The sequence below is a fragment of the Chiloscyllium punctatum genome, chromosome 46 (assembly GCF_047496795.1).
Source record: "Chiloscyllium punctatum isolate Juve2018m chromosome 46, sChiPun1.3, whole genome shotgun sequence".
Taxonomy (NCBI): Eukaryota; Metazoa; Chordata; class Chondrichthyes; order Orectolobiformes; family Hemiscylliidae; genus Chiloscyllium; species Chiloscyllium punctatum.
The window spans coordinates 27,632,724-27,776,902 of NC_092784.1; positions in this window are offsets into that span (position 1 = coordinate 27,632,724).

Consider the following 144,179-nt stretch of genomic DNA (forward strand, 5'->3'; position numbering starts at 1 on the left):
TGGGTCTGGTGCAGGGTGCAAATATCTGCAATCTCAGAGGCAGGCTAAATGCTATCAAGGGACTTGTGCGTTGTGTTCTGGCGAGACATGCCCATGCATCTGCTCCCTGGAGCAGGCTGAGACTGAAGATGAATTTGTAAGACCTGTTTGTTGGTCAGTCATTGTACCGAATATGGACAGCATTTGTATCTACACTAAGACCAGCGATAGGCTATTGATTAGTTTTCAAATGATTTCTTGTGAACGTATGTCTGAATGACTGCCCTAACCCAGGTTGGAACGTCTCTGGACAGATTGAGGAGCAGGCCAGTGTTTCACTCAGTATTACAGACAGCTGTGAGTTCCAGTAGCTTATGCCTGAATTGAGGTCTTTTGGAATCTATTTATTATGTCGGTTGTGATTCCAAGTGATGAGCTTCCTGGTATGAACAATAATAAAATGTCACCTGTGTTTTGGAAAATGGTGCCAACAATACCATGTGAACTCCGACTATTTCACATAACAATGTGTGCATTATCTCTGAGAGCAACTACATTGTTACTATATGTTGGGAACTAAAATACAAACTCATTACAACACTTTATGATACAAAAACAAAAGAAAACTACATGTTATTTGATATTAAACAGAGACTATTTGCCTCATTTTTGTCCGATCACAATTAAATATTCAACGTCAGTATTCAGTTGAACACTTTCTCATTCTAACATTTCGAAAGTTGTTTGCCTCTAAACGACTACATATTCACAGTGAGCAAACAATTCAACAATGAAATAGATTTAGCGTTCTTATGAATTAAAATATAATGAACAAATTTAATTTCTCAATGAAATGTATGAGCTTTAGCTAATTGCAAGTAATTTAAGAATGACAATTCAATATGCACTTCGAATATTAATCTTTGTTAATCATTTGTGTTATTAAATGGTATTTGGTACGAAGCCAAAGCACGTTTATCCAATTTAAAATGAACATTGTTTTCTGAATATTGAAGTAAACTCAAGTTGCAGGCTTAGCTGTCCAAATGGAAGGGCTGGGAGATGAGCTGTTACAAAATGCATACATGCAACAATTGGCAGTTAAATGCATACCTGAAGTTTGGTTGCTGTTTTGACAACAATTCAAATTTAACCAATTAGTTTAAGCTATGCCCGGGATAATAAAACCCAATCGAGTTTTAATATTTTTTTTGATGACATCAGACCAGCGAAAGGGAACGATGTTGGGGCTATAAAAAAGAGTGGGCATTTTGAAAATTGGTTAGAGCAACTGCCACCGATCAACAAAGCAACTGCTGTAGAGTCGAAGAGCTAACTGCCTATCTAAAATCGTGCTCTCAAAAAAATCTATAAAGCAGTCTATAAAAAAAAATACATTTAGCTGTAAAACATATTCGGAGTAAAAAGAAATAAGTCGAGTGTGTGGTACTGGAAAAGCACAGCAGAGCAGCTAGCAACCGAGAAGCAGCAGTATCAACATTTCGGGCAAGAGCCCTTCATCAGCACAACGGTCTTGACTCTAATCTCCAGCATCTGCAGTTCGCACTTGCGCTCAGTAAAAAAGAATAAGACGACCCAGTGAAATCAGTGGGTAAGAGATTGAATACAGCAGAGAAGGTACAGATTGTGTAGAAATGTGGTTACGTTAATGCAATATTTATTGTGTGTTATTGGAACAGCATATCATTAGGGTTGTGCTCAGTTCAGGGAAGCAATGTTCAGTTTCTTAATAGTTTTGTTCGGAAAGAAAATTGCTACTTTTCTTTAAAAAGGTGACAGTTACGTGTTCGCTTTTAGTCCCTCACACTTCCAACAGATGGCAAGCTGAGGCGAGCGTTTCTGTGTGTTTAGCTTCATTTAGTAGTGGTTTGATCTCTGCATTTTAACGGATTTAGGGTTCGTCTGGTATTGGGCAGGTTTGAATAGATTTGGGGTACCAAAGCTCCCAGCAGATATAAACATTTGGTGATTCGTGTCGTAAGTCTTTAAGTAAAACATAGGTGAAATAATTTGTTTCATTTTGATTACATGTGGTCGGTTAAATTTAAGGAGAGGTAAATGGCTCTTAACATTGCTAAAGAGGTTCTGAGGTTTGAAGATGCTTCCAAACTTTGCCAAGGAAGATTACAAAGACAGAGGATAGATATTCTTTTGGAATTAGCAAACAGATTAGAATTGGTTTTCACCATGGACATAAGGAAATTGAAATGGACTTGGTCAAACACTGAGGTATATCAGAGAAACAGAAGTGCAGCGGAGTTAGAAAAACGTAAACTGTATGAGCCAAACGGAAGAGAAGAAAAAGAAAGGGAGAGAACGACATTAGCTGAGCGAAAAGATAGAGAGAAGAAAGAAGAAAGAGAGAGAAAAGGACACTGAGAAGAGAGGGAGAAAAAAACTGAAAGAGAGAGAGAAAAGGAGAGAAGTTTCTTCGCTCAACAAAGAGAGAGATGAAGTAGAAAGAGAAAGGGAGAGACTGCGAACTTCAGTAGTTGCAAATTAGTCAGGAAAATCATGTTCAGAGGATGGAATTGAAGTCAAGAGAGCTCATTGTGCTGGAAGGGTTCATAAACGCATTTCCAGAGAACTTACATGATGATCAGAAACTTCAAGAATGAGAAGAGCAGCAGAGAAATGTGCATTTATTCATGACGTGAAATTTAGTTTCTGACACGAATTTCATCCCTGTGAGGGATAGAAATTAGAAGCAGGCGGGATCCTTCACTATCAAACAAAGAGTCGAGCACACTTAGAATAGTTCTTCATTGGTGATAAAAAGAATTCCAAGAAAACGAAAGGCCTCAGGTGTTTCCACGGTGGTAAGGTGGGACACGAAAAGTCACAGTGCTGGTCGTGGAAGAGATGTGGCAAAAGATGCTAATCCAATGGTATTAGGGAAAGTAGTAAAGGAGACCCAAAGAAAAGCCAAGGAGCTGCATGAGAGTGCACAGCCTTGGCAGGGGTGGGATATTGAGTTAGTTGCTGATTTCTGTAAACACTTTATCTCTGTGGGAAAAGATTACTCAGGAAGATCAGGAAGAGAACTGGAAATAAGTTATTATTTCATGAGGTATGGGTTCTGGTCAGTCTGTGATAGTAAGAGATGAAAGGATTTTCACGCTTTCTGACATGTTACCCGAGAAGGTAATAATTTGTTGAATAGATAGGCAGAAAGTTAGCATTCCCCTGTGTAAGCTCAGGTTGGAGAGCCAAATCAAGACTGGGGAAGTAACTGGAGTGATTGACAGAATGTCAGTTTCAGGAATACAATTTGTTCTTGGGAATTATTTAGCAGGATCCAGAGTGGGAGTGACACCCTTTGTAATGGAGAAGCCAATGGAAGATCAGGGAACTAAGGAGTTACAAGAAGAATGCCATGGAAGTTTTCCAGACTGTGTCGTAGTAAGAAGGCACTGTCATAAGTTACAGCAAGAAGGAAAGACGAAGAAGTTGAGGTTCAGTTAGCTGACACCCTGTATGATGTAATGGTACAGGAAAACCCTTAGCAGGTAATGGGTCCAACAGAAGCGTTTAGTCCAGAAAGGCTAAGAGACTTGCAACAGAAAGATGAGAAGATATATATTATGACGCCAACTCAGAAAAGGAATCAGAATATATTCCTGAGGGTTATTATCTTAAGGATAGAAGCCTAAAACAAAAGTGGAGACCCCAGCAGGTTAGTGCAGAGGAGAAACGAGCAGAGGTGCACCAGATTGTGTTGCCTGTTGCATACAGACAGGAAGTGTTATGGGTAGAACATGAATTACCAGAAGGAGGTCACCTAGGTGTAAGGAGGACTCGGGCTAATGTACAAAAGCACTTCCTTTGGCCTGGCATGCACAAGAATGTGGTTGAATATTGCCACACATGTTATGACATGCCGAATGGTAGGTATGCCACAGGCAGTAATAAAATCAGTAGCTTCGTTGCGAATTCCCGCATTTGAAGAATGTTTCACATTGGTTATGATTGATTGTGGAGGTCCCCTCCCTAACAGTAATTTGGGAATCATCACTTGCTAACCATCATGCATACGTCTACTAGATTTCGGAGGCAATTTCGTTACGGAGTATTAAGACAAAAAGGATGGTCAGGGGTTGGTAGCTTTCCTTACCCGTTATGGGCTACCTGGAGAGTTTCAATCAGGACAAGGGTCCCATTATACTGCTGAGACTTTTAAGGAAGTCTTGGATTGCATACAACACTTTAAACTACTTAAAACAAGGACTGCAGGAATCCTGATGAAAAGCTTATGCACGAAACATCGATTTTCCTGCTCCTCGGATGCTGCATGAACTGTTGTGCTTTTCCAGCAGCACTCTAATCTACAACACTTTAAACCAATTCCGTACCATCGAAACTCCCGGGGAGCCTTGGAAAGGTGGCATCGACCCTGAAGTCAATATACATTCAGGATACACTGAATGATTGGATTAAGGTATCGAACATGTATGGATTGCCATGAGAGATGCCCCAAATGAATCGACTCAGCTTCCTACCTTTGAGTTAATATTTGGACAGGAGGTGAGAGGGCCATTGAAACTAAAACATTGATAGGATCGAAGTCAGAGATCTCACACCTGGATTATGTAGCAGTGGTGATGGAACAATTAAATCAGGAAGGTGAGTTAACTAAACAGCACCTGAATAGGGCACAGCGTAGAATGAAGCAGTTGGCAGATAGAAACTATAAAATTCAGACGTTTTCCCAAGGAGATGATGTATTAGTATTGTTTCCAGTAGTAGGAGATACCTTCAAAGGCAGGTTCAGTGGTCCGTATCAAATTGAGAAAAAGCTATCTGATGAAGATGCTGGACAGAAAAGAAGCTGCATTGGGCATGCCATCTGAATATATTGAAACCTTACTATAATAGCGACACCAATACTGAAATGAAAACTTCGCATTTGTAAAGCAAGACACTGGTGTAGGCTGCATATCACCTCATGCTGGACAGACCGTTTAATCCGGATTACTGAATCAATGCACTGGTGTCGTCTATGCTAGAAAACCATGTTGGACAGATAGATAGTGGCCTGGTGAGACTTGCGCAGTATTCCATTCTGGATAGATTACTAGGTTGTACTGAGCCTGGTCTGCACAGTATTCCATCCTGGATAGACTGCTGGGTTGTACTGAGCCACTTCTCCAAAGTGCTCCATCCTGGGCAGTTTGCTCGGTTGTACTGAGCCTGATCTGCATGGTGCTTCACGCTAAGCAGATACCTCACCTGGGCTTATACGTGTCTGGGCTGCATCTGTGAGGTGGATTGAATATCCGGCATAATTCCTGACAGAACCATCACTCCCCCAGCTTGGCGCATTCCACTGTCAAATCCCGTGTTTCTGCAACATGTTGTCCATTAAGTAATTATCCAATTAAAGCATGAATATCTGCCCTTCTTTCGACGCACACGAGCAGACGTTCCTGAACATACATGATGAATGTAGTCTTGATACGAACATTTTCTTATTTTAAAGGTAATGTGTTGTGCTCTGTTTCAAATGCAATTTGCTTGGTCAAAATATTCAACATTAAGCAAAATACAATATATTCAAGCACAGTAGACAAAATACAACAAAAACAAGAGTAACTTGCAATAACTTTAATCTATTGGAAAACATAACTGAATAATCGATTACTTAACTACTACACAGTAATTGCTCCAATATTGCAACATCCTTGAAACACACACTTTTCACAAAACATTCAGGAAGCAGATTGTTTCACATGCAGTTCTCAAATCCAGGAGAAAAGATCATCAAAAGACAATTCTGAGAGAAACCTCAGTGAGTGTGTGGTAGCCAGGAGATATTTCATGCCGTCCAATCCTGCTAAGACCACAGCATAAGTGGCTAAATGTTAAAAAAAAAAATCCTGGGTCTATGACAGCTTGACCATCACTCCACAGGACCTGGCCGAGGCTGCAAGGAAAACAAGGAATGGATTGCATCTACACAGTCTATGGCACTGTAGGTGTCTCTGAAAAATGCCTAAACCCAGTTAAGCCATTAAATGATGGTAAGATATATGTCAAAGTTAAACATAAATAAATAAATCAAAGAATGCAGCAGACCTGGTGATCAGAGCCCAGCAATTCCTACCCTGCCAAAACACAACTGTGTCACTGGATCATTTCCCTCTTTCATAGTTAAGGGGCTTCTGAGAACATGTTATCCAGTAGGAAAGGGACAGCGTCATCCTCAAAACGATAGCGATCAGCAGCTCCTGAGAGAGGGAGAGGAAGTGAATCAGAGCAATAGACTGAAATGTTCCAGCAATGGACAGGCGTTTATCTTTGGGTCTTTACTGGCTTCCTCAGGATTGGCTATGGTTAGAGTTGCGGATCGAAGCCATACTGAGGATTATTCAAGTCGGTTACTACCCCGTCCTCACTATTATTGGTGTTCCTGGTAAGTCTGTCCCTCTCAATTCAAAAAACTACCGTGAAGGTCATTGCAATTTCTGTTATTTATATTTTGCAAAGACGTAAAGTATTTTATTCAGGTTCAGTCACAAACTCCACTTCCTTTAAATGAATTTCAGATTCTTCACTCATAAAAGTGAAAGTGAAAGTGATAGGGAGTATGGCGTTAAATGGAAAGATAAGCAGCAGGATAGCATGTGTCCAGGCGGATTTAAAATTGAGACAGACTGGGAATGCAGAAAAAAGCAAGGATAACTTAGGACATCATATGACTTCCAATATTTCTAATGATAAGAAAGTTAGCATTAAGGTGCTTTACCTGAATGCTCGTAGCATTCATAACAAAGCAGATGAACTAATGGCACAGATCATAGTGAATGATTATGATGTGGTAGGCATCACAGAGACTTGTTTACGGGGAGGCAGGACTGGCAGTTAAACCTCCAAGGATTTTCAACTTATTGAAAAGACAGGGAGGTCGGCAGAGGGGGTGGGGTTGCCTTGTTAGTTAAGAAAAATATTAGATTATTTTGCACTGAATGACATAGATGCAAGGACTGCACAAAACACTACATAGGACAAACAGGAAGATAGCTAACTATCCGTATCCATGAACATCAACTAGGCACGAAACGACACGACCAGCTATCCTTAGTAGCCACACACACAGACGACAAGCAACATGAATTCGACTGGGACAACACTACCATTACAGGGCAAGTCAAACAGAGAACAGCCAGGGAATTCCTAGTGGCATGGCACTCATCCACAGACTCTATCAACAAACATATCGATCTGGACCCAAAATACTGGCCACTACAACGGACAGCTGGAACTGACAACCGGAAGTGGCAGAGACAGGCCACTTTTAATGCCGGAGGAAACAGCACAGAAGCGCTTCACAGGACGCTCCCAAGCACTGAGGATGTCACCTAGACAGGGGATGAAACGTTTGGAAGACAAATTCCCAGCTCGGCGAACAGAACCACAACAACGAGCGTCGAGCTACAAATCTTATCCCAAACTTTGAACTTAACAAGTACTTTGCGTCAGTTTTCACAGTGGAAGACAGGAGTAATATCCTAACAATTAAAGCGAGTCAGGAGGCTGAGTTGAGTATGGTTCTCATTACAAAAGAAACAGTGCTAGAAAAGCTAAAAAGTCTTAAAATGGATATATCTCCTGGCCCCAATGGGATACATCCTAGAGTTCTGACGGAGGTGGCTGAGGAAATAGCGGAGGCATTGGTTGAGATCTTTCAAGAGTCACTGGAGTCACGAAAAGTCCCGGATGATTGGAAGATCGTTATTGTAACCCCATTGTTCAAGAAAGGATCAAGGCAAAAGATGGAAAATTATAGGCCAATTAGCCTAACCTCGTTTGTTGGTAAAATTCTAGAATCCATCATGAAGGATGAGGTTTCTAAATTCTTAGAAGGGCAGAGTCTGATTTGAACAAACCAACATGGATTTAGTAAGGGGATGTCATGCCTGACAAACCTGTTGGTATTCTTTGAAGAGGTGACAAGTAGGTTAGACCAGGGAAATCCAGTGGATGTGGTCTATCTAGACTTCCAAAAGGCCTTTGATAAGGTGCCACTCGGTAGGCTGTTGAGCAAGGTGAGGGCCCATGGTGTTCAAGGTGAGCTACTGGTATGGATTGAGGATTGGCTGTCTAACGGAAGGCAGAGAGTTGGGATAAAAGGTTCTTTTTGTGAATGGCAGCTGGTGACGAACGGTGTCCACAGGGTTCAGTGTTGGGGCCAGAGCTGATTGCATTATATATTAATAATCTGGATGAAGGGACTGGGGAAATTCTAGCAAAGTTTGCAGATGATACGAAGTTCGGTGGACGAGCAGGCAGTAGTACTGAGGAAGTGGGAAGGCTGCAGAAGGATCTAGACTGTTTGGGAGAGTGGCTGATGGAATTCAACGTGAACAAATGCGAGGTCTTGCACTTTGGCAAAAAGAATAAAAGCACAGACTACTTTCTAAACGGTGAGAAAATTCGTAAAGCCAAAGTACAAAGGGATCTGGGAGTGCTAGTCAAGGATTCTCTAAAGGTCAACATGCAGGTTGAGTCTGTGATTAATAAAGCGAATGCAATGTTGTCACTTATCTCAAGTGGGTTGGAATATAAAAGCACCATTGTGCTACTGAGACTTTATAAAGCTCTGGTTAGGCCACATTTGGAGTACTGTGTCCAGTTTTGGTCCCCACACCTCAGGAAGGACATACTGGCACTGGAACGTGTCCAGCGGAGATTCACACGGATGATCGGTGGAATGGTAGGTCTAACATATGAGGAACGGCTGAGGAACCTGGGATTGTATTCATTGGAGTTTAGAAGATTAAGGGGAGACTTAATAGAGACGTACAAGATAATACATGGCTTGGAAAGGGTGGATGCTAGGAAATTGTTTCCGTTAGGTGAGGAGACTAGGACCCGTGGACACAGCCTTAGAATTAGAGGGGGTAAATTCAGAACAGAAATGCGGAGACATTTCTTCAGCCAGAGAGTGGTGGGCCTGTGGAATTCATTGCCGCAGAGTGCAGTGGAGGCTGGGACGCTAAATGCCTTCACGGCAGTGATTGATAGATTCTTGTTGTCTCGGGGGATTAAGGGCTATGGGGAGAATGCGGGTTAGTGGAGTTGAAGTGCCCATCAGCCATGATTGAATGGCGGAGTGGACTCGATGGGCTGAATGGCTTACTTCCACTCCTATGTCTTATGGTCTGATGGTCTAAAAGGAACAAGGCTGTTCAGAACCTCAAATCTGACTTTTACCCTGAACTGCTTTATGTCTCTGTATTCTCTCTGTGATTGAACCTGCCCCCACCCACCTCGGTAATATTCCCAGTCTCCACCTCTGCCTCAGTGCTGTTGATGAATTAAACTTCATCTGCCCTCCTCCCCCCCCTTGTTAGAATTTATGGCTCCGTTTGTCTTCTGACCTCTTTTCCAGTTAGACATATTTTGACCACAACCTGGTTTTCGTCACTACAGTTACTTCACACCAGGGACTCTGTATAAAATTCATAATGTTACTGGACATGTCGTTCAGAGGCACAGGTTATGACTCGAAAGGCATTATTTGAAATCCTACCACAGCCGATGACTGAACGTAAAGTCGAATGACAAAATTGGCATGACATTTCACTGATGGAAACCATAAACAATCAGGATGTCTTTTATTATTTTATTGATATCCTTTAGTAAAGAAACTTAACATTATTGCCCGTTCTGGACGAAGTGTGACTTCAGACGCACAACAAAGTAGTTGGCTCAATGTTGTCTTGACAAATGGTCTCACGGTCAAGGGCAATTTGGATGGAGAACATATGGTGCCCTTGCCAGTGATGCTGACATACCATGAAACAACAACATTAAAGGTGAAATAAACCAATGATCAGTGAATAATGAAGATATGAAATAAAATTCTCCAGTATCCGGAAGTGTTGGAGAATCTCAACAGGCATGACAGCCACTGTCAGGAGAGAAGCATAACTATTAAAGTTCAATGACCCTATGAATATGAAATAACATTATTATGTCAAGGATGTTGGAAGAGTGAATTACTTAAACACTGGTCCCAGAGTGCTCCCCCATTGTCACCTCAGCCACCTGTCCTGCCCTATTTCTTAGAGAACGTCAAGCTTTGCTCCTTCCCGAACAGATCTCCATTACTGCTGAGGAAACCTTTCTGAACACACTTAATAGGTACACCCCATCTCAGTCCTTAATTCTGTGTCATTCCCAGATTATGTTAGGAAAATTAAACTCTCCTACTATGGTAATCCTATTGGCCCTGCAAGTCTCCCCAATCTCTGCATAATTTTGTTCCTCTAATTCCCCGTTTACAATTTTGGGGGCCTATAGTACAACCAATATAACATCACCATTCCCTTCTTATTTCTTAGCTCCCCCCACAAATCCTCACTGGATGATACAATAGTTATTTTATGTTTGATAACTGCTGTGATACTCGTTTTAATCAAAAATGAAACACCTCTCCCCTCCTTCCACCGTCCCTGTCCCGCATAAAGCACCTGTACCCTGGTACATTAAGCTGGCAGTCCTGTCCCTCCATTAGTCATGTTTCTATAATGGCTATAATATCCCAGTCCCACGTACCAATCCATTCCCTGAGTTCATCGGCCTCATCTGTCAGCCATCTTGCATTGAAACAGATGCAGTTTAATCCAAAGGCATTAGTTGCATCCTGCCGCGTTCCAGCCTAACCAGTCTCTTCACTTTAATGTTTCTCATTACTGTATCTCTTTCCAGCCTCGCACTTGCCTTCCTGCTGTTGGGGATCCCCCCCCGCCTCCCCAACCCCAGCCAATCTATTTGAAACCGTCCTTTCAGCACTAGCAAACCTGCTTGCCAGGATATTGGTCTACTTTCAGTTCAGGTACAACCCGTCCTTCCTGAACAGGTCACTTCTGCCCCACAAAAGATCCCAGCAATCCAAAAATCTAAATCTCTGCACCAATTCTTTAGCCACGCATTCATCTGCCATAAGAACAGGAAGGTAGATTACTACCTAAATGGAATCAATTGAGGTAAAGGGGCAGTACAAAGAGATCTGGGTGTTCTTGTACACCAGTCAATGAAGGTAAGCATGCAGGTACAGCAGGTAGTGAAGAAGGCTAATAGCATGCTGGCCATCATAACAAGAGGGATTGAGTATAGAAGTAAAGAGGTTCTTCTGCAGCTGTACAGGGCCCTGGTGAGACCACACCTGGAGTACTGTGTGCAGTTCTGGTCTCCAAATTTGAGGAAAGACATTCTGGCTATTGAGGGAACGTAGCATAGGTTCACGAGGTCAATTCCTGGAATGAAGGGACTACCTTACGCTGAAAGACTGGAGTGATTGGGCTTGTATACCCTTGAGTTTAGAAGACTGAGAGGCGATCAAGGGTTATGGAGATAAGGCAGGAACAGGATACTAATTAAGGATGATCAGCCATGATCATATTGAATGGTGGTGCAGGCTTGAAGGGCAGAATGGCCTACTCTTGCACCTATCGTCTATAAAAAAAAACAGCTGCAGAGGCAATTCTAAGTTTTAATCAAATCATAGAGCAGTATGTATTGGCGGAGTTCTTAAATTGCATTCAAATCGCAGAGGGATCTGAACTATGGTAATTTGTATTAGTTTCAGTTAACCTTTTCCAGAATTTCACAGAAATCCCCAATACAGTTACAGGATGATTCATCTTGAAAAGGGATTTTCATTCAAAGAACTATTGTGAGGGGGTTAGGGGGAGGGAATGAAATCCATACTAAGTGTGGCCTACAGCAACTGTCAAAGTCTGTGGCTAAAATAGACCAAAAGAAAATCAATAAAGAAAAAGAATATATGGCTGAGAGTTCTTCTGGTGTGCATCTGTCTAAAATGAAAGAACTGTGGCATTTATGTAGTGTCTTTTAAGACCACACAATATCACAACTACTTTACAATCGACAATGTACTTCTCCAGTATAATCACTAATGTATGAAATGCAGCAACCAATTTCAATCCAATTATGACAGGACAACATTCTGTTTGCACAACATACTATTTCCATGCACTCACAGCATTCACACCTTACCTTTGCATTTGCCTCCAGGTAGTTGTACAGCACATTGACCGAAATGGTGAGGTCACCTGTATTGAATGGGTAAGAACGATTCCAACCCTGAGGCCCAAATTTGCGTCTCTCTGCCACAACTGCATGGAAATAGCAAAGAGCGAAGAGAATGCTCTTGAACTCATTCTCACGAGCACACATCTCTAGTGTGTCCTGGGAGATAAAGAACACAAATACCTATTCACTGGACATGGAATACTTGATAGAAATTTGCATTTTTTGCATTTTTTTCCCTACTTCGCAAATGATAGAATTGGCTTTAACAGATATGTTGTCATACTAATGCAGTCAAGTTCAAGTGGTACCTCCTCAGAAAGACACAAATTATTTTGCATATGTATTTTTCAAATAGCTTTACAGTAATACAGAATTAATTATTTTGTAATGCAATCTGGGAAAGAATTATCTTACACTTTTCTGAGTCAGTTACAGATAACAAGCCTTCCTTAATTCGGGATAATAACCCCAATAATAAAGTTCACTCGACTCAAACACCTGTCAAATATAAACATGTTCTTAAACTTTGAGATTTTTTTTCATTCCATGATTGAAGTGGAGGGACCTGCTGCCTGATTAACAAGTCACAAATATTAAGAAACCAAAATGCAATACTTCTGCTTTGATTTTTTTAAAAAAAAGATTACAGTTATGCTACCTTCTTCCTGGTGTTGGCATGTATTTAAAGGAGAAAAAAAAAAGCTTATCAGTGGAAGCTTGATTGAAATGCATAAAATGGCATCTCATTTATAGCATTCAGTATGAACCCAGCAGCTCTCAAAAATAAGGAAACACAGATCTACCTTTTTGGCAACTTTTCCCAGTCAAAATAAACATGAAAAAAATAGAGATCTCAACCTACAAAGCAGTTGTATTGAATGTATTTCCCAGTAAATAAAGTGTTAAACAAGTACATATGATCACCTGTACATCCTGACTTAACATAGGGATCCTCTTGCCGTCAGGCAGAGAGTAAAAACCAGCGAGGTTACTTTCCTGCTCATGGTGTAGTAGCTCAGGAGGATAAATGTGTATATGTGCACAGGATCAGATTTGGTTCTAAGATTTTGTACAGTGTCAGTGCTCAATATTGACATTCTCGGAACAGAGCGATAGGACACTGGAGGATACATGCTTCTGTGAAACCATGGCCCACCACAAGTCGGTATTATTAGGAGAGTAGTTGAGAGAACTGGAAGGTCAACCATTAAGCAAGGATGAGCTAAACTCAGAAGGAGCAGTAAAATATGGATAATGGAGATTTTGACCTCAAACATTGTGTCTTCAATGCTGGAGAAAGTTATCATTGTTCATTATGGCACAAAAAAACTGCAATTTTCTCAATGGAAATGGCAGCACGGTGGCTCAGTGGTTAGCACTGCTGCCTCATAGCACCAGGGACCTGGTTTCAATTCCAGCCTCAGGTGACTCTCTGTATGGAATTTGCATATTCTCCCTGCATGTGTTTCCTCCGGGTGCTCCGGTTTCCTCCCACAATTCAAAGATGTGCAGGTCAGGTGAATTGGCTGTGCTAAATTGCCCACTGTGTTCAGGGATGTGTAAAATAGGTGCATTCATCAGGGGTAAATGTAGAGTAATAGGGTAGGCTCTGGGTGGGTTACTCTTCAGAGGGTCGGTGTGGACCTGTTGGGCCGAAGGGCCTGTTTCCACAACGTAGGGATTCTTCTTCCATTCGATAAAGCAATTCAAGTCATAACATGTAAAATTGACAGATTCTCAAATATAGTAACATGCATTGTCACACTGCTAGTCACATTTGGCGTGGTCACATTCTTTAATTGAACTTATACAGTGGAATGTGATTGCACTAATTTAACATTTTAATACTGTGGAATATGTTTGCAACTGCAAATCATATTGACATGCTTAGGTGAGTTCTCTGAAGCGTCTCTTGATGAGATGTAATACTATTGCGATTTCTGGGGCAAATAAAATAGATAATAGAGTTCAATAAAATGTTTTTATTCTGGAATCTCAAATTAAGCGGAAAGAAATCACTTTTGCAATCAAGCAAGGAAAAGATTCACAGTATGTAAACTAGTAAATACCTGACTGAAGTTATCCAAGGCCTTGTGCAAGTTAGCATGCATCCCAGTTGGTGGTTCATTGGTGATCTTGATGGAGTTCTCCAGGATCCCCTGAGGGATGATGTGGCCGTCAGGTGAGGGAGCCGGCTCTGCACTGATGAAGACACGGAAATTCTCATGGCTGCCCTCGCTATGCTGCTCCATTTTCTTCTCCAGAATACTGAGCCACTTCGCCACCAGATGGATATTCTGAACAGGAACAAGTTGAATCAGCTGATGGGAATTTTAAGCTAATATTTGCACAGCTAATGAAAATAAGGCAGCTATGCTGATGTTGGCTCAGTTTTCCCTGGTATTCTGTTTACACTTGGTTTATTTGGACACTAGAGAAAAGGACTGATTTCAAACTGCCCAGCTAATTACTCACTTGAACAATGCTGCAGTACAAATAGGATGTAGCTAAAAACAAACATTTTAAAGTAAATCTTGGGGAGCACAGTGCTTAGCACTGCTGCCTCACAGCGCCAGAGACCCGGGTTCAATTCCCGCCTCAGGCGACTGACTGTGTGGAGTTTGCACGTTCTCCCCATGTCTGCGTGGGTTTCCTCCAGGTGCTCCGGTTTCCTCCCACAGTCCACAGATGTGCAGGTCAGGTGAATTGGCCATAGAACATAGAACATAGAACATAGAACAATACAGCACAGAACAGGCCCTTCGGCCCACGATGTTGTGCTGAACTTCTATCCTAGATTAAGCACCAATCCATGTACCTATCCAAATGCTGCTTAAAGGTCGCCAATGAATCTGACTCTACCACTCCCTCGGGCAGCGCATTCCATGCCCCCACCACTCTCTGGGTAAAGAACCCACCCCTGACATCTCCCCTATACCTTCCACCCTTCACCTTAAATTTATGTCCCCTTGTAACACTCTGTTGTACCCGCGGAAAAAGTTTCTGACTGTCTACTCTATCTATTCCTCTGATCATCTTATAAACCTCGATCAAGTCACCCCTAATCCTTCGCCGTTCCAACGAGAAAAGGCCGAGAACTCTCAACCTATCCTCGTACGACCTACTCTCCATTCCAGGCAACATCCTGGTAAATCTTCTCTGCACCCTCTCCAAAGCTTCCACATCTTTCCTAAAGTGAGGCGACCAGAACTGCACACAGTACTCCAAATGTGGCCTAACCAAAGTCCTGTACAGCTGCAACATCACCTCACGACTCTTGAATTCAATCCCTCTGCTAATGAACGATAATACTCCATAGGCCTTCTTACAAACTCTATCCACCTGAGTGGCAACCTTCAAAGATCTATGTACATAGACCCCAAGATCTCTCTGTTCCTCCACCTGACCAAGAACCCTACCATTAACCCTGTATTCCGCATTCTTATTTGTTCTTCCAAAATGGACAACCTCACACTTGGCAGGGTTGAACTCCATCTGCCACTCCTCAGCCCAGCTCTGCATCATATCTAAGTCGCTCTGCAGCCGACAACAGCCCTCCTCACTGTCCACAACTCCACCTATCTTTGTATCATCTGCAAATTTACTGACCCACCCTTCGATTCCCTCCTCTAAGTCATTAATAAAAATTACAAACAGCAGAGGACCCAGAACTGATCCCTGCGGAACTCCACTTGTAACTGGACTCCATGCTGAATATTTACCATCTACCACCACTCTCTGACTTCGACCGGTTAGCCAGTTTTCTATCCAATTGGCCAATTTTCCCTCTATCCCATGCCTCCTGACTTTCCGCATAAGCCTACCATGGGAAACCTTATCAAATGCCTTACTAAAATCCATGTACACTACATCCACTGCTCTACCCTCATCCACATGCTTGGTCACCTCCTCGAAGAATTCAATAAGACTTGTAAGGCAAGACCTACCCTTCACAAATCCGTGCTGGCTGTCCCTAATCAAGCAGTGTCTTTCCAGATACTCGTAAATCCTATCCCTCAGTACCCTTTCCATTACTTTGCCTAGCACAGAAGTAAGACTAACTGGCCTGTAATTCCCGGGGTTATCCCTATTCCCTTTTTTGAACAGGGGCACAACATTCGCTACTCTCCAGTCCCCTGGTACCACCCCAGTTGCCAGTGAAGACGAGAAGATCATTGCCAACGGTACTGCAATTTCCTCTCTTGCTTCCCACATAATCCTAGGCCATGCTAAATTGCCTGTAAATGTAGGGGTATGGCTGGGTTGCGCTTCGGCGGGTCGGTGTGGATTTGCTGGTCCGAAGGGCCTGTTTCCACACTGTAATCTAATCTTTCTTATATGTTTTCCTCCTCATCTCTCTTGTCCCTTGCTGTTTGTTCTTGAACCTTCACCTTGGCCTGTGCTGACTAACTATTGGTCAAGGCTGAACAAATTTTCAACAGCTGATCTTAACCGCATACCAGAGCCACCAACATTGAGCGAACGCTTCACAATAGACTTTAAGTCACAGTTCATTTAGTTACAAGTTTGCCTTTATGAAAAATCAAATTTATCTCAGAGCTCCAAACTGCATTATTACTTGTGCTGGACGTGATAACCAAGTTTCATTAAAATATTATTTTCTCTAAACTATTTTTCCATTCTTTATTTCACTTATTGGTGCATCCGACCATCGGATCAGAGTGTAGTTTACTTGTGAGGGAACCAGAGATAGGAGAGCATTATTGACAGGGTATCTACAGCAACACTGAAGTAACACCACACATTCCCCATCCCACAAAGATGTATACCACAGGACAACTCTCAAAGGTTCCTGGTTTCAATCTTTATATGTAGGAGAAGGTCACTGTTAAGGTACACAGCACCAGATTAAAGCCATTTAGTGAAGCAGACACTGAACTTTTCCTTGATAGTGAGTTTATTTACAAGATACGTTATTAATGTCCGCCTCCTAATTACTATCTCCCTCCATTCCCAGTGGTATGTTTTTATACCCACTTGAACAACCAGGTAGTCATATAAACAAAGACTCAGTTGTTTAAACCAATAATGTGAAAAAAATTAAAGAAAATATAACTCCATTAAAACATTTTGCTCTAGAAGATATCTACTATGTAGAGCATGATGGTTCTCAATTTGATTCTCTTAAGCAGGTCCCATTAGCAAAATCTTGTTTACTGCAATACTAGCATCCCAGGAAAGACACAAAGTTTGAAGTATTGCCATTGGTTGAAGGGCCTGTCATATGTGCCAGCGGATGATTCTGATGTAGAATACAAGACGTTAACTCTAATACTTGGCACCATGTCTACTTACTTGACTAGACACTGGGAATGATATGCAGGAAACTACTCATGAATGTGTTGCCACGTATCTGAAATTTACTAATTAGGGTGCAAGGATATGATTTTCAAATGAGATATAAGCTGGGTAATGAGATGATCATGGTAAAAACAATGACTGCAGATGCTGAAAACCAAATACTGGATTAGTGGTGCTGGAAGAGCACAGCAGTTCAGGCAGCATCCAACGAGCAGCTGCTCGTTGGATGCTGCCTGAACTGCTGTGCTCTTCCAGCACCACTAATCCAATGAGATGATCATGTCTGACATACTGAACACATTACCCAACCCACCCAGAGACCATGATATTTCTCTTTATCTACACACCGACACTCTAGACTACAAAGTTGAAGATTTTCTAAAGGTTGACCTGTTATGTTTCAGCCAGAAACTGTATGAGTAGTTGCAATCTGCAGCTGTTGAAGATGAGCAACTATGTAAGTTGCAAAAGATTATTATCCAAGGATGGCCTGATAGTATGAGAGAAGTACCTGAGAAAATTTGTTCATTTTGGCCTTACACAAACTAACTAGGCATATCACAAAAAGTAATTTTCAAGGGAAAACAAATCCTAATACTAAAAGCATTACCTGAGATATCATGTCTATGTTACACCAAGGACAAACGGGCATTGAATGCTCAAGACAATTGGCAACACATGCCTAGATAAAATTACATATATCTATTTGGGATTATCTTTAGCCTTTGGAAAAAGGGGGATGTTATTTCTTACTGTCAGTATGTTAGTACACCTTTATGAGACACAGTGTGTTAACATATCTTGTAAAGACATGCTTTTGATATCATCATAGCATCATAGCAAGTGATTAGAAACTGCATCAGCAGAAACAGTTAGATCACTTGAAATCCAATTACTAATCTGGACATGTTTGCCACTAAGTTCAAAAGCAGGTAAACCAACCTCAGGGGGAAAAAAAAACAACTGAACTGCAGATGCTGGAAATCAGAAACAAAAACAGAAATTGCTGGAAAAGCTGAGCAGCATCCACAAAGAGAAATCAGAGTTAACCTTTCCAGTTAAGTGACCCTTCATCAGAACTTAGTTTTTGTAAACCATTCTCAGATTCACCACCCAAAAAGCTGAGCACTTTGTCCCAGAGGTGAGGGAAATTGGAGCATCTCCCACACATTCTCCTTATGTGCTGATGTGGAAACTCAAACAAAAAACGCCTTCTTTGAGAGTTTTGGGGAAAATCAAAAGAGAACTCAGGAGCATTCTGAAAGCTAAGTATAAAATGCTTTGACACCTTCAAATGTCATTACCAGCTGCTGAATCATAATGCCTTTGGAATACAGTGATTCATCAAATGGATTTTATCCTATAATGGTAAATTAATGTTTACATTAACCACCATTTCGCAAGCATTGTTAAGCATCTAAACAAGGTTGGGAGCTGTTGGAGAATAGAGATTGGTCATTTAATCGGTCATTTAATTGCAAAGCATCACAGCTCAATATACATTGCAAACCTGACCCCAGTGTGTACTGAGCCACATTGGTCAGGTGTGCATTTTGAAAAGTACGAAAGTGCTAGGTTTGGTTTTCCTGGAGTCTGGAGCATACTCTGAACCTACTTCTTCGCTGATTTGGACATGGAGATGAAGTGAACTTCAATACTCTTACAGTCCCATGGATCATTGACATAGGACTTGTACTTTGCTGTAACTGGGAGCTGTGATTGGAGTACTGAATTCAAATGCCATGTGACAACGAATTTGAGCATCAAAAGAGTCAGTTACTGAAAGGGTCAGAGCGATGGATTTACAGTTTAAAAGTCAACAAGTACAAACATTAGCTGGTAGCTACAATAGAGCCTGAATAGATTGATCTAATTGATGTGGAATCCAGTGGATTGATGTTTAAAAGATTCAGTGTGACAGGAATAGATGATGCATGACATTGTGAGCTGCAAAGTCCTCAAGAAAACTTAGTAAAATTATTGTCTCCATGATCCTTGATTTTGAGCAGTTTCTAAAAGAAAATTAAGAGGAAGAAACCAAATGATCACCAATTTTCTTTTTAGAAAAATGTTAGAAGATGAACCAGAGGAGATTCAAGTGAAGTTTCTTTCCTTCGCAAAACAATGGGAAACAATTGTTTTTGAGACAGCTGTCTAAATTATCCAATCAGTGCCAGAAAGAGCGGTTCTGACAAAAATATTACTCACTTCCTAGAATTTGTCTGGCTAATTTTCCAATGATGTATTCTGCTAAACTCAGTCAGCAAAGGACATCAGTGAATGGGATCCATTCAGCAGTCTTGTCTCCTTTCTTAAGGCATTAGCTGTTGTGCTCAGGCAAGTATTTTTCATGCACTGTTTAGCTGTCCCAGGGCTCGTCAATATGTCAGCAAGAGTAAATGGATAGATGCTTAAGTAGGTGGGTTAGGTGAGGTAAACTAGTCAAGAGATAGGGTGGCAGGTGGTTAAAGTGAGTGAGGGTAGCAGATGGATAAAGTGAGTAAGGATAGTCAGGTCAGGTGAGAGGGGTTGTCAGCTTGAGGTTAGTCAGGTTGTGTCAAGTTAGGTCATGGCAAGGAGTTGGAGGGTCAGGGTAGCATAGTCATCTGGAGCTTGATGGTAAAGGAGTAAACAGGAGGTTCAGAGAGGTGAGGGTTGGGGGAGTCTTAGTCTGTAAATAGCTATGCAGGAGTTCGACCAGAACTTTTCAGTCTTATATTTTCTGGTCAACTAATCAGGTAATTACATTAGAATTGTCCGAGGTCTCAGACTCCAGCCCAAAACTGGCAGCATTTTTTGGAGGCTGATGGGGAGCAGGGCAGGTTCAAACCACCCAGGCCATTCCCATTGAATCAGTGCCCTGGGACATCTGAGGGGTTCCAACATGCATCTCTGGTCATGTACCTGGTCTCTGACTATCCAGAGACCAGAAGATCTGAGGCAGTATCCCAACCAGTGGTGATGTGCTCATTTGTCACAGATGATTAAACAGTATTAGGAAAGATCAAACAACCTTGCCATGTAAAGCCCAAAAGAATTAAACGTACATTATATTATGATATTCTCAAACATTTTATTTGATACACAGGTAATAATAATTCACAAGCATGTCATTTTATTTGGCTCTGGATTAAATTTCAGATTTCTGATCCTTCCGTCACCTTCATAACAAAAACTCATCTTGTGGTTAGCTCAGACCATCAGCTGTTTAAGCTCTCTCCAATACTGCTACCACCTCCAGACTTGGTAAGTTCAGTGCTCTCCAAGTTAGCTTTCCATCCCCCAATCATAAACTTCAGCTCATCTAAAACCCTTACCCCCATATCTTATTCTGCAGTAAATGTCACTTGTCAGTATTCTTGCCGTTGACTCAGATTAATTCCCAGTGGCCCATTGTCTCAAATGTAAAACTTTGTTTAAATCCAATATCTCACACACCTCACTCTACAATCTTCACCTGAATTCACCAGAGCCAATTCTAGCCTATGATGCAGTCCCTGTTGTACTTACAATTGACAAAATTCTGTCCTTGGCAGTCTAGGTCCCAGACTGAAATTCATTCCCTTAACGCCTTCATAAGACCATAAGTCATAGGAGCAGAAATTAGGCTATTCAGCCCATCAAGTCTGCTTCGTCATTCAATCATAGCTGATAACTTTATCAATCTCATTCTCTCACTTTTTCCCCATAACCCTTAGTCCCCTTGACAATTAAGAATCTATCTCTGTCTTAAATATATTCAATGACCTGGACTCCTCAGCCTTCTGTAACAGTGAATTCTATAGATTCCCCACTCTAGCTGAAGAAATTTCTCCTTATCTCTGTTCTAAAGAGTCTTCCCTTTACTCTAAGCCTGTGCCCTCGGGTCCTAATCTCTTCTGCCAATGCTCAACATCCACTCTGTCCAGGCCATTCAGTATTCTGTAAATATTAATTAGATCCTCCCTCATCCTTCTAAACTCCATTTAGGATAGACCCAGAGTCTTCCAACATTCCTCAGTCTTTCATTCCTGGGAGCATTCTCGTAAACCTCGTCTGGACCCTCTCCAGCGTCTCTATACCTCATTTCCTCTCTTTGATGCTGTCCTTAACACCGATATCTTTGCAGTAGAGTCTGATACTTTTTAAATCCTTGCTTGTGGACCAACACACAGTTTTTCTGGTGCAATGCTGATTTTTTCCAGGCATTTCATTCTACTAAAGATGTTGTATAAATGCAAATTGTGGTTGTTTGTATTATGGAAGATTTGATGCTTTAGTCTGGTCATGCTTCGTTGTACAGAAGAGAAGTCTCAGATGATGTAATCAACAGTCAATGATAGTCCGCTGTCACACTGGATTACAAAATGCCCAGTATCGCCATTTGTTATCATGGTTGATGACGAGTTGAGAGCTGATTTCAAGGAGCAATCACTAAGCAGCTTACCTATTCATAGAATTGTATCATTATTTCTCTAACAACAACCATTAGATTAATATGAGCCTAGAAAAGGTACTTTACTGAACCAAATCAAATGGTTGTATGACCAGAAAAATCACAGAAAATTACAGAATATTTTCTGACTAAACACCCATTTTGAACAATACTGGAAGCATAACAGCCAAATGCAAGCCAAAGGAAACATCTATTACATCTGCAAACAGCAATTTAACTAAAATACCTCCCTTTGAAGTGAGGCATCGTTACCTCAGTGCCCTTTCCTGTCTCATTAAGTAACAAGCTATTATCGGAGAAAATTGTAACAAGAGCTGGAGAATGGTTGAAAACTCCTTATTTTGCAGATAGAATACAATCTCAACAGAAGGGGACCAGCAGTGTTGAATGAGTTGATGAATTGGACTGGGTTTGCTGGAGAAATTTGATTAACATCAATTATCCAAATGGAAGCTTGTTGTTGTTTAATTTATGATAGGAACTGAAGCTAACAAAACTACAATGTCTGAAAGGTAAAGCCATTCATGGATTAAATTACATTGATTGTAAAATAATTGAAGTGATATTTCAGAAAATGAATGTGCAGTGAAGACCTTCAGGTTTTGATACTTTCCACAATATGTCACACACGTCAATTTCACTTGCACATTTGTTCTTTACAAACAGGTTATTGGCACGGCATTTGGAAATAGATTACTAAAGCACTCTAAGAGTAGCTATTAGTAAGAAATGACATCTTTTGCTTCTTGAGACTGAAGATTTAAGTTTTGACTTTATGACAACCTGCAGTAAGTCATTTTAGAGAGGTTATGCTATATAAAATACTATAAGATACAGGAGCAGTAGGTCATTTCAGTAAATTACACAGCACAGGAGGACGCCATATAACTATCCCAGGCTGTTCGGCAGGAGCAGAAGCGCCCTGGGTAGCTGTTTGGAAATACAAAGTAGTGACCTTTACTCATTTGGAAAGCTGTAACTAGTGGAATTCTTCGGGTATCTGTGTGAGGTCATCAGCAAATTACAATCTATTCTAATGAACCGGATGAAGGGAATGGAGCTCAGTTTCCTCATGCACCAGGATAGTCATTCAATAAGATATCAAATGGAGTCAGAGCGTCTGCAATGGGACACAGGTAGGGGGAGGGCAGAGCGTCTGCAATGGGATACAGACAGGGGGAGAGCAGAGCGTCTGCAATAGGATACAGACAGGGGGAGAGCAGAGCGTCTGCAATGGGATACAGACAGGGGGAGGGCCTGCTGCGTTGTAACTATTCTGACTGGCTGAATGAGAACTTTCTTACCATCTGAAACTGTCCAAAGGAGAAATGAACAACTTTATCTCAAATGGAAATGGGAGACCCTTTTCATTTTAAAGTGTGTTAACCGCACAGCAAGTCACCTCCTCTTTTCAGAAACAAGGGCACAGCAAATAGGAACAAATGTAGACCATTCAGTCCCTCAAACCTATCCCACAGTCCCATTGACTGTTCAGTCAAGTATTAATCAAATCTTGTACTGCATTCTTGGGAAAATAATACTGACAACTTAAGTTCACAGATCGTAGGAAATTGGAATTGGGCCATTTGGCCTATCAGGTCTACTTTTCTGTTTGATCATGCCTGGTGCGTTTATCAACACAATTCTCCCGCCTTCTCAGTGTAACTCTTGATCGTTGTTTTAATCCAATCTTACCGACCTCTGTCTTAAAGGCATAGTTGTGTTTGTGTCTCTATATGTATGTTTGTGTGATTTTGTGTGTGTTTCTGTGTATATTTGTTTAATGGCAGCACTCAGGGTGGTCGTGGATGGTTGTTTTTCGAACTGGAAGCCTGTGAGCAGCGATGATCCACAGGCAAAATTGTTGAGTCCATTTTTGTTTGTCATTTATATAAATGATTTAGATGAGAATTACAGAAGGCATATTTAGCAAATTTGCGGATGACATCAAGTTTGGGTGTAAAGTGGACAGTGTTTGTACAATGGTGAACAACTGAAGATTACAAAGACATCTTTATTAATTAAATCAATGATTCATAGAGATACACAACAGGTAAACAGGCCCTTCAACTAGTTCATGCTATCCAAATATTTTCTAAATTAATCTAGCCCCATTCGCCAGCATTTGGCGCATATCCCACTATTCATACAGCCATCCTGTTATCTTTTCAATGCTGTAATTGCTCCAGCCTCCACCAGTTCCTCTGGCAGCTTATTGCATAGAAATACCACTCTCTGCAGGAAATAAAAGTTGCCCTTAATTGTCTTTCAAACCTTTCTCTTCTCACCTTAAACCTATACCTTCTAGTTTTAGACCCTCCTACCCTGGGAGAAAAAGAAACCTTGACCACTCACTCTTTCCATGCCCTTCATAATTTCATAAACCTCTAGAAAGTGCAAATGTGACTCAAATCAACAGGAATGCCTGTGCTTTCAGTCAGTCTGGGACTAAATTCTCAAATTCAATAATGGCATCTCTTCCTTCTCTGTGGGATTTGAATCTAGAATTTTTGCGCAATATGATTGTCCTGTGTGTTTGTTCATCAGCCTGTTCTAACATGCTGTGACACAACTCCACAGGACATGAATAGTCACCACCTTCTCCAGAGATACGGGTACTACCATACGTTTATGGACCGGAATCAAATCCAGAGTTCCCGCTCAGAAACCTGAGCACCGCCACTTACACAAGACCTAAAGCATACCAGATTTTTTGTGTCTTATTTTAAGTATATGGACTTATTAAATTCTAGTTAACATCATCAAATTATATAGGGAACATTTCTCATTGAAAAAAGTCTAAGTTATTACCCTCTCCTATAGCAGTGGAGTGCATTCGCTATGCCATTGAGATAAACTATGAACATATTTAATTGTTTGGCTATGATTTCCTGTTTAAATGGCTGTTATCAGTAGTCTGCTGTATTAGGGAAAGTACCCTGCATCACACTCTGCACTATGAAGTATCTCGCGTAGATATCAATGCTGAACATCAGAGATGAAGAAAGTACACAATTCTGTCCCAAAATATCGGTCTCTATTTCTTCAAATCTCTAGCATATGGTCTTCCTCTACCTAAAATCATAAAGTGACACAAGGCAACTGTTCACTTTCCAGCCACTACTTGCCCACTCCTCCCTCTGCCTGCGCGAGGCAAACCAAGCTCTGGATCTTTGGGAAAATCAAGCCTGGTGTTTGTGGGCTTTCTGGAGAGGGGAGTGCTGTTTTACTCCCAAGGGTAGGGGGCGGTAGATAGGGCAGTAATATCACTCACTGCGCTGAGGTGTGGCAGATGGAGTTTAACTTGGATACATGAGAGGTATTACATTTTGATAAATCAAGCGAGGGGAAGGCTTATATAATTAATGCTGGGCTTTGGTAATTTTGTAGAAAAGAGGGACCCAAGGGTGCAAGTATAATTCTTAGAAGTTTGTTGTGCAGCGTGTTTAAGGTTACTTCATTGCTCAGACCTTTGAGATTAGAAGTTGGGAAGACATGCTGAGATTGTGCAGAACATTGATGAAACCGCTTCTGATGTTATGTATGCAGTTCTGTTATAGGAAGGATATTATTAAGCTGGAGAGGGTTCTGAAAAGATTTACCAGGATGTTACCAGTAACACTTCATCTTCTGCCTCGGGATTCTACAAAGACATGGCATGAATATTGAATTGACCAATTTCCAATCCAACTCTCCTACTCAGGTCCGCCCTCTCGAGAGCACCAACCTATCCATGCTCCTTCCTACCGATCTGCTCCACACTCCCGACCTACATTTCACTATCACCTCCGAACTTCGTCCATGTAGGGCATACCTTTCCCCCAGCCTCATCCCACCACCCTTTTACTGTCAGCCCTCTTGCCCCACCCCAGTTCTGAAGAAGAGTTCAGCCTGAAACGTTGACTCTCTTGCTCCTCAGTTGCTGCCTTACCTGCTGTGACTTTTCCACCACCAGACTTTATCGACACTGAATTCTCCAGCATCTACAGTCTCCATTGTCTCTGAGGTACAATTCTCTGTCAACACAATCTCCTTGTCTGATACTACTGCACGGAGTTTTCGGGACATTTTCTTCTCAGATCATGGATGACAGAATCTCTCTCAATGTTTTATTCATATCGTAATGTCTGAGCAGTATTTACAGGATGTATGTTTCCATTTATTAACAGGGAAGCATGTTCATGATTCGATAAACCTCCAGCATTACTCCCATATCCAAGGCTGATTGAATCGTTACAATCAATTGATCTACTAGCCCCAACATTCGTTCCCTCAGTCACCCTCACATATCCCATTCAGAATGCGCAAATGTTAATCATTATTTTGAATTTTAATAAAACAATATTTTATTGACACGGGTTAACGGGAGCTATTTGTTCAGCGACTGTGATTGATGTCAATCTCCGTGGATCCTAAATATGTCACGGGAGGATTTACCTCTTCTACAAATGAAGGATTCGTTTCAATTTGTTACCCCATATTATGGGCGGGTGCAACACTGAGAGCACAAACAAGGATCAGCAGCTCCAGAGAGAGGGGGAGGGGAGATAGGAATCTGAGAACATGAGACTGGAGTGTCCCAACAATGGATCAGAATCTGAGAACATGAGACGGGAATGTTCCAACAACGGACGGGAGTTTATCCGAGAGTCTTTACTGGCCTTCTCAACCTTGTATCTCATTTGAATTGTGGATCTATGGTGTACTGATGGTTAGTCAAGCTGGTTACTATCCCATCCTCGCTATAGTTGGTGTTCCTGGTAAGTCATTCTTTCTGTTCATTAAGCCAGGTTAAACTGAATTGCAGCTGATATTATTTAAAACTTGGAAAGGTGGACGTCAACATTTTCAGATCTAATGAAATATTCCATTCCTCGCAAATTATACTGAGCAAATTGCTCATGACAAATTACTCATCAATACGCAAGGAGGAAGCAGACTGTTATCAAACTCCATAATCCTTCTAGCCCTGCAAACTTCCAAATTTCTATATCGTCCCCTGTCACTAATCCTGTCCAATACCACCATCATGAGATCCCCGTCTCCTCCTCAGCCTCAGTGCACCTTCTGAATAAACCATCAGTTGTGCCTTTGTTAAATCTGGATACAATTAATAAAACCCCTTCTAACCACGTGTCAATGACAGAATAATTGCGTGTGAGTATGAAGAACTTGTTCACTGCACAGAATCTGTTCAGACAGGCAGACACTGCATGCTGCTTAAGTAATTCTCACATAATCCAGAGGCACAGAATAATAATCTGTTCCTATCTTATGAAGGAATTTGATGTTAATGAAATGAAACTATCATCATTTGTGAGAAAAAGCCCATCTGCTTGCTTCATGGCCTTCAGAGAAGTCAATGGGTTATCCTTCTCCAGTCATGCATATGCAAGCCAACAGCAATGTGTTTTACTCTTTACTGTCCTGTGGAACAGCTGAACCAGCCACTTAGTTCAAGATCCATATAGCATGCTGGCCTGACCAGGGCTGCACACATTCCGTGAAGGAATAATAAAAGGAAAGTTCTCTCCCTTCCTTATTCCTACACTTTATTTCCATTCAGGGAGGTGACCATTCCCTATTTCAAGTGCAAACTGTCTGACTGAGTCTCTCCCCAAGAGTGATATTCATCTCCACGGACACCTCTGGTGCTGGCTTTACTGATGCTGACATACAGATGTAAGGAACTTTTATATTTCACGTCAGTGGCAGTGCATAGAGAAAGAGTGGGTTTTTACGTCATAATAAAGAAATGGAGACCGATAAGTGAGGGAACGAAATTATTACGATCATCGCTGAGAGTGTGGTTGAGGCTGTAGTTGGGGCATTGTGGACAGATTATCTCTCCTTTAAAAGGAATGATCTGATTGCAAAAGAGACAGTGTAAAGGAATTGCAGCAGCCTAATCCCTGGTTGATGGTAAAACAGGAGTGAGTGAAGGTTAATCTGTAGCACAGTCAGAGAATAAAAGGTCATTACATTGAAACTTGACGGTGATGGACAATCACTCCTGATGTTTAACACAGACACTGAGAAGATGATATTTTCCATGGTTTGCATTTTTTATTTTACTTGGGGTGAATGATTCTGGATATATAATTGCCTCTGAGGATAAAATATTCACTCAAATCCTGCCTTGATATCAGGGTCAGTCCCTCATACCTGAACAGGTCAGTTAACCCCTTTTGTTAACATTAATAGGTGATGGTGTCTGTGTGGAGAGTGTTTTCTGCTCACAGAGGGTAGTGAATGTCAGCAATTCTCAGGTCTAGAAAGTTAGGTGAGATAGATCACTGCAAGTATTTAAAGAGGAGGTAGATGGATTTTTGACCTGTCAGCGAGCTGAGGGGTGCGAGGAAATGGGCATTAAAGAGGAGTTAATCACAACAGTAGGTCAGCCATGATTGCACACACTGGCGTGACATTCCAAATTACCTACTCCTGTTTCTTATGTTCTCATATTCTGTCTTTGGAAAGTGAATGGTTTCAATTTTCCTGGAAATGCTGTTATTGAATGTTGAGGACAGGGAGTGGAAAGTATTTTGAAAACCATCGCTGTGTGAGATATGGGACCGATATTCACAGGGAATCAGGGTCTACAACAATGACCAACAAATGAAACACCAGTTACAGAGAGGAGACATTTTCGTATCCAGCCTGGATTTCCCATCACATTTTCCAACCCACACCAAACCACACAGTGTTGAGGGACTGAATGATATCCTGTGTTACTGCGGGTCAGGTAGGTGGAGCAAGCGTTCTCTATCTGCTCCTGTACGGGTGGTTTTAATGACTGAATGGAACATAGAAACATAGAACTGAGAAGCAGGAGTGGGTCATTAGACACTTTGTCATTACTCAACCAGACAGTAAGATCATCTGATCTGATCTCTGCAGCACTTTTCTGTCTGTCCACAATTTCCTTCCATTCCCATATCTGTCAAATGTTGAACAAACCCAACTTTGAACAAATCCAAACACCCAGACACAATACGAGGGAACTGCATGAAGCCAAAGTACACAGGCAGCACAATTCTGGAAGGCACCAGACTATTATTTATCTGCCTTCTTCTCAATCTACTAATTCTGCTGCCGTTTATCATTTTTGATTTGTTCATGGAATGTGGCTGTTGTTGACATGCCAACATTTATGGACCATGTCTAATTACGCCGGAAGTAGTTTTGTTGAGCTGCCTTCTTGGGAATAAAACCTCTGGGGAAGAGAACTCTCATTTGAACAGCCCGTGAGAATTTCTCATTCCTGCTCCGACCAATGTTGGAGGGTCACTGTTTCCTTTTCCAGCCTAACTTCTCCACTGGTTATAACAGATTTGAAGTGCAGCCTAGGTCATTTTATCGAAAAATGTGAGACACAGAGTCACACACATGAACACACATGTTTTAAGACGAAAAAGAATAAGGCAAGGTTTCCAGAGTTTCATAGTAGTTAAAATCATATCAAAAGGAACAGCGATATGTGTCCCAACTGTTCCTTTGTCTCCGACGGTATTCTCTTAAACAAGCTACTGATATGTGATTTCTTCCTGGAACACTTGAATTTGGCAGAAATTCCTTTCCTTCAAGCATGGAGTGATTCCCATGAATCCTCAACAGGAATCCTCAACGTTTGGTAAAGATGACTCAGGGATTTTTGATGCTCGCATTTTGCTGTCAGGTGGGTCAAAGTAAGAGAGAGGGGAGCAATAGACTGCGGTTTATGACCATAAGATTATCGGACATAGGAAGAGAAATTAGGCCGTTCAGCCCATCGAGTCTGATACACCATTCAATTATGGCTGACAATTTTCTCAACCACATTCTTCTACTTTCTCCCCGTAACCCTTGATCCCTTTGATACTCAAGACCTAACTATCTCTTTCTTAAATATATTCACTGACCGGACCTACACTGCCTTCTGTGAAAATGAATTCCATAGGTTCTCCACTCTCCGGCTGAAGACTTTTCTCCTTATGTCCACTCTAAAACGTCTTCCCTTTAAGGCTGCATCCTTGGGACTTAGAGTCTCCGACCAATGGAAATCTTCTCAACATGCACACTGTCCAGGCCATTCCGCATTCTGTATGTTTCAATTTGATCCCCCCTCATCCCTCTGGACCCCATCAAGAACAGACCCATAGTCCTCAAACGTCCTTATATGTTAAGCTTTTCATTTCTGGCTCCATTCTCATGCACCTCCTGTGAACCCGTTCCAAGGCCAGCACATCCTTTCTGAGATATGTGGCTCAAAACAGCGCACGATACTCCAAATGTGGTCTGACCAGCGCGTTATAGAGCCTCACACGTACATCCCTGCTTTTACCTTCAAATCCTTTTTAAAATAAATGCCATTACTGCCTTTGCCTTCCCAATTACTGACTCAACCTAGAAGTTTACATTGGGAGAATCCTGGAGTAGAACGCCCAAGTCCCTTTCCACTCCAGACATCTGAAATTTCTCAGCAGTCCTTGCTTTTATTCTTCCTATCAAACTGCATGTTCCCACAATTTCCCACAATTTTTGTATTCCATCTGCCACTTTTCCCATTATCCTAACGTCTCCAAATCCTTCTTGAGCCTCCCTGCCTCTTCGATGTTACCTATCCCTATACGTATCTTTGTATTATCTTCAAACGTAGCCAGAATGCCTTCAGTTACTTCATCTGGATCGTTAATGCATAATGTGAACAGTTGTGGTCCCAGTACTGAGCCTTAAGGAACACCAATTGTCACCGACTGTCAACCTGAGAAGGACACTTTTATCGACGCTCTCTGCTTCCTACCAGGCAGCCAAATTTCTATCCATGTTAGCAACTTACCACTAACACCATGGACCTTTGCCTAAATCATTAGACTCCTGTCGGCACATTGTCAAAACTTTCTGGAAGTCCAGGTGAATGACATTCATTGGCTTTCCTTGTTCGAAGCTGCTCTTTACGTCCTCAAGGTTTTCTAGTAGATTTTCTAGGCATGACCTCCCCTTGATGAAACCATGCTAACTTTGTCCTACTTTACCATCCACATCCAAGTATTCATAAATCTCATCCTTCACAATGGATTCCAGGATCTTAACCACAGCCAAGTTTAGATTAGTCAGTCCGTAATTTTCCGTCTTTTGCTTTACTCTCTTTTTAAACAGAATTTTCCAGTCCTCTGGGAATCTCCCTGATTCGAGAGACTCCTGAAAGATCACCACCAATGCCTCCACTGTGTCATCAGCTATCTCCCTTACAACTCTAGATTGGAATCCATCTGGTCCAGGTGATTCACTTACCTTCAGACCATTTAGTTTTTCCAGCAAATTCTCCTTGGTGATGGCCACCACACCTCGCTCTGTCCACACACTCATGTCCATTTTTGGGATATGACTTGTGTCTTCCACCGTGAAGACTGACACGAATTAATTATTCAGCTCCTTAGTCATTTCCTTTTTCCAAAGTACTATGTCTCCTGTGTCAATTTCTGGCGATCAAATGCCCGTTTTCTGCCTCTCGTTTGCCTTATATGTATCGAAAGAAGCTCTTACACGTTTTTTTTTTACATGACTGGCTTACTTACTCTCAGATTTAATCTTCTCACTCCTTATTTCTTTTTTCTTTGCTCTCTGGTGGTCTTTACAAGGGTTAAGACACGGCTGTGAAACTCTCTGTTAATTAAACCAAACACCCAGCAAAGGTCACCTCACCTCGTAATCTATTTGAATATGAGTGACAGAGAACTCCCAAATTCCACTATTTAAAGAAAATAACACCAATTTATGTTTTAACTTTAAAAGTGGACATTACACAACAACTATTCACAACTCTATCTCCCCCACCTCCCACAACTGCTTACTATCTGTCTCCAACTCTATAACAATATGCTGTTTCAGTAAGACACTTACGAAGATTACATCAACTTAATTTCAAAACCACACTGCCACTGCCAACCTCTGTGACGTCACTCTTCTGGCTGCTGAATTCCCTGGCTCGTCATATTTTTGTTTACTGTGAATAAGTTTCATATGAACAAATATCTTTGATAGAGAGTATTTCCTAATGTCTTGCAGAGCAAGATGGTTGATCCACAGGCTTCTCTCTCTGCAACTTTCAAAATGTCCGCATTTTTAAATGGCCTTACTGGTTTGATGTTAGCAAAACTATAAATTCAAACTCAATTTGCTTTCAGTGACAGAGAGAGTGAAGGAAAACGAGTGTTGCATGCAATAGTGAGAGTGCTAGAGCAAGAGACTTGTTCGGGTGTACGTGCTATTACAGATATGGCAAAAGTGAGGACTGTCGATACTGGAAACTAGATTTACGTCAGAGTGATGCTGGAAAAGCACAGCAGGTTAGGCAGCATCCGAGAAGCAGGAAAATCGACGTTGCAGGCAAAAGCCCTTCATCAGGAATATAACACATACACAGTGAGTGTGAGGGAGTAGAGAGAATATGGAGACACTTGCTTGGCAGAGCGGGGAAGTTTATTGATGCTTGTCCTGTATTGATTGGCATTTCTTCGGATCATCTCAGCATCGGGGTGAGCCTCCCCAATGTCTTGTCCACATCTGTCACTAACAAAACCACAGAGCACATCCCTCGGCGTCTTCAGAATCAGTTTGCGTCGATCTTGTAAACAACAAGGAGCAACACACATTGGTGCCTTACATATCTAAACGAAAACAGTTGTGCAATTTTGAGCATCCCATGCTCTGGAAATTAGATATGCAAATATTGTCGGTGTTGCAGTAATACTGGATGATCTAAAATTGCATCTAAACTGCGTTAACTAAGTTATTGCTAATGCTGTGAAAAGTAAATTTCATAAATGTATATGAAGTAGGTTGAAGAGTATGTTGTGAATCAAACTAGAGAGCAGGTAATTTCGGGCGTGGTGTTGTGTAGTCACAAGGGCTAATTAATAATCTTGTTCTTAAGCTGATTTTGAGGAATCGTGACATTAATACGTTACATTTTACACGGCGTCCGCATGCAATATACAATTTTTGAACATTACAATCAAATATCATGGAAGCCCCTAAACGAGAGGGTCAAATAATTGGAAAAATACAACTTGACAATTAGTGTGAGCTAAATAATGGTTGTTATTGATAGACATAATGCAATGTCTGAAAAATACGTACATATCACGACGTTGCAAACATCAAAGAAAGGGAAGGTGACTCAATGATGGTTAATGTAAGAAATTATAGATTGCATTAAATCAAAGAAAGCAGTTTCAGGGGAATTCCAGATATTGTGGAAACCTGACCATTCTGAGAGGTTTATTTTTCCGAAAATAAGGAAGGAGAAAATGTTAAGGAAATCAAAAAGAACATGAATACAAACAAACAGGAAACACACAGACTGCTTACATCTACGATCCATATACTGAAGAAAACAAAAGCAAGGTCAAATGTGGAAATTTGTAAGGTATAGGAGAATTTATTGTGGGGGAAAAGGAAAAGGGCAGAGAAACTAACCAGTTACTTCACATCTGTCTTCATGGAGAAAGCTGTAGGAAAACTCCGACGTATAGCAAGTCGTCACATGGGGCTTGAGGAATGAAAGACATAAAGTCAATGGGTATCAGCGACAAGGTTGTACTTGAAAGTCTAGCTAGGTTGATCATTGCTAAGTCTGATGGGCCAGATGTACTTCACATCAAAATGTCAGAAATAAACAGTATATTAATTGAACTGTCGATGACTGTGTTTTATTTTCTTGTACATCCTGCAAAGGCTATAAGCCAATGGAGATAACTGGAAGGTAGTAAACATGATCCAACTATATACACAGGCAAGAAGAGATAATATCGAGGACTGCAAACCAATGAATTTGACATCTGTAGGGAAACAGTTGGAATCTACTATATAAGATGTGATATTGGGCATTTAGAAATGGACAACAACATTGCAGAGAATCACAATTTATTTCTAAAGAGAAATCATACCCGACAAACTTCGGAATTGTTTGAAGTTGTTCCTTGCAGCATCGACAATGGACAACCAATGGAAGTGGTGCGTTTGGATTTTCAGAAGTCTTCCTGTAAGAACTCATACAGTGAGTTCGTAAATGCAATTATCGTGAATAGTATTTGTAAGAATTCATGTAACTGGAAAGTTAAAGTTAGGTTGTCCTTTGTTTAAGGGAATCTGAATATTGATTTAGAGACATCAATAAGCAGTTGCATAGAGTGTTGGTGAGAATATACTTGGACAATTGTGTACAGTATTGGTGATTAATCGAAGAAAGAGTATACCTGATCACAGAGGACGTGCAATGAATATTCTCCAGATTAATCCCTCAGATGACAAGATTTTCTGATGGGGACTTGTATTGTGACCTCCCCAGTTTGAAAGAACGAGAGGTGATCACAAGGAAATTTAGATAATCGACGAAACATGTGACAAGGTGGAAATAAACAGAATGTTTCTCTGTCTGTCTACACTGCACTTAAGGCAAATAATGGAAGGATAAGGGACAGGCCATTTAAGACCCCAATAAGGAGGGAATCCTTCACTCAGAGGGGATTGACGCATGTAGGGCCATGCAAATCCTGCTGGAAGGGCAAGATTAGGGAGAATCTCCAGATTTTCTACAGGCATGTCATCTGAAACAGAATACCCAGGGAAAAGGTAAGACCTATTAGTGACTTGCCAAGTTGCATCCAAACTCAACTTCGTGGTAGAAGGCTGTCTCTGTGTCTGGATAACACTGTCCCCTGGTGTATCGCAGAGATCAGTGCTGTATCCCTTATGATTTATGGTATTCATAAGTGATGTGAATGTGAAGTGGGTAGTGGGAGTGTGATAAGCAAGTCTGTGTTGCAAACAAAGATTGACAGATTGGATGGCAATAAGGTGGAAGGCCTTATATTACAGGAAGAAGCTGGTGGATTGGTCAGATGAAAATAACCAATGGCAGATGGCATGGAACCCTGATAAATATGAGGTGATGCACTTTGGAAGATGGAACCAGATAAGGGAGACTTCAATGCATGGCTGCACACTAGGACGTTCAGAGGGAGCTTCTCCACACATCCATGAACGTGACTGGATCTGATCATTGATGAGTTAAGCAGGACCGTAGATATAGCCTTTGTTTGTTGACCCAAAGATTATAAGAGGTATATAGCACTTTGTAAGGCCAAATTAAATACTGTGTGCAGTTCTCGTAGGCATATTACAGGAAGGATGTGATTGTATTGGATGAGGTGCAGAGGAGGTTCACTGAGATATTCCCTGGGATTGGACATATGAGCTGTGGAGAGGGGCTGGATAAGCTCGAGTTGTTTCCCTTGGATCCGAGAAAGTAATTCAGGTTTAAGATTACAAGAGGCATGGACAGGGTGAATACACGGCATATCTTCTTTCCACTCAAATGTCAGCTTTCTTGCAGTCTAAAACCAGGGAATGGAGAATGGAGAACAGAAAAACATGAATCAACTACTTTACGACTGTCTTCACAGAAAAAGGCATAAACAAAGCCTTCCCAGCAATAGGAGAAAACCTGAGACTGAAGGGAAATGTATATAGTATGAAATTAGTAAATAAACTAATTTGGGAAAATTGTTGGAACTGAAAATATGGGCATTAAAAAAACTCAACACAGATTGATGAAATGGGAAACATATTTGAGAAACTGGCTGTTGATTAATTACTGGAAACCAATAGAGGAACTAAACTTGGATTTCCAGAAAGATTTTTAATAGAGTCTCTTTTGGCTAAGATCAATTGTCTGTTCATATCAGGACGGGTGTCGAGTTGCGAGTCATCAGAGCTCATCGAGATCATCGCTGGTTCGTGATTGGACAGTGGAGGATCGTTTGGTTGTGCTGTCCTGCTCTTGGTGGATCTTCATGCTGGCTTCGGCCTCACGCCAATTCAGGGACCAGCCAAGCTAGGAGCTATGGCCTCAGCAGTAGCCCGCAGCACAAGCCAGGGCATTTGTAACACAGTCAGGGTGACTGTGAAGAAAGTGGAGGATCGTACACCTGTCAATCAGATGGCGTTCGCGAAGAAGATTTTGCTCGAGTGCTGTGGGTTTGAAGCAGCTGCGGGGCGGGGGGTGGGATGAGACGAGACTGTTACACACCTCCTTCCGGAATGTGCCTACGGAGAAGAAGTCTTGAGAGGAATGCAGTAGTGTTTGTTGAGCTTCGTCCCGAGGAGCACTGTGACGGGGGACTCTGTGCACTACGAATGTTCCCCAGGACGCACACTGAGACGATCATCAACTGTGCCTGGAGGATCATCAACTCAGTGAAGGACGCTCTCTGGGAGGTCCAAAACCTGTTTATCTTCCAGCTGAAGGAGTTGACCCCGACTGAGTGTTGCAGACTGGCACATTCCAAGGTCCAGGACTACGTGCTGAGGGATGCGCTGAAGTTTGGGGCAGCTGCCGCCAAGGCGCGGTGGGGAAAGACCACCGTGTAACATCTGCCTGCCTCAGAACAACAGGGAGCCCACGCAGTCATTTGGGCTCTGCTGACGCCTCAGCTAAATATATGGACATAGGTTTGATAAATGTACAGACCTGTGTATGAAAATGATAAAACTCTGATATCTGTATGTAAATGTTTGCGCATGTATGACCATTAAATTATTTTATGAATAAATTATATTTTTGAAATAAAAAAAGATGTGTGCTGCATGTAGGATTTTCCTGGAGCAGGCTATTTCGATGTGACCTTGAGGAGCATGAAGCAGTGCGAGCAGCTCCTGAAGGTCTTCAAGGAGAAGGAAGGTGAGCCTCTGTTCTCCATCTTGTCAGCTGTTGTGTGTGCGTTTTGCAAAGAGCAGTCGTGTTGATGCGATTCATATGTATCGCCCCCACTTTCCGGCAACTGATGTCCTCACCTTCCAGACAATATACGTCCAGGTTGAGGCAGAAAGCACTGATGTGTTTGAGCCTTTCAGAATCCAGACCAGCAAGCGGCAGGTCAGGGGAACCCTGAGGATCGATGCCATGGGAACATCCTCTACCCACCCTCCAGCTTTGCAATCGGAGAGAGCAGGGGGTACCTGACATACGGAGTGCAGCCAAAACTGCCAAAACGGCGGGAGGTTAGGCCACATTGCGGCTGACTGTAAGGTCACTATCTGTCGGAACTGCAAGCAGGAAGCTCACCCGACCAAGGAATGCAAAGAGACCAAGAACTGTAATCTGTGTGGAGAGGCAGACCACGTCTACAAGGCATGCCCAAGACGAACGTTCGCCACCTATGCACAGATGGCCAGAGATGGATGGCAAAAGATAAGCAAGGCAACAAAAACCAGCAAGGGAACCGTGTCTGATGGCACCCAGAAGGAAGGACAGGCTGAAGCGGAGCAGACAGCAGCCATCAGGCAGGTACAGCAGCTGATCCAAGCTCCTACAGGACAGAAGGAGGCAATGGAGGAGGAGGGAATCAAAGAGGCAGAGAATTGTATTCCTATAAAAACAAACAGGAGGAGGATAACGCGCCAGACCACCGAAACCTCCTAGCAAAGGGGGAAACGATAGCTGCACTGTGGGATATTGGCAGCTCTTCGCATGGTGAAGATGGGCGGTATGATGGCACAGTGGAGATGCACTGCTGCCTCACAGCGCCAGTGACCAGGGTACAATTCCCCCTCAGTGACTCTCTGTGTGGAGTTTGCACATTCTCCCCGTGTCTGCGTGGGTTTCCTCCGGGTACTCCGGTTTCCTCCCACAATCCAGAAGTGTGCAGGTTTGGTGAATTGGCCATGCTAAATTGGCTGTTGTGTTAGTTGAAGGGAAAAATGTAGGGGGATGGGTCTGGTTGGGTTGCGCTTCAGTGGGTCGTTGTGGAATTGTTGGGCTGAAGGGCCTGTTTCCACACTTTCAGTAATCTAAGCTAATCAAAGGTGGGCTGGGGGAAGGTCATCATCAGAAGAAGAGACAGAGCGCTGCAGGGAGAAAGGAGGGCAGAACCTCACAAAGAGGAAACGACGAACCCTCTGAGGTGACTGGTAAAGGCCACCCACCACCAGATGAAAACTAGGACGTAGCCACCACCGCACAGCTCTAGGTAACTGCGAGCAGCGACCCCCTTCTGAAGTGAGCTGAGGATTAAGGAAACTATTGCCTTCTCATGTCAAAGCCAGATTTGAGTAAGATCCTTTGGTACTCTCCCTGCAATAAACAGTTTTTGCTTGAATTAATGTCCACTCCCTGCCTGTGCCCCATCTGCCTCAAGAGTCTTTCTTCCTAGCTGGGGAATCTCGCTCCTACAATAAGCAAGGACATGCAGATCAGAGGGTAAACTAAAAACAGACTGAGGCATACAGGCTACACATCAAATGACATGCAATAGGCAAGGTCAACGTGATTAATATCAGCACTATTTGAAGTCAGAGATTCCATTACTCAGTTTAATAATGGTTGGAAAGATGCTTTTGTTGAGCCGCTGGTTTGTGTGTTTAAGCTTCTGTTCTGTCTGCCGGATGGAAGAGATTGTAGGTGATCCAGTGTGCGATGGGTCTTTGGTTGCCAGTCTTTCCGCGGCAGCGAGCCGTGCAAATAGAGTCAATGGATGGGAGGTTGGATTCCTTCATGGCATGGGCTGTGCACACAACCTTCTGTCACTTCTCTTACTGTCCTGGGCTGAGCTGTTGCCACACCAGGCCATTATGCACACGGATGGTTTGCTCTCGGTGGTGCATTTGTAGAAAATTGTCAGGAACCTTGTGGGCATGCCAAATGTCCTGAGCTGCCAGAAAACGAAGAGGCTTTGTTATAAAGAGTAACATTCCAATACTGATGACTGGGGAATATTATTGTCCCTCCCTCCTATCTGAACTGCCATATCCCCCAAATCTCTGTGTTTTCTGTCTCCTCCACAATGCCATAATCACATTGTAATTGATGTCCAGTAAATGACATTTCATCACAGTTCACTAACATTGATAACATCAATAAGTCAGGCCTCATCTGCCTCACTCTGAACCTGGAATAACAATCTGAATTACATTTGTCACGTACAATTCTCTTTTAAAATATCCATACCATTTCCCTGTTATAACCCAACGTTTCTCAGACACACATTCCCTTCAGGTCATGAACTATAAAAATTGTCTCAATGTTTTATCGAAATTATGATGCTTGATCACTAGTTCCAGGATGAATGTTTCCAGTTATAAACAGAGAAGCATGTTTACATACTGGTAAACGTATGGCATTACTCCTACATCCAAGGCAGATTGAATGGTGACACTCAATTGATCTACCAGCCTCAAGATTTGTTCCATCAGTCACCCTCACATACCCATCCAGAATGTGGAAATTTGAATCATTTTTTTGAATTTTAAGAAAACAATATTGAATTGACAGGCGTTGGCTGGAGCTATTTGTTCAGTGACTGTGATTAATGTCAGTCTCCGTGGATCGTAAATGTGTCACTGGAGAGTTTGCCTCTTCTATTAATTAAGGACTCGGTTCAATGTGTTGTCGCAGTATGGGTGGGAGCAACACCGACTGGACTAACAGGGATCAGCAGCTCGAGAGACAGGGGAGGAGAGATTAGAATCTGAGGACATTAGACTGGAATGTTCAAATAATGGATCAGAATCTGAGAACATTAGACTGGAATATTACAACATACAGGAGTTTATCCGATGGTCTTTACTACCTTTCTCAGCCTTGGATACCATTAGCATCACGGATCGAAGGTATCCTTTGGATTATTCAAGGTGGTTACTATCCCATCCTCGCTATAGTTGGTGTTCCTGGTAAGTCATTCCATCTGACCATTAAGCTGAGTCGAACTGAACTGCTGTTCATATTCAAACTTTAGAATTTGGAAGTCATCATTTTCAGATACAGTTAAAAATATTATTCCTTACAAATTATAACTAGCAAATTACTATTCACAACTTACTCAACAATGCGCGAGGAGAAACCAGACTGTTCTTAAACTCAATGATCTTTTCTCTCCATTCAGACTTACATTTCTACATATTCTCCCCACTCACCAATCCTGCCCATGATCACTATCGGTATATTTCAGTCTCCTTCTCAGCCTCAGTGCAACTGCTGAATAATTCATCATTTGTACCTTTGATAAAACCAGATATAACCGTTTCAAGTCTCTTCTAACTGTGCTTACATCACAAAACATTTGCACTTGAGCTGGTTAATTTGTCCTCTGCACAAAATCTGTCAAATGGGCAGACAGTGTATGGTGGTTAAGTCATTGACTCATCATCAAGCGGCACAGAATAGTCATCTTTTTTTGCCTGATGAAGGAAGTTGATGGAATGCAAATGAAATCATCACCACTTGTTTTAAACAGAAGCATATCTGTTTGCCTCATGTCCTTTAGAGAAGGCAATGGGTTATCCTTCCATGTTCAGGTCTCTGAGTGACTGCAAACCCACAGCAATGTGTTTTACTCTCTGCTGTCCTGTGGAACATCTGAAACAGCTACTCAGTTCAGGATCAGCATAACATATTGGCCTGACCAGGGCTGCACACCATCCCGTGAGAGCAGAATAAAAGAAAAGACAGCTCCCTTCCTCTGCCTGATTTCCATGTTCCTGCAAGTCATTTCCAATCAGGTAGGTGACCATTCCCTGTTTCGAGTGAAGTCTTTCTGCTTGAGTCTCCCTCCAAGGGTGATATTCATCTCCATTGGCACCTCTGGTGATGACTTTATTGATGCTGACGTACAGATGTAAAGAACTTTTAAACTCCACATCATTCGCAGTGTAGAGAGAATGAATGGCTTTTTATACCACAGGGAACAAGCTGAGATAGCTAAGTGAGGGAACCAAATTCTTGCGATCAACCCTGAGAGTGTTGTTGAGATGGTATTTGTGGTATTGTGGACAGACTTTCTCTCTTTTATAAGGAATAATCCTCTTGGCAGAAATAGAGTAAAGGAGTTTCACCAGACTCATTGTTGGGATGATTGTACCATCGGGTGTGCATGAGGAGTAATCTGTACCGCTTTGAGGGAATAAGGGGTGATTGCATTGAAATTTAAGAGGATGGACTGTCACTCATTATATTCCAAACAGACAGTAGTACGGTGATAAATTCAATGGCTTGTTTATTACTTGGTTTACATGATTATCGATAGTTTAAAGGACTCTGGGAACGTCCCTCTTACCCCACACCACTCCCCATTTTGATTGAGAGAGAGGGGGAGAGAGAGAGGGCCAGTCTTTGACCAACCTCCCCCCACATTATGAACATAAGGTTATGCACAATCCCGACAGGAGCCACAATACACTCATGCTAAAACAGTTTATTATTTCCATCAACTTCTGACCTCCATGGAGAACATGGGCATGTCTTCACGATGATAGAAGATGTCTCTTTGAGTCTTGGCACAAAACATCTGGCTTCCTTCCTCACTGCAGGAAAACCACATTAAAGTATCATGTGTTGCACAAGCAATGGAGCCACGAGGAACACTGTAAGCCGTCTATGAGTGCATTCTCTGCTCCATTGGTTATTCAGGTTGGAGCACCAATGACACCCCCCTGTTCCTGTACAAGTGTCTTGAGGGACTGAATGGCCTCCTCCTGATTCCACAGGTTCAAGGGTCTGATTGGGCTCTGCCTGTTCCTATTTAACAGCTCAATGTACTGACCAGACCACTTCTCTTCCTGGGAACAGGCAGCAGGATTTGAATGAGATGTCACTCTTCTTGTTAAGTCATTTCGATGGGCTGAATGGCTTGTACATATCCGTGTAACCAGCTTGAGATGCTGAATGAGATCCTCTTTTAACTGTGGAAATGTGCAGTGTCTGGCCGTGCTGTTACATGAATGTTACCGACACTTTCACAACACAAATCTGACTGCTGTCAAGGTCTTGCTGCACATGGACACAGAGACTGGTTCATGAGCTGAGGGGTGACAAAATGTTCTGAACATTGTGTGATCTTCAGTGATCTCATGATGGATGGGGGTGCCGGGGGTGCGGGTGCGTAGATGTTGACGAAGGAGCTGAAGATGTTTGTACTGAGGACATTAACCTGAGGATCTCCTGAAGAGATGATCCGGGACTGAGAGTATTGTCAGCCAACACCCACAAACATCTTCCTTTGAGCTCTGAAAGACCCCAACCAGTGTGAGGTTACCACTGATTCCCATTAAACTCAAATAAGTCGGTGGTCCTGATGACATTCTGTCAAATACTGCCTTGATATCAAGTCATTCACTCTTTCCTGACCCCCTGTGTTCTCCTCTTGTTCATTTCAATTTGTGATAGCGTATTTTCAGGGAGTTAAAAACAATGACTTCAGATGCTGGAAACCAGATTCTGGATTAGTGGTGCTGGAAGAGCACAGCAGGTCAGGCAGCATCCAAGGAGCTTCGAAATTGCTGTGCTCTTCCAGCACCACTAATCCAGAGATTTTGAAGCTCCTTGGATGCTGCCTGAACTGCAGTGCTCTTCCAGCACCGCTAATCCAGAATATTTGCAGGGAGTGTTGTCCTCTCACAGAGGGTAATCACTGTTAGGAATTGTCCGGGCTAGAGAGTTAAGGGAGCTACATCACTGATACTATTTAAAGAGGAGGTAGATGGATAGTTGACCTGTCAGAGACCTGAGGGGTGTAAAGAATTGGGCATTAAAGAGGAGTTAATGTTTACAGTAGATCAGCCATTATTGTATACAATGGTTTGACAGTCCGAACTTACTGATCCTGTTCCTTATGTTCTCATTTTCTTTAATTGTAAAATAAACGCTTGTAATTTTCCTGAACGTTCTATTATTGAATATTGCAATCAGAGAGGGCAAAGCATTTTTGAGTCATCTCTGAGTGAGATATGGGGCTTTATTCATGATGAATCTTGGTCTAGCCCAAGACCAACAAATGAAGCACAAGTTGCAGAGCGGGGGCACTCTGTGAAGAGACCCGAAGCGTCTTTCGAACCCAGCCTGCATTGCCAAATAACATTTTCCAATCCATACCAATCTGTGTGTGACAGTTGCGAGGGATTGAGCTGCAGTGTTTCAGGTATTTGGAGCAAGTGGCCCCCATCTGCTCCTTGCAGGAGCTGTAAGGGGCTGAATGGAACATAGGATCATAGGACTGAGGAGCAGGAGTTGGTCATGAGACACTTTGTCACTGCTTCACCAAGCACTAATTTCTGATTATCATCTCAACAACAGTTTTCAGTCTGTGTGCCATTTTCCTACATTCATTTGTCTGTCAAATGTTTAACGTACACAGTTTTAGATAAATGGAAATATCCAGGCATCACAAACTTCTGGGGAAGGGAATTCACACTTTAACAGCCTTTTGAGAATCTCTTATTCATGTTCTGACCAATGTTCGAGGGTCACTAATGCCTTTTCCCACACCTCCGGGTGAAAGCAAATTTCAAATGTAACTGGTTTAGTCATGTGTCCAATGATATAGGTCTCAGGCTGGGTAATTTCCTAGAAAAGTGTGAGACACACAAAATTGAACTCTGAACAAATGGTAAAATGACAGAGTGTCTCAAATGTTTTTCTGTCATTGAAGTTACTCTGCTCGCACAAATGTCTGGTCATGGGATTTTTCCCCGGAACAGTTGGATTTGGCTGAATTCCTTTTGCTTCGGGCAGTGGATAGATTCCTATGAAGCCTCATCAAGAATCCTCCACGAGAGGTAAAGATGTCTCAGGGATTGTCTGCTCTTACACCTTGATTTCAGGCAGAACAAAGTCAGAGACAGAGAGAGCAATTGGCTGCTGCTTCTGAGGTAGGTAATATTTTTCTCCCACCCTGTGTGTAAAAATACAATAATGTCAACTGAACAGCAAACTGGGCCATGTGTACTCTCCATGAACATGCTCTGGAATGGATGATAATAGACTGTATGTTGTATGCAGCATCATTGCTGTTGTTCTGCACAGCGTCTTTCATTAGCAAAAAAAAAGTGCCCCCTTTATAATTTGATGACATGTTTATATGTGTCTGTGTAATTTTTAAAAGTGGGTTAATACCTTCATAATATTTGTCTTAATATCAATGTATCTCATTCATAAAAAATATCCTCCAGCTTTAGCCTCCTTAACAAGAGAAAATATGTACCCAGCTGATACACTTTTCTGGAAATCGTGGTTCAATAAGATTTCTCATCTAAGACCGAAACAGTTAATCCCCGATAACAAAAGGCTTTCATTTCAGGAATGAGTAAAGGGAAGCATCTTTGAAAATCTTCGAAAGGAATTATATCCGTTTTTTAGTTTAGAGGATCAAAACTGCACTCAGTGTATTTGATGTGGTTTCAGTAATGCCCTGTACAGATGCAGCAAAACATTCCTGATTAAACCGAATAACCGTGGCCACAAACAGCATCATTTCACTTACCGTCCAAGTCACTTGCAACATCTGCAGACAGACTTCATACGATTCATGTACCAGGAATATAAAAAATATCTGCATCACAGAGTTCTGTGATCTCTCTCCATTTGAATTGTTTCCTGCTGTTCATTCCTTCCTACCACAAAGGACAACTCACGTTATATTATTTCTGCTAAAGGTTTGCTCACTAAATTTCCCTGTCTATATCACATCGCAGATTCACTACCTCCATTCGAAAATATTTCGAATGATATCCATTCAATCACTTCGTCCAGATATTTGATATAGATTTTTGATCATTGATGACCCCACAGTGATCTCTGAGAAGAAAACAAGTTATATATTGGTAAAAATATTAATTTATCTCTGCTGTCTATTTCCTGTTAGGCACAGCATCCCTGTTCCTATGCAGCAGTTCAGGTGGGTTGAATGGCCTCCTCCTGGGCTGTGTAATGTACTCAACGAGCTGAATTACTTCATTCTATATTTCAGTGTAACTCCTTTGACGGGCAGAATGGTCTCCTCCCATCTAATTGTAACGACCTGTGTGGCTGAATGGGGTGGTCCCCTATCCTGTAACAGACTCGAGGGCTGGATTGAGGGAACAGTACATGGGGTAGGGGCAGCAGTTTGCCATTCGGTTGTACCATTCAGAATGCACATGGCAGATTCGATAGTGTCTTACCATCCCTCGCCTGTCTGTTCTCAATAATCATTCACTATCCTGTCCAGCAAAGATCAGTCAAGCTCAGCCTAATATATCTTCAATAACCGAGTCTTCACTGCTCTCTGAGGATGAGGACACCACAGGAAGTATAACACGAAAAGAAGGGCACATCCTGACTTTAGTGTGGGACCCATTATTTTAAATCTGCCTTAACCTCACATCAAATGACTAACCCTTTTCTGATATAAGGATACAATAACTCGGAATAGACAGAAACCATTCCGCCCTCTAGCTCTGTTCCACAATACCACTGACTCTTTCCAATCAAATGTGTATCAAACCCAGCCTCTGCTGCTGTCTCAGGAAGAGAATACCTGATAGAATAATACCACACAAGCATTAAAGAATGGAACAGAATTAGGCCATTCGGCCCTTCAAGTCTGACATGCTATTCAATCATTTCTTATATGTTTTTCAACATCATTCTACCACCTTCTCCCTGGAATTCTTGATCTCCTTATAAATAAAAAAACTTATTTATTTGTGTCTTAATGACACTAGTGCCTGTGTCTTTCTGTGTATGTATGTGTGTCCATGTGCTTGTTATCTGCGTATTTTTGTGACTACGTCTGTCTGTCTGTGTATCAGCCTGTGTGATTCTATCTGTGTTTCTGTCTATTTGTGTGTGACTGTATATGTCTCTGTGTTGTTCTGTGTGTGTGTATGCCCATCTCCTTATATGCATTGTGATAATTAGTATATTGGGATGTTTACCAATACTTCTGTGTATTTCAATGCCTGCATCTCTGTGCAATGGGCCATCTGTGCTTTTGCGAGTGAGAGAGATGAGGTTCGAACTGCCAGTGAGTTTAAATTGAGAATTGATCTTTACTGAATATTGATCTTTACTCGGTTTTAGGGACGTGGATGTTTCGGAATTTCCACACAAGGCTTCCTGGTCCTTTCCGGCTCGTACCACGGTCCTCCCCACATGGCGGGGTAGAAGGATGCGGGAATGGATGTCATGCACTCCACCACCCGGCTCGGCCCTCTCTATTCCAGGCTGTTTATCCTGGAAGGGGAGAAGGGGAGGGAAGGAGTGAGGGTGGGAGTGGGTAGCCCTGCTGTTAGTGCTGGTGTAGGTGGAGGGGGGAAGGGTGAGGTGTCAGAATGGAGTCTGTCCAAAATGTTGTATTCAAGCTGTGTTATTAGTGTGCAGGACTATTGTGTCAGTGACAGAAAAAGTGGGGGAAGTAAGCTGCTGAATTCAACAGTGAGAGTGGTCATGCTTGACCCTTATTTGGAGAGACAGTGTGAGCCTTTTTCGGGAGTAGGTGCTATAACAAATATACAGTGAATGTGAGGGAGCAGAGAGAATATAGTAACACTTATCCTGACAGAGCGGGGAAGATGTTGATGCTTGTCCTGTATGCTGACCAATTCTTCACATCATCCCAGCGTCTAGGCGAGTCTCCCTTTATGTCTTGTCCATGTCTATTACTATCAATTCCACAGACCCTGTCCCTCAGATTCCACAGAATCAGTTTGGGTGGATCTTACAAATAGCAAGGAGAAGCAAACATTGGTGCGTAAAATATCGAGACCAAAACTGCAAATATATTGCATCGTTTGCTCTGGAAATTGGATATGCAAGTATATGCAAGGGGAAGCAATGGCTTCGTGGCATTATCGCTGGGCTCTTAAACCAGAGACCCAGGGAATGTTCTGAGTACCAGAGTTTGAATCCTGTCATGGCAGATGGTGGAATGTGAATTCAATAAGTATCTGGAATCAAGTGTTTATAGTGACCAGTAACCCATTGTCGAATGTTGCAAATAATCATCTGGTTCACAAAAGTCCTTTAGAGAAGGAAACTACTGTCCTTATCTGGTCTGTCCTGCATGAGACTTCAGACCCAAGGCAATGCTGTTGACTTTTAACTGCCCTCATGCATGGGCAATAAATGCTGGTTATAAATGTGAGGCCCTCATCCTGTGTATGAGTAACAAATAATCGTGGGTGCTGCAGTAATACTGGATGGTGTCAAGTTGCATCGAAACTGCGTTAACTAAGTGACTGCTAGTGTTGTCAAAAATAAATTGCATAAGTGTGTATCAGGTAGGTTGAAGAGTATGTTGTGAACCAAACTAGAGAGCAGGTTATTTTCGATTTGGTGTTCTGTGGTCAGAAAGACTCATTACTAACCGTGCTATGAAGCAGCTTTGAGGAATTGGGACATTAATATGTTGCATTTGACATACTTCTGCATGCAATATAGAAATTTTGAATATTACAGTCAAACATCGTGGAAGCCTGGAGGCTAGAGGGTCATATTACTTGCAGTGAATTGTAAAAGTACAATATAACATTCAGTGGGAGACAAGCAATGGTTGTTCGAGTCACAGAGTCCTGCAGCATAGAGAAAGGCCCTTCGGCCCAAAGTGGTCTATTCCGGACAAAACGCCCATTTACACTAACACCGTTTCCCTGCTCTTTCCCGGTATTCTTCTAAGCCTTTCCTGTCCATGTATTTGGCCAAATGCCTGTTAAGTGTTGTTAATGCACCAGCCTCAACGATTCCAGGTGGCAGCTCATTCTATATGCATTCCACCCTCTGTGTAAAAAAAAAGTTGCCCCTCATATTCCCATTTATTCTTTCTCCTCTGACCTTAAACTGATGCCCTCTAGTACGGGATTGCCCAACATTGGGGAAGAAAGACTGAGTGTATTCACTATCAATGCCTCCCATGATCTTATACACTTACATCATATTCCCCCTCAGTCTAATACACGATAAAGTAAAATGTCCTAGCTTGTCAAACCTCTCCTTAACACCCAGACAATTGAGCCCTTGGCAACATCCTTGTAAAGTTCCTCTGCAGTCTTTCCAGTTTAATAACATCCATCCCTTAACAAAGTGAACAAAACTGAATATAATGCTACAAGTATGTCCTCACCAGCATGCTGTATAACTGTAACATTAATCCCCAACTTCGATATTCAATGCCCTGGCTGATGAAGGTCAGTGTGCCAAAAGCCTTCCTCACTGTCCTGTCTATGTCTGACTCAACGTTCAGAGAACCGTGCACCTGAATTCCAGGGCCTGGCTGTTCCAATACACCCCTTAAGTCCCAATCATTCACCATGAAACTCCGACCTTGAATTTAGTTTGCAAAATGCGAAAACTCACCTTTATCCACATTCAACTCCATCTGCCATTTCTTGGCCCACTTCCTCAGCTGAGTAAGGTCTTGCTGCAATGTCTGACAACCTTCCACACTGTCCACGATACTACATTATTTATTGTCATCTACAATCTTAATAGTCGTGCCTTGTACTTTCAAACTAAATCATTATGCATAAAACAAAGAGTAATGGTCCAAGCATCGAACACCGAGGCACTCCACTAGCGACAGGCCTCCGGTCCAACAAGTATCCTTCCACTATAACTCTCTGCTTCCTATCATCAAGACAATTTTGTATCTAATTTGACCTGTTCCCACTCAATTCCATGCAATCTAACCTTCCAGAGCAGCATAGCATGAGAACCCTTATTGAAGGCATTGCTCAAATCAATTGGACTACATATATCACCCTGCCCTCGTCAACGTTGCTGGTCACTTTTCATCAAAGAACTCTAATGAATTTGTCAGCAATGATCTCCCATACACAAAGCAGTGCTACCTGCTCCTAATCATACCCTGCCTTTCCAAATGTATGTTTATCTTATCTTTCAGAATCTTCTCAAGTACCTTACCAACTACAGATGTTCAGTTTACTGATCTATAGCTCCCAGGATTTTCTTTGTAGCCCTTCTTGAAGAAGAGCACATCATTCCCTGACCTCCAGTCATCCGGGACCTCACCCATAGCCAGCGATGATGCAACAAACATCAGCCAGGCCCCCGCAATCTCTTTTCTGGCCTCTTGAAATGTTCTTGGATATATCTGTTTCTAGAAATACTGCAAAGTCTGAAGCAAAAGCCAATTTCTTTCTGGTAAAAACATCCAAGAGTGCGAAAGTGGCTTAATGATGGTTAACATAACAAATTAAAGATTATATTAATCATAAGAAGTGGCTTCAGAAGAATTCCAGACATTATGGAACCCTGAGAAATATCAGAAATTTACAGTCCAGAAAAGGATGGCCATGAAACTGATAAGGAAATCAAAAAGCGAGCATGCATGCGTACAAACAGGAACACAAAGATCGCAGAAATCTACGGTATGTATTTCCAAGGAAACAAAATAAAAGCAAGGTCAACTGTGGAAATGAGTAATCGGGAGAGGAGAGGTTATTGTGGAGAACAGGGAAATGGCCAAGAAAAAAACCAGTTGCTTTGCATCTGTCTTCATGGAGGAAGATCCAGAAAATCACCCAGAAATACCACATGATCATTTTGGACTTATGGAATTAAAGACACAAAGTCAATTCATATCAGGAACAAGGTAATACTTCAACATGGAGCTGGATGGAGCATTTCCATATCTAAAGAAACAGATGTAATTCATTCAAAGTGTCAGAAATAAATCAGCAATAGAAGTATTAATTGCACTGTAGATGACTTTCTTTTATTTTCCTGCACATTCTTGAGGCTGGAAAGTCAGTGTAGAGAAATGGAAGGTAATAAACGTGATCCAAGCATGGTAGGGAGATGAATGGAATGGATCCAGACATCTAGACACGGAAAAAGTGATAGTGTGAAGAAATACAGACCAATTAACTTGACATCTGTAGAGAAACGTTTGGAATCTATGAGACAGGATGCGATATTGGATATTTAGAAATTAACAGCAACATTGGAGAGAATCAGTGTACATTTCTGAAAGGAAATCATACTTCATAACTTCGGAATTTTTGAAGGGTATTTGGAAGAATATATGTAAGTGGAAATTTAAAGTTGGGGTTACCTTCAATGAAAGGAGTCAGAATATCGATACAATAAAATGCTGAAGTAGTTTCATGGTGTATTAGTGAGACTTTGCCTGGAATATTGTGTACAGAGTTGGTGAGCCTGTACCTGGAGTATTGTGTACAGTTTTGGTGTCCTAATCTGAGAAAGAATATATTGACCACAGAGAAAGTGCAATGGACATTCTTCAGGTTCGTCCTTCAGATGGCGAGATTGTCTGATGCAGAAACTCGGCCTGTGTTCTCTAGGGTTTCAAAGAATGAGAGGCAATTGCAGTGAAATTTAGAAAATTCACTAAACATATGACAAGGTGGATATAAGCAGGATGTTTTTCTGGTTGTCTACTCTACATTTAAGGCAAATAATGGCAGGATATGGGACAGACCATTTAAGACTGCAATAAGGAGGAATTTCTTGACTCGGAGAGGACTGACTAATACAGGGGCAAGGTAAAAACAATGACTGCAGATGCTGGAAAGCAAATTCTGGATTAGTGGTGCTGGAAGAGCACAGCAGTTCAGGCAGCATCCAACGAGCAGCGAAATCAGGGGCAAGGAAACTTGTTGGCACGGCAAGTTTAGGAAGAATCCCCAGGTCTTCAACAAGTGTGTCATGTCGAACAGAATAACAAGGAAATAGGTAGGAGTCATTACTGACTTGCGAGGTTGCATCTAAATCAACTTTAGTTGTACGAGTCAGAGGGTGATGGTAGAAGCCTTTGGAGTTGAAAATATGTTGCTGGAAAAGCGCAGCAGGTCAGGCAGCATCCAAGGAGCAGGAGGATCAACCTTTCGGGCATGAGCGCTTCTTCAGGAAGAATGGTTCATGCCCGAAACGTTGGTTCTCCTGCTCCTTGGATGCTGCTGGACCTACTGCGCTTTTCCAGCAACGCATTTTCAGCTCTGATCTCCAGCATTTGCACTCCTCACTTTCTCCTTGTCTACATTGGAGCAGAGAAGGCTGAGGGGGATGCGATTCAGAAGGAAGACTATGAGGGAAATGGACCGGGTGGATAGACAGCAGCTGTTCCTTTTAGTCAGAGGGAGCAGAACAAGGGGAGCACATTCTTAAACTAAAGGGTTTGAGATTTAGAGAGGACTTGAGGATCATATTTCACCCAGAGGAATTTGGGGTCTGGAATGCACTACCGAAGAGGGAGTTGTGACTGGAAACCTCACATCTGTTACAAAGAGCTTGGACGACCACTTGAAGTGTCATAGCATTCCCAGCTATGGGGCTCGTGTGGAAAAGTGGGACTAGTGTAGACCGTGCTGTATTTCTGATGAGTACATGGTTGTGCAAGGGCAATCATTGAGAAGCTTAAGACAGGAATTGACGTGTTTCAGAACACTCTTTATGCACAAGGGAAATAAGAGTGAACTTGTAATAGCTTCAAAAAGTACATCAATGGCAAAATTAAAGGAAAAGAACGTGCATGCTTCTTTACAGTCTGAATCCAGAGAATGAAGAATGGAGAAGAGGAAAATGGCAGAACTATGCAGCAAATATTCCAGTTATGTCTCCACAGGAGAAAATAAAATAAAACAAAAATCAATCTTCCCAGCAATACAAGGAAAGCTTAATCTGTTGAGAGAGAAAAAGGGAGCAGAATACAATTAGCAAATAAACGTTATTGAGAAAGTACTTTAACTGAAAGTAGTGGGCTCAGACAAAGGCAACAGAGATTTATCAAATGGGAATCATATTTGAGAATCTGACTTTTAACAAAACTATGGAGAAGCAATCAATGCAATACGATTGGATTTTCAGGAAGATGTTTGATAAAACCCCAAGCCTATTTTACAAATTAGAATCCTATGGGACTGGGGCTAACAGAAGGGTACGGTTTTAGAATAGGAGAGCTAACAGGAAACAATGAGTAGGAATAAATCGATTTTTTTTTACAGCAGAGGACTCGGGGTTAAAGCAGGATGCAGTGCTTGGGCTCTAGTTATTTCAAATACACACCAAACGTTTGTTAGAGGGAATCAAATGTAATATTTTGAAGCCTGCTGATGGCACTAATCGATGTCGGATTGTGAGTGGGTGAGGGGGATGTAAAAAAGCTCCAAGGTGACTCAGGCAAGTGTAGTGTCTCTGCAAATATGGGGCAATGAAGAGCAATGTGGGTGGATGTGACGTTGTACCCTTTGATGCGAAAAAGACAATGGTAGCCTACCTGTTGAAAAGATTGAAAAATGTTGCTCTATAAAGGGACTTATGATTCTTTTTGTTTCATTCTTCAACGACCTCCGCCGTCTGTACAGGGCAGTGAGTTCTGAAGCCAGAAGGAAATACTGGGAATGGCATTGGAACACTTACCAGTGTTCATGGACGCACCAGTTGGGTTGCTGTAACATTGAAAAGGATCTGTATCTCCTTTTACAATAGTCAGTGAAAGTATTTTTTGCAGGAACAGAAAGCAGTTAGGAAGGCAAATGGTGTGTTGGACCTTCATTGCAGGGGGATTTGTGTCCAGGTGTGAGGGTGTCTTACTGCAGCTGTACAGGCCCTTGATGAGACCCCCATCTCGAACATTGTGCAGTATTGTGTGCAGTTTTGGTCTCCCTACCGAATAAAGGGCAATGCTGACATTGCGGGAGAGCAGTGAAGGATGAACAGACTGATTTCTGGATGACAGACTTGTTGTGGGAGCAGAGTTTGGGTCGATTGAACCGATATTCCATGTGCTTTAGCAAAATATAGCAGTGAAATATATAAAACTCTGACAGGGTGAGACAGATTACAAGGAGGGATGATAATTTTGGAGCCATTTCAGGGACCATTGAAGAGTTTATCACATGTCTGTGCTTCTGGAGTCACTTTTATGCCAGACCAGGAAAGCACAGGAGATTTACTTCCTGAAAGTACATTGGGGAAGTAAACTGATATTTACATTCCACATTGGCTTCAGGGTAACTATTTCTGACACCAGACTTTATGCCTCAATATTTTATTAATTGTTTTTAACTTACACCTGCTGCCAGAGCATTATCATTGTCTGGATTAGTAATCCAATGACATTTCTACAATAGCAGCATCTCCACATGGGGACCTATCAGAAACCACACTGAGCTGGTTATTTCTGTGCAGCTTGACAGCTCTGTCAAAAAGATTGATCCTGTTGATGGCAATGGCAGACTGAAGGATTATCCTTGGCATAAATGTTACAGGTTGTGGTTGAATGCTACTCCTGCTGCTGTGGTCTATAGCACTATATGAAAACTCAGTTTTGAGCTGCAATATCTGCAATGTAATTCTGTCTGTTCCCCAGTTCACATCGAGACCCATTCGCCCATCAGCCCTGTACTCAGTGACCAACTCTGGCTTGTGATGTAGAAATAATTCCATTTTTTGAAATTCTCATTTTGCTGAGGGTCTCTCCCCGGGTCATGCTTTCAATCTGACACATTCCACAAATGAATTTAACTGATTTAAAATCAACTGTTTATTTCATCTGAATCTTTTTGCTTCATTAATGCCATCTTCATTCTTAAAGTGAATGTATTTCCCTCTGTTTCTCTCCCTGACCATGATTAAGAGCTTGGTCGTGTAAGTGAAGCCAACCTTATGTAGTTCCAGAGCCAATGAATTTTCTGGATTCCCAATAATCTTCACCACATTGTCCGTTTTCTCTTTTGGTTTGACGCAGTTCCTTATTTGCCTTATCACTCATGGCTGCCTTGTTCTCACATGAGTATGTTTCATCTTCTTTCGAATAAATTTCATTATGTTCCGAATTATCCCCAGAAACTCCTGCGATTGCTGCTCCATAGTCTTCCCTGCTCGGCTTCTCTTCCAATTAACTCTGGCCAGATCCTCCCGAATGTCTTTGTAGTTATATTGTTCAATTATAATCACGTTACATCAAGGAACGAGCCATATATATAAACCGAAAGGAGTTTTGAGAGATGGGAAACGAAGAATAATTGGAGGATTTCTTAACTAGATGCAAAGAGAGAACGAGAGACAGGATGTGGATGTGAAGATAAGAAAAATGAGAAAACTAGATTATTGAAATAATTCGATGCACATCCCTCAATGTTTTGGCAATTCGTGTGTGCTGTCGTCCTTTGTACAGTGCATTTGCAACAGTGTAATATGTTCAAATTCTGGATTAGTGGTGCTGGAATAGCACAGCAGTTCAGGCAGCATCCAAGGAGCTTCGAAATCGACGTTTCGGGCAAAAGCCCTTCATCAGGCTAATCCAGAATCTGGTTTCTAGCATCTGCAGTCATTGTTTTTACCTAATATGTTCAAATGCTGAGTCTGATGCCAGAATTATTCTCTCCAATAATATGACAGACAGTAGCTTTGGAAAGACCCAGCAGGCCAATATATTGAATTCCTGGTAGAAAGGGGATTAACTGAAATAAGTTGGGATACTATAAGCAAGATTTACAACACACATCCTGATAAGAATGAGAGACAAGAGTTAGGAATCCAAGAAAAAGAGGGACTTTGAGAGAAGGGGAACATCTCACTTCAGATGAAGATCAAATAATGCTTAATGCTTTATAATTGTTATACATCATGTGCACTATTTTTCGTTAACTGTGTCTCCATTGTTCATTCCTAATGTGTTGTACACATATGAACAATCTTTCTTATCTAAACACACACTGATTAAACAGTGTAGATAAAATCATGTTTCCACCATTTCAAACTGTCCTGTTGTCGTGCTACCAGGATACATGAACACCAACTGGCCACCAAAAGACAAGACCCACTATCACTAGTTTCCATACTTACAGACTAAGAAGGGCACCACATTTACTGGGACTACACACAAATTGTAGGCAAGGCGAAACAAAGACGCGCACGAAAGTTCATAGAGGCATGGCATTCTAACCAGAAGTACATTAATAAACACATCAATTTCGATCCTATCTACTTTTCCTTGAAAAAAAGAACTGGAAATGACATCACCCAACTTACGAAACCAAAATCTATATATAGTGAGGTGGGACATACCACCAGTGTGTCACCGGAGACTCTAACTGATTATGTTACCTAGTCATGGTAACGAAACATCTAAAAACACACCTCCAACCTCAGCAGCTGACTTACACACTTATAAATTGTTATTTTTCTTTTAATAGTTGAATTTGGGACTTCTCTGTCACTCATGTTTTAACAGATTACGAGGCGAGGTAAGCTTTTCTGGATGTGTGGTTTTAATTAACAGAGGGGTTTGAGATCGACATCATAACAGCTTTAGGGCTTGTCGTATGGGATTAGGACAGATTTTTACAGATTTGGGGTACCAAAGGTCCCAGCAGATTCCATCACTTGGCAGTTAGTGACCTAGATCTTCAAATAAAACATGAGAGAAAATTAATTTAATTTTGTATCCGTGTGGTTGTTTAAATTAAAAGAAATGGCTTTTAACATTACTAATGAAGTTCTGGGATGTGAAGATGATTCCCAAATTTGCCACGTAAGTTTAGAAAGACAGAGGAAGGGCATACTTTTAGAATTAACAAATAGATTGGATTTGAGTTTCACCAGGGACAAAAGGAAAGCTGAAATTGTAATGGAGTTGGTCAAGCAATTTGGTGTATCAGAGAAACAGGCAACTGCAGTCGAGTGAGAAAAAACGTCAATTGCAAATGTGGCAACTGAACTTAGAAGATAACTAAAGAGACAGAAAGAGAGAGAGAGAACAGAAAGAGAAAGAGGAAAAAGAAAGAGAGAGATTTTGAAATTCAGAAGTTGGAAATTACGTAAGAAAGTTAAATTAACAGGATGAAGATAAAGGGAGGATATAGGGATGTATACAACTATGTTAATATATTGCCATATTTCGATGAGAAAAATGTTAAAACCGTTTTTATTTCTTTCGAAAAACTGACTCGGCAGATGGTTGTCCAGTGAACTTGTGGGTAATGCTAGATCAGACTAAGCGGGTGGGCACAATTCGTGAGGTGCGTGCAGCACTATCAGATGAGGTATCAACAGATTATGCAGATGTCAAACAGTCTGTTTTGAGTGCTTATGAATTGGTACTAGAAGCATATAAACGGAAGTTCAGAAATATAGAGATGGAACCAGATCACAGTTATGTTGAATTTGAAAGAATTTAACACAGTGATTTTGATAGTAGGGTGCAGGCCTTAAATATGGATAAGCCCTGTAAGGCACCAAGTGTGATTATTCTGCTAAATGTGTTTACGAACTCACTTCCAGAGATGGTAAGAATTCATGTGAATGAATAGAAAGTTCCAGAAGGGAGTAGCGCGGCAGATATGGCAGGTAAATATGCATTGGTCCATGAGATGAAATTTAGCTTCTGGGAGGATTTTCATCATATGACGGATAGAAATTGGGAGAAGGGGAGATCCTACACTACAAAACATAGAGTAAAGCACACTGGAGATATTTTACCACAGATGGAATAAGAAGTCCAAGGGGGTTGAAAGGTGTTCTCACAATTAGTGAGTGGAACGCATAAAATTACAGTACCCATGGTTTAAGAAGGGCACAGGGAAAAGATGTTTTCACTACAGTAAGCTGGGACACACAGTGCTGGGCATTGAAGGAAGATACTTTTGGAAAAGATGTGGTAAAAGAGGCTAAGCCAGTGGCATTAGTGAAACTGGTAAAGGAGACCCCAAGTAGAGCCGATGAGCTGCAGGAGAGTGCACAGCCGAGGCAGGGTCTGGGTATGGAGGCTGTCCCTGATCTCTATAAAGCATTCGCCTCTGTGGATAAACTTTACTCAGACGGAACGGCGGGGTGGGGAGGTGGGGGGGGGGGAGGGGACAAGAGGTTACAATTTGCGAGATACGGGATTTGCTCAGTCTCTGATATTTGAGAAGTGAGAAGCAGGAAAAGCACAACAGATCAGGCAGCATTCGAAGAGCAAGACAATCGACATATCAGGCATAAACCCATCGTCAGGAATATGGTGGGGGGACAAGGGGGCTGAAAGATAAATAGGAGGGTAGAGCTGGGCTGGCAGGAAGGTCACTGGGAAGGCAATGGGAAGTTGTAGAAGGGAGTGATAGTGATCTGTCAGGGATGGATAGGTGTGAAGATGAACAATTAAGACAGTTCAAGAGGACGGTGCTAATTTGAAAGGTTGGATCTGGGATGAGGTTGAGGAGGGGAGATTTGGATTTCGAGGGTTCCAGCTGTCCTACCACCTACCCACTTCATCCTCCTCGCCGACCTACCACCATCACCCTCCACCTGCATCTACCTATCGACTTCCAAGCTACCTTCCACCCAGCTCCACCCCCCACCATCCTATTTATTTCTTAACCCTCTTTCCTCTCCCTTGTCCCCACTTTCCTGATGAAGGACTTGTGCCTGAAACGTCAACTCTTCTACCTCTCGGATGCTGCCTGACCTGATGTGCTTTTCCAGCCCCACACTTTTCAACTCGGATCTCCAGCATGCGCAGCCCTCACTTTTTCTCAGCCTCTAATAGTAAGAGATAGAAGTATTTTCACTCTTCCTGACATGGTTCTCAAGAGCATGATAATCTGTGAAATGGAGACAGAAATTAAGCATTCCCTTGTGTAACATCAGGTTGGAGTGCCAAATCAGGATTGGGGAAGTAACAGTGTGATTGAGTGAGAGACTGTCCCTTACAAGAATACAGTTTGTTCTTGGGAACGGTTTAGCAGGAGCCAAGATGGGAGAGGCACCCCTTGTGGTGGAGAAGCCAATGGCAGACTAGGGAACTGGGGAGTTAAAAGAAAAATACCGAGGAGTTTTTCCAGACTGTGTCGTAAAAAGATCTCACTGTCATAAGCTACAGCAGGAAGTAAAAACAAAAGAAAAAGATGAAGGAGCTGATGTTCAGTTACCGGACACCCTGTGTGACGTCACGGTGCAGGAAACAAAACATGAACAGGCAGAGGGCCAGGCAGAGGCGTTTAGTTCTGAATGGCTAATGGAATTACAACCATGTTCACACACAGAAAAGTAATCAGAACATATTGCCAAACATTATTAATTTAAAGATAGATTCCTAAAATTAAAATGGAGACGATGACAGGTTAGTGCAGAAGGGAAATGGGCCGAATTGCACCAGATTGTGCTACTGGTAGCATGCAGTGTTACGGGTAGCATATGAACTAACTGCAGGCAGTCACCTCGGTGTACGGAAGACTTAGACTAAGGTACAAAAGCATTTGTTGTGGCCTGGAATGCATAATGACATGGTTCATTTTTGTTTTACGTCATCCATGTCAAATGATAGATAAGTCACAGGCAGTATAAAAACCAGCACCTTTGTTACCAATTCCTGCATTCAAAGAACCTTTCACATGGGTTATGATAAATTGTGCAGCTCCCCTTTCTAAAATAAAAGTGGAAACCAATATTTACTGACCATGATAGATGTGTCTACCAGATTTCTAAAGGCAATTCCATTACGAAGTGTTGAGACAAAAAAGCAGATGAAGGAGTTGGGAGCTTTCTTTACTCGCTGTGGGCTGCCCAAAGAGATTCAGTCAGAGCAAGGGTCTCATTTTACCGCTCAGCTGTTTAAGTAAATCATGGATAGCTTAGGCATACACCACTTCAAATCAGAAATGTGTCCCATTTTGAATCCCAGGGAACCTTGGAAATTTAGCATCAGACACTGAAGAGCATGTTAACAGCATACTGTCACGGTTGCCTGAATGATTGGGATAAAGGTGTCCTTTAAATTGTTTGCCATTGGAGATGTCCTTAATAAATCGGCTCAGTTTACTTCCTTTGTGTTAATATTCGGACATAAAGTGTGAGGTCCTTTGAATTAATTAAATATAAATTGATAGGACCGAAGTTGGGGATCTCACACTTGGATTATGTATGTGAGGTGAGGGAGAGATTAGACCAAGTAGGTGAGTTTGCGAAACAGCATCTGAAGAGGGCACAGCAATGAGTGAAGCAGGTGGCAGATAAAACCTCTGAAACATTTATGATTTCCCGTGGGGATGACGTATTGGTATCGCCACCAGTGATAGGAAATCCCTTCAAAGCCAGGTTTCGTGGCCCCTTTCAAATAAAAAAAAATGCTGAGTCAGTTAAACTATCTGGTAAAGATACCGGATATGATAAAAACGCTATTGAGTGTGTCATGTGAATGAATAATGCTTCAGCCACATTTAAGACTCAGGAATATAGTGGTGGTCAGATGAACAAATGATGTAGCTTATCTATCTACCACGTTACAGTTGACAGAGCATGTTGAACGATTACAAGAAGCAAACTTGGTAAAAATAAATTAAAGAAAACAGAATTCGCCAAGTTAGAGGTGATGTTCTTGGGACATTACGTTGGACATGGGAGGTTGATCCCATGGAACACACAGACGAAGGACACTGAGGAATTTCCACGAGCATCCTCGACCAACGATGTTTTTTGATTTTTGGAACTGAGTGGATTCTATCATAAGTTTGTTCCCAATGTCAGCAGTGTATTGGCACTACTGATGGATGTACTAACTAAGAACACAGAATTGTGGTGGACAGAACAATGCCACGAGACATTTGAGAATTTTAAAGCAGGATAATCACTGCACTAGTTTTAACTGCACCAAATATTTTGAAATCTCTTGAAATTTGTGTCCGATGCTCGGGATTTAGGGGTCGGAGATGTATTTATACAGAAAGATGATGATGGAATTGAATGGATAATTGGCTACATGTCGAAAAAACTCACTATCCACAGAAAAAATACAAAATATCCATTATTGAAAAAGATTGATTTAGTATCGTACTCTCCTGACAATTTTTAAAGTTTTATATGACAAATGAATTGTCGGAGACGGTTGTGGACAACAACGACAATCCTCTCGGACGTTTTGGGATATTTAAGACCAAAATATGAGACTATTTCATTGGAGTCTCATGTTACCAACTTTAAACTTACAAAATGTACATGCCGTGGGCCCGAAAAATGTGACAGCAGATCTGTTATTGTGGATTTAAAGGAAACATTGTAGATAAGATTTGACTTATTCCAGTGTTATATATGTGTGCAGAATGGTATAACTGAGATTAATACTTTTGTATTTCATAATAATGGATTTGAGGAAAAGAATTAGAGGAAAAGAAATGACCCCATCTTTTGATGGTGCGTTTTATTTCTGAAGGGGAGAGTTGTTATGAAGCCGAAATCACGTCTGTTCACTTTAAGACAGAACAGGATTTGCTGAATAGAAAGGACTGCCATAGATGCCAGCTAAAGGTCAGACTGTTCCAAATGTAACAATTAGCTGGGAAATGGATGCCTGAGTTTTGGTTGCTGTTTTGACATCAATTCAAATGCAATCAAGGAGTTTAAATAATACTCAGAATACCAGAAACCAAAGGAATTTGAATGTTATTGTTTGTACCCTGGAAATCAATAAGATTATGAGAATTATTGTATCATGGGAAGTACATAAACCCAGCATTTTGAACACGAGAGAGATAGTCATGCCATCCAACAGCAGAATAACTGCTGTAGAGCAGGAGTGCTAACTGACCATCTCAAACACTCTCTATCAATGATACATGTTCATGTAAAGCCTCCTTGCATTAAAAAAACATGGCCCAGGGAGATCAGCAGCTGGAAGAGTGAACACAGCGGGAAAGACTGGTTGCTCTTGAGATTGTAATGTTTAATATGTGGGTTGTTGTAACTGCATATTGTTACATAGTTGGAGTCAGATAGTAAGTAGCTAAGACAAGCGGTGCTTGGACTTGTGAAAAGTTGTTGTTTAGTGTTCACTATTAAAGTTAAGAAACTAACTTGCTAATGTTTGTTTAAATAGTGGAATGTAGATCTTTGTCGCTCATATTTTAACAGATTATGAGGTGAGGCGAGCCTTTCTGTGTGATTGGTTTTAATTAACAGAGGGGTTCGACTCCACCTTGTGAATGTCCATCCACGCTCACCCCATTTCCCTGCAGTTGGCCCATATCCTTCCAGTCCTTTCCTATCCACATATTTATACAAATGCTTTTGAAATGTTGTTAATGTCCCTCCCTCAGCCACATCTGCTGGCAGCTCATTCACGTACCATCCCTCTGTGTAAAGACGTGGCCCCTCAGGTTCCTTTTGTAGCTTCCACTTTAACCTGAAACTGATTCCCTCTCGTCCTAGATTTTCAAAACAATGGAAAACACTGAGAACTTTCACTCTATCCATATCCCTCATGATCTTATACAGCTCTATAAGGTTCTCCCCTCAGTCTCCTCCACTCTAAAGATAAGGTCATAGCTTGTCCAAACTCTCCCTATAACTCAGACCATTGGATCCTGGCAACGTCCTTGTAAATTCCTTTTGCACTCTTTCTAATTTCATTACATCCTCCCTATAACAAGGTGACAAAACTGAACACAATACTCCAAGTGCGATCTTACCAAAGTCCTGTATATTGAAACATAAATTCCCAACGTCTATACTCAATGTCCTGCCAGATGAAGGCCAGTATCCCAAATCCCTTTTCCATTGACCTGTCTACCTGTGACTCCAATATCAGGGAACCGTGCAACTTAACGCCAAGGTCTCTATGCCCACTACACCCCTTAAGAGCCTACCATGCACCATGAAACCCTTACCTGGATTTGCGTTTCCAAAATGCAAGACCTCACACACCGATATTAAATACTATTTGCCATCTCTCGGCGCAGTTGTCTACCTGATTAAGGACCTGTTGCAATTTCTGATGATCTTCCTCTCTGATCATGCTCCCACTTATTTTAGTGCCATCTGCAAACTTACAAATCATGCCTTGTACATTCTCAACCAAATCATAGATAATAAACAGCAATGGTCCCAGCCTCCGGTCTAACAAGCATCCTTCCACTAAACCCTCTGCTTCCTACCATCAAGTCAACTGTGTATCCAATTGGTCAGTTCCCTCAGCATTCCACGTGATGGAACCTGCAGGAGGATCGTGCCAGGTGGAACCTTATCAAAGAACTTACTGAAATCCATAGAGACTACGTTTACTGCTCTGCCCTCATCAACCTTCTTGGTCACTTCACCAAAGGATTCTAAGAAATTTGGGAAGCATGATGCCCCACTCACAAGTCTATGCTGACCGGTCTGAATCAAACTCTATGTAAGTAATGGGTGCAGACAATGGTATGCTGTCCTTCATTGTAAGATGATTCGAGTAATTAAGTAAAGCCATCTTCCTGCTGTTGTAGGGCCTTGCTGAGACAGTATTGGGGCACACTCTCCAGATTTGATCTCCTTTCTAAGGAATGATCTCCTTACCACAGACACGGGTGATGGTAACATGAGGATAGAGTGAATAAGCTGAGTGTTTAATCTGTAGAGCTGTGAGAGAAGAAGAAATGCTGATGCTGAAACACAAGAAGTGGCAGCGATCACTTATTTCCAAAAGACACATTGATAGGGAGAAAAATTCCATACTTTACCCAGGATTGATTGGTTTGATTTATTGCCACGTGTACCTCAGTACAGGGGAAAACTTTATGCATGAGCAGTGGAGGCAGATCATATTAAACATGGCCAGTCAGATCATAGGGTGGAAATAGGCTTAGACACAGTAAGGCATACAGGTTACACTGAACAGGACGTGCACTAGACAACATCAACATGAACAAGATCAACATTATTTGAACTTAGAGAGTCCATTCATCAGTCTAACATGACTTTCCTAATAGTTTATATGCCTAAATTAACTCTCCCCACATTAATGTGCAGTCAACGTGTGAACCCTGTACTGAACGCCATATTGTTCACAATCCCCAACAGCAGCCACAATACCTTCCATCTGAAGCAGGCAGCCATTCCCACCAGCTTCCGCCCTGCATACAGAACACCAGGCTGTCTTTTTGGAGATGAAATATGCCTTCTTGAGACTTTACACAAGACATATGGCTTCCCTCCTCACCGCGAGAAAAACACGTTAAAATTCCACGTGTGTACGATAAGCAACGGAGCCAGGAGGAACAACGTGGAGCAGTCTGTCTTTGCAGCCTCTGCCCCACTTGGTCATCATGTTAGAGCATCAATCTAGAGACAATGAGGACTGCTGATGTTGGAGATCAGAGTAGAGATTCGATTGCTGGAAAAGCACAGCAGGTCAGGCAGCATCCTTGAAGCAGGAGAATCGACGTTTCGGGCATAAGACATTCATTCGGAATCAGCATTAATTACCACATTCTGCCCCCATGTAAGAGCATTGAGGTAGGAATGGCCTCCCACTGTTCCTATACAAGTGACTCAAGGGACTGACTGGCTTCCTCCTCGTTCGATTGGACAAGGCCAAGGTCCTGACTGGTTACCCCTGATTCCTGTTTGACAGCTTGATGTGCTAACAAGTGTGATGATGCTGTAGCTTTAAGAGTTTTTTTTTTATTGTCCTGGTTTCTTTTAAGAGAGAGATCGAATGATCGTTTCCAAGCTGGCTAGTTAAGACCACTTGCGTAAACAGCTGGCAAGACCTAAGGTTTATTTTAATGCAGACTGAATGGGTGTGGCCAGCTCTCACAAATTAGGATTACTGGGCTTTGGTTTCTCAGTAACATCAAAAACTATAGGGGACTCCACAGAGTTGGAAGCTTCAGGCAATGTCTCGTGACTGCTACTCTCTCTGAATCTTCTCTTGATGCTGTTTCCAATTCCTGAATGTTCCTTTTTGCCAAGAGCTGTGTTTATGGGAATTTCCTATGTTGGACTAGTTCATTTCTAATAGCTCCTAGATCTATTATTCTGTTAAGTTGTCGTATCGAATTATGTTATTCTTTTTTCCTCTTTCTTTGGTTTTATTTAATCTTTTGTGTTGAAATTAATGGTGTTTGCTTCACACCGAGTAGTTTGACCAGTCACATTGCATCTGGAACAGACACTTTACATTATCTTTAAAATAAGAAAACATTAGAGTCTAGGCTACTGCCCTCCAATATTTTCGAGCGACTCTGGTGTGGTCCATCATACTAGATTCCTTCTCTTCCTGAGTAACAGTCTGGAGGCACTGAGTGGGCTGTCCCTGTTCTTCCCCAATAGAGTCAATGGGCTGAATGTTTTCCTCATATTCCTGTGAAACCAGTGTGAGGTGCTGAATGAACTCTGGTTTCACTGTGGCAATGTGCAGTGTCATGCAGTGCAGTTAGATGAATGTTATGTACCCTTTAACAGCACACGCCTCAATGGAGTCTGGCTCTTGCTGCACCTGTATACAGACCAGTTCAGGAACTGTCTGGGGATAAAATGTTCTGAACATTGTGGATCCTTCAGTGACCACCCCCACTTCTGATCTTATGGTGGGGAGGGTGGGGGTGGAGGCGTGGAGACATTAATGACGCATCTGAAGATGTTTACGAAGTGGAAGCTACCCTGAGGATCTTCCGCAGAGCTGACCCAGGACTGAGATGATGAACATCTTCCTTTGTGCCATGTTTGATTCCAAATACTAGAGAGTTTACTCTGATTCCCATTATGTCCAGTTTTGTTAAGCTCCTTGATGTCAACAGAAGTCAACCTCTGCCTTGATATCAGTGCCAGTCATTTTTACCTGAACCCTTGAGCCAACCTCTTTTGTTCATAGCAATAAGCCATGATATAAGAGCAGCGAGTGTTTTCTTCAAACAAGTGGAATTGAATGTCAGGATTTCTGTTCTCAAAAGTGTTGGGGAGCTCGATGACTAAAAGTATTTGAAGAGGCGGTACATGAATATTGACCTGTCAGAGATATGAGGGCTATAAGAAATTGGGCATTAAAGAGGATTTCAGACCGAGAGCAGATTAGCAAGGCAGGCTTGGGGAGTCAATGACAAACCCCTGTTTCTGATGTTCTCCCATTCTTTAATTGGAAAGTTAGTGGATGTTATTTTCATGAATGTTCTGTTATTGAATGTTGCAGTCAGGAAGACCAGAGGATTTTGTGAGCCATCTCTGGATGAAGTATGGGGGCTGTATTTACATTGAATGTGGGTCTCCAACATGATCAACAAATGAAGCACAAGTTGCAGAGAGGGGATTCTCTGTGAAGAAAGATGGGGGGCCTCTTTCATACCCAACCTGGATTTTCCAATTACATTTCCCAAATCACCTCAAAGCGTGTGGGACAGTCTTGAAGGGCCGAATGGTCTCCTCTGTTTCTGTGCAGCAGGTTATAGGAGTAAGTAGCTGCCCACTGGTCTTGTCCAGCAGGTTTGATGGTCTGAATAGAACACAGGAACATGGGACTGAGGAGCAGGAATGGGTCATTAGACACATTGAGCCTTCTCCACCCAGCACGAAGATCGTGGCTGATAAGGTTAGGGTATCTGCCCCACTTTCCTGTCTGTGTCCCATTATCCGTGACTCAATTCCCGGTCAAATATTTAACTAACGCAGCTTTCAATCAATGTGAACATTGAGGCACGATAATCCTCCACTGAAGAGAATTCTGACTTGAAAAGTCTTTCCAGAATTTTTTTGTCATCCCTCTTATAGAATCAGAGAGTCATACAGAACGGAAACAGACCCGTTAGTCCAACCTGTTCACTCCGATCAAATATCAAATCTGATCCAGTCCCATTTGCCAGCATTTGGCCAATATCCCTCCTCTTTCAGATACTTTTTAAATCTGCGATTTTAACCCCCTTTCATCACTTCCTTTGACAGTACTTTCTGTACGCACATCACTCTCTGTGTGAAACATTTACCTTCAGGTCCCTTCTAAATCATTCGTCCTCTCCCCTTCAACCTATGCCCTATTGTTCTGGACACCTCCCCCCCCCCCCCCCCCCATCCTGAGTAGAAGAGCATGGCTGTTCAGAATATCCATGCCCCTGATGCTTTTATAAACCTCTAAATGTTACCCCCTAACCTCTGACACTCCAGGGAGAAAGCACCTCAAACTAATCAACCTCTCCCTAAAGCTCAAACCTCCAGTCGTGGAACATCCGTGTAAGTTATTTCTGTAGAAAACCGAATTGTACACAGTATTCTTTAAATGGTCTCACCAACATCCTGAACAGATACAACATACCACCACAACTCCTATACTCAATGCTCTGACTGATTAAGGCAAATGTGCCAAATGTGTTCAGCACCATTCTGTCTACCTGCGACATCACTTTCAAGGAACAATGCACCTGCAGCCCGAGGTCCCATTGTTCCACAACACGCCCCAGGACCTTGCCATTAAGTGTATAATTTCCCAAAATACAAAACCTCGTATTTATCTAAATTAAACTTCATCTGTCACTCCTTGCCCGTTTGTCCCATCTAACTGTGTCTTGTTGTACTCTGAGATAATCTACTACACCACCTTTCTGATGTAATCTGTAAACTTACTAACTATGCCCCCAATATTCACATCTAAATCCTTTACATAAATGATGAAATGCAGTGAACTCAGTACTGATTCTTACAGCACACTGCTGCTCACAAGCCGCCAGTCTGAAAAATATCCCTCTTCCTTCAAGCCAATTGTGACTTTCCACTTCTGTATCCCTCGTGACCGAAATTTACTAATCTGCCTCCCAATCAGAATGAAATACTTGCTGTGCAGAGAGGCTGAGTAGGTTAGTTTTATTTTCACTAGAATAAAGGAGATTGAGGGGGGACCTGATTGAGTTTTGCAAAATAATCAAGGGTATAGACAGGGTGGATAGAGACAAGCTTTTTCCCAGGTTGAAGGATTCAGTAACGAGAGGTCGTGCTTTCAAAGTGAGAGGTGGAAAGTTTTGGGGGGATACACGCGGTAAGTACTTCACACAGAAGGTGGTGGGCGTTTGGAACAAGTTGCTCGCAGAAGTGGTAGAGGCAGGCAGGTAGATTTATTTAAGATGCGTCTAGACATATGCATGAGTAGGTGGGGATCAGAGGTATACAGATGCTTAGGAATTGACCGATAGTACATTTGGATCGGCTCAGACTTGGAGGGCGAAGGGCCTGTTCCTGGGCTGTAAATTTTCTTTGCTCTTTGTTCTTTAAATGAATACCTTGCTGAGGTCTACATAGACAATGTCTACCAAACTGCCTTCATCAAACGTCTTTGTCACCTCTTCAAAAAAACTCACCCAAATTAGTGAGACATGATTTCCCATGCAGAAAGCCACATTGTCTACCGCGGTAAGCCCTTGCCTTCCTAAATGTATGTAAATGCTATCCAGCAGAATCCCCTCCAAGAACTTACCCACCACTGCGATCAGGCTCACCGGTCAATAGTTCCATGGCTTTTTGGGTCACTGTTTCCTTTACTATTCCCACTCCTCCACTGCTCATAACAAATGATAAATGTAACTAAGTTTGTGATATGGACGATTATATCGGTCTCAGACTGGGTGAGGGTCAGTTTTAGGAACAATTCAGGCTAAAATAGCACGTTTATGATCCAGAGCAATGTTACCCAATCTATGATGGAAAGATGAATGGCAAACTGCTATACACACACACACACACACACACACACAAAATCTGCAATTTTAACTTGAAAGAACTTTGTCCAGATATTATTGTAACTCACGACAAAAGGAAAAACTGCGAGATTGTCGAAAACGTTATTCTGTTTCTGAAGATATTGTACTAACACAGCTGCTAGCAATGGGATTTCATCCTGGGAGAATTGGATTTGGCTGAATTCCCTTTGGTTTAGATAGTGAGGACATTCCAATGAATTCTGTTCAGGGATCATCCAAAAGGTAGCACGGTGATTAGCAGTGCTGCCTCACAGCACCAGGGACTGGGGCTCGATTCCAGCCTTGGGTGACTGTCTGTGTGGAGTTTGCACATACTCCACTTTTCGGTGTGAGCTTCTAATGCGTGATGCCATTCCCTCCCACAGCTCAAACTGTGTAAGTTCGGTGGAGTGGTCATGCTAAATTGTCTGTAGTGTTCAGGGATTTCTAGGTTATGTGCATTAGTCAGGGGTAAATATAGGGGAATCGGTTGGGCAGGTTGGTATGGACTTGTTGGGCTGAAGGGCCTGTTTCAACACTGCAGGGATTCTTTAAGAATGGTAATGACTGGAGCGTTTTTATTTTAGATCGAACACATTACTGTGATGAGGAACAATGAAGGAGTGAGAGTGCAATAGGCCATTCCTTCTCTAGCAGATTACATTTTCTCCCTCTCTGAGTTGAATCACACAGTAATGTAATCCTCTCCCAAACTGGACCATTGAGGTCTCCTTGGACATTGTCCAAACTATGTCTCCATCACATTCCCTGTTCCATGTCGGAGCATCAATGCTGCTGTCATACACAGAGCCATACCCTTAGCAGAAAATGGTCTCGTAAATATGTTTACATGGCCCCTGCGTCATTAAAAATAAAAGTGCTTAATTTATTAAGAATACCTGTGTTAAACTGAATGCATTTTTAAAAGAAATACAGGAATTGCAGGAAAATCTCGGCAGGTCTTTCAGCATCCAGTTGCCTTTTACATGCTGTAGTAGTACCAGCCTCCACCACTTCCTCTGGCAGCTCATTCCATATGCACACCACCCTCTGTGTGAAAAGTTGCTCTTTAGGCCTCTTCAAAACCTTTACCATCTCACTTTCAAACAATGTCCTCTAGTTTTGGACGCCCCCAACCTGGGGAAAAACCCTGATATACTCACCCTAGACATGACCATTCTGATTTTATAAACCTTTACTGCTGCGAAATGTGACCCCAATCAACATGAATGGCTGTACTTTCAGTCATCCTGGTCCTGAATTCTGAAATTCAATACTGACACCTCTTCCTTCTCCATCAAGTCACAATTCTAAATCCATTTTCATCAGTTCGTTCAGATGTATCATGAGAGATTTCTGTGGGCTTTACATCCCGACCTTTGTGCCCGTAGGTAGGGACACTAGCATCACTCAGCAATACCCATAAAGCTGTAACGTTATTCTCCTCTGTGTTTGTTCATCAGTCTGTTGTGACATGCTGTGGCATACCTCTACAACAGGCAGGACTTGAATCCAGTCCTATTAGGCCAGAGCTATGAACACTACCACACAAGTTCAGGAATTAGAATCAAATCTAGAGCTATGGCTCAGAGACAGGGACACTACCCACTACAACTACCGTATCTAGATTTTGGTCATATTTTAAGTGCGAGCTTTTAGCTCGGTTTGGATTTATTATAATCAGGTTACCATTGCTGAGCTACACAAAACATTTTGTATTGTTAAACAAGTGCAAGATATTTGTCTCAACTGTAGGATGTTGACTGCACGTGCTGTGCTATCAAAATTAACTATGAACGTTTTTAATCGCTATTATCTGTAGTCTACAATATTAGGGAAAGACACCGATCACACTTACCCAACTCTCACGTGTGACTGCCCTCTTCCTAAAACCATGAAATGATACCAGGCTGCGAATTACTGTACAGCCTCTCCTCCCCACTGACTGTGCCTGCAATCTGTCTCTCTTCCCCCTAACCACACAAGGCAAACAAAGCTCAGAGACTTTGTGCAAATCAAGGCTGAAGTGTGCAGGCCTTCTGGAGACGGGGATGATATTTTAAAGGGGGAGAGTGAGGAGGTGGTAATATCACACACTGGGCTGAGGGGTGCCACACTGAAGGGTGGCAGATGGAGTTTAGTTTGGATTAATTCGAGGTATTGGATTTGGTAAATCAAACAAGAGCAGGACCTATACAATTAAAAGCAGGGCCTTTGACTGTGTTGGAGAACAAAGACCGTCAGGTATAATTCTTTAAAATTTGCATCTCATATGCATAGTGTGGTTAAGAACGTGTTTAACACACTTGTCTTCACTGGTCAGACCTTTGAGTATCGGAATTAGGACGTCATGTTGAGGTAGTATAGGCCATTGGTGAGACGTCTTCTGGAACACTGTGTCCAGTCTGGTCATCCTGCCCGCTCATTCTGTAGGCACAACACCCTCTGGGTGAAAAAGCTGCCCCTTAGGTCCCTTTTATATTTTTCCCCTCTCAGAATCTGGCTTGTGTGTGGAATGAACTTCCAGAGGAAGTGGTAAAAGCAGGGACTATTACAACGTCTAGAGGACATTTAGATCAGTCCATGGATAAGACATCAGTTTGGATGGTGCCGTAAGCAGCTGCCCTCTCCCTCACCCTCTCCCTCTCTGAATGAATCCCCTGTTGGTTTTCACCCTTTGCCAATGCCTTTGCAGTGGCATGTGGAGGCCAGGAGAGGGTGGCATTGCATCACTTTAAGCACCTCAGAGACTGGCAGACCTGCCCCGCACAGAGACACACAGATACACACACAGCAATTGTTCGGACACGGCGCGAAGCTCATCTGGTAAGTTAAATGAAACATAAAGAAATGTTCAATTCACCTCGTAAACTGTTAAAATATGAGTGACAGAGAGCTCCCAAATTCCACTGTTTAAATAATAACATCAATTTATTTTTTAACTCTGAAAGTGAACATTTTAATCAAGCATTCTGAACTCTGAGATGCCCTTTCTCTTAACTGCTTATTATCCGACTCCAACTCTATAACGATATACGCTTTCGATAAGTCACTTACTAAAATTACATAAACTTAATTTCAAAACCACACAGCAGCTGTTGGTTTTGTGTCTTCTTCCACCTGTAGCTCTCCCTGGGTTATCTTGTTTCTGTTTACTGCGGATATGTTTCATATGAAAAGGTACCTTTGCCGGAGAGTGTTTTCCAATCTCTTGGATCCGTGTTGATGGCATTTGCTCTGTCAGCAATATTCCAAAATGCCTGCATTTTAGTAATCCACGACATCGGATCATCTCATTGGTTTGGTTTTCGAAAAACAATAAATTCAAACTTGATTTGGTTTTTAGTATCCTGCGGCATACATTAAACTGATTGGTAAAATTTGAACTGTTGTCCAAAGAGCAACCATCTCAGGGATATATTTCACAGCCAAATGTGACACATTTTCAGTTGTCCTTGACACTCTGAGTCTGCCATCCTCTCATATACACAGGCGCTTGTAAGGTCTCAGTTCAGAACAGCATTCTCTCTCTCTTAAAGGTACAGTACACACTTTCAACTTCATCACATTATACCCTGATGAATATCGATAAGTGGAGCTTATCTGGATTTCTCTTGATCCGTGGTGTCTCAATATTTCATTCACTCCGTCTGGTGTGTGTCTGGATTTTGTTGCTCTCTTGACAACATCTCATTATTCGACTCCATCCGTGGGAATATATCAATATTTCCCTTGCGCACACTCGTGAGTGTGGCAGGATTTCAGTTGTTTCATGGGGACTGTGACACTATAACAATCGCAGTGTTTGTACATGGCACCAAATCTGAAAGAACTGTGAGGTCTATGGAGGAAAGTGTGGAACTCTAACAGTATAATCACATGTTGGTGTAGTGTTCAGGTTTATTGCAGATGGGGATCAGCGCAGAGCTGTGTGAGGTGATGCACGTTGGTAGGAAGGACATTGAAAGACATTGTAAAACAGGCTGTACCTTTATAAAGGGGGTGCAGGAGCAGAGAGCGCTGGGGGTATTTCAGCAGAGATTATTGAAGATGTCAGGACAAGTGAGGAGAGCAGGAACAATCACAGATTAGTATCAGCATCTGAGCTGTTTACAGGGGGAGGTGTAGGAGGGAGTCTCCGTGCTCCCTTCCTGGGAGGTGGTGTTGTGAGCCCACCCTCCTGCCCACCGAGACCGTGGGGATTCCATTTGTACCAGCTCGACACAAAATGGAGATGGCAACAGCGCCACGGCTTCTAAGTTGTGCCAGGGGGAAACGGAACTGCCAGTGGGTTTAAAGTAAGAATTGCCCTTCACTGAACATTGTTCCTTACACGGTCGGTGGGATTTGGATGTTTCAGTATCTCCACACGAGGCGTCTCGGTCCTCTCCAGCTCGTACCAGGGTCCTCCCCACATGGCGGGAAGAGTGGGGGGAGGCAACGGATATCGGGCACTCCACCACCCGGCTTGGCTCTTTCTGTCCTCTTCCAGGCTGTTTATCCTGGAATGGTAGCAAGGGTCGGAGGGAGGGTGGGAGTGTGTGACCCTGCTGTTAGTGCTGGTGCAGGTTTGGGAGAGGGTCATGGCGAAGTGACTGGAGGGAGTCAGTCCACAGTGTTGTATCTATGCAGTGTTATTGGTGTGGGGAGGGATGGGTTAAAGTAGAGCGAAGAAAGAGAGAGAAGGTGCTGCTTGCAGTAGTGAGAGTGGTGGGCAATGAGCCTTGTTCAGGGGTCGGTGCTATAACAGATATACAGTGAGTGTGAGGGAGCAGAGAGAATAGGGTGACCCTTAGCCTGACAGAGCGGGGAAGGTTATTGATGCTTGTTCTGTATTGCTGGACATTTCTTCAGACCACAGATACTGCACTGATCTGGGTGGTGAGCTCAGACCATGCCCGGGGAGTCTGGTGGTGTTACCCTGTTGGGAAAAGAATGGTTCCCCCTCTGTACTAGCCCATCCACCAGGACCTCTGTGCCCCTGTCGACAAACCCGTGGTGTAATTGCATCTGTTCTGCCATGCTCAAGATCAACTGTGCAGGGCAGCTCCAAACTGAGACAACTCAAACATGTGCACATTGGTTTGTTAATGATGGCACCAGTGGCAGGGATCACAGAATATCCAGGGGTACCCGGACGATGGTGAGTATCTCCAGCCATGATGGGTGGGAGAATCGGTCTGGCATTGAATGAGAGGAACACCATGGGGTGGGGTTGGTAGTTAATGAGGTGAGTTCGGTAAGATAGCACCAGGAAACTAACTCAGCCTCGTACATGACAATCTCTCTGTCACACTCAATGAAAATGTCACTGAGATAATGCCTTGCTAGAATCTGCCCGCTGAGTCATAGACTCTGTTGAAACCACTTCCAGTTACAAAGCTGCAGGGGAAATGCATATCTGACCTCACACCAATATCCCTTTTCCCCATCTTTCATGGGAAGACAGGCCCATGTTACGGGATGCTATCGAAGTGTCTACATTTCAGCATTCTGCAACCTGAGAACACATTCTTCCATGACACTGTCTCTCAGTCTCCCCCTCTCTGTCTACTTCCCAAACACCTCCCATGTAGGGATATGAAAACTGATTCCCCCGCCATCTCTCCCTAGCACTGATGTTCACACTCTCAGCAACCCCTTGTCATGGCACAATGGAGAGATTGAGATGTAAATGGATGGGAGCTGCACATCCTGCCACATCCTGTCTACATCCTGGCTGCAATTTCCCAACACTGGGCACTTATCGAACTCAGTGTTACGGAGCAATGCACTGGGGTGGGGTACACAGTCCTACATGCTGGGAGGTAACTGCTCCTCGTTTATCGATTAATTCACGGGTGATCACTGCAAAGGTCGCTGTGCTGTTCAGACTATCTGGTCGAGGTTTAAAATAATGCAAAGATGTGGTCGGTGCAGCTCCCCATGCTGGATGGATTTTTGTTCCATCTTCACGCAACAGTGCTCTGCTGTGGTCTGCACGGCTCCCAGAGCCGGACAGATATCTAGTCTGGGTTTATAGATCAATGCACGGGTGTGGTCCGCACAGATCCCCGAGACGAACAGATATCTCGTCTGGGTTTATAGATCAATGCACTGCTGTGGTCGGCACAACTCCCGGTGCTGGACAGATATCTCGTCTGGGTTTATAGATCAATGCACTGCTGTGGTCTGCACAGCTCCCCGAGCAGGACAGATATCTAGTCCAGGTTTATAGATCAATTCAAGGGTGTGTTCTGCACAGCTCCACGTGCTGGACAGATATCTAGTCCGGGTAAAAGATCAATGCACTACTGTGGTCTGCACAGCTTCGAGTGCTGGACAGATATCTCGACCATGTTGATACATCAACGCACTGCTGTGGTCAGCACAGCTCCCCGCGCTGGACAGAAATCTGAACCGTGTTCATAGGTCAATGCACCGCTATGGTCTGCACAGCTCTCCGTGCTGGACAGATATTCAGACCAGGTTTATCGTTCAATGCACTGCTGTGCTCTGCACAACTCCCTGAGCAGGACAGATATCTAGTCCAGGGTTATACATCAATGCACGTGTGTGGTCTGTACAGCTCCCCGTGCTGGTCAGATATCTAGTCCGGGGTGATAGACCAAAGCTCTGCTATAGTCTGCACAGCTCCCCGTGCTGGACAGATATCTAGTCTAGGTTTAAACATCAATGTACGGGTGTGGTCTGCACAGCTCGCCGTGGTGGGCAAATATCCAGTGCGTGTTATAAATCAATGCACTGTTGAGGTCTGCACAGCTCCCGGTGCTGGACAGATATGTAGACTGGGTTCAGAGATCAATGCACAGGTGTGGTCTGCACAGCTCCTCATGCTGGACAGATAGCTAGTCCAGGTTGACAGATCAATCCACTGCTGTCGTCTGCACAGCTCAACGTGCTTAACAGATATCTAGTCCAGGGTTATAGATCAAAGCACTGCTGTGGTCTGCACAGATCCTCGAGCTGGACAGATAAATAGTCTTGGTTTGTAGATCAATGGACTGCCGTGGTCTGCACAGCTTCCCGTACTGACAGATATCCAGACCGGGTTTATAGATCAATGCACTGCTGTGGTCTGCACAGCTCCCCGTGCTGGACAGATATGTAGTCCTGGTTTATAGATCAATGCAATGCTTGGCTCTGCACAGTTCCCGTGCTGGACAGAAATCTCATCAGGGTTTATTGATCAATGAACTGCTGTGGTCTGCACAGATCCCCATGCTGGACAGATATCTAGTCTGGGTTTATAGATCAATGCACTGCTGTGGTCTGCACAATCCCCCGTGCTGGGCAGATATCTTGTCCAGGGTTATATATCAAGCACTGCCGTGGTCTGCACAGCTTCCCGTACTGACAGATATCCAGACCGGGTTTATAGATCAATGCACTGCTGTGGTCTGCACAGCTCCCCGTGCTGGACAGATATGTAGTCCTGGTTTACAGATCAATGCAATGCTTGGCTCTGCACAGTTCCCGTGCTGGACAGAAATCTCATCAGGGTTTATTGATCAATGAACTGCTGTGGTCTGCACAGATCCCCATGCTGGACAGATATCTAGTCTGGGTTTATAGATCAATGCACTGCTGTGGTCTGCACAATCCCCCGTGCTGGGCAGATATCTTGTCCAGGGTTATATATCAAGCACTGCTGTGGCCTGCATAGCTTCCTGTGCTGGGCAGATATCTAGTCCGGGCTTATAGATCAATGCACTGCTGTGGACGGCACAGCTCCACGTGCTGGACAGATATCTAGTCTGGGGATGTAGATCAATGCACTGAGGTGGTCTGCACAGCTCCCTGTGCTGGAGAGATATCTACTCCGGGTGTATAGATCAATGCACTGCTGTGGTCTGCACAGCTCCCTGTGCTGGACAGATATGTAGTCCTTACTTATAGATCAATGCAATGCTTGGCTCTGCACAGTTCCCGTGCTGGACAGAAATCTCGTCAGTGTTTATAGATCAGTGCACTGTTGTGGTCTGCACAGGTCCCCGTGCTGGGCAGATATCGAGTCTGGGTTTATAGATCAATGCACTGCTGTGGTCTGCACAGCTCCCCGTGCTGGACAGATATCTAGTCGGGGGTTATAGATCAATGCACTGCTGTGGACTGCACAGCTACACGTGCTGGACAGATATCTTGACCGGGTTTACAGATGAATGGACTGGTGTGGTCTGCACAGCTCCCGATGCTGGACAGATATCTAGTCCGGGGATGTAGGTCAATGCACTGAGGTGGTCTGCACAGCTCCCTGTGCTGGAGAGATATCTACTCCGGGTGTATAGATCAATGCACTGCTGTGGTCTGCACACCACCCCGTGCTGGACAGATATCTAGTGCGGTTTTATAGATGAATGCACTACTGTGGTCTGTGCAGCTCGCAGCGATGGACAGATATGTAGATCGGGTTTATCGATCAATGCACTGCTGTGGTCTGCACAGCTCCCGGTGTTGTACAGATATCTAGTCCTGGTTTATCGATCAATGCACGGGGATAGTCTGCACAGCTCCCCGTGCAGGACAGTTGCTTATAGATCAATGCACTGCTGTGGTCTGCACAGCTACACCTGCGAGACAGATATCTAGTCTGAGTTTAAACATCAATGCAGGGGTGCGGTCTGCACAGCTGCCCGTGCAGGACAGATATCTGTTCCGAGTTTACAGATCAATGTTCTGCGGTGGTCTGCACAGCTCCCCATGCTGGACAGATATCCAGTCCCGGTTTAAAGACCAATGTACGGGTGTGGTGTGCACAGCTGGCCGTGCTGGAAAGATGCCTAGTCCAGGTTTATAGATCAATGCGCTGCTGTGGTCTGCACACGTCCCCGTGCTGGTAAGATATCTAGTGCGGTTTTATAGATGAATGCACTGCTGTGGTCTGCGCAGCTAGCAGTGATGAACAGAAATCTCGTCCGTGCTTATAGATCAATGCACTGCTGTGGTCTGCACCGCTCCCGGTGCTGTACAGATATCTAGTCCTGGTTTATCGATCAATCCACGGGGATAGTCTGCACAGCTCCCCGTGCAGGACAGTTATCTAGACCAGGTTTAAAGATCAATGTGCTGCTGTGAACTGCATAGCTCCCGGTGTTGGACAGATATGTTATGCGGATTTATAGATCAATTCACTGCTGTGTTCTGCACAGCTCCCGTGCTGGACATATATCTAGTCCGGGTTTATAGATCAATGCACTGCTGTGTTCTGCATAGTTCCCGGTGTTGGACTGATATGCAATCCGGGTTTATAGATCAATGCACGAGTGTGGTCTGTATAGTTCCCCGTGCTGGACAGATATCTAGTCCGTGTTTGTAGATCAATGCTCTGCTGTGGTCTGCACACCTCCCCGTGCAGAACAGATATCTAGTCCAGGGCTATACTTCAATGCACTTCTGTGGTCCGTACAGATCCCTGTGCTGGACAGATATCTAGTCTGGTTTTATTGATCAATGCACTGCTTTTGTCTGCAAAGCTCCTCGTGCTGGACAGATATCTCGTCCGGGGTTATAGATCAATACATAGGTGTGGTATGCGCAGGTCCCCCTGCTGGACAGATAGCTAGTCCGGGTTTATAGATCAATGCACTCCGGTGGTCTGCACAGCTTCCCGTGCTGTACAGATATCTAGTCCGGGTTTATAGATCAATGCACTGCTGTCGTCTGCTCACCACCCAGTGCTGGATATCTCGTCCGGGGTTATAGATCAATGCACAGGTGTGGTATGCACAGGTCCCCCTGCTGGACAGATATCTAGTCCGGGTTGAAAGATCAATGAACTGCTTTGGCTTGCACAGCTCCCCGTGCTGGGCAGATATATAGTTCGGAGTAATGGATCAATGCACAGGCATGGTCTGCACTGATCCCCGAGCTGGACAGATATCTAGTCTGGTCTTATAGATCAATGCACCGCTGTGGTGTGCACCGCTCCCCGAGCAGGACATATATCTCGTGCGGGTTTATAGATCAATGCACTGCTGTGGCCTGCATTGCTCCCCGTGCTGGACAGATATGTGATCTGGGTTTACAGAGCAATGCACGGGTGTCGTCTGCACAGCTCCCCGTGCTAGACAGATATCTTGTCTGGTGTTATAGATCAAAGCACTGCTGTGGATTTCACTGTTCCCCGTGCTGGTGAGATATCTAGTCCAGGTTTACAGATTAACCCGCGGGTGTGGTCTGCACAGCTCCCCGTGCTGGACAGATATCTAGTCCAGTTTTATAGATGAATGCACTGCTGTGCTCTGCGCAGCTAGCAGCAATGGACAGATATGTAGATCGGGTTTATCGATCAATGCACTGCTGTGGTCTGCACAGCTCCCGGTGCTGTACAGATATGTAGTCCTGGTTTATCGATCAATGCACGGGGATAGTCTGCACAGCTCCCCGTGCAGGACAGTTATCTAGACCGGGATTAAAGCTCAATGCGCTGCTGTGTTCTGCACAGCTCCCGGTGTTGGACAGATATGTAAGCCGGATTTATAGATCAATGCACGAATGTGGTCTGTCCAGCTTACTGTGATGGACAGATATCTAGTCCGGGTTTTTAGATCAATGCACTGCTTTGGTCTGCGCAGCTCCCCGTGCTGGACAGATATCAAGTTCATGTTGATACAACAATGCGCTGCTGAGGTCTGCAGTGCTACCCGTGCTGGACAGGTATCTAGTCCGGGTTTATAGATCAATGCACTGCCATGGTCTGCGCATCTCCCCGTGCTGGACTGATATCTAGTCCGGGGTTATCAATCAATGCACTGCTGTGGTCTGCACAGCACCCGAGCTGGACAGATATCTAGACGGTGTTTATAGATCAATGGACTTCTGTGGTCTGCACAGCTCCCTGTGCTGGACAGATATTTATTCTGTGTTTGTAGATCAATGCATCTTTGCGGTCGGCACAGCTCCCCGTGCTGAACAGATATCTATTCCGAGCTTATAGATCAATGCACTGCTGTGGTCTGCACAGCTCCACGTGCTGGACAGATATCTCGCCCGGGGTTATAGATCAATGCACTGCTGTGGTCTGCACAGCACCCCGAGCTGGACAGATATCAAGTCCGGGTTGATAGGTCAATGCACTGCTGTGGTTTGCACAGCTCCACGTGCTGGACAGATATCTAGTCTGGTTTTAAAGATCAATGCACGGCATTGGTCTGCACAGCTCCCCGTCCTGGACAGATATCTAGTCCGAGTTATTAGATCAATGCACTGCTGTGGTCTGCACAGATCCCCGTGCTGTATAGATATATTAATTCGGGTTTATAGATCAATGCACTGCTGTGGTCTGCACAGCACCCGAGCTGGACAGATATCTAGACGGTGTTTATAGATCAATGGACTTCTGTGGTCTGCACAGCTCCCTGTGCTGGACAGATATTTATTCTGTGTTTGTAGATCAATGCATCTTTGCGGTCGGCACAGCTCCCCGTGCTGAACAGATATCTATTCCGAGCTTATAGATCAATGCACTGCTGTGGTCTGCACAGCTCCACGTGCTGGACAGATATCTCGCCCGGGGTTATAGATCAATGCACTGCTGTGGTCTGCACAGCACCCCGAGCTGGACAGATATCAAGTCCGGGTTGATAGGTCAATGCACTGCTGTGGTTTGCACAGCTCCACGTGCTGGACAGATATCTAGTCTGGTTTTAAAGATCAATGCACGGCATTGGTCTGCACAGCTCCCCGTCCTGGACAGATATCTAGTCCGAGTTATTAGATCAATGCACTGCTGTGGTCTGCACAGATCCCCGTGCTGTATAGATATATTAATTCGGGTTTATAGATCAATGCACTGCTATGGTCTGCACAGCTCCCCGAGCCTGACTGATATCTAGTCTGGGTTAAAAGATCAATGCACTGCTGCGGTTTGCACAGCTCCCCGTGCTGGACAGGTATCTGGTCCGGGTTTATAAATCAATGTACGGGCGTGGTCTGCACAGCTCCCCTTGCTGGACAGATATCCAGTCCCGGTTTATTGATCAATGTACGGGTGTGGTCTGCACTGCTCCCCGAGTCTGACAGAGATCGAGTCCGGGTTAAAAGATCAATGCACTGCTGTGGTATGCACAGCTCCCCGTGCTGGACAGGTATCTAGTCCGGGTTTATAGATCAATACACTGTTCTGGTCTGCACAGCTCCCTGTGATGGACAGATAGCTTGTCCTGGTATATAGATCAATGCACTGCTGTGGTCTGCAGAGCTCCACGTGCAGGACAGATATCTAATCCGAGTTAATAGATCAGTGCACGGCTGTGTTCTGCACAGTTTACCATGCTGGACAGATTTACAGATCAATGCGCTGCTGAGTTCTGCAGAGCTACCCGTGCTGGAGAGATATCTAGTCTGAGTTTATAGATCAATGCACTGCTGTGGTCTGCACAACCACACCTGCTAGACAGATATCTAGTCTGAGTTTATACATCAATGCAGGGGTGAGGTCTGCACAGCTGCCCGTGCAGGACAGATATCTGTTCTGAGTTTACAGATCAATGTTCTGCAGTGATCTGCACAGCTCCCCTTGCTGGACAGATTTCTCGTCCGAGTTTATCATTGAATTCACTGCTGTGGTCTGCACAGCCCCCCGAGCTGGATAGATATCCAGACCCGGTATATAGATCAATGTTCGGGTGTGGTGTGCACAGCTCCCAGTGCTGGACAGATATCTAGTCCGGGTTTATAGATCAATGCACGGGTGTGGTCCTGACAGCTCACCGAGCTGGAGAGATATCTCGTCCGAGTTTATAATTTCATGCACTGCTGTGGTCTGCACATCTCCCCGTGCTGGACAGATATCGAGACTGGGTTTATAGATCAATGCACTGCTGTGGTCTGCACAGATCCCCGTGCTGGACAGATATCCACTCCGGGTTTATAGATCGATGCACTGCTGTGGTCTCCACTGCTCCCCGAGCTTGACAGTTATATAATCCGGGTTAAAAGATCAATGCACTGCTGTGGTATGCACAGCTCCCCGTGCTGGACATATATCTAGTCCGGGTTTATCGATCAATGCCCGGGTGTGGTCTGCACAGCTCCCCGTCCTGGACAGATATCTCATCCGGGTTTATAGATCAATGCACTGCTGTGGTCTGCAGAGCTTCCCGTCCTGGACAGATATCTAGTCAGGGTTTTTAGATCAATGCACTGCTGTTGTCTGCACTGATCCTCGAGCTGGACAGATGTCTAGTCCGGTATTATATATCCATTCACAGGTCTGGTCTAGACAGCTCCCCGAGCTGGAGAGATATCAAGTCCAAGTTTATAAATTCATGCACTGCTGTGGTCGGCACAGCTCCCCATCCTGGACAGATATCGAGACCAGGTTTATAGATCAATGCAGTGCTGTAGACTGCATAGCTGCCCGTGCTGGACAGGTATCCAGTCCTGCGTTATATCTCAATGCACTGCTGTGGTCTGCACAGCGTCCCGTGCTGGACAGGTATGCAGTCCAGGTTGATAGAACAATGCGTTGCTGAGGTCTGCACAGCTCCCCGTGCTGGACAGATATCCAGTCCGGGTTTATATCAATTCACAGATGTCGCCTGCACAAGTCCCCGTGCTGGACAAATATCTAGTCCGGGTTATAGATCAATGCACTGGTATGGTCTGCATAGCTCCCTGTGCTGGTACGATATCCAGTCCTGGTTTATAGATCAATGCACGGTGTTGATTTGCACAGCTCCCCGTGCTGGACAGATATCTAGACCAGGTTTATAGGTCAATGCACTGCTGTAATCTGCACTGCTTCTCATGCTGTTCATTCTGGAGGAACACAGCAAGCCAGGCAGCATCAGGAAGTGTGGAATTTGATGTTTTGGGTGTAGCCGTCCTTCAGGATTCTTGCAGAAAGTTTACACCCGAAATGACAACATCTCCACCTCGTGATGCTGCCTGGCCTGCTGGGTTCTCCCAGGTTATTGCCTGTCTACTTTGGATTGCAGCATCTGCAGCGTTTCCGTCTCTATTCATGCTTTCCAGAGTACACACATGTCTCGTCTGTGCTTTGTGATAAGTGCCCTAATCTGATCTGTGCAGTGTTCCACTCAGGATAGATTTCTGGGTTGTATTGACCAGTGCAATGGATGAATCTGGGCAAATTGCTGAGTTGTACTGAGCAATACACTGGCCTGGTCTGCAGTGTTCCAAGGTGAACATATATCTCCACTGGGTTGATGGTATTTGGGCTGGTTCTGTGAGGTGGATTGAGAATGTGGACTATCTTACCATTTCTCTTGATCAAGCAATGCCTTTAGTTCCCATTCCTGTGATTGGACCCTCCCTCTCTCATCCCATTAATGTTACAGTGTGTCCGGGCACAGCACATCATTTTGGAAGGGTGGGTAGGGGGGAAATGTGATGGACAGGTCAAGGAGTTCCCCAGAACGTGCTGTCCCCAACATTCTGTAACTGACAGTCCCTGGAACGTTCTGTCCCCGTCATTCTATAACAGACATTCCCCTGAACTTTCAGCCCCCAACATTCTATCACTGACATTTCCCAGAACATTCTGTTCCTGACATTCTATAAAAGACATTCCTGGAATGATCTGTCCCCAACATTCTATAACTGGCATTCCTTGGAACATTTTGTCCCGATAATCTCTAACTGACATTCCCTGGAACGTTCTGTCCCCAACGTTCTATAACTGACATTCCCCCAACTGTTCTGTCCCCGACATTCTATAACTGGCAGTCCACAAAACGTTCTGTCCCCGACATTCTGTAACTGACATTCCTTGGAACGTTCTATCCCCGACAATATATAACTGACATTCCCCGGAAAGTATTGTCCCTGACGTTCTATAACTGACATTCTACAGAAAGTTCTGTCTCCGAAATTCTATAACTGACTTTCCCCGGAACGTTCTGTCACTAACATTCTATAACTGTCATTCCCCGGAACGTTCTGTACCCGACATTCTATAACTGACATTCCCCGGACTGTTCTGTCCCCGACATTCTATAACTGACAGAACCCAGAACGTTCTGTCCCCGACATTCTGTAACTGTCATTCCTTGGAACGTTCTGTCCCTGACATTCTATAACTGATATTCTACGGGAAGTTCTGTATCCGAACTTCTCTAACTGACTTTCCCGGAACGTTCTGTCTCCAACATTCTATAACTTTCATTCCCTGGAACGTTCTGTACCCGACATTCCATAACTGACATTACCCGGATTATTCTGTCCCCGAAATTCTATAACTGACAGACCCCAGAACGTTCTGTCCCCGACATTCTATAACTGACAGACCCCAGAACGTTCTGTCCCCGACATTCTATAAGTGACATTCCCCGGACTGTTCAGTCCCCGATATTCTATAACTGACAGTCCCCAGAACGTTCTGTCCCCGACATTCTGTAATGACATTCCTTGGAAAGTTCTGTCCCTGACATTCTATAACTGACATTCTACAGAAAGTTCTGTCTCCGAAATTCTATAACCGACATTCCGCAGAACGTTCTGTCCCCAACATTCTATAACTGACATTCCTCGGAATGTTCTGTCCCCGAAATTCTATAACTGGCATTCCCTGGAATGTTTTGTCCCCGATGTTCTATAACTGACATTCCACTGAACGTTCTGTCCCCGATATCCTATAACTGACATTCCGCAGAACGTTCTGTCCCTGATATTCTATAACTGACATTCTATGTAAAGTTCTGTCTCCGAATTTCTATAACTGACTTTTCCCGGAACGTTCTGTCTCCAACATTCTATAACCAAAATTCCCCAGAACGTTCTGTCCCTGACTTTCTATAACTGACATTCCACGGAACGTTCTGTCCCCATCACTGTCATTCCCTGGAACATTCTATCCCTGACAGTTTGTGAATGGACGGACGTCAGTGAATTGAACCATTAATAAGATCCCAAGGGAAGAAAACCCATTCCAGGGAGAAAGAGACACTGTTCCGAAGGCCCCTCAGGCAGTTAAAGGGGTAAATACGTTTTCCCTGCTTTTAGATTTCTTCACGACACAGGATCGACCACGATTTAGACCAAAATACAGGAATTCACAAATTCCATTTGTCTACAGGAAACTGGGAGAGAATCCTTTAGGACAGCAACGTTTTCACCCTCCGTATTAGGAACTGGGAAGGAGTGATCTGTGTCTGCTCTCGAGTGATCGAGTGTGTGGGAATGTTCTAGAAACCATCTGTCCTTATGGATGGACCTCTGTGTGTTTGGAGATGGGAGGGTTTCTTGTGGTTTATGTCATATTTTTGTCAGAAATTCAGACCTTCCCAGTTGTTATTCCAGCTCTAAGTATTATAATAAATCCCTGAATACAGGGACACATTTGAAAATCTCTCTGGGTACCCAATCAAACGGGTCCTTTTGCCACCAGGCTGATGGATAATGGGTTTGTTTTCCTTCCTTACAGTTAACGTAGTGACCGTCTACGTCCTGCTTTATAAAGATGTGGATTGTCTCCATGTGTCAGACGTTACCTGGGGGCCATGGCAGCGGCGGATCTCCTGGTCATTATCTTCGACCTGATCCTGAGACACATTCCCATTGTTTATCGTGAACAGTTTTATTTCCTGATGGACTCCGTCCCCTTGTGTAATATCCACGCCTTCCTGCTTTATGCAGCCACTGACTGCTCTGTCTGGTTCACTGTCACTTTCACCTTTGATCGATTTGTTGCCATTTGTTGCCAGAAGCTGAAAAGTAAATATTCCAGTGAGAAAACGGCGGCTGTGGTTCTGGGAGCAGTGACTGTGGTGAGCTGTTTAAAGAACATTTTCTGGTATTTTATGTTCACGACTCGGTATTGGCTGGGGAACCAGCCCTGGTTTTGTGAGGTAACAATCACTGTTCTATTCTCCAGTGTCTGGATCACAATCGAGTCCCTCCACTACATTCTAACCCCGTGTCTCCCATTTTTCCTGATTCTGCTGCTCAATTTTCTCACCGTCAGACACATTTTAGTGACCAGCAGAGCCCGCAGGAGACTCCGCGCTCACACCAATGGGGACGCTCAGTCTGACACAGAAATGAGAAACAGAAAAAAATCCATCATTTTACTGTTTGTGATCTCGGCCAATTTCATCCTGTTATGGTCAACGTTCGTGCTGCTTTCTATATGGGTACGGGTGACTGTTATTGTGGATACCCCTGTGGATCTCGATCGCTTTGTGCGGGAATTGGGCTTCATGCTGCAGCTCCTCAGTTGCTGTACAAACACCGCGATTTATGCCGTGACCCAGACTAAGTTCAGGCAGCAGCTGAAGAATGTGCTGAAGTATCCCTTGACCCAAATCCATCCATCAATCAAATTCCCTCATTAATCAATCCATCCGGGATTTTCTCATTTCAGTTCAGTGTTTCAGCCGTGGACCAGCCTCTCGCTATGGTAACAGACTGAGGGTAGCGCTGGTTTTTCCATCCTTATTACACGGGGGTGGAGGAGGGAGGTGTTACAGTGACACATTTCAATGTTTCTCACAACTCATGGGCCAGTGAGAAAAGGCACCATCCCATTGACTGTGTCCATCACTTCCATTTCCAAACCATAAAAATGTTCATTAATGCGTGCCAAGCAGCAGAGTGACTGATGTTGTTGTGTGTCTTTGTGTTGGAGAAGCTGAGCTGGAGAGAGACAGACACAGCCCCAAGTCCTGGTCCTCAGGGAAGGGGAGGGCACCGCGCCCTGAGCTCAGGAGCTGGGTCTAACTTCCTCTGTCCCTCACCCCACTGCAGCCTGGCCGTCCCCATTTCCTCTCCCCTACTCTTTCTGCACATTTCTCCCTCTGTCTCTGCACACTCACTCTTTCTCACCACCTCTCCTTTCAATCTCCCTCGTCCCCCTCTCTCTCTCTCTCACACACACACAACCCTGGTCTCTCCACTCGTCTCCACTCTTCCCTCTCCCCCTCCCGCTCACTCTCACTCTCCTGCTGTCACTGTCTCCCTCCCACAATTCAGTCTCTACCCCATTTTCCCTTCCTCCCACATGTCACCCCAACCCCTCCCCCCCTCCCCCACATGCAGCCTCACCACCAACCCCCCCAGTCTATGGGTCAGATGGAGAGGGAAGGATCAGGGAGAGAGAGTGTGTCAGAGAGGGAGGGACAGGAGGGAGAGAGATCCAGTCATAGAGAAACCTCAGAGTTACTGCTTCACTATCAACAGGACCCCCGTACACTAACTGTGTGACTATCAGCCTGACCCCGAGGATGTCAACTTGACAGGGGACGAAACGCTTGCAAGACAAATTCCCAGCTCGGCGAACAGAACCACAACAACGAGCACCCGAGCTACAAATCTTCTCCCAAACTTTGAACCCTGACGCCCTCACACTAATTGTGTCACTATCACCCTCGCACCGTCACACTTACAGATTCACTCCGAGCTGGACACACTCACATATATTGTGTCAATATCAGACTGAGCCCCACACATTTACTGCATCACTACCAGCTTCTCCCCTCACACTTACTGCCTCACTGTCACCCTGGCACAATCACACTCACTGCATCACTACCAGCCTCTATCCCTCACACGTACTGTGTCACTGTCACCCTGACCCCCTCACACTAACTGTGTCACGATCACCCTGACCCCATCACACTTACTGCATCTCTATCACCCTGAAACCCTCACACTTATTGCGTCACTATCACCCTGACTCCCTCAGACTGCGACTCTATCACCCTGACCCCCTCACACTTACTGTGTCACTCTCACCCTGACCCACTCACTCTCACTGCGTCACTATCACCCTGATCCTCACACTTACTACATCACTGTCATCCTGACCCCCTCACACTTATTGCGTCACTATCACCCTGACTCCCTCAGACTGTGACACTATCACCCTGACCCCCTCACACTTACTGTGTCACTCTCACCCTGACCCACTCACTCTCACTGCGTCACTATCACCCTGATCCTCACACTTACTGTATCACTGTCATCCTGACCCCCTCACACTTACTGCGTCACTATCACCCTGAGTCCTCACACTGTGTCACTCTCACCCTGACCCCCTCACTCTCACTGCGTCACTATCACCCTGACCCCCTCACACTTACTGCGTTACTATCACCCTGACCCCCTCACACTGCATCACGATCAACCTTACCCCCTCACACCTGCTGCGTCACTGTCATCCTGACCCCCTCACACTTTCTGTGACACTATAACCTTGATCCCCTCACAGATCCTGCGTCACTGTAACTCTGACCCCCTCACATTTACTGCGACACTATCACCCTGAACCCCTCACATTACCTGCGTCACTATCATCCTTGCCCCCCTCACACTTACTGCGTCATGGTCACCCTGACTCCCTCACACTCACTGCGTCACTTTCACCCTGAAGCCATCACACTTACTGGTTACAGTCACTCTGACCCCCTCACACTTACTGTGACACTATCACCCTAACACCCCCACACTGACTGTGTCACTATAAGCCTGACCCCCTCACACTTACAGCATCACTGCCAGCTTCTCTCTCACACACACACTTACTGTGTCACTGTCACCCCACCCCCTCACTCTGACTGTATCACTATAGACTGACTACTCATACTTACTGCATCACTATCAGACTGACCCCACGCACTTACTGCATCGCTATCACCCTGACCCCCTCACACGGTGTCACTATCACCTTGGCACCCTCACACCTAATGCGTCACTATCACCCTGACCCACTCACACTGACTGCGTCACTGCCAGCCTCTCTCCATCGCACTTACTACATTAGTGTCACCCTGAACCCTCACACTTACTGCATCACTATAGACTGTCCACTCACACTTACTGCTCCACTACCAGACTGACCCCACACACTTACTGCATCATGATCAAGCTTACCCCCACACACTTACTGCATCATGATCCAGCTTACCCCCCCACACTTACTGCGTCACTGTCAGCCTGACCCCTCACACATACTGCGTCATTATCAGCCTGAGCCCCTCACACTTACTGCGGCATTATCACCTTGACCCCGTCACTCTGCAGCACTATCACCCTGACCCCCTCACGCTGAATGCGTCACTGTCACCCTGATACCCTCTCACCTACTGTGTCACTATCACCCTGACCCCCTCACCATCACTCCATCACCGTCACACTGACCGCCTCGCATTCACTCCATCACCGTCACCCTGACCCACTCACACTCACTCAATCACCATCACCCGGGCCCCTCACACTCACTCCATTGCCTTCACCCTGACCACCTCACACTCACACCATCACTGTCACTCTGACCCCCTCACACTCCATCCATCACCGTCATCCTGACCCTCACACTCACTCCATCGCAGTCACCCTGACCACCTCACACTCAGACAATTCAAAGGTTTTGAATGCCTGACATCAATATGTTTAGTAACCTGAAAGAGGGAATTTTCCACCTATTTACTCTCTCCAAACATTGCATAACCTGAAAAACCCCCATTAAGTCTTCCCTGGTTCACGGATAACTGTTCTCAATTTTCCAAGACAACAAGTGAATAAAATCTCATCCTCAGTACACCCCGTCAGCATACTCTCTAATGGCTTTACACCCCAGTAAACGCCGTCATTATCCTCTCCGATAGAATCACAGAATCCGACAATGCAGAAAGAGCATTTCGGTCAATCGAGCCGGTGTCGACTCTCTGAAGTGCCTTACACCCAGACTGAGCTCTCCTCCATATTCCCGTATATTTAACCTGCAGAAGGGTAAGCCTTCCCCCTTATGATTTCAAATGTTGGACTATAACCTGGCGTTATGTGACTTCTGATCTTGTCCCCTCGTTACCCATGGCAATGCACTTAACACAGTTAATTCACTTCCTGGACATCAGTGGGCAATTTAACATTGCCAATCAATGGAACCCTCCCAGTGAACAACAATGCGAATTACTGAGCCAATGTTCCATCATAGTGAGCAAATGCTGCATCATTTTTGTAATGGCTTTATACCCTGGTAAGTCAGTGTCATCAAAGCAAGTCAACCCAAATTCAATGTATTGAAACGCCACTCTGTCCTTTTCAATTTCATTCGTGCTGCGGGAAATGGTTCTGCGCTCATATTTGAATGTTTTTACGCTGTTTCATCCTCAGCGTCCTGCTTCCAGTAAACACTTCAATCCGGGAGAAGACTGTCAAATGCTTTTCATTCCAAAACAGTCACAAGATGCAGCTTGTAGAAGTCACTGACACTCTGCCTCCCTGAGAGCTGCAGCCCTTCCCCACACTGATTCAGGCAGCACTCTCCTTCCTGTGACATGCCCCATCGAGAATGGAAGGACAGGTATCAATACCCGCACTTGGGAATGGAGTGACAGTTTTAAAACATTTACACTGTCCCCAGCGGAAATTCGAGCCCTGTGATAGGCGGGACATTAACCATTATACTACCGAGGACAAGAGTGTCAATGGAGGCCCGTCAGCCAATTGTGGCCACATTTGTCAAAAACAACTGTCTAATGAACTGAATCCAATTTCACAATGCTCATTCCACAGCCTTATATGTCTTGGCATCACATGTTCACATCTGAATATTTATTCAGGTTATAAGGGTTTCCTGCCGCTCTGAACAATGCAGACAGTGTATTCCAAATTCCAACCACCCACTGGCTGATAAAGCTTTTTTGCACATCTTCTCAAACCTTTCTGCCTTTCTCCTTAAATCTCTGGCACTTGCTGATCGATCCCTCCATCAATGGGAAACCCGTTTAGTCCACCCTGTCCATACCCAAACTCATTCATGTCTTCCATGCATCTCCTTTGCAATGCGACAAGCAGTCCACTCTGTCCTTTCTTTCTTCACAACTGAGACTGTTCATCCCAAGCGATGTCCCGGAAATATCGCCTGCAATGTTCTCAGTGTGATCACATCCCTGCTATAATGAGACTTGCAAAAGTGCACACAACACACTTGCTTGAGCCTAATGAGAATTTGTTTTAAAATTTCTGTATTAGTATGAGGGCAATTTTGGCTAAGCATAATTTATTACCAATTCCGAATTGCCCAGAGGGCAGTTGAGACGCAACCATATTGCTCTGAGTCTGAAGTCACATGCAGCCCAGACCAATTAAGGATAGCAGATTTCATCCTGAAATGACATCAGTAAATCAGATGTTTACTTTTCAACAATTATCAATGGATCTCTAATAGTCATTAGATTCTTCATTGCAGATATTTTCTTAATCCAAATTTTACAATCTGGCATGGTGGGACTCAAGCCCAAGTACCCAGACTATTATCTGTCTCTGGATTATCAGTCCTATGAAATTATCACGAGACCAACGCAGAAAGCCACGAATGCTGATCTTTTCCAATAAACTCTCTTTTCCCCAGAACTGCCCTGGGTCTTTTCAATGGGCCCGACGCTCCAATTGTCTCTGGCCTTTGTCAGTAAAAACTGCTCCATGGGGATTGATTTCACAACCACTGTATCTAAACGGATCGGCTTGTTTGGAAGTTCCGATGGTGGAGTTGAGGGACGTACACCCAGCAACAGTGACCGCATCAGCAGCACAGACAGAACAGCATCAGTGTAAAAGGGAGTGATAGATTGTTCATTGCATCAGAGAAATGGGAGGAGGGACGGAAAGGAGGTTTAATGATCGTGAGAAGGAGAGGATTCTCCGACAACGGGTGTGTTTTAATTCTGATATATGAAACGCAGAGATGTGAGAGAGCGGAATTTGAAGGTACAACAATTACTTTCTTGCCGTGTGTCACAAACAGGACAACGGAGAGAACATTTAGTGCTGTGATTTGGATTTGATCTGAGGTTGCTGTGGTCACAATGCAAAATACCGACAACCACGACCACAGCAACCACAGAACAAGATGCTTGCAACCAGCAATAAGGATACAAGCAGAGGAAATGTTCGGAAAAACACAAATGCACAATATCAATACTCAGCGAACGTGCCAGACATGTAGGAACTGAAAAAAAGCTGAATCTTTAAGTTCGGTGTCTTCAGAGACTATGGACATCCCTTGAATGAGAATGTTGAAAACTGAGATTGATACATTTCGGCAAACCATCAAAGACTCGGGAGACAGTACAGGATATTGTTGAAATGTATGCTTCAAGGCCATTTTAGCTGAACATCGGCGACTTCACCAGCTTCCTCAAGGCAATAACCAGTGTTGCAGATAATCAGACATAATCTCAGTTCCCAGCCTCGGATTCAGAGAAACTGCGGCACAGCCGCCCAGATCCGGAAATGTGGATGGTATTGAGTGCCCGAGTTGCTCTCTAGCTCCAGTGATGCAATAGGTGAGCGTGCGGTCCTGCTATGATGGTATAGAGGCGCAAGAAATTCCTCGGTTGAGTCTGGTCCTGCTCAAGGGAATGGTTGTCCCCGTTTATACTATCATAGCGATCTGCAGTGCATCGTGCTAAGACAGCTGCCTGGCACAATTGGAGAGTGTTGAGCCCTTAACCGCGCAGTGGTGGGTTTAAAAGATGGTTTTGCTATTTGGATCTGTTTCTGACACTGGCGTTGGCAGCTGCTTTTGCTTGCATCAGCTCAGAATCAGTTTCTTCCACACAGTAAAGACTTCGACCTGGAGAAGGTAGTGTTGGCGGTGATATTTTAAACTCGTCACCCTTGGCGACTGGGACATGGAAACTGTGATGTTTAAGTTCGACGAATAAAACCTGAAATACAAGCCTGACCTCAGGAACAGAGATCATGACTTTAATTTCCTGAAATCCCATTCATTCATGTCCCTTAAGCAGGGGATTCTATCATCTTTACCCAGTCCTGTCGACGAGAGACTCCAGCACCCGAAAACATTAGCTGACCCTTAATTCAAGAATCCCCACTGTGTGGGCAAGCACGATAATCGGCCCTTCCAGTCCACACGATCCCTCCAAAACGCATCCCAACAGAGCCCACCCTATTCCCTCTGCCATAAGTCTGCATTTCCCATTGCCGATTCTTGTAACTGGCACATTTTTGGTCAGAGAGAGGAAAAAAAACACAAACACACAGAGAATGTGCAGACTGCCCACAGACAGGCACCCGAATCTGGCATGGCTCCCGGGTTGTGGTGCAACCAGGCAGCAATGAACAATGAATAAACGGTGTCCTGACCAATGATACGCACACCCTCTGGGTGAATGAGAAAGAATAAAAACACATTCACAATATGGAAAACAGGATTCCCATCTGTGTAGACACAATTTGAAAGGAACGTTCACCCTGGGTAGAAAAAAGGACACTGATAGCACAGAGAAAGCAGGTCAATGTGGGAACACTGTAAGTGATTCAATTAACCACAGAAATGGAAACTCGTTTAATCAGTAAGACTGGGGAGAGGCAGTTCACTAATCCCGTGAGTGGGAAGTGATCACTGAGCAAAACAACCTCCGGAGCCTCCAGCAGGATTACATATCCCATCAGGAGTTCGATTATGCTGTCAATGGAGCTGTTAATCCCAACCAGCTATCTGTTCCATAACGTAAGTCATAGAGTCATACAGCATGAAAACAGGCCCTTCAGTCCAACGAATCACAGCTGAACATACTGCTAAATTAATCTAGTCCCATCTGCCTCCTCCTGTACCCGCTGAGTGGTGATAATGCCCTTGTAGTTTTATTACTCAATCGTCAATCCAAAAACCCAGGTTATATTTTCGGGACAAAGGGTTCGGGTCCTGGCATGAAAAATGGTGGCGCTTGAATTCAGTAAGTATCTGGAATTGAAAAGTCTCGTGATGACCTGAATCAGTTTCGTGGAAAATCCCATCTGATTCACTCATGCCAGTTCGGGAAGCAAACTGCCATAGTCATCTGCTTTATCCCACATGAGACTCCAGATGCATAATATCGTGGTTGACTCTTAACTGTCCTACTGGAAATAACTAATGGACTAGGCATGAACGAATAGATTTTATTTTAAAAATCCCACTTTCCCATTCATTTATGGATACAAATATCCTTTAAATGTCACAAATGTGCATTTATTCATCAATTCCTCAGCAAGCTAATTGCACACGTAAAACACCCTCCATAAAAAATGCCATGCATGACTTTTTAAAAAAATAATCTCTCTCTTTTCCTCTTAGACATATGCCCTCTCGCCTTGAAATCCCCCTCCTAGGAAAACGCAGCTATCATTAACTCTAACTTACATCTCAATAATTCCTAAACGTCTGTCAAGTCGCTGCTTACCCCGAGTAACCCCTTACCTCGAGTGGAAACAGTCTCAACTAGGATAAAGTGAGAACTGCAGATGAAAGATTAGAGTCGAGAGTGTGGTGCTGGGAAAGCCCAGCAAGTCAGGAAGCATCTGAGGAGCAGGAGAATCGACGTTTCAGGCAAGAGCCTGATGAATGACACTTGCATGAAAAGTTGATTCTCCTGCTCCTCGGATGCTGCCTTACCTGTTGTGGTTTTCCAGCACCACAACCTTGAATCTGAAAATAGTCTCAGCCTATCCAGCCTTTTATTATAACTCAAACCTTCCACACACAGCAACATGCGTGTATACCTTTTCTCATCTTGCTCCAGCTGAATAATATCATTCTTACAACTGGGCGACCAGAACTGGACATAATATTCCAGAAGAGGCCTCATTAGTGTCCTGGAAAACGTGAACATAACGTCCCAACTCATATACACAAAGGACTGAGCAATGAACGGAAGTGTGTCAAATGCCTTTTAGCCATCCTGTCTATATGTGATGCAAACTACAAGGAATTATACACTTGCACCCCTAGCTTCCGTGCTCTGCAACACTACGCAAAGCCCTATCACTAACTGAATAAGCCCTACTCTTTTTGTTGTACCAAAAAGCAATACCTTCCATTTATCCGGATTGAACTCCATGTTACATTTTTCAGTCCAACGACTCATTCGATTAAGATCCTTTTGAATCTTAACTAATCTTCCTCACTGTCTACGTAGCATGCCTGCTGTGAGTTCCACTGTTTTCTCATGTAGATCAATGATTCATATTTACTTGTAGTGGTCGTGATTCAGCAGTGTGCAGATCATACAACACTTCGCCATGCAATTAACCATGAGGAAGACAGCCGCAGACTGCTGGGAGATATCAAACAATTGGAAAGGAAAATGCTGAAAACAATTCATTCCAGGGAAGTGGGTGATAGTGAAGCAAAATCAAACTTCAAACCAGCCGCCCACGCTCCAGTTGAGGCACTCAGCTGTCTCAGCAAGATGCACTGTAGATTGCTATGACATTATAAACGTGAACAAATTTTCCATTCTGCCCCGCCTTTGACCAGTAGCACGCCCAACCTCTGAATTGCTTGGGCCTCTAAACCGTCATAGAAGTACCGTGCATTCTCCGGTTGTGTCAATGGAGCCATCGAGTAGTTCTGCGACCTCATTCCCATCCCGACTTCCAGTTGGATCTTCGCGACTGCGCCACTCCGTTCCTCTGATTCTCGGGCTGGGAATTTGGACTATGTGGCAGCAGAGGTTACTGCCTTGTGTGGAGGAAATGATGAAGAAGCCGATGTTAAACTTCATTGCCAATGATGCATACATTTCAACAAAACCTGCATTGTCGCGGGAGTCCTTGATGTTTTGGTGAAATCTATTTATCTCAGCCTTCAGCATATTAATGATGAAATCACCACAGCCTCCAGGGGCACCGATGCTAAACGGTCAGCCTTTTGTGAGTTTCCACATATCTGCCACTGTTCGCTCAGCACTGATATTGTGCATTTGGTTCTCTGCCTAACATTTCCTCTGTTACTGTACTTATTGCCTGCTTCTTGCTCGCTCCTCTGTGTGCTACCGTGATCGTATAATGATTCGTACTCTGCAGAGTATCTGCAAAGACCTCTTTTCGAATCCGAGTCAAGGCAGTAGTTGCTATCTCTGCAACTGCTTTGTGAAACACTAAAGAATCAGTTGTCATTTTCTCCAAGGTGATGATTTTTTTTCCTTCAAGTTCTGCTCGCTCCCATCTCTGTGTTTCATATGTCAGCATTCAAACCCACCCAGATCTCAGATATTTCTTCCTTCCTACGATCACTAACCGAACTTTCCATCCCACACCCCCATTACATTAATTTGGAGATGCCAATGTTGGACGATGGTGGAGAAAGTAAAAAAAAAATCACACTACACAAGGTTTCAGTCATAAAGGTTCGGAGTGCCGCTCTTTCATCATGTCGTGGTGGAGTCATTTCCTATTTCATTAAGGCACTGCAGCATCTGACACTGACTCTCACATTGGTACCGTTCAGTCTGCGCTGCTATGATCACTGTTGCTGAGTGAACCTGCCCCAACCCCACGATCGGCACCTGCAGAACAGTTGATCCATTTGCTAACCACTGTTATGAGATCAATACTCATGTAGTAGATTTTACCGACATGGACCAGAGATTATTTGGGGTGGGGGGGGGAGGTTGAAGCTCAGGAAAATGTCACAGGACAGTATCGGGAAAAGCAACTTCATTGGAAAACAGCCACTGGACTGTTAATTCAGACAGCAGGGACCCGGGTTTGACTCCGACCATGCTAAGTAGAAGAATTGGGATTCAATAAATATCTGGAATTACGAATCTAATAACTCCTGTAAATCCATGGTCAATTGTTGAAAAAACAAAACCATCTGACGCCCTTGAAGGAATGAAACTGCCATTCTTGCCTGGTCTGGCCTCCATGTGACTCAAGACACACTACAATATGGTTTGTCTCAACTGCCCGCTGTGCAATTAGGTATCACAATCAATACTGCCGAGCCAGCGACGCCCTCATACTGTAACAGAATAGAGAGAAAAAAAGTTCATTCAGCTCGAGCTAGATTACTGTGTGCAGTTCTGCAATACACAGTATGGCATGGATGTGATCGCACTGGGAACGTTGCAGGAGAGATTCACTGGGATATTGTCTGGGCTGAAGAGTTTCAGTTATGAGTAAAGATTGGACAGACTGGGGTTGTTTGTCGCCGAGCAGCGCAGATTGGAGAAGACATGACTGAGATGTACAAAATAATGAGGGATATGAATAGGATAGACTGAAAGAAGCGTTTCTTATTGATGGAGGGATCGAACACTGGGGCCAAGTGATTTCGGGAAAAGGGTGAAAAGTTTGAGTAGAAATGGTCAGAGAGGCGGAAAACCTTTTACTTGATTAAAATTGTGATGCGAATTTGTGATGCGAAAACATATAAGAATCTGGGCTAAACAATGGAACACTTGATTCAGGTCGTTAAGCAGTTGTGTTGGACAAGTGTGGCCACAACAGGCTGAAGGGCCTCCTTCGATGTTGTTGTCCTCCACAGTATCGTGATTAGTGAGCCCGCCTGTCACAGGGTTCAATTCACCATTGGGGGCATCGTAAAGGTCTTAAACCTTTCACTCTATTCCCCAGTGAAGGTTATTCATGCTTGGCCTTCCATTCTCGATGGGACATGTCACAGGAAGGATAGTGCTGTCTGAATCAGCGTGATTAACGACTGCAGCTCCTGGGGACAGAGAGTGTCAGTGATAGTGCAAACTTTCTGCAAACTGCACATTGTGTTTATGTTGGAATGAAAACCATTTTATCGATTTGTTACTGACTGATATGTTTATTTAAAGCAGGAATATGAGGAAGAAAACAGAGTAAACACATTCAGATCTGAGTGCAGAATCATTTCCAGCAGCACCAGTGAGGTTGTACAACGTAGAACCGCGTTTGGATGCAGTGAATTCGGGTTTATTGGCGCAGCTTGCTTTCACTAGGCTGAGTTTCCAGTGTATAAAGCCATTAAACATTATTCAAATAGTGTTTAATGTCATGGTACATTTGCTCAGTGGTTCGAACTGCTGTTAAGTCTGTATGTTAGGTGGATTGGCCATGTTAGATTACGCTGGTGTGTCCAGGGAGTGACTTCAGTAAGTTAAGTGAATTATCCATGGGTAACGCAGTGATAAGGTCAGCAGTCACACGATGCCAGGCTTTAGTCCAGCAGGTTTATTTGAAATCACAAGTCAGAGGCTTGCGGTGATAGAGAGGGGGGCTAGGTCTGGTTGAGATGCTGATCAGAGTGTCCCCACAGACACGATTGGGTGAATTGTACTTTCCACCTTGTTGGGAATCTGTGATTCTATCAGAGAGGACACTGCCAGCGTTTACTGGGCTGCTAAGACATTAGACACGATGCTGACGGCGTAAAGAAATATCGGAAACGTATGCAGCTGAATAAGATTCAGCAAAAAAAAAACTCAGAGTTTTGAAAGATTTCTCATAATATTTGAAATGAAGTATTATAAGTGGAACTGAGTAGATTTTGTATATTGTCAAGGAAAGCTATTCCATAATGAATAGGAAGTTACCCGTCTCTTGGAGAACGATTTCCTGCTTGGATCCCATGCCTTAAAGATGGGAGGGAAATCGCCATGATGTTGGTTTCATTTGATACCCACTGAAATCTGCCAAAGTAACTGAGCATCAAAACTGGCATCTTGTTTTGTAGTTTAACCTTCTGTTTTTCTCATCAGTATTTTCTTTAAGCTGAAATAAATTCGGAACAACACTGAATACAATATTACACTTTCCAATCATATAAATCCAATTCACTTCCTATCGTTGCAATGAACAGAGAGAAGTTGCAGCAAAATTAATAAAATGAAACGAACAAAAGTGCATTTCCGGGAATTTTACCCAGTTCAGGTTAAGCCATATGAGAAAGACCATCGAGCTAAAACATCACCTTCACTTCTCTCTCCATATATACTTCTTCACGTGAGGGAGAAACTGTCTGAAGAAATTATGCGTCAGGACTAAATGTGTGTGTGAATGAGACGGGAATTACATGCTTGCTGGGTCATTCTGAAACAGTTCCGACTCGGAATAAATCAAGGACAAAGTATTCATTCCAAGGACGAGGTCAATTCATTGGATTTTGCTGGTATTATTATTCTGCTGAAACGAGAAACATAATGGTGTGGATTCGATTCCCCTCAGGGAATTTCTTATCCCCATGGTGCACCATATGTAATCTTGATGTGGTCACATGTGAGCCACTTTGCAATGGGCTGAAGTGGACCAGAGGTTAAGGTGACGGGTTGATCTTCCATTGTGCATGTATGGATTTGAATCCTACTTGGGCTGCTATTTCTATGAAACGCAGCTGTGGCTTCCCTTTGTGCCTCGCATCTTTAGTGTACATTAGATGGAGAATCTTGCTCTTGCCCTTTATTGCATCTGAGATTTGCACCGATACCTCATCAAATTCGAATTAAAGCTATTTGTAGCTGTTGGAAGTTAAATTGGGATAATGAAAAGGAGTGTAACGTCTCTTTCCTCAAATTCATTTCATCTTGACTTTCTATGAACTTATATCGAATGAAAATGAAACATGTAAGGAGAGATCGGGAGCAATATTTTATCCAGTGGGATTGTGAATTGTAATGTAACACTCCACACAAAGTTCTGATCAGTATTTTAAACAGTCAATTGAATTGGAACCGCAGAAAACTTTTCCAATGAAACAAATCTTTCATTCTTTCACAACCTTTTGTTGTGTGAATCATATCGCGAACCATCATTCAATGTGATCACCAAGTTGGCAACAATATAAGATCCACCAATTTTATTTAGCAATCATAGCTTCTGCACACACCCATCTGCGGTGTGCCCAGTGCCATTTGTTGTCTGCAGGGCACAGCACATTTCTTGTCCATGAGCTTCTGAGCCTAGTTCCTGATCTGTCTGATCAGTTTGAGAAACCTTTTCTATCACTTCATCCCATCCCCTCAGAATTCTAAATTTATCAATAAAATAGGGCGTTAGACCAAATGATGTAGGATTGGAAGTCGGCCATTCAGCCCATCGAGTTTGCTCCACCATTCAATGAACTCATGGCTGATCTGATAATCCTCAACTCCATTCTCCTTCATTGCCTCGACGAAGCTTCATCGTCTTTCTGGTTAAATATCTGTCTGGCACAGTTTGAAAATACACAGCGACTCAGCCTCAATTACCGTTTTGGTAAGGAGTTCCACCAATTCACTGGCCTCTGAGCAAAGAAATTACTCCTAATTTTTGAATTAAATAGGCAATATCTAATTCTGAGTTCATGTCCTCGGGTGCTCTCCGCATACCAGAGAGTAAACCATTTGCCCGTCACAACCCTGTCAAGATCCCGTGAATATTGAACGTTTATAAATGTTATTATGTGAATATAGACCTCCCCTCCGCCTCCTTTGTTTCAAGGAGAATAATCCCAGCCTAACCAATCATTCCACGAAGCTCAATTTTCTCCAGTGTTGATAACATGTCCGTAAATCTCTACTGTCCCCTGCAGCGTCTTTACATATTATTATGGGAAGTGGACACAATTATGCGAAGAAACGGTTGAAATTTCAAACACAGACGGGAATTGGAACTTGAAATCAGACAGCGACTGGAATCAGATTAGTCCACACAAGGACGAAATAGCGTTATGGTAACTCTGACAAATGAGAAACTAATCATATCGCACTGACATTCAATGGCTTTACTGTAACAAAATTACCCCGAGTAATCGTCCAAAGAGCTAGTATTTAGGAAAATAAACGGCTAGAAACTGGCGAGATAAACAATTTGACAAGAAAAACATGTCCTTTGGTCGACATTTTTTGAATATAAATTCAACTCGTGTCTCCGTGATTACTACATCTTTTGCAAGGCACAAATGAGACAATGCAGTCAATTGATTGTACCCTCTTCATTACCTGCAATATTCATTCCCCTCACCGCTAAGGCACAATTACAGCAAAGTGCACCAACTACAAGATGCACATAGTAAGTCATGTGGGCATTTTTGACAGAACCTTCAAAGCTTAACAGCTGTACTGACAATAAGGACAAGGTTGGAAGATGCAATGAAACGCCGCCATTTTCAACTTCCCCTCCAAGTCCCATAGCACCCTGACTTGGAAACGAATCAGTGATAAACTCATTGGTGAAACGGTCTTGATGGGCAAAGTTGCATACTTCAGCCTTCGACCTTTTATCTTATTGTGTTAAAAGAAATTGTCGATTTACGCGGTGACCAGACTTGTGCTCAGTCCTTTAGCTGTTCCATAAAGTGGTGGTTGCTAAAGTTCTGCTATCATCCACAGCCTGTGGTCAACAACAGAAAATATCCGAAAACCCTCTCAATCAACTGACTCCCCTCAAGGTTAGAGTGGTGTTGGAGAATCACAGCAGGTCCGGCAGCATCTGAGGAGCAGGAAAAATGAATGATTCAGGCAAAAGCCCTTCATCAGGAATGAGACTGGGAGCATATGGGATGGAGAGATAAATGGGAAGAGTGTGGGGCTGGGAAGAAGGTAGCTGAGAGTTCTGTGAATGGATGCAAGTGGGGGGTGAACATGATATGTCAGAGAAGAAGGTGGAGTGGATAGGTGGGAATCAAGATGCACACGTGGGACACATCAGGCGAATGGTGCTGAGCTGGAAGGTGTGAACTGGGGTAAGGTAGAGGATGGGGAAATGAGGAAACTGCTGAGGTCCAAATAGATGCCATGGGGTTGAAGGGTCCTGAGGTGGAAGATGAGGATTTCTTCCTCAGGCATCGAGTCACGAGGCAGTGGCGATACTGGAGGCCCCGGACCTGTATGTCCTTGGGAGAGTGGGAGGGGGAGTTGAAATATATGGCCATGGGGCACTGGAGTTGATTCTTGCCGGTATCCTGGAGATTTTCTCTGAAGTGCTCTGTGAGAACACATCTCGTCTCTCCAATTTAGAGGAGACCGCATCGGGCGGAACGTATACAAGAAATGACATGTGTGGAAGTGCAGGTGAAACTTGATGGATGTGGAAGCCTCCATTTCAGCCTGGGACAGAGGTGAGGAGGTAGATGTGGGTGCAGGTTTTACAATTGCTGCAGTGACAGGGGAAGGTGCCAGGAGGGAAGGGTTGGTCATTGGAGGGCGTGGGCTTCACTAGGTAGTCACAAAGCGAATGGTCTTGACGGAAAGTGGATAGGAGTGGGGAGGGGAACATATCCCTGTTGGTGGAATCCCTTTAAAGGTGACGAAACTATCAGAGGATCATGTGATATTCGTGGAGGTTGGTGGGATAGAAGATGAGGACCAGGGGGGTTCTGCCCTTGTTGTGGTTGGAGGCGTGGGGTTCATGGGTGGAGGTACAGGACATGAATGAGATGCGTTGGAGGTCATCTTCAAACACGTAGGAGGGGAGGTTCTGGTCTTTAAAGAAGGAGGCCATCTGGTGTGTTCCGTGGTGGAACTGGACCTTTGGGAGCAGATGCGATTGAGGTGGAGGAATTGGGAATACAGGGTAACATTTACGCAAGAGGTGGGGTGGGAGTAGGTATAATCCAGATAGCTGTGGGGATCAGTGGGTTTTTAAAAAGTGTCAGCAACACTGACTTCGAGGGATATATTTCCCTCGCCACCTATATCCACTTTTCACAAAGACTGTTTCGTCCACGACTACCTAGTCAAGTCCAAGCCCTCCAATGATCCAACCTCCCCTCGCAGCACCTTCCCCTGCCACCACAGGAATTGCAAGACCTGCACCCATATCTTCCCTCTCACATCCTTCCAAGGCTCCCATGAGCCTTCCACATCCATCAAATGTGCATGTGCACTTCCACACGGGATATTTATTGCATATGTTGCTCCCGATGCGGTCTCCTCTACATTGGGGCCAACAGACAACTTCTCGCAGAGCCCTTCAGAGAACATTTTCAGGGCATGCGCTACTATCAAACCCAATGCCCCATGATCAAACATCAACTTCCTCCCCCGACTCTCACGAGGACATGCAGTTTCTGGGTCTCCTCCACGGCCATTCCATCACCATCCGACGTCTCATCTTCCACCTTGGGACCCTTCAACCCCAGGGCATCAATGTGGTCTTCACCAGTTTCCTCATCTCCCCACGCCCACCTTAGCCGAGTTCCAACTTTCTGGTTTGGCACTATCCTACTGACCTGTCCCACCTATCTATCTTGCTTAGCACCTATCCGCTCCACCCTGTTCTCCACCCTATCACATTTAACCCATCTCCATCCACCTATTGCACTCTCAGCTAACTTCTTCCCAGACCCAGTCCTCCCGTTTATCTCTCCACCATCGAGGCTCCCATGTTTATTCCTGATGAAGGGCTTTTGTCCGAAACGTTATTTTGTCTGCAAATCGGATGCTGCCTGTCCTGCTGTGTTTCTTCAGCACCCCTTTTATCTTGATTCTGATTTCCAGCACCGGCAGTACGCACTTCCGTCCAACTGATTCCCCTGTACATTGATCTGAAATAGGCCATTGCTAAAGTTACAGCATCATTTCCCTGCCCTTATATTCCCACCTGCGGTCAAGAATAGAAATTGTCTCTTACCCTTCGAGACCACTTGATCCCTTGTCCAATCACCTTCAAATCTTCGTGCATGTCTACTCCAATTTCTCTTTTATAACTTTAAACCATTCAGTATTCACACATTTATCATTGTTCCTCCCCAAAATCACTATCACCCACTTCACTGGATTGAATTCCTTTCAGCACATTTATTTGCCATTTGTTTCCAATCTCCCTGCAGTCTATGGCTTTCTTCCTCATGATTAACAACATGACTAATTGTTACCTGATTTGCAAACTGCTAAATGATGGCCACGACAAATAAGTATAAATCATTGATCTATATGAGAAAACAATGGAACTCATAGAAGCCATGGTTCATAAGCTTGTAGAGAACACCAGAATTGGAGACTGTAAAGAAGGTGATCTAAGTTTCCAGAAGGATCTTAATCCAATACGTATTTGGGCTGAGAAAATTCACATGGAGTTCAATCTGGATAAATGGAAGGTATTGCATTTTGCTACATCAAATAAGAGTAGGGTTAATACAATTTGTGATAGGACGTTGCATTTTGTTGTGGAAAATGGAGGCCAGGGATGCAGTTAAATATTTCCTTTTAGTTTGCTTCACATATAGACAGAATTGTTAAAAAAAATGTCATCCTGCCTGCGTTGCACAATCCTTTGATCGTTGGATTTGGTGCATTATGTTGAAATTGAATAGGACATTGTGTGAGGCCTCTTCTGGAGTACTGCGTCCAATTCTTGTCGCCCAGTAATAGCAAGGAAAGTATTTAGCTGGAGTAGGTTTAGAAGAGGTATACCAGCATATTGGTAGTGGGGAAGTTTGAGTTATAACGAAAGGCTGGATAGGCTGAGAATATTTTCACTCGAGCATTGGAGGTTGAAAGGCGACCTGATAGAAATTAATAAATTATTGAGAGTTCGAATACAGTTAACTTTAACTGTCTTTTCTCCAAGGAGTGGCACTTCAAGACGAGAGGGTAAATGTTTCAGATGAAAAGAGAGATATTTAAAATAAAACATGAGAAGCTTTTTTTTAAAGGAGGATGGTTTATGTGTGCAATTCAATTCCTGAGACAGTGATGAATGAAAGTACTTTTACAATATTTACAGGATATTTGGATCGATAAATGATTTGGAAAGTTTCTGTGGGATTAGAAAAAAGCTATTCATTTACGCCGAGTCCATTATTTATTGGCCAGAGGACAGTTCAAAATCAACCATGATATTATGGATCTGGAGTCATAAGCCAGGCCAGATAAGAATGGCAGTTTCCTTCCCTATCAGGCATTAGTGAATCAGATCTACCAGAGCTGATTCAACATCATCATTATACTCTTCAACGCTAGGTATTTATTGAAAAAAAATTCTAGCATGTCCTTTGCCAGGATTTGAACTGGTGTCCATAGATTATATCTGCACATTCATATTAACAATGCAGTAATATTATTACAAGGGCATTATTAACCCTCAGCAATTACAGGACCCGTCAGATGCGACTCGTCTAGTTTGGCATTATGTACAGTATGAGCTGGTAGGAGTGAAAGGCCTGTTTTCATGCTGCGTGAGTCTATGACTTTGACGCTATGAAACCGACAGCTGGTTGGGATTAACAGCAGCATTAACAGTTTAATTGATCTCCTTCTGGGAGAAATAATCTTGCTGCCTACGCTGGAGTTTTTTTTTATTGCTCATTGAGCTCTTCCCACACACGGGAACTTTGAACAGTCTGTCCCCAGTTGTCCCCCAGTAAATGAGTTTCCACTTCCGCAGACATTTGATTATCCGCATTGCCCGAGTTTCTCTGTGATATCGGTGTCTTTGTATCTACCCAAGGGTGAACGATTGGTTCAAATCATGCCCACGCAGACGTAAGTCCCGTTGTCCATGTTGTGAACGTGTTTTTATTCTTCCTGATACCCCCACAGGGTGTGGATGTTGCTGGTCAGGACAGCATTTGCTGTTCATCATGATTCGCTGCTGTCTCGCTGCATGAGAGACATGGATTCGATCCCAGTCTCGTGTGACTGTGTGCAGTTTGCACATTCTCTCTTTGCTTGTGTGAGTTTCCTCCCACAGACTGAAGGTGTGAAGGTTACTGGGATCAGCCATGGGAAATGTTGGGTGACGGAATAGGTATGGATTGTGGGTCTGATAGGATGTGATTCGGAGGGGTGGTGTCGACTGGAATGGGCCGAATGGCCTACGTTTCCACACGGTCGGCATTCTCGGATTAAGGGTCAGCTATGTTGTTCTGCACCTGGAGTCACAAGTAGGCAGGATCGGGTAAAGATGGCAGCATCCCCTGCAGAAGGGTCATGCATGAATGGGATTGCAGGAAATTAAAGTCATGTTCTCAGTTCCTGAGGTCGGATTTTCATTCCAGGTTTTATTCGTCGAACTTTAACATTACCAGATCCGTGTCTGAGTGGCCAAGAATGGCTCGTTTATTATATAACCACAACACCACCTTCTCCAGGTTGCAGAATTTACTGGGAACAAGAAGCTGATCCTGAGCTGATGCAAAAATAAGCAGCTGCTACTGCCAATGTCAAGAGCACTGATCCAAATAGGAAAATGAAATTTCGAATATTGATACCCCAGAGTTAAGGGTTCAACACTCTTTAGATACGCCAGTTGGCTGTCTCAGCAACATGTACTGCTTATGGCTACAATATTATAAATGGGTTGATACCGTCCAGTCTATGCCATTGCACTCACTGTTGCTGGGCGACCATGCCATAATATCTTAATTGGCACCTTCAAATCATTGGATCCGTTTGGATATTGTGGCTGTGCGATCAATTCTCTTTTAGCAGCTTTTGCTGTCATGGACCAGAGATTATTGGAGAGTGAGGCTCAATAAATGAACACAGAGAATAATTGGGGAAAAGATACTCTATTGAAAAAGGTAAACCATGATGGCTTTCTGCGATAGCCTACTGGTATTATCGCTGGATTGTTAATGCAAAAGGCCAGGTCATATTCTGGTGAGACGGGTTCTCTTCTCACCCCACCACGTCGATGGCAGAATATAAATGCAAGGAATACCTTCAAGTAAGAATGCGCTAAATCCGTTGTCTGAAAAACACATCTGCTTCACTGAAGGCCTTGAGGTAAGGAATCTGCCATCCTGAACTGGACTGGCCTCCATATGACTCCAGCCCGCTAGTCAATATATGCTGCAGAGCCACACCACATGCTGGTGCAGAATGTCAAAAAAGGTTCTTTTGGCTCTACCTAGACAATTGTCTGCAATTCACATAAGTCCAGGGATGGGATCACACTGGGAAAGGTGCAGGAAAGATTCACACGGATAGTGTCTAGGCTGAAGAGATTCAGTCATGAAGAGAGACAGGACAGACTGGGGTTGTTTGTCACGGTGCAGAGACATTTGTGAGAAGGCATGGTTCAGATGTACAAAATAGTGAGGGGTTTGTCTAAGGTAGGCTGAAAGTAATCTTTCCCATCGACAGAGAGATCGATCACAGGGGGCCAGAAATTTAATGTGAAAGACAGAAAGCTTTAAGTAGATGTGTGGAAAAGCGTTATAGGCCGGCGGGTGTTTGAATTTGCAACACTGTGTCTGTAAGGGTCAGAGAGGCAGGAACCCTTATAAACTGAAGAAATATTCAGATGTGAATATGTTCTGCCAATAACTGTAAGGCGATGGGCTAAACGATTCGAGTCGTTAAGCAGTTGTTTGTGACAAATGGAGCCACAACGGGCTGAAGGGTCTCCTTTGAAACTGTTGTCCTCGGTAGTATAGTGGTTAGTGTCGCCGCATGTTATGCGGGAGATAGGTGCTCAATTCCTCGCTGGGGCAGTGCAAACGTTTCAAAACTGCTGCTCAGTTCCCAAGTGCGGGTTATTAATGCCTGTATTTCCATTCTCCATGGGATATGTCACAGGAAGGACAGTGTTGTCTGAATCAGCGTGAGGAAGGACTGCAGCTCCTGGCGAGACAGAGTGTCAGTGAATGTACAAACACGTGACTTCTACAACCTGCACCTTGTGTCTGTACTGGAATCTAAACCATTTAATAGAAAGAGTAAGGAAGCTGAGGAAGAAACAGGGTAAACCAATTCAGATGTGAGCGCAGAAACATTTTCCGCAGCATCATGAGGAGAATTGACAAACGGCTCTGAGAAAGTGTTTTACTCTCAGAACTCTTAGTTCACAGAGATGGTTTTGTTCCACTTAAGCCCTTAAGAAATTGAATAACAATTTAACTGGAAACATTGAAATGTTAGAACAGACCAGGCTATGAGTAACGTGCTGGAAACTGTGTTTGATGACTGATAATGATGCAATAGGCTGAAAGGCCTCTCGCCATGCTTTTAAAGACTCTATGACTGTCATGTTTCAACTGAACCCATAAGGCAAAAAGAGTCAGCCAGAAAATTTGCAAGCATTGCATCTGTATTCCTTGTTGCGAAATTGTTGAAATTCAGCTCTCTCACTGTTATTTCCTAATGTTGATTTCCAGTCAGGGAAAAAATATTTGTTGTTCCTTATGAAAGTCGTAAATTGAACATGAATTCCTGAAATTACAAAACAGCAAAGACAGCAGTTCTGTCAGAGTCAGTGAGAATTTTATGTCGGAGGTGAATTCAAAGGGGAATTAACGCTGAAAGCAGTTGCCTTTCAGACTCAGTGCTACAAACATGATCATTACTGAAACATTCAAGTTTTTCAAGGATTTAATAAGTTGAATACACAAAGGTTGGTTCTGTGACCAGAGTGCCTCGGATTGAATGACTTGGAGATGCAGGTTTTGCACTGGGGTGTGCAAATTTGAAAATCACACAACACCGGGTGATATTGCAACAGGCGAAATTGGAAATACTAGCTTTCGGAGTGCTGCTAATTCATGAGGTGGTTGCGGAGTACACAGTTGTAAGACACAGAAATTATAGCACAAGTTTACAGTGTAATGTAACTGAAATTATACATTGAAAAATACCTTGATTGTTTGCTAAGTCTTCCATCTGTTAGAATGACCATGTTAGATTCCCTTCTTTCATATGTAAAGCACAAAACATTTTTTTTAAGTTACATTCTCAGGTGAACTTTAACAATTGGTGTCAGCCCCCTTGTGCTGCTGTCTGTTCCATAAGGTTTAGAATGATTCTAATTTTATAAAATGAGTTAACACAGCCTTACATGGATTCATGCTGTTTTTGAGCAAAGTACAATGTAAGTCTGCAAGTACAATGTCAGTCCGCAAAAACGTATACATGCGTGCATGTGTGCGTGCACGCGCGTGTGTGTATGTGTGTGTAGGAGGGTCTGTTTGTGTCGATAGGGTAATGGGATCACCTGTACTTTGACATGAGCCCAAGGTCCCGGTTGAGGCCATTAATATGGGTACCGAACTTAGCTATCAGCCTCTGCTCGGGCACTTTCAGCTGCTGCTTGTTCCCAAGTCCGCCTTGGAGGATGGTCACCCGAAGGACTGAGGTCGAATATCCTGTACCACTGAAGTGCTCCTCAACTGGGAAAGGGCACAACCTGTCTGTTGATTGATGTGCAGTCGCCATTCATCCGTTCTGTAGCCTCTGTTCCGTTTCACCAATGTACCAGGTCGTAAAGTATCCTTGCCTGCAGCGTGTTGTTTTATGTTTAGATTAGCGTCAGTCTAAATATTTTTGGCACGTACAGAGCACACAGGGACTAACACCTTCAACATATTATCTGGGTTGACATTAATTGTTAAAGTTCACCTGAGAATGTAACTATGAAAACGAAGTTTCGCGATGTACATAAGAAAGAAATGAACCTAACGTAGTCATTCTAACAAATGGAAGACTGAACAATCAAGTTATTTTTTCAATGTATAATTTCAGTTACGTCACACTGTAACCTTTTGCAAGAAATTGTGTATCTTACAACTGTGTAGTCCACAACCACCTGATGAAGGAGCAGCTCTCCAAAAGCTAATGCCTCCAATTAATCCTGTTGGACTATGACCTGGTGTTGTGCGATTTTTAACTTCTTGACTTCTTAAAACAGGACTTCTTGTTTCTGAGGCAGAGAAAGCAGCTCTACCAGGAATCTGTTTAATGCCTTAGATTAGTCAATACCCCAGCCCTTGAAAGAAGGGAAATGTGCCTTCCCTCTCTCTGCACAGTCGGACAGTTCATCTTTCATTCTCATCTGATTCCACTTTCAAGGAGTTTCAAAAAACTCTCAAAACTGAGTCTCAGCTATTTCTTTTCTGTGCGTTTCATACACAGCAACTGCAGCTATTGAGTGCGTTGGTTTCTGAAAATGAAGCATACCTATAAACAATGTGTGTGGCTTTTCGAGGATTGCCTTCTCTGACAGCGCTGGGACATGACTGATGTTCTCTATGATATGGAAGTGCCAGTGTTTGAGTTGGGTAGACAAAGTAAAAAAAAAATTACACAACATCAGGGCATAGTCCAGCAGGTTTATTTGGAAACACTAGCTTTCAGAGAGCCGCTCCTTCATCAGGTGGGTTCTTTCTGCAGAAACTTGATGTGTGTGTCAACGTGCGTGATCATTAGGAAGATCATCTGGACTTTGACCGACCGTTCGTGGTTACCCATGACTTGGAGGTGTTGGTGTTGGACTGGGGTGGACAAATTTAAATATCACACAAAGCCAGATTAGAGTCCCACAGTTGACAACCACCATATGAAGAAGCACCGCATGGAACACTGATGTTTCCAAATATGCCTGTTCCATACAACTTGGTGCTGTGTAATTTGCAACGCTGATTGTTCTTGGTAATGTTTAACTGATAGAATACAGTGAAAGAATTTCCGTTCGTGGAGATGAAAATTTCAAATATAATCCACCTCCGTGTAGCAAGAAAGTATAGTTGAGATGTGTGATGAATCTTCACAATGCGACTGCGCCAAGTAAAAGTCAAACCTACAACCACCTGATCTATACCAGCAAAACGAATGGTTGTACCACTGGCCAGCTGCACAGCTGAGGATTTACGCGCTGCAGAGCTGTGGTGCAAACAAGGACATGAGCAATAGCAGTGACAGTCACAGGGTGAACAAAGAACAAAGATAATCAACATTATTGTTTCACTTCAAATTGTCCTTAAAAAAAACTACCATTCACAATCTGATCAGCCAATTAGTGAAGTCACTGCTGATCGAGGAAATTACAACTTACTTTATTGCGTTTCCACCATAATTCGAGGTAAACTCCAGCCTAATCACAATATTGCATATTCCCATTAATTTTCAGCTTTAGATTACGTTAATGACCTTTCCCTATGTGCAGGAAACTGAATAACATGAAATGAGTGAAAAGGTCCTTCCGGTGATTTAATCCAGTGCAGAGTCGACCAGAAAAGAAAAGTCAAAGACTTGAAACATCACTCCCATTTCTCTCTGTAGCAATGCATTTTCCTGAGTTGAACATTTGCAGGACTTGTCTTTAATACCTATAGAATTAATTATTTTCCCGGGACAGATTCTTCATAAATCAATTTACATCTGAGGTGTTGAAACATATTTTACTTCAGATTAAAATAGTTGAATATCCTTTCCCCCAGCCTAATGTCCCAATACTCCCTCCTCTTCCATGTAAATGCAAGCTGCTCCAGGTGAGGTTGGAGCTCCCAACCTGACGTTCCATTGCTCCTTGCTGCTCTATGTCAATAGAAGCTGATCTAGTTGACGTTGTAGCTCCCGGTCTGATGTCCCAATGCTCCCTGCTCCATGTCATTAGAAGTGGTCCAGTTGAGGTTGGATCTTCCAGTCTGATGTCCCAATGCTCCCTGCGGCTTCATGTCAATAAAAGCTGCTCCAGATGTACTTGGAACTCCCAGACTGATGTCACAGTGCTCCCTGGTCTATGTCAGCAGACGCTGCTCAAGATGAGGTGGGAGCTTTCATTCCTGGCAGCTCACACGCCTCTCTACCATCATACAAATACTGCCCAATGACCATTTCCACCACTGGAACCATTGGTGGAATATCCACATCATGAGAACCTAATCTTATTCGTAATCACCACCGAAGCGTTATTTCCAAAAGACTTTCTTTCTTAAACATTAGTTAGCATGTGCACACTGCAGTCAATCCGAAGTAAGATAATGCTGTTAATTGACGTATGTTCAATAAAAATTGCATCCTATTTTCCATGTTGAGTTACTGCTACTTAGCAAGGACAATGTTTGTAATGAAATCACACTTGTATTCTAGGTGAGGGAATGTGATTTGTATTATTTAAATTGAACTTGTTCAGTGGGTGAAATGATCAAATAGATCTCAATTTCAAGACAAAATTGGTAATGTTGTCATCCACCTTGAAATGTGGTGTCTTCTTCTTTCAGCCACACACGTATTAGAATGAAACATCTGTTAATGACATGCGTGTAAAGACACTTGAAATCATTTTTTCATGTTTATGCTACATTAATCTGCGGTTATTGATCCACAGTTTAGGTTCAGTCCCTACAGTTAACATGCTGACTTCTCCAGTTGTTCATAGTTCAATGTGATGCATCCAGTGTGTGCATAACGAGAGGGAGCTTGCTTCCCATATCTTGCATTTATCTGTATCTTATGTTCAGCATTCATCAATGGCGAGACCAAGGGGAAAGGGCGAGACTAATGTGTGAGTCTGCCCGTGCCCATGCATGGCACCCACATCGGCAATTCTCGACTGTGCATTTGCAGCCAGTTCTCAGTGCCCCTATATCCATTCCCTGCCCTTTTTGAAATATCACCATTATTTTGTGCTGTCTTTCTGTGCTCTTCTCACCAAGATGAATCACTTCTACCAAACCTGCTCCAGATTTCATCTCACAAAACATTCATTAAGAATCGCATTCCATAAACATGCACTTCGCATCTCTTGTTATTTCATTTTCCTAAATCTCTTTCATACGATAAAAGTTCGCAGCAACTTGACTTGGAAACGAGGAACGCGTTCCTTTTCATTATCCCAATTCAATCCACATTTCAATGCAAGTTTCGGCAACAGGCTCAAATAATTCTTTGAGATTTTATAATGGCGCAATGCATAGAAACTGACCCTTGCAGTTCCAATTTCAATAAGTCAGCTGTGGTCATCCAAAATTGGCAACACTGAAAATCACCAATAACAGTGGGATTTGAAACCACGTATGCAGAACACAATGGATTCGCAGTTCCAGCACCTTAACCTCTCAGCCACTTCGTCCCTGTTACCTGGCTGCATGTGTCCTTATGAATAAGTGAATTGGGTAAATTATACAGAGCAGCAGATATTTCTCCCTGGTGTTGGTGAAATGATAATTAGCGCAGTACAGTTCCAAGTGTATGGTGTGACCTCTGGGTTGTGGGGCAAGCGCACTCCCACTGTGACACTCTGCTCACAGTGATCTGAACAAAAATGAAGAAATGACTGTAATAAAGTCTGTTTAATTCTGTTGCGATTTGAAGTCAACAGGATGAAGAGCCCATGACAGCAGAAGGTGTAAAATTGTCTGTGAGGAATTGTTTTCCAGACTGGAGGTGAGCGCACAGTGCTCAATGTCATTATTCGGAACACCTTACTTCCGCTCAGATATTTTTGACACGCACTTGTGTACAGAACTGACAATTTCAAAATCCTAAATAAGGCTAAACTGACAATTGAATTCAACAATGCAAAAACCTTGAGCTGTATCATTTCCCTGGGCTGTACGACAACAAGTCACTGTATGATCTCAGCAACACATTGAGCAAGTGTCTGAAGGAAAATGAGTGCAGTGCCAGAGCGCATACTGGGAGCAACAGTTGACACTCGGGGAAGTGCATTTCCCATAACAGGAACACTTTCCAAACAGCGGACTGTGGTGGAAGAATTCAGAGGGGTTTACACTTTGGAATTTGATGCCAGAGACTCAATGGAGCCCTGTCATTGAGTCTGTTCAAGATGAAGATTTTAAGATTTCTACATTTGAAAATCAAAATAAAAGGCTCATGGGTTAGTGAAGGCAAAAGTTAAAGTTGTACATTTTAACAATCCACCCATCTTTGCAATGAGTAGCTCACCACTTGCCTCACACGGAATCAAATCCATTGGTGAAGATGATCGCGTAATCGCAGTTAGCAGCTATGGAATCAGAGATACTCGGTTTCCCAACCGTTAGGGTACAACTAGGAATGTGGAGGTAAGCAATACTGTGTCGCTCAAAGTGCTGCAGGTGAGCAGTGCATGGTAGCTCTGTGCCAGTATAGTGGGCTGTGCTGTGCTGAAGGTTTTGGTCTGAGCCTCACATGAAACAGCTTCAATTTGTCGTCGTGTTGAGGGGTACGGATGGAAGGTGATATTGAGCAAAGCCAAGTTTATGGGAAAGTACCAGTTTTTGTGGATTGAATAACGACCTTTTCTGGATAATGACTCCTTGATCAAACAAACATACTGCAAATATTTACAACGTGAAGAGACATGTGTGGAGAGAGAGCTGAAGGTGATTTTTCAGCAGATGGATGACGTTTCACATGTGCACTGCGTTAAATTCCGTGAAAATAAATCTTTGAACAGGTTTCATCTTTTGCAGTTTGTTGTAAACTCGCAAAGATCATTGTAATAATTTTTTAAAAATAGATTGATCGCATAGGACAGTCTGTATATTGTATTTAATTTTAGTTTGAGCATTTTTCAGCTGAAATGGTGTGCTGCAGAAAAGTACAGAGGTTGGAAAATATAAAAAAAGACAGAGTATACTTTTTGGTAGAGATAGGAAAGCATGGAATACACCTAACATCATGTGAATGTGGTCAAATCTTTAAAGTAAGTGTTGCGTCTCCAAGTGATGATTTAATTGCTACTCATTTGGATGTAACGTCTGTCTGCAGTTATGTTAGGAGATCAGTTCAATTTTCAATGCTTCACCTTGAATAATACACTACACCTTTTAAGTCCATGAACTTTTTATACTCAATCTTATTCAGTTGTGCGTGTTCATGAAATGACTTTGTGTCTGAAAATAAAAACAAATTAGAAATTAATCCACACCCACACTTGTCCTTTCTTTCAATGGTAAATTCCCTCCTTGTATGTTAGTTCATGCGTCTTTTAAAACACTATGAAATCAGAAATCTACGTTTTATTTCCAGAAAGTCATTAAGGATTTCAATAACTTTATTGAGTGGAAGAAACTCTCATCCAATCTTTTCTTAATCATTCACTAGTGATTTTGAACTGAATTGGCAGTTTCACTCGAAAGAGGGAGCTTCCCCGATTTCGTCACTTCAAACCTCACATTACGTGAAAATCTCTTTTGTTTCTGTTTAATCTTGCGTGTTTCTGGTCCAACATCTCGTGAATAAACTCCTTCATTCTCTCTATCATACCGATGAAACAATTTATATCCTTTCTGATGCGTTTATGTCTCAGTAAACCCCGTCCCTGAGATTCCTAACAGCTTGCTATCCAGGAAGCAGCGTTTGTGCCCTTTCTAAACTCTTCACATGTCTTTGGTGGAGGACGAGGACAAAGATTACACTGAGGGTGACCTAAAGATTTCACAGTTACGCGATGAATTCTTTGCTTTTTGAAAATGATTTCTCTGAATCTCTATGTCCTGAGTGAGTCTCAGCTATTTCTAAAGGTAACTGAAGTTCAAATACATCATAGTAGGGCGATAGATATTCCAGTGCAGACTAGTTCTGGACAGTAAATATCATCACCAAAGGCCACCATAGATCTGAATTCAATAGTTTCCACATAGTAATTATCGTAGCTATTGTGTATCGTATTTCCGTGTTCTTGCCTACTTTGTCCATCACTTCATGTGTCCTTGTATTGAGTTCTACTGAATGATTAATTTGTAAATGGAGACTTTCCCTTCACCTCTTAGTCGAAACTCCATGGAGCATTGAATAATTGTACTCATATGCTTGCAGAGGACAGTCCTGCCATTACTGGGATGAATCAGTGAACATTCCCCACGTATTCTCGAAGGCAAGGATTTCCTTCTGCAGTTGAAGAGACCATTACCGCACTGAAACCCATGTGTGCATTCATTAAAACTAAAGCAGTTGCAGCAAGACATTCAGACTAAGATTTTGCAATCTGCTTGCATTGCTTGTACCAAACGTTACATACCATATTGTGCTATGTTTGTGAATGATAGCATTTTCTGAATCTTCAGCAATGATATTTAAATTTTTTTCAGAATACCATCATTCACTATTCTCTCTTTCCCTTCCGGTTCCACATTTAATAGCCTGTATTTTCTCAGTTTATCTTACTTTTTCAAGAATTCAAACAATCTCGTTCCTGATTACCAATCCGAGAGAGTACCATGAATTTGTCAATTTATATGAAATGCAGCTGTAGGGCGCGGTGACCAAGTGGAAAGGCATTGGTCATGTGAACCAAGTAGCAGGAGCGGGCTGGTGGAATCTGACCATTCTATAGTAGTCATATTCAAAATATTTAACATAATCTTTATCCAAATCATATTGGTTGAAAATAAGTAAAAAACGAAAGAACTGCCGATGTTGAAAATAAGATATAAAGAGGATGCTGGAAATGTTCAGAAAGTCTGGCAGCATCTGCCGGGGGACGGACCCAGTGGATCTGAAATGTTAACTGTGATTCATCTGTGCAGATGCTACCAGCTCTGCTGAGGTTTTACAACAATTTCTGTTTTTGTCTGAGACTGGCAGATGTCGCAGCAGGTAATGAAGACAGTGCTTTCTGGAGAAAAACAGACAGCACGGACCTGGTAGTGTAAAATGAAACCGGAATAATGAATGAGTCGACACTGTCATGCTGGAAAAGCACAGCAGGTCAGGCAGCATCCGAGGACCAGGAGAGTCGATGTTTCAGACATAAGCCCTTCATCAGGAATTAGGCTTGTGAGTCGGTCTGAGGCACACTGCTGAAGCCTGCGCCAACTCGCTCACACCTTTTCCACTGCCTCTGATCACAGTCTCACCTCCCATCATCGCCCAGACCATCACAATCTCATCACCTCTGGGGAATCTCCCATCGACAGCCTCCAACCTCACTGTCCATGAACCCTGCACTGCCCGTTTCTACCTGCTTCCTAAGACCTGTTATCTCAGCCTGCGCCTGTGCGAATCGATTCATTTCTTCCTACCTCAAAACCTTCCTGTCTACCCAGTACAGGAAATCCCCACTTACGTTCATGACGCCATCTATGCATTTCACATCCTCAAGAGTTTTGTTTCCCTGGCCCCCAACGCGTCATCTTCACCTTGGACATCCAGTGTCTGTACACATTCATCTGCCATGACGAAAATCTCCAAGCCATCAGTTCCTTCATCTCACCCCATCCCAACCAGTACCCTTCCACCGACACCTTCATCAACATGGCTGAACTGGTCCTCAACCTCAGCAACTTCTCCTTCCAATCCTACCACTTTCTCCAAACCAAAGGGGTAGTCATGAGAACCCACACATGACTTAGCGATGCCTGCCTGTTTGTCAGATGTGTGGAATTGTCCACTTTCACAGTTACACTGCACCTCTCTCCACTTGTTCCTCTGCTACATTGATGAATGTATTGGGCGTCACTTCGTGCTTCCACGAGGAGGTTGAACAGTTCACCAACGTTACCAACACCTTTCACCCCGACTTCAAATTCACCTGGACCATCTTGGCAAGTTCCCTCTCCTGCCCATCACCGCGCCAGCGAATGACTAACTACAGACATATACTGCAAGCCCACTGACTTCCACAGCTACCAATATTACACCTCCTCCCACGCACCTCTTGGAAAAACGCCATCTCTTTTTCCCAATTACTCCGCTTCCACCATATCTTTTCCCAGTATGACCAATTCCACCTCAAAAAGTCCCAGTTTGGTCCCCTTCTTCCATAATCGCAAATTCCCTTACCGTGTGGTTGACGATGCGCTCCAGTGCATCACCTCCACTTCATGCACTACCGTCCTTGATCCCGACCGCTCCCGCAACAAGGACAGAACCGAATGGTCCTCAACTTTCACCCAACCAACCTCCGCATAAAGCATATCATACTCCACCACTTCGGCCATCTCCAAACAGACCCTACCATCAGATATATATTTGCATCAGCATTCTGAAAAAGACCATTCTTTCCTCGTCAGGTCTATAATCCCAATAAGCCCACACCCCACTTCTGGCATCTTTCCCTGCCACCGCAGGAAGGCTAAAGCCAGCGCCCGCACCACCACACTCATCTCTATCTAAGGCCCGTTGGGATCATTCCATATCCGTTAGAAATTCACCTGTACTGCTTCAAATGTCATCTACTGCATCCGTTGGACCCAGTGTGGTCTCCTCTACATCAGGGAGACAGGGCGCCTTCTTGCAGATCATTTCAGAGAACATCTCTAGGACGCCTGCACCAACCAACTTCACCATCCCATGACTGAACAATTCAACTCCCCCTCCCACTCCGTCAAAGACATACAGGTCCTGGGCCTCCTTCACTGCCAAACCATAACCGCCCAATGCTTGGAGGAGGAAGGCGAAATATTCAGTGTTGGAACTCTGTCACCTCACAGGATTAGTGCGGATTTGAACAGTTTCCTCATTTCCCTTCCCTCAAGTCCCAAACCTCCAATTTGGCAACGCCCTCTGGACGCATTTGATCACTGCTCCTTCTGACCTATCATCTTCTCCCTCACCTTCATCCAACTATCGCTTTCCCAGCTACCTCCCCCCACCCCCACACCACTCCCATTTATCTCTCAGACCTCTGAGTGAAGATGCTCCTGGATTGCAGTGACCAGAGTGTGACTAAGTTTTGCGTTTATTTTGGGTGAGGGCAGGCTGGATCTGACACGCGCGCTTAACACGGAAACAACGGGAGTGGTATCAGATAGCGAAGTTAGGGCGGGCTGAAGTGAAGTGGAACATTCGGTCAGGAGATGGGTGAGTACACCTACATTACATCACCCAGACTGTAAAAAGACATGCAAAAGGAGCAAATCAACTTCAGTGCAGGCACAATGACAGGTAAATTGGAAAGGAGACAATACAACACACTGAGATGGAGTGGAATTATTATGAGAAAGGGTTCAATATTTAAGCTATTTTGCATACAGACTGTCGTCACATAAGAAAAAGGAATTTCCTGCAATGTAACGGTGATATTTGCCTGCGACAGCACAATTCCGAGAGGCACTGACATATTAACTTCTATAGCAGCGTGGCCTAGTGAGAGCATGATCGGCCCATCAACCAGAATTCAATACTTCAAACTTCTCCTCTGAGTTGTACAACATTTTTGCTGCTCTTGTGGTCAGATCTCAATTGCTTCACAGTGTATCTTTTTCTGCTTCCTACATCATATAACCACTTGAACCTGGTCCAGTCACCAGTGTTTCCGCTTTAGCTCATCTTTTGTAACTCCCGAGCTGACACAGGTACGAGTGACCAATTGTCCTTGTCGAGCGCTTTAACTCTGGTATGATCTGAATGATAAAGTGCACTCTGTCTGATCAGCAGGACACACTGCAGAATTTCCCCACGCGGGACGGTGCTGTTTATCCCATCCCCGCGGATTGAGCTGTCTCCATTGGTAGAGTATTACACAGTAACTGTGAAGATCTTTTGATCTCACACTCGAAGGTACATGCTACAAAAAGCTGAAGACTGTGGGAAACTGCTGTGGGCAGCGCGAACACAGATGCCCAGCGGGAGACAGGTGGGTACATAAACCAGAAATTAATGGATTAAAAGATTATTCTTCCTCGAAGAATCCGATTCAGACCATCATCTTAACACCGATGTGATCCATATGGACTTCAGTAAGGCGTTCGACAAGGTTTCCCATGGGATATTGATTAGCAAGTTTAGATCTCACGGAATACGGGGAGAAATAGCCATTTAGATACAGAACACTGTAAGTAATCTAATCTAATCTAATAGCTTTACATTGAGGGGTGATAGATAGAGGATAGATATCAGAGGTAGTTTCTTTAAAAAAAATTTTAAGTGGGCGGCATGGTGGCACAGTGGTTAGCACTGCTGCCTCACAGCGCCGGAGACCCGGGTTCAATTCCCGCCTCAGGCGACTGACTGTGTAGAGTTTACACGTTCTCCCCGTGTCTGCGTGGGTTTCCTCCCACAGTCCAAAAATGTGCAGGTCAGGTGAATTGGCTATGCTAAATTGCCCGTAGTGTTAGGTAAAGGGTAGATGTAGATGTAAGGGTACGGGTGGGTTCCGCTTCGGCTGGGCGGTGTGGACTTGTCGGGCCGAAGGGCCTGTTTCCACACTGTAAGTAATCTAATCAGAACTGGCTCAAAAGTAGAACACAGAGGGTGTTGGTGGAGGGTTGTTTTTCAGACTGGAGGCCTGTGACCAGTGGAGTGCCACAAAGATTGGTGCTGGGCCCTCTACTTTTTGTCATTTACATAAATGATTTGGATGCGAGCATGAGAGGTACAGTTAGTAAGTTTGCAGATGACATCAAAATTTGAGGTGTAGTGGACAGCGAAGAGGTTTACCTCAGATTACAACATGATCTTGACCAGATGGGCCAATGGGCTGAGAAATGGCAGATGGAGTTTAATTCAGACAAATGCGAGGTGCTGCATTTTGAGAAAGCAAATCTTAGCAGGACTCATGCACTTAATGGTAAGGTCCGAGGGAGGATTGCTGAACAAAGAGACCTTGGAGTGCAGGTTCATAGCTCCTTGAAAATGGAGTCGCCGGTAGGTAGGACAGTGAAGAAGGCGTTTGGTATGCTTTCCTTTATTGGTCAGAGTATTCAGTACAGGAGTTGGGAGGTCATGTTGTGGCTGTACAGGACATTGGTTCGGCCACTGTTCGAATATTGCGTGCAATTCTGGTCTCCTTCCTATCGGAAAGATGTTGTGAAACTTGAAAGGGTTCAGAAAAGATTTACAAGGATGTTGCCAGGGTTGGAGGATCTGAGCTACAGGGAGACGCTGAATAGGCTGGGGCTGTTTTTCCTGAAGCATCAGAGGCTGAGGGGTGACCTTATAGAGGTTTACAAAATGATGAGGTGCATGGTTAGGATAAATAGGCAATGTATTTTCCCTGGGGTTGGGGAGTCCTGAACTAGAGGGCATAGGTTTAGGCTGAGAGGGGAAAGATATAAAAGAGATGTAAGGGGCAACGTTTTCACGCAGAGGGTGGTACGTGCATGGAATAAGCTGCCAGAGGATGTGGTGGAGTCTGGTACAATTGCAACACAAGTGTTTGGAAGGATATGGACCGGGTGCTGGCAGGTGGTGCTAAATTAGGTTGGGATATCTGGTCGGCATGGACGGGTTGGACCGAAGTGTCTGTTTCCATGATGTACATATCTATGACTCTATGACTATGACCTCCTGGGTTGAAAATGTGTGGGTGAGCGGACAGTCTCAACTGGTTCTCGCATTTACAATCTTGGTCCGTGTGACAACAAATGGTGAGTAAATTTTGAAGAGCATAGATATTTCTACCTGGTGCTCATGAAATGATCAAAAGCAGAGTACGGTTCCCTGAGTATGGTCGGACTTCTGGGTTATGGACTGTGATATTCTGCTCACATGATCTGAACACAGAAAAAGAAATGAATCAGTGACAAGATTTGCTGAGTCGGATTCCGTGAAGAACAGAAGCCGATGGAATGAAAAGAGCCATAAGAATGGGGATGTAGGAAATCATTTTGCAGACACGAGGAGAGTGCATAGTGCTATTCCCAGGTGTCAATATCTCTACAAGTAGACTGAATCAGCGTTGGGTTTGAATGTACTGAATCTTTTGTATAATGGTGCAAAAGTACGAAACCTTTGTACAGAGGGGTCAACTTCAAAATCCCCAATGAGGCAAAACACACAAATGAGGTAAACAACAGAGTAACCACACAAACTGGTGTTACATCATGGGGTAAGCATCCCTGCTCAAATTCGCTCAAAATCGCACTCTGTCTAATTCCTGAGATTCGAACATTGAATGGTGTATGTAAATTAAAACTGCTCTGATCTCACAACTTCAGCATTTCATACGTCCCCTTCTGTATGTCTGGCAATTATAATCGATCCTTCACTGTGTTACTTCTGCACACGTAGAGAAGAAATATCTATAAGAACAACAGCCATGTATGTGACTGGGATTTGATACGATGCTGTTTCAGCCGATCGATTCAGCTGTAACTGAAATTGCTTACATCTTTCCTGTGTCGGTTATAAGATTGCATAGTTTAGTGGAGCGTTTTCATGCATTAAATTCGACCCAGCATTCTTTCTCAGGTTGACATTTACTGGTATAAAGACATTCAGAATGACACGCCCAGCGTTCACTTGATACCATGTCGAGAGAAACGATAGAAATGAGGTTTACTGGGAGGTAAAGCCACTCGCAAAGAAAAAAGGGGGTTTATAATGGGATGGTGGGATAGATAAAGAATAATGCTGGAGAAATCAGGAAAAACTTCGTTATGTCTGAAGAGAAGTTATCCAGCTGATGTGAAGTTGTTAAGAGTAAATGCGAGGGAAAGTCCCAGGTTTAGCTGAGTGGAAAGTCGAGATTCGAACTTCAAACCCAGTGGAGCACGATAAAGAAGATTGGAGTAGGCATTTTTTTTATTCCTAGAGCTATTGAATTCGGAGATGAATTTTCAGAGAGAAAACATTTTTGGAACATTTGAAAAGCGCGTGCAGGCACACAAGAAGTGGATTTAACAGAGACAGGGATTCCTGGCTGCCTGGATGGGGATGCAAAAGGGAAACACTCTCGAAGTGGTTAACATTCATAGGAAAGAAATTGCATAAAACTGCAACTGAAAATGTTATTTATAAGAAGTGCTTGTGGCGTTGGATGGTGCAGCAGCTCATTCTACATGAAATATTATTTAATGTAAATGCACTGAGCTGTTTGGTTCAGCTCTGCGTTCAATTGAATTCGGTTAGCTCAGTCCACTGACTCAATGGCTTATGAGAAAAGTGAGACCAACAGATTGGGATTAATTCTCTCACTGTCTCAGGGTTCCACAGATATCATGATCTCCCCCGCTCACCTGATCTGTAAGACTGTGGTGCCTCTAGTGAGCAAGATTTGGCATGTCGATGTAAAGCATCATTATCATTGCCATCGGTTGCCTTGAAATTTTGGCGGCAACCACCCGAAAGGGGAGTGAGTCCATTTTATACTTTTGATCTCAGTTTGAAAAATCCTGCGACAAGATACAAACTTATTCCAGTTTGACACTTTGTTCCTCCCAACAGCAAAACTACTTGTCCATATCCCTTACCAGGTTTACTGACAACATTCAAACTCCACAAAGAGATAAATCTAATACATTTGTTTGGTTTAATGAGCTGTGCAGCTTGCAGGAAATGGAATCATATGAAACGTGTTAAACAGACTTTCCCAGGATGTAATCCAGCGCTGGGTCAATGATTTGAGGAATGTCATCAAGCTCAAACTTCACCTCTGTTTCTCTGTATACAAACAGTTATTCACCTGGATAACTGGATTATTTATCCAGTTATCCAGTTATTTATCCAGTTATTTATCTGAATATTTGCAGATTTTCGGTTAATAATTGGTGTGTTTCCTGAAGACAAAACATTTACCCTCGTCAGAAACTGGAGTTTTCAAATAAATTCTACTTTATTCAACATTGTTTTCAATTGCGTTTCAGTCTGATGCTTCAATAATCCCTGGTGAATGTCAATAGCATCATCTTTATATGTGCATTGAACTTACAACCTTTTATGCGCCTTTAAGTGCTAGGCACTGAACAATTGCGCGACTGGAGCGGCAGACAGTGAACTGGTCACATAACTTTCGCTTACCTTGGGAACTTTAACTCAAGTGTTGTACTTTTGCTGTGATGATTAGATTCCCTACAGTATGGAAACAGGTCCTTCGGCCCAGAAAGTCCACACCAACCCTCCGAAGAGTAACCCAATCAGAACCATTTCCCCTCTGACAAATGCACTTTGGGCAATTTAGAATGTCCAACTCACCTGACTTGCACAATATTTGGACTGTGTGAGGAAAATGGAACACTTGGAGGAAACCCACGCAGACACGGGGAGAATGTGCAAACTCGACACAGACAGTCCACCGAGACTGGATTCGAACTTTGGACCCTGTTGAGGCAGCAGTGCTAACCACTGAACCACAATACCGTGCGATCTTTGGTGGTGATGTGCTGCCCATCTGACACCTCAGTCACTCACCCTGTCTCATTTCCCTGAACCGTCTGGTTCTGAAATTAAAGCTAATGCAGACAATTGCAACTGACATGAACCTGTGATTATTGAAGCATAAGGTTCACGAAAAGGATACAAAAGGGACACAAAAAATGTGAAAACTAGACTGCATTGAAAAATGGGTTTCTGTTCGTTCCTGCGTTGTTAACAGACAATGTTACCTTGCCGCTGTCGCAGGGCTTTCCCTTCGATCAGCCTCAATCGGCACAGAATTCGAATCAATGAAACTTCACCAACTTCCTTCTGAAAGTTCATACAGGTTAGATGAAGCATATTGCCTTCATCAATAACATTCACCATTCCTACATCCAAGATCACGTTGCACGTTTTCCATGAATATTGAAGATGTAAAAATGTTATGCAAGAACAAATTCAATTACAGCTTAAATTGCAAAGTAGGAAGAATGCACAGAAAGACTCAGCATGTCAGAAATTCATGTGACCAGAACTGCAGACCAGAAGAGTGGAAATCTGTTCCTGAATCTCAATATCCACACGTTTGCTTCCTCCATGTACCCAGTTGGAAAGCTGTGTGAAGGAGCATGCAGTTTGACAGAGCGCCTGAGTGAATCCTTCATTGTCTGATCTAAAGCTGCAATAGGAGCCGTCTGTTCTGGCTGTGAGAGCGGTGGGGTAAAGGGAAGGACTTTGATATTCCGTAGTTTAGATCCACATTGCCCTCATCAGGTTACTGTTGAAAACCCTCTGTAAGAAACAGCACAGAAAGAGTGAAACTAGAGGAGGCTATTCTAAACACCTGTCCTACCCGCCGTTGGTATCATCATGGCTGACCAAACACGTCAACGTCTTTCCCCAGCTCATCTTCAACAACCTGTCGCACAACGGGACAAAGACATTTTAGCAATCGAAAATGTCTGTGTAACTTTGGGAGGGAAATGTGTTTAGAGACAATGGGTATTTGCACGAAATTAGCAGGTTTTGCTCGTGAGCATCTGATGCAGGTCTGATCATGTTTCAAGCAATATGATTCCGTCAAAACTCACCATCAAGAAGCTAAGGAACTTCCTCTGGTCAGTAGCTGGGATGAGAACACCAGACGACAGGAATTAGCGATGAATCAGCACAACAGTCAACGATTCAGCTGAAAATTGAAGTACACTCCAATTCTTGTGCGGTTCCAACCCACAAACATGAATTGCAAAGTTTCCAAATTTATAGAAATGTAACACGCTTTTCATTGCGCCACAGAGCTGCGCTCGCCACAATTTTACTGCACCCAAAGTTGTGGTTGTCGAGGAGAAAATGTTGACAATCACCAGGATATATGGAGAGTTTTTCAATGAGCAGGTCTATTATTTGCAAACAAAACCGGGACATTAAGAAAGCAAATTCTTGAATGCCGCTGAACCTCAGGGTCCATGGCATGAAGTCATAGAGTCATTGAGATGTAAGCATCGAAATAGACCCTTCTGTCAACGCAATCTAGTTCCACCTGCCAGCAAGCGGCCCATATCCCTCCATACCCTTCCTATTCATATACCCATCCAAATGCCTCTTAAATGATGCAATTGTAACAGCCTCCACCACATGCTCTGGCAGCTCATTCCATACACGTACCATCCTCTGCGTGAAGAGGTTGCCCCTCAGGTCTCTTTTATATCTTTCCCCTCTCACCCTCAACCTCCGCCTTCTAGTTCTGGACTCCCCGACCCCAAGGAACAAAAAACTTTGTCTATTTATCCTAACCATGTTTCTCATAATCTTGTCAACGTCTCGAAGGTCATCTCTCAGCCTTTGACGCTCCAGGAAAAACAGCCCCAGTCTGTTCAGTCTCTCCCTATAGCTCAAATCCTCTAACCCTGGCAACATCCTTGGAAATCCTTTCTGAACCCTTTCAAGTTTCACAACATCTTTCCGATAGGAAGGAGACCAGAATTGCACGCAATATTACAACAGTGGCCTAACCAATGTCCTGGACAACCGCAACATGACCTCCCAACTCCTGTACTCAATACTCTGACCAATAAAGGAAAGCATAGCAAACACCTTCTTCACTCTCCTATCTACCTGTGACTCCTCTTTCAAGGTGCTATGAACCTGCACTCCAAGGTCTCTTTGTTCAGCAACACTCCCCAGGACCTTAACATTAAGTGTAATGGTCCTGCTAAGATTTGCTTTCTCAAAATGCAGCACCTGGCATTTATCTGAATTAAACTCCATCGCTTCATTCCTTTTCTTCAATCATGTTTTGTTAGCTTATCAGAATGCCCAACTATATTAGTCAGAATTACCTCACTCTAATTTCCATTGTCGTTCTACTTCTGCCACTATATTGTTTTTTTCCTAATTCTACTTGATATTATTCTACTGTCACTATTTGGTATTGTACTGCCACCTGTGCTACAATAATCTTCCATCCCAGACTAACCTGTCATGATTAGATATTTAGCTACCCCATCTATAACAATGTTTCCTGTCCCAAGCTGACTCTTCTAACGACTGATTAGATATTTAATGTCGTATCCGCTGCAAGCGTCTCAAGCAGGCCGACTCTACGATCAATTTATTATTTCAAGTCATGTCCTAAGTACGTGCCATGATGATATTTGGTAGGCGAGTCTGACTTTACTAATTGTTATTATCTCAGCCTGCCATAGTAACCTTTCAGCTCAGTCTGACCGCTAACTTGTGTCGGACCATTCCACTATTCTTATCCCATCCTGCCACACTGGCCCCATCCTGCCCAGTAACCTCTCGACGAGTGCAGCATTCCGCAGACCCTTTGTAACAGATCGCCAGTAGTTTCCATGCCTTTAGCCTTCACATGCTTTCATGCTCTGTATTTTCTGTACGGTGTTTGGATCTCTCATCAGACATCTGTTTATCTTCACCCACTTTCCAGTACCAGTTCTTTATCCATGTGTTGCTCCAGCTTCTCAAGAATTCTGCTAAATACTCCTGAAATATTTTGATGACTCATAGCTTTACCACACGTTCAATCAGTGAATTCCAAACAAACAACACTCTCAGAGTGAAAACGTTCTTCCTATATCTCTTCTGAACATCCTCTCCCTTGTGTTTAATGGAGATCCCTGGTTGTTAACTCTTCCCATAAGAAGTTTATTCCTATCACACATATCTTATCCCCTAAATGTGCACCTTAATCACTTCCTCACTCAACCTTCTCCGCTCTCAGATAAAGAGCCTGAGCTGAGCTCGTCAATCTTTGCCATGGCGATAGTGTCGTGATGGAAAAGTACAGCAGGTCAGGCAGCATCCGAGGAGCCGGAGAATCGATGTTTCTGGCATAAGTCTATCACCAGCAACGAATCTTATGGGTAGAGACTGAGAGATAAATGGGAGGGGGTTGGGGTTGGGTGCAAGGTAGCTGGGAAAACGAATGGTGGATGGAGGCGGAGAGAAGGTGATAAGTCAGAGGGGGAGAGATGAACAGGTCCGGAGGGTGGTGCTGAGTTGGATGTTTCAGACTGTGATAATGTGGGTGGAGGGGAAATGAGGAAGCCGTTGAAATCCACATTTATCCCGTGTGGTTTCAGGGTCCCAAGGCAGAATATGAGGCGTTCATCTTCCAGGCGTCAGGTGGTAACGATTTGGTGGTGGCTTATGCCGGAAGCGTCGATTGTTCACATGACAGGTGAAGTGTGAAAGACTTTTAAAAAGGACAATAACGTATAGATTCAGAGTTAATGGAATTAGATACAGCGTAGACAAAAACCATTTGGCCAAATGAGTATGCACTGTTCCGTGGAAGACACCCACTCTATCTTTCTAAACCCGCATTTATGATTCACCTACAAAAATAGAAATTACTCCAAAAGCTCAGCGAGTCAGGCAGCATCAGTGGAGAGAAATCAGAGTTAACATTGTGAATTAAAACCAGTTCCAAGGAAGGGTCTGTTGACCCAAAATGGTTATTGTGTTTTTCCCGAGCTGCAATTCTGACTTTGTCTCTGATTTACAGCACTTACATTCCATTCAGATTCTGTTTGCCATGTACCTGAATTGCACATCTTTGCATTGTGGGAAAGTATCGGAGCATCCAGAGGAAACTCACACGGGAGAGAGAGAACAATGAGTGTGCAAAGCCCACATAGTTAGTCACTCAAGTCGAGAATCGAAGGCGGGTTTCTGGCGCTGAAAGGCGCAGTTCTATCCACTGAGCCCTCCTAATATGTAAGTGTCCATTCTGGAAGCAAATTGAACCAGATCTCACGCAGTGACAGGCGGTGGTACTACTCAAGAATTGTATGCAAAAAGAAGTCTATTTGTTAATACTGGAAATTAACAATCGCTTAACTATCCAAACTCTTTTCTAAATTACTTGGCCTATAGCTTTGTATGTCTTGGCATCACAAATTCACATCTGAATGCTTCTGAAAGTTATGAGGATTTCTGACTCTCCAACATTTGCATGCACTGATTCCAAATTTCAAACAACCGCTGTTTCAAAACATTTGTCTGGACATTCACTCAAATCTTTCCTCTTCTATTCTTAAATCTATGCCACCCTACCCTCCCCCAGTGATCGATCTCACCATCAAAGAGAAACGTTTATTTCAGTCTACGTCATCCATATTCCTTATTATTTTGTACATCACATCATGTTTCCTCTCAATTTCTTCTGCTCTAAGAAAAACGCCTCCAGTTTATACAATTTCTCTTCATAACTGAAACTCTTCTACCCAGACAATATCCTGATAAATCTCTCCTGCATCATTTCCAGTGCTATCATATCGTTGCGATCATGCGAATTGCAGAACTGCACACAATAGACATGATAGAGCGAAATGAGCAAGTGAAATCAATGATGTAGAAGTCCACAGAAAGAGGTATTTTCGATTAAATTTTATTTTCCTCAGTGCTGCCGTGTGTCCTTTTTCCTGAGCCTGATATCCCAATAATCTCTGGTCCATGTTGTGAAAGCTGCTACATGAGAATTGATCTCACAACCACGGTATCGAAATGGATTGAATGGTTTGAAGGTGCGCACGTGGTTCTTCTATGACGTCACAGGCGCGTGAAATGTCAAATCTGGGAGTGTTCCTGGTCAAAGGCGGGGAGGAAGAGCATATTTGTCGCCGTTTATTATACCATTAAGAAACAACACCAGCATTAACCTGCACTGCAGATTTGCTCAGCGAAAGCGTGCTAGAGCCTTAAGCATGAGGTTGATTAATTGAAACCACTCTCTGAAATGATCCTTAACAATGCGCTGTTTTGTTACTTTGACAGTAAGAGTTGTTTTTGATCACATCGTCTCCACATCAGCCTTTTGCTCCCAGTAAACACTCCAATCCATGTACATCGCATTCATTCCGACACAGCCACATTTCATATTCTCATTCCCTCTGTGATAATTGGAATTGACAATGTCATTCTCTGAGATGCAGCAATGTAGCATGAAGTTGGTAGTGTAGTGAACAAAGAAGAGGAAAGAACACAGAAAATTTACAGCCCAGGAACAGGCCCTTTGGAAGTGGAAGCCTAAGCTGATCCAAATCCACTGTCTAAACCTATCATCCAATTCCTAAGCATTTGTATCCCTCTGCACCCCATCTACTCATGCATCTGTCCAGGCGCACCTGAAATGAATCTACTGTTCTTACCTCTCCTACCTCTGCTGGCAACACGTTCCAGGCACCTACCACCCTCTGTGAAAAATACTTCCAACGTCTACCTCTCTTAAACTTTTCACCTCTCACCTTAAACGCGTGACCTCTCATTATTTAAACCCTCACTTTGGGGAAAAACCGTATCTCTCTCTACCCTGATGATTCATGATTTTATAGACGTCAATCAGGGCCCCCTCAATCTCTCCTCAGAGCAAGCATCTTTCAGACCAGGCAACATCCTCATAAATCTTCTCTGCACTCTCTCATAAACATCCACATCTTATTGGTAATTCAGCAGCCAGAACTGTACACAGCATTCTATATGCGGTTGAATCAAAATCTTGTATACTTTTAGCATGACTTGTCAGCTCTTATACTCAATGCCCAGTATGGTGAAGGCAAGCTTGCCATATGCCTTCTTGTCAACTCGATCCACCAGTGCAGCACCTTCTGGGTGCAAAGACCTGTATTCCCAGATCTCTCTGCTCATCAACTTTACCCAAGGCTCTTCCATTTACTTGGCTCTCGAATTAGACTTCCCAAAATGCATCATCTCACTTTTACCTGGATCCACCTCCACCTGCCACTTCTCTGCTCAACTCTCCTGTCTATCTACTTTCAACTTCAATCTTTAACAGTCCCCTGTGCATTCTGCTACTCCACCAATCTTCGTGTCATCTGCAAATGTAATGGCGATATTTGGGCCAGGAATCCTTGGAGAATGGAGCATGGCAGCTGCTGGTAATTAGATTTGATTAATAAAATCTGGAATATAAACCCGCTCTAAGGAAGAGTGACAAAAAGTTTTAATTTGCTCGAAACCCATTCATTCATGTCCCTTCAAAATCGAAATCGGCCGTCTTTAACGAGACCTGCCAACATATAATTCCACATTCACAATAGTACGGTTCACCCATAAATTCCCTCTGACTTCGTTCAAGGAGAGTTAAGGATGAACAACAACTGCTGTTCAGACTGTGATGGCCACACTCCGTGGGTGAATAAGGAAGAATAAAAAAGATACATGGATGATGGGGAATATCGGGAGTCGTCTCAGCGTGGACTCAAATTCAACTGATTATTCAAACTAAATAGACAAAAGGATATCCACGCCGCCATTAAGTCAGGTCCATGGGGGCGCTGTCTGTAGGAAGGGATTAAATTACCCGCTGAAATGTAAACTCACTTGCTCAGTCACAATTTGGACAGGTTATTCACCACTCCCATATGTGAGAAGGAATCAGTCAGGAGACCAACCTGCAGAGTTTCCAGCAGGTTTACAAATGATAGCAAGGGTCCGATTCTGCTGTTATTGCAGGTGTTCATCCCATCCGAAAATGAACCATGTTTGGATGCCTGTTTCCGGTGGAGTACCACTGTTTCCCGATTTCGATTAATAACTCAAACTTAGTTGTAGTAGTCATGTTTTGAAGCTGACAGACGATGCAACAATTGGTCGTGTAGTTGACTGTGATGAATAATATCAGGGACCGCAGGGATGTATCAATCAGGTGGAAGGAAAAAAAAGCGAATGGAATTCAATGCAGACAAATAAGTGGTAATGAGATTGTGGAGTTGAAACAATAACAGTGAGGAGCGGTGTACAGGAAAAAATAGATCTTGGAGTAGATTTTCACAGATCTCTGAAGATTGTTGGGCAGGGAGATAAGTTGTTCGTGAGGATTTTTGGATATTTTCTATTGTTGCCCACAGGATGAGGATTATATTCGATCTTTGCAACCGCCAGTTTAGGAAACAACTAAAGGAGTGAGCACAAGTCTGGTCAATGCAATAATCTACATTTTTAATAATTATAAAATAAAATGTGGAGGGCTGAAATATAACTCTTTGCCCATCAAGACCGCTTCACCAATCAATGAATTTACCACTGATTCCTCTCCAAGTCATGCTGGTGTACAGGAAAAAATAGATCTTGGCATGTGTCTTGGAGGGTAATTTGTAAATGGTGACGTTTCATTGCATCTTCAAAAATGTCGTTATAGTCGGTACAGTTTTTGAGCTTTGAAGGTTCTGTCAACAAAACCTGGATGACTTACTTCAGTGAACCTTCTAGGTGGTGTACTCTGCCGCAATTGTGCTTTCGCAGTTCAGGGAATAAATCTTTAGGTGTTGAACAATGTACAGTTATGTGACTGTGTTGTCTTGGAGTGTGTCCAGTTCCTTCAGTGGTATTGAAGCTGCACCCACCCAGGTAAATGGAGAGAGTTCAGTTAAACTTCTAATTTGTGCATTGCGGACGATGTCGGCTTCACAGACACAAGAGTTGAGTTAATAATCAAAAAAGTCAACCGACGGCCATGATTTTTATATTCAACTTCTTTATATGGGCGGTCAGGTTCCATTTCCCTTAATACTAGTCCCGAGGGTGATTCCATGTAGGAATTCAGTTAAAACGAAGCCATTGAATGTCAATCGAATATGTTTAGATTGTCATTTGTCAGAGTTATCATTGCTGCATTTGGTCCTTCTGTGGATCAATACGATTCCAATCGCTTTCTGATTTCAAATTCCAATTCCCGTCTGCGCCTGAAGTTTCAACCCGTTTCCTTACATAAATTTCTCCACCTGCCTTAATAGCATGTACGGATGCTGCAGTGGATAAGAGAGACTTCCGAGGATGTTGTCAACTCTGTATAAAATGGAGCTTCCTGAAGTGATTGGTTAGACTGGGATAATTCTCCTCGAAACAAGGGAGGTCGAGGGGATCTCTATAATCATATAACACCAATTATAAACGTTCAGTATTGGTGGAATCTTGACAGGGTAAATACGGGCCACTGGTTTGCCCTTGTGCTGAGAGGAGAGCACCAGTGGACATAATCTCAGAATTAGGTATTGCCCATTTAATTCAGAAATGAGGAGTAATTTCTTTGCTCAGGGACCAAAATATCTGTGGCATTTTTCAGCAACTGCTGCTGACACTGTGTTGTTGGGTATTTTCAAATTGTGCTGAAAATATGTTGTTGGAAACGCGCAGCAGGTCAGGCAGCATCCAAGGAGCAGGAGGATTGACGTTTCAGGAAATCACAGTTTTCAAACTGTGCCCGACAGTTAGTCAGAAAGATGATGAAAATTTGTCGAGGTAACTGAGCAGAAGGGAGTTAAAGATTATCAGATTAACCATGAGTTCGTTGAATGGTGGGACAGACTCCATGGGCTGAGTGGCAAACTTCCAGTTGTTTAACATTTGGTCTAACGCCTTATTTTATTCTTAAGTTTAGAATTGTAAGGGGATGGGATGACGTGATAGTAAAGGTTTATCAAACTGATCAGACAGATCAGGAACAAGGCACATAAACTCAGGAAGAAGAAATGTGCTGTGACCTGGGGTCAACAAATGACACTGGGCACAGCACAGGTGGCTGTGTACAGAAGCTGGGATTGCTGAAGAAAATTGGTGGACCTTATGCAATTGGCAAGTCAGTGATCACGCTGGATGATGGATCGTTGTACGATTCACACACAGCAGAAATTTGTGAAAGAATGAAGGGTTCGTTTCATTGGAGAGGTTTCCTGCGGTTCCGATTCCGAGTGACTGCTTGAAATACTGACCAGGTCATTGTGTGAAGTCTTAGGTTAACATACTCATGTACAACCCCACTGGAGAAACCTGTGCTCCCGATCTATTGTTATTAGTTTTTCTTTCTTTCAATGTAAATTCATAGAAAGACAAGATGGTATGTGGGGAGTAAAGAAAAATGCGTTCCTTCTCATTTCACCAATTTCCTGCCCAATTGAATAGATTGACTGCTCTCACTCTACTTTTCGACTTTAATGTGATGTTGATTATTCGTGAATCTCCCGTGCAGTGAATGGCAAGAACAAGATTCTCGATCCAGTGTATACCAGAGTGTGAGGTGCAAAGTAAAACTGGTGGAGTGGATTATGAATTCAGCAACCAGAGTGTGACTCGAACCCTTGAATGTGGAGCACAGACCTATAATAACCCACCACCATAATCGCTTGGTCTCCTCAGCACATTTTGTAGAGGGGTGACATGTGACCTCATCAGGTGATATGTGGTGAAAGTCATGGATCAGAAATTTCCAGAGCGGGATCGAATCCACACCATTGTGTTTCTTCTTTCACCAGAATTATGATAACAGCAAATTCCAATAAATAGCCACGCTCGTCAGAATGAATAGCTGTCAGTGATGCATTCTGAGTCAGACCTTTGTCAGAATCATACAGAGAATAAGAATTTTCTGTTATATTCTCATTTGACTCATAATGTCTTCAGTCACTTTCTCTCTCACGTGAAGAAGCAGCCATGGAGATGGCAATAAAGGTGATGTTGTGGTTCAATGGCCTTTCTCATATGGCTGAGCCTGAAATGGATTAAGCCGCAAGAAACGCTGTTTTGTTCGTTTCATTTAAATTTAGCTGCAACCTCGCAATGTTCATTGTAATAATCCCAAGTGAATTAGATAGATCTCAATGGAACAATTAATGTTGTATTCAAATTTGCTCCGACTTGAAAAACTGTACACAACACTCTTGCTTGACTAATGAACATTTGTTTAAAATTTCTGTATTAGTATGTGGGTGATTCTGGCTAAGCAGAATTTATTACCCATTCCTAATTGCTCAGAGAGCAGTTGAGATTCAATCATATTACTATGAGTCTGAAGTCATATGCAGGCCAAACCAAGTGAGGACAGCAGATTCCATCCTGAAATAACATTAGTAAACCAGATGTTGATTTTTCAACAATTGTCAATGGATCTATGGTAGTCATTAGATTCTTCGTTGCAGATATTTGCTGAATACAAATTTTGCAAGCTGGCATGATGGGACTCAAGCCCGAGTACCCAGACTATTACTTCGGTCTCTGGATTATCAATCCTATGAAATTACCACGAAACCAACGCAGAAACCTACAAAAGCTGATCTTTTCCAATAAAATCTCTTTTCCCCAAAACTGCCCTCGGTATTTTCTATGGGCCTGACGCTCCAATTGTCACTGGCCTTTGTCAGTAAAAACTGCTACATGGGGAATGAATTCACAACCACGGTGTCCAAATGGATCGACTTGTTTGGAGATTCCGATGGTGGAGTTGGGACACGTACACCGAGCAACAGTGACCACAGCAGCAGCACAGACAGAACAGCATGAATGTAAATGGGAGTGATAGATTGTTCATTGCCTCAGAGAAATGGGAGGAGGGACGGAAAGGAGGTTTCATGATCGTGGGAAGGAGAGGGTTCTCTGACAACGGGCGTGTTTGAATTCTGACATATGAAACGCAGAGATGTGAGAGAGCGAAATTTGAAGGTAAAGTAAATACTTTATTAACGTGTATCACAAAAAGGACAACGGAGAGAATACTTAGTGCTGTGACTTGTTTTCAAACCGAGGTTGCAATGCAAAATACGGACAACCACGACCACAGCAACCACAGAACAGGATGTTTGCTGGCAGCAATAAATATACTAGCAGAGAACATGTTCGGATGAACATCAAATGTACAATATCCGTACTCAGTGAACAGTGACAGACATTTGGGAACTGAGAATGAGCTGAATCTTTAAGATCGGTGTCCTCAGAGGCTGTGGAGATCCCTTGAATGAGAATGTTGAAAACGGAGATTGATAGATTTCGAGAAGCATCAAAGGTTCTGGGGACAATACAGGATATTATTGAAATGTGTGCTTCAATAGCATTTTCGCTTCACATCGGCGACTTCAACAGTTTCCTCACGGCAGTAGTCAGTATTGCAGATAATCACACATAATCCCAGTTCCCAGCCTCGGAATCAGAGAAACTGCGGCACAGCCGCCCAGATCCAACCGGAAATTGGGATGAGAATGTGTGCGCTGAGTTAGTCTCTGGCTCCAATGATGAAGGAGGTGTGTGTGCAGTCCCTCAATGATGGTATAGAGGCGCAAGAAATTCCTAGGTTGAGTGTGCTCCTGCTCAAGGGAATGGTTGTCCCCGTTTATCCCATCATAGCGATCTCCAGTGCATCTTGCTAAGACAGCTGAGTGTAACAAATGGAGCGTGTTGAGCCCTTAACTTTGCAGTGGTGGGTTTAAAAGATGATTTTCCTATTTCGATCTGTGTTTCCGACACTGGCAGTGGCACCTGCTTTTGCTTGCATCAGCTCAGAATCAGTTTCTTCCACACAGTAAAGACTTCAATCTGGAAAAGGTGGTGTTGGCGGTGATGTTTTAAGCTAGTCATCCTTGGCGACTGGAACATGGAAACGTTGATGTTTAAGTTCGACGGATAATACCTGGAACGCTAGCTTGACTTCAGGAACAGACATCATGATTTTAATTTCCTGAAATCCCATTCATTCATGTCCCTTATGGAGGGGATCTACGATATTTACCCAGCCCTGCCTACGAGTGACACACTACCAGAAAAACATTACCTAATCCTTAATTCAAAAATCCCCACCGCTTGTGGAAGCAGGCTAGTCGACCCTTCCAGTCCACATGGCACATCCGAAGCGCATCCCACCAGACCCCACGGTATTCCCTATCCCATAAGCCTGCATTTCCCATTGCTTATCCCTGTAACGAGCACATATTTGGTCAGAGGGAGGAATAAAAACGCAACACACAGAGAATGTGCAGACTGCCCACAGACAGACACCCGAGGCTGGGATCGCACCAGGGTTTTTGGTGTAGCCAGACAGCAACAAACAAGGGGCGAAGAATAAATGTTGTCCTGACCAGTCATACTCACATCCTGTGGGTGAATGAGAAAGAATGAAAACACATTTACAACATAGAAAACAGAATTTGTATCTGTGTGGACACAATTTGAAAGGATCGTTCACACTGGGTAGAAAAAATGATGCCGATACCACAGAGAAAGCAGGGCAATGTGGGAACTGCAGGAAGAGATGCAATTCACCACAGAAATGGAAACTCATTTAATCAGTAACACTGGGGAGAGGCCGTTCACCAGTTCCGTGTGTGGGAAGGGATCACTGAGCAAAACAACCTTCGAAAACTTCAACAGGATTTCATATCCCATCAGGTGTTCGATTATGCTGTCAATGCGGCTGTTAATCCCAACCATCTGCCTGTACCATAGCGTCAGTCAGAGTCATACAGAATGAAAACAGGCCCATCAGTGCAAGCGATCCATGTTGAACATACTGCCAAACTAACCCATTCCCGTCTGCCTCCTCCTGTACCCGCTGAGTGGAAATAATGCCCTTGGAGTTTTATTATTATATCATTAATCTAAAAACCCAGATAATATTTTGGGGACAAAGGTTTCTGGTCCTGGCATGACAAATAGTGGAGTTTGAATTCAATAAGTACCCTGAATTATCGAGTCTTGTGATGACCTGAATCAGTTGTGTGGAAAATCCCATCAGATTCACTCATGCCAGTTCGGGAAGCGAACTGCCATAGTCATCTTCTCTGTCCCACATAAGACTCCAGATGCGTAATATCGTAGTTGACTTTGGACTGTCCTCTGGGAAATAACTGATGTACTAGGCATAAATGAATAGATTTCATTTTAAAAATCGCACTTTGCCATTCATGTATGGATCCATTTGTGTTTTAAATGTTGCAAATGTACCCTTATCCATCAGTTCCTCAGCAAGTTAATTGCATGTGCAAAACACCCTCTCTAAAAAAATCTCTTTTCCTCTTGAACATATGCCCTCTCGTCTTGAAGAACCCCTCCTGGGAAAAGGCAGCTATCGTGAACTCTAGCTTACCTCTCAATAATTCATGAACTTCGGTCAGGTCGCCGCTCAAACCTCTATTCTAGAGTGAAAACAGTCTCAACTAGGAGAAACTGAGGACTGCAGATGAGAGATCAGTGTCGAGAGTGATGTGCTGGGAAAGCACAGCAGGTCAGTAAACATCTCAGGAACAGGAGAATTGACGTTTCTGGGAAGAGCCTGATGAACGACACTTGCGCGAAAAAAAATATTCTCCTGCTCCTCGGTTTCTATCTTACCTGATGTGGTTTTCCAGCACCCCAATCTCGAATCTGAAAATAGTCTCAGCCGATCCAGCCCTTCATTATAACTCAAACTTTCCACAGGCAACATGCGTGCATACCTTTTCTGAACCTCCTCCAGCTGAATAATATTATTCCTACAACTGGGCGACCTGAACTGGACATAATATTCCAGAAGAGGCCTCATCAATGTAAAACGTCAATATAACGTCCCAACTCCTATACCCAAAGGACTGAGCAATGAAGGGAAGTATGTCAAATCCCTTTTAACCATTCTGTCTGTATGTGATACAAACTACAAACAATAATGTACCTACAACCCGAGCGTCCATGTTCTCCAACACTACGCAAAGCCCTATTATTAACTGTATAAGCCCAAATCTCTTTGTTGTACCAAAAAGCAAATCCTTCCGTTTATCCGTATTAAACTCTTATGTTGCATTTTTCACTCCAACGTCTCATTGGATTAAGATCTTTTTGAATCTTACATAATCTTCCTCACTGTCTACAATTCTGGTGTCGCCTGCAAACCTACAAAGCATGCCTGCTGTGAGTTCCACTGTTTTCTGATATAGAATAATGGTTCATATTTACTTGTAGTGGCCATGATTCAGCAGTGTGCAGAAAATACAACAGTTAGTCATGCAATTAACCATGAGGAAGAAGGCTGCAGACTGTAGGGAGACATCAAACAATTGAAAAGAAAAATGGTGAAATCAGTTCATTCCAGGGAAGTGGGTGGTAGTGAAACAAACTTCAGACCAGCCGCCCTCGCGCCAGATGTGGCACGCAGCTGTCTCAGCAAGATGCACTGTAGATTGCTATGTCGTAATCGGGAACAAACTTTCACTCCTGCCCCAACTTTGACCTGGAGCACTGCCAACCTTGGAATTGTTTGCGCCTCTAAACCATCATAGAAGTACCATGCATTCACTGGTTGTGTCACTGGAGCCAACGAGTAGCTCTGCCACCTCATTCCCATCTTGATTTCAAGTTGGTTCTTCGAGACTGCGCCACTCAGTTCCTCTGATTCTGGGGCTGGGAACTGGGACTCTGTGGCGGCAGTGGTTACTGCCTTGTGTGGGGAAACTGGTGAAGTGGCCGATGTTAAACTGCATTGCTATTGCAGCATACATTTCAACAAATCCTGCACTGTCCCCGGAGTCTTTGATGCTTTGGAGAAATCTATTTATCTCAGCCTTCAGCATAAAAATGATGGAATCACCACAGACCCCGGGGGAACCAATGTTAAACGGTCAGCCTATTCTGAGTTCCCACATATCTGCCATTGTTCGCTTAGCACTGATATTGTGCATTTGGTGCTCTGCCTAACAATTCTCTGCTATTGTACTTATCGCATAGTGTTAGTGCGCTTGTCTATGGGCTGCCGTGACTGGATAGTGATTAGTACTCTACGTTGTGGCCGCAGGAGCCTCGGTTCGAATCCATGTCACGGCAGTTCTTGCCCTCTCTGGCACAACTTTTTGTGAAACGCAAAGGAATCAGTTGTTTTACATGATCATTTTCTCCAAGGTGATGATTTTTTTCCCTTCAAATACTCCTCGCTCACATCTCTATGTTTCATATGTCAGAATTCAAATCCTCCAGTCCTCAGAGATTTCTTCCTAAGATCTCTATCCGAACTGTCCATTCCACTCCCCCATTTCATTAAATTGGAGATGCCGGTGTATAAACATAAAAATCTCACAACATTAGGTTATAGTCTTAGTGGCTTAATTGAAGCACTAGCTTTCGGAACACTGCTCTTTCATCATGAAGTTTTGGAGTCATTTCCTATTTCATTCAGGCACTGCAGAATCTAACACTGACTCTCACATTGATACCATTCAGTCTGTTCTGCCGCGGTCACTGTTACTGGGTGAAGGTGTCCCAACCCCACCATCGGAACCTGCAGACCAGTTGATCGATTTGGTTACCACTATCGTGAGATCAACACTCATGTAGCAGCTTCTACTGACATGGACCAGAGATTATTGGGGGTCAAGCTCATGAAAAGGACACAGGGCAGTATCAGAGAAAAGCGACTTCACTGGAAAGGATCAGTTCCACTGGTTTTCTGCAATAGCCTAGCGTTAGTATCACTAACCACTGGACTGTTAATTCGGACACCAGGGACTCGAGTTTGACTCCGACCATGCTAGGTGGTAGAATTAGGTTTCAATAAATATCTGTAATTGCGAATCTAATTTTTCCTGGAAATCCATGATCAATTTTTGAAAAAACAAACCATCTGACGTCCTTTAAGGAAGGAAACTGCCATTCTTAATTGATTGGGCCTCCATGTGACTCCAGACACACTGCAATACGGATGAGTTTCAACTGACCGCTGTGCAATAAATACTGCCGAGCCAGCGACGCCCTCATACTGTAACAGAATAGAAGAAACATTCGTTCGGCTCTAGCTAGAGTACTGTGTGCAGTTCCGCAATTCACGGTATAGCATGGATGTGACCGCACTGGGAACGCTGCAGGAGAGATTCACTGGAGTGTTGTCTGGGCTGAAGAATTTCAGTTATGAGTAATGATTGGACAGACTGGGGTTCTTTGTCGCTGAGCAGGGGAGTTTGGAGAAGACATCACGGAGATGTACAAAATAATGAGGGATATGGATAGGATAGACTGAAAGAAACGTTTCCCCTTGATGGAGTGATCGAACACCGGGGCCAAGCGATTTCGGGAAAAGGCAGAAAGGTTTGAGTAGATGTGTGGAAATGGTCAGAGAGACGGAATCCTTTTAACCTGAAAAAAGTTCAGATGTGAATTTGTGATGACAAGACATACAAGACTATGGGCTAAACGATTGAAATCTTGATTCAGGTCGTTAAGAAGTTGTGTTGGACAAGTGTGGCCACAACAAGCTGAAGGGCCTTCTTCAATGTTGTTGTCCTCCACAATATTCTGGTTAGTGTCCCCCCCTGTCACAGGGCTCAATTCCCCGCTGGGGGCATCGTAACGGTTTTAAACCTGTCGCTTTGTTCCCCGGTGAAGGTTATTAATGCCTGGCCTTCCATTCTCGATGGGACATGTCAGAGGAAGGAAACTGCTGTCTGAATCAGCGTGGTGAAGGACTGCATCACCCGCTGAGACAGAATGTCAGTGTAAGTGCAAACACGTATCTTCTGCAAACTGCACATTGTGTTTGTGTTGCAATGAAAACCATTATAGAGAGTTGTTCCTGACTGATATGTTTATTTAAAGCAGGAATCTGAGGAAGAAAACAGAGTGAACCCATTCAGATCTGAGTGCAGAAACATTTCCAAAAGCACTAATGAGGTTGTACAGCGTAGAACCGCGTTTGGATGCACTGAATTATGGTTGATGGGCGCAGTTTGCTTTCACAAGGCTGAATTACCAGTGTATCAAGCCATTACTCATGATGGAGATGGTGGTCAATGTGATGGTACATTTGGTCAGTGGTTGGCACTGCTGTTAAGTCTGTAGGTTAGGTAGATTGGCCATATTAAATTGCGCAGATATGTCCAGGGAGTCATTTCAGTAAGTTAAGTGAATTAGCCATGGGTAACGCAGTGATAAGGTCAGCAGTCACACGATGGCAGATTTTATTCCAGTAAGTTTAGTTGAAAACACTGGCCAGAGGTCTGTTCCATCTTTGGGTGAAATGTACGGGATAGAGGGGGGGGGGGGGCTCGGTCTGGGTGAGATTCTCTTCAGAGTGCCCCTACAGACTCGATTGGCTGAATTGTACTTTCTGCATTGTAGGGAATCTGTAATTCTATCAGAGAGGACACTGCCAGCGTTTACTGGGGTGCTAAGACATTAGCGATGATGCTGACGGCGTTTAGTAGGGATGTAGTTTTATTTATTTTTGTGTTGGAAAATTTGGAACTGAACCAAGGAAAACCGAATGGGAGTTTTCGAGAGGATGTTACGTTTGGAGAGAAGAAATAGGTGGCAAATTCATTCTTTCAAGTTCGTAAATTTCTGCACGTCAGGCTTTCAAATCCATCGATGTAGAACCAAGAAATTATGGGAGCAGAATTTGTGTCAGTCAGAGAATCCGTTTCTAAAATATTTGGTATGGCACATTTGGAGACGCACAAGCAGTGAGTTTCACCAGGAGAGAGACAGCCTGTGGCTGGGTAAAAGTGGGGTGTGGGGACCGAAGGTGCGAGGAAACAATGTCCAATTTGGATGATTTTAAATGTAAAGAAACATGGAAAACGTATGCAGCTGAATAAGATTCAGCAAAAAACAACCTCAGAGTTTTGAAAGATTTCCATTAATAGTCCACGTGTAGCATTATAAATGGAACTGAGCAGATTTTGTATATTGTCAAGGTAAGATATTACATATTGAATAGGAAGTGACCAGTCTCTTGGATATCGAGTTCCTGCGTTAATCGCATGACTTAAAGTTGGGAAGGCAATCACCATAATGTTGGGTTCCTCTGATACCCACTGAAATCTCCCAAAATAACTGAGCATCACAACTGGCATCTTGTTTAGTAGTTTATCCTTTTGTTTTTCTCATCAGTATTTTCTTTAAGCAGAAATAAATTCGGAGCAAAATTGAATACAACATTAAACGTTCCAATGAACAAAATCCAAGTCACTTCCAATCATTGCAATGAACGGAGTGAGATTGCAGCAAAGTTAATAAAGTGAAACAAACAAATCTGCATTTCCTGGAATTTTTCCCACTTCAGGTTCAGCCATATGACAAAGACCATCGAGCTAAAACATCACCTTCACTTCTCTCTCCATATATACTTCTTCACGTACGAGAGAAACTGTCTGAAGAAATTGTAAGTCAAGACTAAATGTGCCTGTGAATGTGACGGGAATCTCTTGTTCGCTAGTTCATTCTGAGACAGATCTGACTCGGAATGAATCAAAGACAGGTATTCCTTCCAAGGCCGGGGTCAATTCCTTGGATTATGCTGGTATTATTATTCCGCTGAAAGCAAAACCATAATGGTGTGGATTCGATTACGCTCAGGGCATTTCTTATCTGCTCGGTGCACCATATGTAATCTTGATCTGGTCACATGTGAGGCCCTTTGCCATGGGCTGAAGTGGCCCAGAGGTTCATGCGACGGGTTGCTCTTTCATTGTGCATGTGTGATTTGAATCCTACTCGGGCTGTTACTTCCATCAAATGCAGCTGTGGTTTTCCTTCGTGCCTCGCATCTTTAGTATACATTGGATGGAGAATCTTGCTTATGCCTTTCATTGCACCGGAGATTGGTGATAAATCGATACCACATCAAGGTCGAAATAAAGTAATTTGATTCTGTTTGAAGTTAAATTGGGGCAATGAAAAAGGAGTGCAACGTTTCTTTCCTCCTTTCATTCCATCTTGATTTTTTATGAATTTATATCGAATGAAAGCTAAACTAATAAGGAGAGATCGGGTGCAATAGGTTATCCAGTAGGATTGTGAATTTTAATGTAACACAAAATTCTAATCAATATTTCAAACAGTCATTTGGAATTGGAACTGCAGAAAACTTTTCCAAAGAAATGAACCTTTCATTCTTTCACAACCTTTTGCTGTGTGAATCATACCGCGATCCGCCATACAGCTTGATCACCAAGTTGGCAACACTATGAGGTCCACCAATTTTCTTTAACAATCACAACTTCTGCACATACCCATCTGCGGTGTGCCCAGTGCCATTTGTTGTCTCCGGGCCACAGCACATTTCTTGTTCATGCGCTTATGAGCTTAGTTCCTGATCTGTCTGAAAAGTTTGAGAAACCTTTTCTATCACTTCATCCCATCCCCTCAGAATTCTACATTTATCAATTTTAAAAATGGCGTTAGACCAAATGATGTAGGATTGGAAGTTGACCATTCAGCCCATCGAGTCTGCTCCACCATTCAATGAACTCATGGCTGATCTGATCAACCTCAACTCCATTCTCCAGCATTGCCTCGACACAGCTTCATCATCTTTCTGGTTAACTATCTGTCTGGCACAGTTTGAAAATACACAACAACTCAGCCTCAACAACAGTTTCGTGAAAGAGTTCCACCGATTCAGTGACGCCTGAGCAGAGAAATTACTCATCTTTTCTGAAGTAAATTGGTAAAATCTACTTCCGAGTTCATGTCCTATGGTGCTTTCCTCATACCAGAGGATAAACCTCCTGCCCGTCAATGGATCCTGAACGTTTATAAATGTTATCATGTGATTTTAGAGTTTCCCTCCGCCTCATTTGTTTCAAGGAGAATAGTTCCAACCTAACCAATCATTCCACGGAGCTACATTTTCTCCAATGTTGGCAACATCGTCGTTAATCTCTGCTGTGCCCTGCAGCGTCCTTACATATTAAGGAGGCAGGTGGAGAAGTTTATGTGAAGCAACGGTTGAAATTTCAACCACTGACGGGAATTGGAACTTGAAATCAGATAGCGATTGGAATCAGATTGGTCCACAAAAGGACGAAATAGAGTAATGATAACTCTGACAAATGAGAATCAAATCATATCCCACTGTCATTCCATGGCTTTACTGTAACCGAATTACCCCGTGTTATCGTCCACGGAGCTAGTATTTGGGAAAAAATGGATGGAGACTGGCTACGTAAACACCATGGGCGGCATGGTGGCACAGTGGTTAACACTGCTGGCTCATAGCGCCAGAGACCCGGGTTTTACTTCCCGCCTTAGGCGACTCTCTGTGTGGAGTTTCTACATTCTCCCCATCTCTGCGTGGGTGTGCTCCGGTTTCACCCCACAGTCCAAAGATGTGCAGGTTTGGTGAATTGGCCATGCTAAATTGCTTGTAGTGTATGGGGGTGGATCGGTGTGGACTTGTTGAGCCGAAGGGCCTGTTTCCAGACTCTAAGTAATCTAATCGTTTTGACAACAAAAACATGTCCGTTGGTCGACAGTTTTTGATTATAAATTCAACTCATTTCTCCGTGAATCCTCCATCGTTTGCAAGGTACAAATGAGATGTGGAACAGAACTCTCTCCATTTGCATAGATGGGTTTAACTTCAATAACACTTAAGGAACTGGACACCATCCATGCCAATGCAGTCACTTGATAGCACCCTCTTCAAAACCTGAATATTCATTCCATTCACCGCTAAGGCACAATTGCAGCAGAATGCAAGAACTACACGATGGATTGGAATAAGTCATCCTGGAATTTTTGACAGAACTTTCAAAGCTCAACAGCTGTGCTGACTATAAAGAAAAGGTTGGAACATGCAATGAAACGCTACCATTTGCAAGTTACCCTACAAGGCCAATAGCACCGGACTTGGAAAGAAATCAGTGATAAACTCATTGAGTGGTGAAGTAGTCTTGATCGGCCAAATAGCATACTTGAGCCCTCCATCTTTTATCTTAAAATTTAATAAATGTTGATTAATGCAATGACCAGACTTGGGCTCAGTTCTCTAGCTATTCCCTAAACTGGTGGTTGCTAAAGTTCTACCAGTGGTGGGTCATTGGAGGGCGTGGACTTGACTAGGTAGTCGCGGAGAGAAAGGACTTTGACAAAAGCGGATAGGTTTGAGGAGGGAAATATATCCCTAGTGGTGGGGTCAATTTAGGGGTGATGGAAATGTCGGCGGATGATATGATTTATGCAGAGGTTGGTGGAATGGAAGGTGAGGAACTTCCTCTGTCCGTGTTCCGCCATTGTTGTGTTAGAGGTGTGGGGTTCAGGGATGGATTTGTGGGACATGGATGGGAGGCGTTAGAGAGCATCTTCAATCACCTGGGTGGGGGGGATGTTCCAGTCTTTAAAGAAGGAGGCCATCTGGTGAGTTCGGTGATGGTCCTCTGGGAGCAGATGCGGCGAATGCGGAGGAGATGGGAACACAGGATAGCATTTGTGCAGGAGATGGGGTGGGAGGAGATGCAATCCAGATAGCTGTGGGAGTCAGTGGGTTTGAAAAAAAACATCAGTTGCACTGATATCCACGGATATTTTCCCTCCCCACCCCTATTCACTTTCCACAAAGACCATTTCCTCCACTACGACCGAGTCAAGACCACACCATCCAATGACCCACCATCCTCTCCTGGCACCTTCCTCAGCCAAATTACAAAGCCTGCGCCCACACAACCACACCTCCACCCAATGCCCCAAAGAAAACGTCCACATCCATCAAAGTTTCACCTGTACGTCCAAACATGTCATTTCTTCCATCCATTGCTGCCGATGCAGTGGGGCCACTGTACACTTTCTCGTAGAGCGCTTCAGAGAACATCTCCAGAACACCAGCAACAAACAACTCCAAAGCCCCATGACCGGACACTTCAACTCCCCCCCCACCCGTCACTCTCCCGAGGACATGCAGGTCCTGGACCTCCTCCACCGCCAGGCTCTCACCACCCGACGCCTGGAGGAGGAACGTATAATCTTCTGCATCGTGAAACTTCATGCGTTTACACCTCAGCAAGTGTCTTTACACCTCAGTGGGTAATTGAATCCCTTCCTGCAGTCACACAATGGCCCTGACTTCTTGGCGCTGCATGTATCCTTGTGTCTGTTTAGTTTGATAACCAGTTGAATTCGAGTCCACAATGTTGATTGCACCAGTTTCCTCATTTCCCCTCCCTCCCTCACCTTACCCTAGTTCCAACCTTCCAGCTTGGGACCGTCCTACTGACCTGTCCCCCCTCTCTATCTTCTTTCCCTCCGATCCACTCCACCCTCTTCTCAGACCGAACACTCTTATCCCCACCTCCATACACCCATTGCACTCTCAGCTAAATTCTCCAAACCCCACCCTCCCATTTATCTCCCCAACCTCGAGGCTACCAACCTTATTCCTGATGAAGGCCTTTTTAACAAAACGTCAATATTTATGCAACTCGGATACTGCCTGATCTGCTGTGCTTCTTCAGCAGCACTCTAAGCTTGACTCTGTTCCACACAACAGCAAAACTATCTGTCATGACGTTACCAGATTCGCTGACGACATTCAATGTCCCCAAAGAGATAAATCTAATTCCTTGCGAACTGTTTAATGAGCTGTGTGAGTTTGCAGCAAACAGGATTATATGAAACGAGTTTAACAGCCTTTTCACGGATGTAATCCAGTGCAATGTCAGTGATTTGAAAAAGGTCATCAAGCTAAAATATCACCCTTTTCTTGATCCACAGATGGATAATCACGTGGGGAATATGTCCAGTTTTATGGTTAATAATTGATA